Genomic DNA, 121896 nt, shown 5'->3' with positions numbered 1-121896 from the left:
ACAGAAAGTACAGATTCCTGCTCTCAAATGTGGAAAATTAAAAAATTTAAAAAAATATTGCATCCACTGAAAAATGTACTAAAGTACGAACACCTAAAATTTAACCTAAGATCAATATTGTCTTTTACTATTTTACACATCCTTATCAGAGGTAACCAAAAAATGTACTCAAAATGTACTTCAAAATAACAAAAAGTAAAAGAATAAAAATATATATCTGGGGAAACAATGGCTCGAGTAAGAGTAACATCTGGAATTAATTTCTGATTTGTTATTTTAAATTCATCTAATTGGAAGGGCAACATAATAATCCTTGCTCAAAATGTGGTACTTTTTTCTCCTTTATTGCGAGATTTACAAATACAAAACCGTAACAACAGCAGCAGCAGCAGACATTAGATCCCAGTGGAACAACAGTCTACAACAGATCATTCAACAGATAAAATGTGGCATTTTCAAAGGATAGTCCATAAAAATGAAAACTAAATCATTTTCAAAGTTCAAATCATTCAATATTGTCAACATCAGAATCAGAAAAGGTTTATTGCCATTGTCAATGAACAGAATTCACAAACATAGGAACTTGCTTAAACATAAAGCTTTTGTCACTGTGATGTACTAAAGTAAAAGTTATTACTGTTACTTTAAACTAAATATGACAAAGTATGGTGTCAGAAAACTTGTATGCAACAGAGTCAAGCATAAGGACAACCTGCTCCATGGTCATTTTGACAACGGTTTTTCCAATTCATTAATCAATTACCGATAAGTCTTTCTTTTGATTTTTTTTTTGTCCAGATTTATTGAAATACTCCTTTAATGTTTTATACATTAATTCTTGCTATTTTGTCGACCAAAAGTAATATTATTATGAAAATTACAATGATTATTTTACCTTTTACCACATGTAAAAGAAGTTTTTTATGGTCTGGTTTGGGGCTCTTGAATATTGATTGAAAATTAATTCAGTTTTTATTAAATGTCAAAAATTTCTATACACACTTTTAGTCATCACTTTTTATTTAGTTTTTACCAGCAAACAAATGAAAAAAAATAAAATTACTGATAAACACTGCAACAAAACATATGAATGGCCCTCAGAGGCAACTGTTGTTGTGATTTTGGGCCTTACAAAAATAAATTGATTTGATGATTTGATTTGAATTGAAACGTTTGAACAAAGTGAACGGTGAGTATTTTCAGCGCCGGCTAACGCTCACGACCTCACTACTGCATGTTCTACACACGTCCACTGCTATAAATACACACGCGCTTTCTTCATCGTGAACGTGACTTGCATTTCCCGTCACGGAAGAGGCGTTTTTTTCATTTCCACACAGTTTAAAAGAACAGGAATGACCCAAAATACTGAGAAAAGAGGGCGACAAAGTGTCAGTCCAATCCCCAGTTTCTTACATTTTAAAAGAAAAATAATGTCTACTTACGATGAACTGTCATTTTCGACGAGTCATGAATTATCAAGATTTATTTAACACAAAACTATGAAGGTTATTTTGCGTTTTTATCACAAATTTTTCTTTTGACATAAAATTTCTTTTCACATCAAATTTATTTATTTTTTTACATAATTTTTTTTTTTACATCCTATTTTGTTTTTACATCCATTTTTTTTTACATTGAATTTGTTTATTTTTTACATCGAATTAAATTTTTCTTGACATTAAATTTCATTTTTTTTTTTACATTGTATTTTTTTTTTACATCGATTTTTTTTTTTATCGTATTTATATACAATGAATATTTTTACTAGATACAATGTCAAAAATTGGATGTAAAAAAATAAATAAATGTTATGTCAAAAAAAGAAATTTGTAATAAAAACACAAAATAACCTTTATCCAAAACGCCTGACTAAAACGAGCCCCATTTTCAAACTGAAGTTGTGATTGTTGAGTTGAAAAGAGTCAAACGTTTGTGGATGGTGTGATTGGCCAGTACGTTGTTCTTTACAAACTTTAAAATGTGGAACAGCAAAAACAACAGAACAAGACCTGAGAGAGCAAAATAAATTAAAAGAAAAATAAATAAAGTAAGAAAAAAATCCAAAGAATATACATTAATGTCCCATTTTGTCCAAAGTCAGTAAAATTTGTCAAAATGTTGCTGTTATTTTGTTTTTTGTTTTGTTTTCAATGTCGGTCCAGTTTGTGCCATCCATTTTTTGTTTGTGATGGCCTAGGTAGGTATCCATTTATCATGTCCACGGCAGGAGTTTCGAGGCCCGAATCCAGCTGCGTAGTCCTGAAATGTAATGGCATGATGGGCATGATGGAAAACAGCCTGCTCTGCCTTGTAAATGCACAGGACGGTCCCAGAACAGAACGCGTAGTAATTGTGGGTTTCCTGGCAACCACCATTTCTTCGACATTTATCATTTTCCTGTAAATAATGAGCGCTGTGACAAACCGTGATCCATTCTTCCAACAGAAGTGTGTTTTTGTGGTCCTTCATTGTGAAGTACATTCCCATTCTCTGTCAGTCAAAACAAAATTACCTTTAATATATTTAGTAAAATCCAGATTATTCACGTGGATATTTATTTCAATCAAACAGTGAAGCTTGTGTTACATAGGCCCAAGCACTATCTAACTATGAGATAAAAAAAACACTATATATTCTCTTTATACACTATATATTCTCTTTATACACTATATATTCTCTTTATATACTATATATTATCTTTATACACTATATATTCTCTTTATACACTATATATTCTCTTTATACACTATATATTCTCTTTATACACTATATATTCTCTTTATATACTATATATTCTCTTTATACACTATATATTCTCTTTATACACTATATATTACTAAACATGGACCGGCCTCCTGCTGGTGCCAGAGTCAGGACTAAACATGGACCGGCCTCCTGCTGGTGCCAGAGTCAGGACTAAACATGGACCAGCCTCCTGCTGGTGCCAGAGTCAGGACTAAACATGGGCCGGCCTCCTGCTGGTGCCAGAGTCAGGACTAAACATGGACCGGCCTCCTGCTGGTGCCAGAGTCAGGACTAAACATGGACCGGCCTCCTGCTGGTGCCAGAGTCAGGACTAAACATGGACCAGCCTCCTGCTGGTGCCAGAGTCAGGACTAAACATGGGCCGGCCTCCTGCTGGTGCCAGAGTCAGGACTAAACATGGACCGGCCTCCTGCTGGTGCCAGAGTCAGGACTAAACATTGGACCGGCCTCCTGCTGGTGCCAGAGTCAGGACTAAACATGGACCAGCCTCCTGCTGGTGCCAGAGTCAGGACTAAACATGGACCGGCCTCCTGCTGGTGCCAGAGTCAGGACTAAACATGGACCGGCCTCCTGCTGGTGCCAGAGTCAGGACTAAACATTGGACCAGCCTCCTGCTGGTGCCAGAGTCAGGACTAAACATGGACCAGCCTCCTGCTGGTGCCAGAGTCAGGACTAAACATGGACCGGCCTCCTGCTGATGCCAGAGTCAGGACTAAACATGGACCGGCCTCCTGCTGGTGCCAGAGTCAGGACTAAACATGGACCAGCCTCCTGCTGGTGCCAGAGTCAGGACTGACAGAGCTGAAAGTTTTAGGATGCGTGGATGAAGAGCCCAGTACTCATGTGTTTCGTGCCTTTCATTGGCGCCTGCACTTCATCCTTACTCATCATAACTGTCTTGCTCCTGGAGCCCTGAGGCCTCCATAATTAGGCCTTAAATAGGCCCCCGGCCCACACCGAGACCAGAGAAGCTACAGTGCCACCCAGTGGCTGGTGGTGCAACATTTAAAATGCCTCAGTATGGCACTTGGCAGTAAGCCTCAGTAAGTAGTAAGCACACTTACCTCAGTATGGCACGTAGTAATAGTAAATTATGGTAATAAGAAGAAGAGAAGGAGATGAACAAATATCAACACAAATGAATTAAAGTGTAAAAAATAGTTCACAGTTTTAGTTTATTTAGTGGCAGTAGTTCTATTAGTAGTAGTAAGAAGTTGTAAATGTAGTAGAGGAACCAAAAACATTGTGCTATAAAACTCTTGTAGTAGAAGTATTAGTAAAACTAGTAATAGTATGGGAGAGTGGGAGGAGCTCTTTTAGTCTTTGAGTCCGTCTACACGTATAATAACAATGACACTTTCCTCTTAAGTTACAGAAATCACAGATTTGCTCCTTTCAATCATGTTCCGGCCTCAGGCTCAGGAAATAAGCCTCATTTACTCTGCTCAATGTTTGGATGCAATTTACCTTTGAACCACTTGGGGGCAGCATTGTATAGTTTTAGACTTGGGCAAACCACTTCATTTCCTCCTAGGCTCATAAATTTGACAGTTTTGAGTGGACCTTAAGCAGAAATAATAATGTAAACGCTTTTTAAGATGTTGGTGTTATGCTCAAAACTGCACCCAGACAAAAGTGCCAACGTAGACAAAAAGAAAATCAGTCCAACAATGTAAAAAATAAATAAAAAAAATAAAAAAATTAACGAGAATACCAATTATAAATCTGGTCAAAGGGGATTAAACCAGGACTAAAACTAATTTGTAGTCCGTGGTAATAAGTAATATGTGAATATTTATAGATCGAATTAACATAATAAGAATAATACTAATAATAATCATCATAATCATCATAATAATACTGATGCATAAAGGCTGTATTAATTTGCTTTATCGCACACATGAGAAGTTGGTCTATGAAAACATGATTGAACTGTATCTCTCGAACAAAAGCTGAAGTAAAAGGTTAAATAGGCGTAAGTTATGATTTTAAAGCGACTGTACGTAACTTTCTGGTGGTGGAATCTCCTGCAGGATTCCATGGAAATAGAAAAGTCAAAACGTACTTCTGAACGTTTTTCCATGGAGACAGATATGTTCTATGCCATACTGTGGACTATGACCAAAAGAACATTTCCATGGAAACCAGACCAAGTACGAGTCAGATTTGTGGAGATGCAAGCCCGCTCACTGTTGGAATGCATGTTCTCAAAGTGTTTCAGTGCAATACCACCAAAATGAATAAAATCATGCTTTTATTTTGGTCAATTTGTTTGCTAAAACGTAAGTACCGGTAGATTAGTTATTTCCATATTTCGTACCATTGGGTTACAGCACAGAAACTATATTTTAATCAAACTGATTAAAAAAAAATAACATTAAAGCAATTGGCTGGAAAACTATGCCATTTTCTGGTTCTTTCTCAGTTCAGTTCCATTTGAAGTTTAAAACACACATTGGAAAACGTGCAAAATAAAATATTAAACCTAATAATTTACATTAGAAAAATTGGGGAAATATTACATTGGGACTCAATTTGAAAATTGACTAATTTAAAAAAACAAAAGCGGACAAAGCGGGTGCCGTGATTTATTTTCATGTAATTTGATTTTATTGTCATGTCTTTTATTTATTCATATTCTTATTATGTTCTGCCATCTCTCTGTCATGTATTGTTCTGTTGCGTTATTAATTTTTTTTTATAAAAACAAACAAACAACGATAACCACCACCACATAAACAAACAATGTACCAGTGACAGTCTTTTATGTACATATTTTTTTTCTTATTTCTGCTATCTCTCTGTCATATTTTGTTCTGTTCCGTTATACATATATTTAAAAACAAAACAAGAAAAACAACAATGTCAACCCCCCCCGAAACAATAAACACAACAACATAAAGAAACAATGACCGTCTTATAAAAAAAACTACATCTAAAAAACCTAAAATCTGGAAAAACGTGTCGCTGTTGATCCTTCTTCCAGGGGGTGCATAGTTCACCATAACCCCGGAAGTGGGCGGCCTGAGCGGCGCAGAGAGCGAGAGAGAGAGAGAAGAGGCACAACACGGGCAAAGTAAAGTGACACCGCGCACACACTCACACACTCACACACACTCACGGGGACACTACCACCGACCCACCGCCGCCCTCCGACACCACATTTCACCGTCAAACCCATGAACTAGGGACGCACTTTGGACACCGTCGCTCCGCGGAGGTAAGGCGCGTTTGGCACGCAATCCGAGTGCATTTCTGAACACTAAACCCGCTTCTCCTCACTAAAGCTGCTGCTGTTGCTTGTTCTTGTTCTTGTTGATGATGGGGGTCGTGGGGGTCGACTGAGCTGTAAACAAACTCCCCCATGTCGCATTAGCGCGTGAGTGTCACGCTTTACTTTAGTTTCGTGCCATTTGTTGTCGACTTTGCGGCTGTTTTAGCGTCGGTTTGACGCACGCGCGCGTGCATGCGCACTGCTACTATTTTAAAAGCCCCGTTAGCCCGCGTCGTTTCGCCCGCGCGTCGCTCGGGTTAGATCGGGGTTAGATTAGCCGCGCGCCTGTCACTCGAGCGCAGTGAAACGGCCCGTGCGCGCGGCATATTGCGCACAAATTCGTTTACTCCGCTCTAGATTGGTACTTGACCCGCGTGTGAGGTGACACGCGCGCACGTGTGTGGGCTGCAGGAGGCACCTTTAACCTGTGGTGACACACGCGCGCGCGTTGGTCTATGTAAAGTGACGCAGTTTATGAATAAGTCAAAGGTGCGATGCAAGTTTCATGTGGAGATGATGAGAACAGGCTTCACTGCGCAAATGTGGATGTGGAGCTACTTTAGCTTTCTCATTGATTCATCTAATGTTTGATTCAGATGTATTTATTGTGTTCATGTTTTAGTTATTTTATGTTGTTGCGAGTGTATGAATATAACTGAGACTTCTAATCGGTGCCATTTATTACCAAACAATACCCAATTTATTCCTAAAACTGGCTGTACCACTGGATAAAAATGAATAAATAAAATACAGTTGACTAAAGCTGCAACTAAACTTTATTTTAGGAGGCAGTCATTTTTTTTTTCAATTATTCAACTTGTCAAGCGATTATTTCTGTAGATAGACAAACAAATACATGTCAAAATAATGATGATTAAAGCTTTTTTAAAATACATGACAGAAAAAGCCTTTTCTCGTTGGGCAGTTTGGTTCGAGTATGGGATATAATTACGAAAAAACTGCTAAAAGACTCATTTTGCATCTACTGTTTAGCTATTTCGGTTTAATAACGTCGCTGTTTTTGTGATGAAATGTCTTTTTGCATGAGTTTCCAGTTTAGTTCAGTATTTTGGACGTGGGGAGAGGGAAAATCGCTTGTCGTTGCAGATGTTGCTTTTGGACGTACTTGAAAGGGACGTGGAGTAAAAAAAAACACTCAGTGATTTGTGGATTATCTGCTGAATTTGTCTGATGTACTAAACTGAAGACGTACTAAATGAACGTCAAGGTTTCCACTCGTAACTTTTTATTTTGCTGCATTTACTCCTGGGACTCTCGACAGTCTTTATCTTGTCATCTTTATCTTTGGTCTGTGCCGTCTGAATTATGTTTTTTGTCATTATTTGATATCATGTTCCCCAATGGGCTTTGCAACATGTTATAAATGGATTTATTTTTCGGGAATTGTTTGGCATTTGGGTTTTATTTCATGGGAAACCTGCACTACGGTGTTGAAGGTGGTGACATTTGCGTTTGTAATTGCAGGTGAATCCGTGTGCACAGGTTTGAAATGTCAGAAATAGAAAAAAAGAAAAGCATCTTCTTTCTGTGGACTGTGATGTTTGGTTTTTCAAAGCGTGTTTAAATGTCATTCACGGCCTGATGTCGCTACAGTTCCAGTGATAAACCTGGTGGTTCTGTGTTTGTGTGACTGTTGTGGAGGTCAAAGTGGCATTTACGTTCAGAGAAACATTTCCTTAATTGAAATCCTCCAGGTGGTGTTCTCCTGAGCTGTGAGGCCAAAGCACGAACACACTAATCTGTAAGTTAAGATCACCTGTATTTGTGCCACAATGGGGCAATTCCAGTGTTGCAACACAGATAAGGCACAGAAGTATAATAATACAATCACTTATCTTACTCTCTTGTAACTCTTGTCTTAATGATAAAAATCTTATTTACAGCTGTTATATGAACAGAAAATAATTGCACCAGGGATGATTGACATTATGCCACAGTATTGCACATGATTATGACAGTATTGCACATGATTATGACAGTATTGCACATGATTATGACAGTATTGCACATGATTATGTCACAGTATTGCACATGATTATGTCACAGTATTGCACATGATTATGTCAGTATTGCACATGATTATGTCAGTATTGCACATGATTTTGTCAGTATTGCACTTGATTATGTCACAGTATTGCACATGATTATGTCACATCAAGAATACAATTCAACTTAGAATATGAAACGACACAGAAATATCAGACATTTGTATGGCAAGCTTGGGAGAAAACGCGGGGACTGCTCACGCAGGCTGTGGTACGCAGCCTGCGTGATCCTCCTGCGTCTCATCCCGTTTTTTCCCATGCTGGTTGGTTTTATTAGATATTCTGGAATAGGCGGGTCACATTTCTCATTGGTCAGCTTCACATCAAGGCACTTGGTGTTTTTCCGTAGAGATCAAGCCTTGGGTAAACATTACCCAAACTCCTCTGGGCTGTCACCCCCCCTCGGGTAAACGTCCTTTGGCCCATCTTTACAACCCCTTCACAAATGCAGTTTGTCACACACCCGTTCTTCTCTTAGACTAATGATGCAGATAAAATATCACTATTATGCTGATAAAATAGATCACAGAAATATAATCATATATTCACATTTTATCACATTTCCCTCCTGTTTATCAAAGCATTAGTCTACTGTCTCATATGCCAAACACATTATTCTTTTCAGTTTTCAACATGTCTTTCATATTGGTGTTAAAATGACACTTTTACACTCAAAAAGTAATGCACAGTCTTCAACATTGAACACACTTCTTTTCTCTCGGCCCACAACATGTCTACAGCATTACTGTCCTAAATTTTGAGTCAGATTGGTCAATCTCAATAATTTGACAAACAGACAATTTATACTGTCTATAATTTTGTGCGGTGTGATGGGAAATGTAGAAGTACAAGCGGAAAGCCCTTAAACCCGCTCTGCTCTCTGGTCAGTCAGTTTGACTCGTCAGGGACCTCTCTGGACACCCCAATAGAATCAAATACGTCGTATCAGGTGCTACTGGAACCAGATTGTCCACTAACCTCTCAACCTTGACCCTGCGGGATGGTTCTGGGTGATGCTGATCACAAAAGAGACATAGGCACAACGTCCTTGTCCTTCCAAGTGCCCTCTCAGCACTGTGTCCCCACATCACCATATGTCCTTGCTTGGTTTCTTAAGAGACCTTCCTCCGCTGCTCGCTTCGGTCACACCTATGACACATATGAACTGGTACATTTCCCATCTCAATTCATAATCTCATTAACATTGCATGTAGTTATGTTGTAGCAGATAAAAAAAAGGCACTCTCTTAGTTAGTGCAAACAACTGTGGCTGTATAATATGCCATTGTGTTTCTTCAGCTACTGTCATGTCAATTGTACATTGTACATTATACATTATACATTTCATAACCTTTCAAGTTGATCACTTATTTTCTTCCCTTTTATTTTCCATTTACCGGTATACACAGTTGTGTATGTTGATCGATTGTCCCGATTGTCCCGTTTGCATAATACAGGTGTTCAGCACCCATATCATCGTCATCACTTGTGATGATGATAACTGTTGATTCTTTTCAGCAGAGTATGGTACTCTGCGCACCGTAGCCTCTGGCTCTCGTTCATCGTAGCAGAGTATAGTACTTTGCGTACTGTAGAATCTGTCTCCCCATCCATTGTAGCAAAGTATCGTACTCTACCGTAGACTCTGGACAAAACTCATACAAACGAAGTCCTGCGTCTGCGATGTTATGGCTATGCCGCTGTGTTGTCCAGACATTTCTCTCACTTTCCCATGAGAGCACCCATGTTCTCGTCCCTCCAATGGTCGGTGTGAGGACGACACGGTGTGGCTCCGTCCACCTGGCTCGTCCACTTGGCTCGTCTCTGTAAACACCACATCTCCAACACGATCTTCTGCGGTGATAAACAAAGTCTTTTCGACAGTTCAGTGTATTTCAAACAGTTTTCTTGTTTACAATTTTTTTTTTGTTGTAATTATTGATTCGGAATATTTGTTTACTCGTACATATCCCTCCTTTTTGAGATATGGCTTTGCCCATTTCTCAAACTTCTACATTCAAACAAAATTCAATAATCCAGATAGTTTACAACGTTCACTAATCCAGGATGTAATCAAGGAAGAGATGGAATTGCGTCTGTCTTCAACTCCGCAATGTCACCTCTTGACCTTTCACAGTTCAGTGGTCACATCCCTGGCTGAGCCCCCCCTCCACGGCGCTGGGCCCCCACCATGTGTGGGTCAATCAGTCTATGTCTGTAATCTTACACTTCCCAAATCTGTTTTACCACCATTTGTTTCAAACTCTAAATGTTTCAAACTCTAAATGTTTGGTCTCCACGTGTGCGCGCGTATGTACGTATGTATGTATGTGTGTGTGTGTGTGTGTGTGTGTGTGTATGTGTATGCAATACAAATACATCAAACAATAATAATTATCTCAATAATTCCCCGTTGAGCTGGCCTTAAGGGTCAGTTCACAACTTAGAGTATTAACATCAAATTTCACATCTCCTCTGTGGGTGTGGCCTGAATAAAACCACCCATCTAATGTAATATGTTCTAATCTTTTATATGTGCTTCAGGTGAGTTTCAAACTCAATCTCTCACACCTGCTCATGTGGTGCTTTACAAACATTGTGTATTAGTTTGTTCTAGCAAGTCTATATGTGTATTAAAACAAATCTAAATGATTCTAAACCTTCCCCTGGTTATAAGGCACATCTCTTTTATCAACCTGTTTTTCCTTTGTTGCCTACTTTCTTTGTCTTTTCTCTGTCTTTCATCTTCCTCTCTGTCTTCCCCTCTGTCTCTCTCTCTGTCTCTTTCTGTCTTCCTCTCTGTCTTCCTCTCTGTCTCTCTCTGTCTTCCTCTTGTAACGGAGGAAACACCCATTTCCAAATTTCTAAACCTGCTTTTTCTTTCTCTCTTTTCACTTACTCTTACCCTCACTTGTAACCTGCTTTTACTTTCTCTCTTTCTTGTAGTCTAACCATCTCTTGCCTCCGTCCTGAGTCCTATAATCTTTAAGTCCTGTTATCACTGGTTTTCATAACTTTTATAGCGTCTAAATTTAGATGATATTGTCTAATTTAAATCTATTCAATTCTTGATTGAATCTCAACAATCCTTCAGGTATTTACTTTAGAATGTCAAATTCTTTCCCTGTTAATGTTAAGTTTTCCTATTACTCATCAGTCAACCCCCCCTGAGGTGTTGCCGTTGATACTCAAAGATAACAACATCTGCTCCATCCTGAGTCCTCTCCAGATTCTTTGCCAGTCAATAGCCCCTTATCTCTGACTATCTTTTATGACTTGGTGTCCTGTTGTCACCCTGTTAGTTAATAAACACATGTATGTCCCATGTTTCCCCACTTCTGTGTCAATTGCCCTAGTTAATGACCCAGTCATGTCTTTCCTGGGAGGCCATTGGACGTCACTATTTAACTTATTCCCTCTACATGCAATACGAGGTTTCCTCATGATAATACAAATAAATAAGTTACTGATATAACTTTTACTATCACTTACTGCCCGTTCTACTCTTATGTCCAAAAACATCAGTAGTCACTAATTTACCCATATCATCACTTCCCAGGCCTGTGCCTGTATTTGATCCTAAATTTAAAAACACTTCTGTCTTTTCGTCCTGTACTTTCATCTAGTCATGCATTAAGGTTACATAATAAGTCAAAAAGATAATTTTCGTCAAGTCCAAAAATAAAACAAAACAAAACGTAGCTTTGTTTGGTGCACACAAAAAAAAAACACGACTTTTGTATTCTATGTCAGGGACAGGAAGTGTCCTGTCTGTGATCACATTCCCCAAAAAATTGGCCATTTATAAAAATCTGAATTAATCTTCATCTCTTATCAAGCTTAATAAAATCTTTATAATTGATTGTTGTCAATCAAAATAAAACCCTTAAAATTAGTTCTACAGAGCTCTCATTACTAAAATTTAAAACCATCTGGGTTTAGTTCCTAATACATTCCCGTTCAGAGCGTCCTCTGAACTGCTGTCTTCTCCCTTCTCCTGCCTTGTCATCTGAGCATGGAAGTCTCCCTCCAAAATCCTCTTATGACTTTTCCTTTGTCTTTTTACAGTTTGGGGTGATAATTCTGGCATTATGTGGTCTCGGTCGTCTGAGAGAAATGCTACTTGCTTTACAGTCACGTCATATCTCAAGCTTCTAGTAGAATTTCTTATTGATTTTCCACCGGAGATAATGCTAGGTGTTTAAGATTCACCCGTGACTGCAAATTTTAGATGTCTCAGAATAACGCCTTGTGACCCTTGTATGATTAATTGTGATTCTCACACTCGTTAGTGAATCACTTATTAATCCTCATTCACACATCCACACTTCTCTCTTACTTACTTCGCTCGTGCACAGCGCTTACATTCACTCATCTTTATGTCAGTAACAACTCGGCATAAGGCATCATTACTTTCTTTCGGTGAGAAACTTAACTCATGGTGAGCAATTTAACTCCTTTATGTGAGAAACTTATCTACACAAAGCCACCCAATATTTTTCTTTTTTAATGAGTAAATATTAAACTCCTGTATTTTATTTAATGAGTAAATATTAAACTCCTGTATTTTATTTAATGAGTAAATATTAAACTCCTGTATTTTTTTAATGAGTAAATATTAAACTCCTGTATTTTATTTAATGAGTAAATATTAAACTCCTGTATTTTTTTAATGAGTAAATATTAAACTCCTGTATTTTTTGTCAGTGAGAAATATTAAACTCCTGTATTTTTTGTCAATGAGAAATATTAAACCCCTGTATTTTTTGTCACTGAGAAATATTAAACTCCTGTATTTTTTGACTGAGAAATATTAAACTCCTGTATTTTTGACTGAGAAATATTAAACTCCTGTATTTTTGACTGAGAAATATTAAACTCCTGTATTTTTTGTCAATGAGAAATATTAAACTCCTATATTTTTTGACTGAGAAATATTAAACTCCTCTTTATGCGAGTAACTAAACTCCTGCATAAAGCCTATGCATAAAACGTTTCATGGCTAACTCTTTCACACACAAAGTTTTGTCTGACCTTCTTCGTCGCCTGTGTTCTCCTGCTGCTTCGAAACGACGCGCTCTCCTCGCGGAGAATGAGGTGCGATGGGCGGCCACGGGAAAAGTGGACTTCTTTCAGCTGTGCACAGACTTCACTGATTCACCCGTCAATCTCCGAAGGGCAGCTGATCGTCCGGCTTGATAGGTCCAGAAAATGTCATGGAATCAGACAATACACCGATGCTATTCCGTAACACATCGAGAACACAATTCAACTTAGAATATGAAACGACACAGAAATATCAGACATTTGTATGGCAAGCGTGGGAGAAAACGCGGGGACTGATCACGCAAGCTGTTGTAAGCAGCCTGCGTGATCCTCCTGCGTCTCATCCCGTTTTTTCCCATGCTGGTTGGTTTTATTAGATATTCTGGAATAGGCGGGTCACATTTCTCATTGGTCAGCCTCACATCAAGGCACTTGGTATTTTTCCGTAGAGATCAAGCCTTGGGTAAACATTACCCAAACTCCTCTGGGCTGTCACCCCCCCTCGGGTAAACGTCCTTTGGCCCATCTTTACGACCCCTTCACAAATGCAGTTTGTCACACACCTGTTCTTCTCTTAGACTAATGATGCAGATAAAATATCACTATTATGCAGATAAAATACATCACAGAAATATAATCATGTATTGCACATGGTTATGACAGTATTGCACATGATTATGTCACAGTATTGCACTTGATTATGTCACAGTATTGCACATGATTATGACAGTATTGCACATGGTTATGACAGTATTGCACATGATTATGTCACAGTATTGCACATGATTATGTCACAGTATTGCACATGATTATGTTACAGTATTGCACATGGGTATGACAGTATTGCACATGATTATGTCACAGTATTGCACATGATTATGTCACAGTATTGCACATGATTATGTTACAGTATTGCACATGGGTATGACAGTATTGCACATGTTCAGGGCTAACAGTGTTCATTGTAGAGTGCAGAAGGAAAGACCTGTGAAACGTCTCCTTCACAGCGAGAGCTACAGGTCCGAGTGTCAGACACAGTATTTATGAAACTATATATATTTATGAAACTATATTTATTAAACTATATTTATGAAAGCTGATACTTGAGTTGCATTTGAACAGATTGTGTCGGTGTAATCCCTCATTCGTCCAGGCGTGTTCCATAGTAGAAAAAGCTTCAGTTGTAGTCATCTGGACCAAAAAATAGACTCTCATCCAAGAGTCATTGTCAATAAAAGAATTTAGGTCGCGAACTCCGATATTTACCCTATTCTGTGGTAAGTCCAGCCCATTGGGCGGAGCCTTCCTGAAGTAGTAGTTTGTTTCAACAGAAACTCCCCCCTTGTATCTACAGAGCTAGCCTATTCAGAATTTTAATGGGCTATTAGAATCCTCTTTGTCTTTGTGAGACACTGGCTCAACCACCCTGAGTACTTGATTAGCATCTAAATGTCCTGGTCCTGGTCCTCTACCTTTCCAGGGGTTCAGTATACCATTATAGATACCAGGAAGATTGAATCTTAGCCCTCCATTCCTGTTTAAAGAAGGTCTTTCTTTTTTAACAAAAATAGCTTCCTTAACTCCTCTTTCAAACCATCTTTTCTCCCTGCTTAAAATATTCACCTCACCGTCTTCAAACGAGTGATTAGAGGCTTCAAGATGCAGATGCACAGCGCTCTGTGGTCCTGAACTTGTATTTCTTCTGTGCTGATAGAGCCTCTTGTGTAGAGGCTGTTTAGTCTCACCTATGTAACGTTCTTTACAGCTTTCTTCACCGCATTGGATCGAATAAACTACATTGCTCTGTTTTTGAGTCAGCAACTTGTCCTTAGGGTGAACCAGTTTTTGTCTTAAAGTGTTTCCTGGTTTAAAATAAACAGGGACTTCGTGTTGTCTAAAAATTCTCTGCAGTTTTTCCGACAGGCCAGAGACATAAGGGATAGAAACACCCTTCCTTCTCTGTTCAGTTTCCCTTTTGTCCTGCTTCTTGGTTCTCTTCACTCTGTTGAGAGCCCAAGCGGGGTAACCACAGGCTGAGAGGGCATTTCGGACATGTTTTTCCTCTTTCTTCTTGCCCTCTGAGCTGGTGGGCACAACTTGAGCTCTGTGTTGTAAGGTTCTGATCACACCCAGCTTGTGCTGTAGTGGGTGGTTGGAACCAAAGAGCAGATACTGGTCCGTGTGTGTAGGTTTCCTATATACTTCTATTTGGAGTTTCCCGTCCTCTCCTCTGAACGTGGAACAATCAAGAAAGGCCAAGCGATTCTCCTTAGCGTCTTCTCTTGTAAACCTGATATGTGGGTCCACAGCATTGATGTTCTCAGAGAAGGTTTCCAACTCTTGTTTCTTGATTGTTACAAAAGTATCATCGACATAGCGAAGCCATAGTTTTGGGGCTATGCCTGAGAAAGAGGCCAGTGCCTTCTTCTCAAAGTGCTCCATGTACAGGTTGGCCACTATGGGAGAGACGGGCGAGCCCATGGCACAGCCATGAATCTGTCTGTAAAATTGTCCCCGGAATTGAAAGTAAGTGGTGTTCAGACAGATGCCCAACAATTTACATATGTGTTCAGGTGTCAGTTTGGTCCTTTCCTGAAGGGTGGTGTCTTCCTGCAGTCTGATCCTCACTGCTGCTACTGCATCAGAGGTCGGGATGCAGGTGAACAGGGACACAACATCATATGAAACCATGAGGTCATCTGGGTCCAGTTGGAGATGTTTCACTTTATCCACAAAGTTGTGCGTGTTTTCCACATGATGTTCCGAATTCCCCACAAGTGGAGCCAATATAGTTGTTAAATGCTTGGCCACATTGTAAGTGATGGAATCTGTGCTGCACACTATGGGTCTGAGTGGAACATCCTTTTTGTGTATTTTTGGAAGGCCATAAATGCAAGGCATGGCTTCCCCAGGATACAGTCTGTAATACAGAGGCCGGTCTATCACTTCCTCTTTTTCCAGCCTTTGTAAACAGTCTATCACTTTCTTCTTGTAGCCACTGGTCGGATCTCTTTTCAAGCGTTCGTATGTGGTCGTGTCCTCGAGGAGGGTGTGGACTTTGGCTTCGTAATCAGCTGCGTTGAGAATCACAGTGCAACGTCCCTTGTCTGCTGGGAGGACGTTGATGCTATGATCTTTTTCTAGTGCTGAAAGTGCTTTTCTCTCTTCAGATGTGATATTTGAAGGAGGTGGTTTGGCACTCTTCAGAGTCGCTGTGACACGTAACCTCAGGTCTGCAGATTCCAATTCAGTCATTTTGTTGTTCCTAATTGCCGTTTCAGTGGCTGTGATGTAGTCCTCTGTAGGGATGTGTTTAGAGGTGACAGAAAAGTTGAGCCCTTTAGAGAGCACCTCCTTTTCTGCCTGTGTCAGGACACGATCTGATAGGTTCTTAATCCAATTGTTTTTGCTGGTCGCTAATTTGTCTGTCTCAGTCCTAATGTCTAGCTCGACCTCACCTGCATTCTTTTTTTTCAAAAGAATGTTCAACTTCTTGATTTGGCGTTCCTTGCTCTTCTTGTGCTGTGCTTCTTGTGCTGTTCTTGTGCTGTCTGTGGAAACTCCAAATAGAAGTATATAGGAAACCTACACACACGGACCAGTATCTGCTCTTTGGTTCCAACCACCCACTACAGCACAAGCTGGGTGTGATCAGAACCTTACAACACAGAGCTCAAGGTGTGCCCACCAGCTCAGAGGGCAAGAAGAAAGAGGAAAAACATGTCCGAAATGCCCTCTCAGCCTGTGGTTACCCCGCTTGGGTTCTCAACAGAGTGAAGAGAACCAAGAAGCAGGACGGAAGGGTGTTTCTATCCCTTATGTCTCTGGCCTGTCGGAAAAACTGCAGAGAATTTTTAGACAACACGAAGTCCCTGTTTATTTTAAACCAGGAAACACTTTAAGACAAAAACTGGTTCACCCTAAGGACAAGTTGCCGACTCAAAAACAGAGCAATGTAGTTTATTCGATCCAATGCAGTGAAGAAAGCTGTAAAGAACGTTACATTGGTGAGACGAAACAGCCTCTACACAAGAGGCTCTATCAGCACAGAAGAAATACAAGTTCAGGACCACAGAGCGCCGTGCATCTGCATCTTGAAGCCTCTAATCACTCGTTTGAAGACGGTGAGGTGAAGATTTTAAGCAGGGAGAAAAGATGGTTTGAAAGAGGAGTTAAGGAAGCTATTTTTGTTAAAAAAGAAAGACCTTCTTTAAACAGGAATGGAGGGCTAAGATTCAATCTTCCTGGTATCTATAATGGTATACTGAACCCCTGGAAAGGTAGAGGACCAGGACCAGGACATTTAGATGCTAATCAAGTACTCAGGGTGGTTGAGCCAGTGTCTCACAAAGACAAAGAGGATTCTAATAGCCCATTCAAATTCTGAATAGGCTAGCTCGGTATATACAAGGGGGGAGTTTCTGTTAAAACAAACAACTCTTTCTACTTCAGGAAGGCTCCGCCCAATGGGCTGGACTTACCACAGAATAGGATAAATATCGGAGTTCGCGACCTAAATTCTTTTATTGACAATGACTCTTGGATGAGAGTCGAAACGTCTATTTTTTCTAACTGAGTCCAGATGACTACAACTGAAGCTTTTTCTACTATTTGAACAGATTGTACTTTTTTATAAGAACCTTTCTTACATAATGTCTTTTCATGCAACTGTACTCTACATTTGTGCGTCATGAAATTCATGTTTAAGCAGGTCAAAAGCAGGCCTAAAGCAGGCCTAAGCAGGACTAAAGCAGGACTAAAGCAGCTCCAACGCTCAGTCCTGCAGGTCATCAGATCTGTGCAGGACTGAGCTGAGTCTTCCTGCTGCGTGTGAACGTATTAGTCTCACTAATAAGCGGCTCCATGACTTCAATAACATTAGCGACCCGTCTCCCGGGGAAACCACTTCTCAGATGAGCTCTTTTGTCTTCACACTGTCTGCTGCTGCTTAGTTTAGTGAAACCTAAATTGCCGCTACATTCGGTAAAGAACATTACCATCTGGAATACATTCGATATCGTTGCTTGGACTATGAAGACTGAAATATGAGCTGATAAACTAATACGACGCCCGTGTTTGTAGAAGTCTGAACTGCACTGTCAGAATAGGACAGGATAATTAGTGGTCAAAAGAACTTAAAGTGCCTATGACAGTTTTTTACGATTTTCAAATTTTTCAAATTTCCATCCATCCATCCATTTTCTACCGCTTGTTCCCTTTCGGGGTCGCGGGTGACTGGAGCCTATCCCAGTGACTTCGGGCCTTAGGCGGGGTACATCCTTGAAATTTTAAAAATTGAATTTTTAAAAAAATGTTTAAATTTTTAAACATTCAGGTACACTCATTCCCGACAAAGTCTCTCTCTCTCTCTCTCTCTCTTTCTCTTTCTCTTTCTCTTTCTCTTTCTCTTTCTCTTTCTCTTTCTCTTTCTCTTTCTCTTTCTCTTTCTCTTTACCTACCTTTCCCTCCCCTCCGCTGGTGTTTGTGTTTGGTGGGGGGGTTGAGAGTGGGGGAGGGTGAGGGGGGATGATGACGCGTGCCTCTGGTTATGATGCTAGTGACGCTATGATGCATGTTATGTGACCTTTAAGTGTAGCGCGTCCAGTTTGTGCATAGGAGTTGCTTTTTGCCAATTCAAAATATATTACAGCGAAAAATTAGCGTCGGTCAGTTTGTCCGGAGCCTTGATTTTGGAGTCGGTCAAAACTGATTTTTGCGTCGGTCATTGACCGTGTCCGACCCGTTACTTCGAGGCTTGCATAGTGTGTAACATTCTAGGCAAAGCTCCACCAGACACCTTTTAACCTTAACATGTCACGCCCAAAAGTAAAAAGTTACCCGGTTGTAAACCCAACAGATAAATAGCCAGTGTGTAGAAAATATTCAATCACGTTCAGGTATCGGTTTCGAAAAGCAGGTATCGTTGAGGTGCTGTTATTTTCCTCCTCGGCCAGTGCCACATGTTAGTGGTGTTTTTGCACTGGGGTGTTTCGTGCTGGTCACATGTTTGATAATATGGCTAGTATTAAGCAAAAGGAGGTCTCACTCTGCGACCAGGATTCTACAATATCAGACACGCCGCTCGTCTTTGGTGGTTTTATCTTTGTTTCATCTTTGTCACTGTCTTACAGTGAGATTTTCCCACCTTCAGTTTTCTTGTCTTAAAACGACTCTGTTGTTGAGCACAGAAGAGTCATTGATGTTACAGAGCAGATCCGAGCCTCGGCCCTCCAGAGCAGCACATCAGGACTGTTTATTTACTCTGCAATTACCAACAGGAGAAGGTTGTGGGTTCAATTACAAAGACAAGTCTTTCTCTCAGTTATTGGAATACGTTAGAAAGTTGGTGTCTCTAAATTAGCCACACTGGGTCAATGGTTGTCTACAACGTCTTCTGGCCCATTCAGACCGCCGCATCAAAGCGTCCTGTTTATATTTTATATTCTTATATGTCTATGTGGACGGGTTAGTGACCCTAACCCTGTGGACATTATTGGCTCCAAGAGCTGCGTCTTGAGGATTTTTTTAAATTGTTGCAGGGTTTGTTTTGGGTCTTCTCCCGCGTCCGATGCAAAGAACGCAGGATTCGCGCAGCAAAAAACGCTTGACGCTAGACGCGCGTCCACATAGACTTTGAATGTAATGTGGACACTTTGAATGTAATGTGGACACTTTGAATGTAAAGTGGACACTTTGAATGTAATGTGGACACTTTGACATGGCGGTATGAACTTGTTTATTTGAAGAAGTATTTTAATTATGGCGCTACCTAAAATATGGGATGAAGTTGGATTTTAGGGATGGTTTATTTTTCCGTGTACTACTGCTACTACTACTCCTCCTGCAACCATCACCAGCCTCCTGTCTCACAGCGTGCCATGTACTACTACTGCTACTACTACTCCTCCTGCAACCACCACCAGCCTCCTGTCTCACAGCGTGCCATGTACTACTACTGCTACTACTACTACTCCTGCAACCATCACCAGCCTCCTGTCTCACAGCGTGCCATGTACTACTACTGCTACTACTACTCCTCCTGCAACCACCACCAGCCTCCTGTCTCACAGCGTGCCATGTACTACTACTGCTACTACTACTCCTCCTGCAACCACCACCAGCCTCCTGTCTCACAGCGTGCCATGTACTACTACTGCTGCTACTACTACTCCTCCTGCAACCACCACCAGCCTCCTGTCTCACAGCGTGCCATGTACTACTACTGCTACTACTACTCCTCCTGCAACCACCACCAGCCTCCTGTCTCACAGCGTGCCATGTACTACTACTGCTGCTACTACTACTCCTCCTGCAACCACCACCAGCCTCCTGTCTCACAGCGTGCCATGTACTACTACTGCTACTACTACTCCTCCTGCAACCATCACCAGCCTCCTGTCTCACTGCGTGCCATGTACTGGTGCGGTGCTCTGACTCCGCCCATTTTCCGTTGGGTTAATCCCGTGATCATGTGACCCTGAGCTTTTAGTCTGTCTAGGTCAGGCCTGCGCTGCTGCTGATCCCTCGCACCGGAGATCACTCTTACTGCACTCCACAGGTTAAAGATCCTGTAGGCCGCCTCACTTAAAGGCACACCGTGTAACATTTCTGCTTGAGGGGTCTGTCACTCGCTTGTCTCTGTGAATCTTATTATTTTTTCTTCGAAAATTACGAGAAAGACGACGTTTAATGCCACGTTGCGGAATATTCCGAGCACAGCTGGCACAAATCTCCTTGGATACGAGGCAGGTAGCAGACCCTCCACCAGAAATATGAAATCGCAGTTTGAATGTGAATTGGCCTCAGAACCAAAATAATCACATTTTTCTTTCCCTGTTTGTCTCGATCCAAAACCGTTTTAGATTCAGTCTGATTTGTTTTAAAAACTACAAAATCGTTCTTCTGCAATCTTTAAGCCGGCCAAAAATAGTTCACTTTCTTCCTCCTTTTTACTGACATTGGATTGGCCCCAAGCTATTTGTCCATTTGAAACCATCAAAACTCAATCAAAAGGCAGTAAAGTAGTGAAATCATAAAATGTCCACCAACGGTCACTATTTACTATAAAACCTGCTGAAGGTGTAATTATGAGCACAACAAGCATGTTTTGAAAAGCACGTGATTCCTATTGTATTTAGCCTTTTTGTCGCTTAATCGCTGCACAGGGCATGTTTTTAGTCGATTAATCGCAGCAGAGGGCATGTTTTTAGTTGATTAATCGCCGCAGAGGGCATGTTTTTAGTCGATTAATCGCCGTAGAGGGCATGTTTTTAGTTGATTAATCGCCAGGTTATGTTTCTAGTCGATTAATTGCCGCACAGGGCATGTTTTTAGTCGATTAATCGCCGCACAGGGCATGTTTTAGTCGATTAATCGTCACACAGGGCATGTTTCTAGTCGATTAATTGCCGCACAGGGCATGTTTCTAGTCGATTAATTGCCGCACAGGGCATGTTTTTAGTCGATTAATCGCCGCACAGGGCATGTTTTAGTCGATTAATCGTCACACAGGGCATGTTTCTAGTCAATTAATTGCCGCACAGGGCATGTTTCTAGTCGATTAATTGCCGCACAGGGCATGTTTTTAGTCGATTAATCCCCGCACAGGGCATGTTTTAGTCGATTAATCGTCGCACAGGGCATGTTTTTAGTTGATTAATCGCCACACAGGGCATGTTTTTAGTCGATTAATCGCCACACAGGGCATGTTTTTAGTCTATTAATCGCCAGGGCATGTTTTTAGTCGATTAATTGCCAGGGCATGTTTTTAGTCGATTAATCGCCAGGGCATGTTTTTAATCTATTAATCGCCAGGGCATTTTTTTAGTCGATTAATTGCCAGGGCATGTTTTTAGTCGATTAATCGCCGCACAGGGCATGTTTTTAGTCGATTAATCGCCGCACAGGGCATGCTTTTAGTCGACCGAGAATGTAGCCCTAGTGCGTTCTCGTAACTTTTCCCTGCGCGGTCGCGTCCCACGTTTTAAAGTCATATCGTCTCGTTCCGGTCAACCGATCGTTCATTGTGGGTGAAAGTTCGCGTACGTTTGGAGTCCAGACAAACGATCAAAACGATTTGCTTTTTTAATGCAGTTTTGTGTTTGCCCATCCCTCAAACACACGCAGTGTACTTTTAAAAATCTGTGTCTATTTTTGCTGTGTGATGGCTTGTTTCTAAATATTGGAACCGGTGCAAGAAGAAGAAGTCTCCCTCGCGGCCTTGCAGATAACTTCATCCATGTGACTTTTCAGAGGAGATAATATTGGACACAGAGAATGGAGTGTCCGGGTTTCACACTGTTTTGGTTGTTTTCGACTTAGTTTGCTTTTCCTCCAGAAGCCGTGGCAGATTTGGCAATAATACCAACCGCTTCCCATCATAACTTGTTGCGAACGAAATTGCGAAATGTCAAAGAGTCACAAAGTCGGCCCCAGCTGTAAGTGTTCTTCATAAAGATGACATGGAATTAATGAAACGATGGAACGAATGGCTTATATTTGACAGAAAAGTGCTTTATAATGATCGCGGCCTGGCCCTGGATTCAAATATGGCCCTTGGGGAAAGATTATTGGCGGCCCCTGGTATAAGTGGAGGTTCCTATAGGTTCAAGGTCCAAAATGGTGTCCAGTGTTCTTATTGCGACCTTGACGAACGAAGGAGTGAATACAACGAGACAAGATGTTCATGTTGTTTAAATAATAGAGAAGGAAGGCCTTCCTCTGTCCTTCCTCTGTCCTTACTGTCCTTCTGTCCTTAATTTATTAGGAGTACGGCAATATTTAATATTTTCGTCTCACTGCTCTGAACACAGCGTTAATGCAAGGGGTTTTTCAAAGTTATGTAATTGTACTTGTAAACGATGAACATGTATTCATATTTGATGCAAGCGACAGACAAATCCATCACACCAACAATGCATGTCTCCATCTCTTTATTCAAGTTTTTTCTCTTTGTTCTTTCTCCTTTATTTTGCCCTTTCTCCCTCTCTTTTCTCTTGTCGTTTGCTCTCTTTTTTCACATTTTCTCGCCTTCTCTTTTTAAAAAAGAATCCCAATCTTGTTCATTTTCTTTTGCACTTCCTCCCTCTTTTTGTCTTTGTCCAGCTCCTTTTCTCCATCTCTTTATTTGGCCCGAGCGCCACAAGCTGGCGAGAGGCCTATTAGTCTTGTAAGGCCGTGCGAAGCACGGCTGCGAAAGTGCGCACGTAGTGTGCACGAAATCGAGCGCGAAGCGCTCGCCCACTTCCAAACACTCACTAACGCACTCCTCCACTCATGCACGCCCCGTGCATACTAATTAGTTGTAGGAAAATGGAACATTACCGTTGTAAACGGGAGAAGCCCGTGCAAAAGTTCGCACTAAACGCGCACTTTACATTGGCGGTCGTCATCCCCATATAAAGCACTCATCGTAATGCAAAAATTGAACATTATTACTGTATAGAGGCCCAAAAACACAAAGTGGACGGAGCCCACTCAAAATTATCGAAAGTACCCGTCAGTGACCAGGGACGACGACGACGACGACGACGACGACGACGACGACGACGACGACGACGACGACGACGACGACGACGACGACGACGACGACGACGACGACGACGACTTCTTCTTCTTCTTCTTCTTCTTCTTCTTCTTCTTCTTCTTCTTCTTCTTCTTCTTCTTCTTCTTCTTCTTCTTCTTCTTCCTCTTCCTCTTCCTCTTCCTCTTCCTCTTCCTCTTCCTCTTCCTCTTCCTCTTCCTCTTCCTCTTCCTCCTCTTCCTCCTCCTCCTCCACCACCCCTATTTTTCACCCAGTGAACATTGACGAAAAGTCACAAAAATTTGCACACCTCTAAAAATCGTGCCTCTCTACATTCTGGCTATTTCCCTTTTCTAAAATTAAAAAAATTGGCGCGTCAGCGCCCCCAAATGTACCAAAAATGCATTGAGAGATGGGAAATGACCCCAAAAAAATCTGATCGTAGAATCATGAAATTTGGCGCCCCACCGTCCGCCCAACCAAATGTCGGCCATATTGCTTCAAAAATGGCTAAACATGACTTCAGAGTTTTTCCAAACGTCGTACTTTTACGAACTCCTCCCAGGGCGTTGGCCCTAAAAAGCTGAAATTTGGTGAAAATGCTACTGAGGAGTGGGACATCAAAAGTTATCCAAATTACATTGATACCTGTCACGGTCTCTGTGCGGCGAAGCCGCAAACTGTAGCAAGAATTTCAGAAATCTCCCAAATTTAACATTTCTGCCGTTTGCGCGGATAAAGTCTGAATTGCGTCAAATTAGAATCAGTTGTTAAACTCTTTGCCCTAAACCTACTTGAAGTGAAATAAATTAATTTGGAGCCACAGCGCCCCCTACAGATTTTATATGGAGGTTAAATGTTTAGTTTTGCGAAATTATATGAAATTTGACACACAACTCAATTTTAGCATCCCCATCAAAAAAGTCAATGAGACCCATGTCATAATTGTTATGGCGTTGCCGTAACGATGACCGAAACCTTCCATGTTATTCCAATGGGGAAATCGCCAGAACATGTTTACACTTTAGACTTTCACGAACTCCTCTTAGGGCGTTAGACATATTAACCTGAAATTTGGTGAGACTCATCTTCAGGGGTGAACCGTCAAAAGTTATCCACATTTTTATTCTAAGAGTCACGGTGTCTGTGCGGCAAAGCCGCACATTTTGCCAAGAATTCAAAATAAAATTGCTTTTTGATGGTAAAACAAAGGGGAGAAGATGTGACAGCGTCACAGATTCAGCAGTAGGCGTAATAAAAGGACAATTGGGGCGCGTTAGCGCCCCCTCCTCTTGCGGCGTGGCGGCGGCGTGGCGAGGGCCGATCATTGCCGCTTGCGGCTATTTTTTAAGTTATTTCTCTTTATTCTTTCTCCTTTCTTTTGCCCTTTCTCCCTCTCTTTTTCTCCCTCTCTTTTCTCATGTCGTTTGCTCTCTTGTGCTCTCTTATTTCACATTTTCTCGTCGTCTCTTTTTCTCCTTCCTTTTACTTTCTTATTCAGAGTTTTCTCTTTTTTTGTTCTCTCTCTCCTTTTTCTTTCTTCTGATCGCTTTCTTTTCTGTCACGCCTTCACGGGACACATGACACTGTCTTCACCATGGACACAACCACTAGGGGGAGTGAAGAGTGAGCCGCCCAACATTTCTCCGAATACCGTTTAAATCAACTGCGTAAAAATGGGAAGTATTCAGACGACAAAAGAAGCTGTATTTCATTGTTTGTTGACCGTAGCCTCTGCCATATCTCTTCTTTAACAATCCCGGGCTTTTTATTGCGTGTCTTTACAAGGTTATGACACACGATGCCCTCTCGCCGTGTGATTGGTTTAGAGAACGTGTTTGTAGTGGTCTGAAGTGCGGGATTGGACAACAGGCTCACGTGTGGTTTGCAACTCGGTAAAATCACGAGAATCGTTTTACAGCTCGTCTCTACTCACTGTCGGTTTAAACTTAAATTTTTTTCATTAAACTGCACTTTCGCCGTTGTAAAATGTCGACAAATATTTACCACAGGTTCTTTCCCACCAAACCAAGTCATAATTAGAATATCATGAGAACCCGTCATATGCACTTTGACACACAAGACGTTTAACTTTTTTATTCTAATCCTATGATATGAACTTTGAAACACTCTTTGTGTTTTGTTTTGATTTTTAACCTAAGCGGTCAGTGTCATTTAATCACATTTTTATTAATGGTAGAATAATAATGAAAAGTAATATGTTTGTTTTGGTTCTTCTGAAATGTGACTATCATGAGCAAACTGGTTTAGATGAAGATCTGAGGAGCTCATTCTGCTCTCTGATTGGATAATTGGCTTCAGAAATGCAACTCTAAATATTCACAAACATCTTTTACAGCAGGTAAATAGTATTTGTAAATTAATCCTTATTGCTGACAGTGAAATTAATATATGGTTTTGAACATATCTAAACACATCCATGGGTGAGGTTGATTAATTAAAGGTGTATTGTGTAACTTTTAGGGTGAACACATGCTTTTATTGACAGAAAAAGCATGTGTTCTATACTGCGTTTTAGGCCTTGTTGTTGTTTCCATGGACACAAGCTTAATGACACATTCTGGAACATTTCAGACAAGACGGTAACAATAAGACTACAGCTCAGCTCATGTTTATACGCGCAAGCATTTCAAAAAGCCCATAATTAATTGTTTGTATAAAAGAATGTTTGTGCATAGTGTGATATTTTTTGTATGTTGTTTTTGATTCTTTTTATTATTATTTTATTATTATTACCATTTTATTTATTTTTCAAAATTGTTATTTTCTTTTTCAATTCAAGAAAAACAAATGGGACAGGACCAGTGAGAACGAAATAAATACAATAAAAAATAAAGGAGATTCAGTCCAAAATCTGTGAAAATTTTCAAATCCAGTCCAAATCTTCTTTTTTTCCCATTTCCCGTACGTCACTTATAACGTCGGGCCAATTCCTTAATTGTCAGAGGAAATTGTGGCGTACATTTTTTTCACGGTTGCCTTTTTTCCCAGCTGCCAGAAGCATGTTCCAGAATTATCCACTCATCGTGTCCACGGCGGGGGTTTAGAGGCCCGGATATATTGTGTTCAAAAATGTGTAAAAAAATATGTTATCGTGACCCTCCACCAGAAACATACTGTGCAAAGTAAAAACAGAACTGTAGAATGTTCAACCTCAATTGAACATAAACCATTACGGTCATCCCATAATGCCGCTGCCCTGCGCCGTCGTGTCCGTGACCCCTTTTACGTGCCGGGGAGCTCTGGCTCTTTACAAACGGGATTTAGGTTGCTCACTCGCACAAAATGGTGAACATCTGCCATGGAATATAAAAAATGACTAAAAAAAGACGCACACGCCACGAGAACTCAATCACACTTTGCGCCTGTGTCGGAAAATGACATGTTCGACGGATTATGAGATTTGGGGTTTCGAAAATTGCAACGTCTTTGGATCTTATTTGCATATTTGGAGAGAAAATTGCTGTTGTTAATCTGCAGAATCTCCAGGAACAACAGAGCTACATTTGGTGGATTTGGCTTTGTTGTGCCAGTTTTTCTTATTTAAAAAGTACAATATATTTGATGCGAGAAGACGACGACGACATCGGCTCATTTGATATTCTCTTGTGCGGCTGGAAATTGCATAATTTATTAGGAGTACGGGAATATTTAATGTTTTCGTCTCACTGCTCTGAACACAGCGTTAATGCAAGGGGTTTTTCAAAGTTATGTAATTGTACTTGTAAACGATGAACATGTATTCATATTTGATGCAAGCGACTGAGACAAATCCATCACACCAACAATGCATGTCTGCTGATAGTGATTCAAGTTTATTTGTTTATGCTGAGACGTTGCCATAGTGAACTAAACGAATAGTGATTTTTTTTTTTTTTTTTCTCCACACCAGTTTTTTTTTCACACCAGCATTTCAAAAATATTTCCGATGCAAGAAAAAGGCTTGATGCTCGATACAGACTTTAAAGCTACAATTATTAAAAATATTTCTTATTTTATGTGGCGTTTTACTTACAGTTCAAAAACCTTTATTCGGGGAAGGTCAAATTTTGTGTTTTTTATTTTTTATTTTTAGCAATACTTATGCTTGGCGCAGTAATGAACTCTCAAGATTCATGTCATTATTCCTTCTTTGGTGACGAAAAACTGCTAAATAATCAATTTGTATTTATTATTATTACGAGGAGGAGGAGGAGGAGGAGGAGGAGGAGGAGGAGGAGGAGGAGGAGGAGGAGGAGGAGGAGGAGGAGGAGGAGGAGGAGGAGGAGGAGGAGGAGGAGGAGGAGGAGGAGGAGGAGGAGGAGGAGGAGGAGGAGGAGGAGGAGGAGGAGGAGGAGGAGGAGGAGGAGGAGGAGGAGGAGGAGGAGGAGGAGATCGACATTGTAGTAGTATTATTATCTCTAAATGCAGAACAAACATTGAAAAAGAAAAACAAGAAGCTGTTTTAATCCTGGGTCATGTTTTCACAATATCATTTAATGAAACAAAGTATTTTAAGTATTCAGAATAACTGTACGGAAACGGAATATTTTTCAAAATATGTATATTTTTAAAGCTGGTATCTAGTTGTAGTATTGTTAGTATTAGTATCTGGGTATTGATACTTAAAGTGCCTATGCCTAAATTAAGATAATAATTACACACACTTTATCCCGGAATAGCGAGTATTTTAGGTTTATTATTTGAGGCATAAATACACCAAATAAAGTCACAATTACAAACCCCTCATTGAACTTAAATGCAGTTAAACTAAATATATTTTGCATTTTGCAAAAAATATAAAACATTTCCCACAGAAAAGCACATTTTTAGGTTTATAATTTTCACTTCCTGTTTGTTAATTGATGACATCACACTAAGAAATTACCCAGCAAACACTGGGCCAAAACTCATTTAATGTCACAATTATTTTATTTCTGAAATAAAACTATATGAGAGCAACTTTATTTTGTTGAATTAATGTTTAGAGATAAAAAAAAAAAAAACTGTTTCTTTTGTGTAAATTACGCACAAACTTGGTGGAACGTGTCCACGCAGGCCCTTCAAAGTCGACCCTTCCACAGCCACACAGGCCCTTTAAAGTCGACCCTTCCACAGCCACGCAGGCCCTTCAAAGTCGACCCTTCCACAGCCACACAGGCCCTTTTAAAGTCGACCCTTCCACAGCCACGCAGGCCCTTCAAAGTCGACCCTTCCACAGCCACACAGGCCCTTTAAAGTCGACCCTTCCACAGCCACACAGGCCCTTTAAAGTCGACCCTTCCACAGCCACACAGGCCCTTTAAAGTCGACCCTTCCACAGCCACACAGGCCCTTCAAAGTCGAACCTTCCACAGTCACACAGGCCCTTCAAAGTCGAACCTTCCACAGTCACTCAGGCCCTTTAAAGTTGACCCTTCCACAGCCACTCAGGCCCTTAAAAGTCGACCCTTCCACAGCCACGCAGGCACTTTAAGTCGACCCTTCCACAGTCACGCAGGCCCTTTAAAGTCAACCCTTCCACAGCCACACAGGCTCTTCAACGTAGACCCTTCCACAGTCACACAGGCTCTTCAACGTAGACCCTTTCACAGTCACACAGGCCCTTTAAAGTCGACCCTTCCACAGTCACTCAGGCCCTTTAAAGTCAACCCTTCCACAGCCACACAGGCTCTTCAACGTAGACCCTTTCACAGTCACACAGGCCCTTTAAAGTCAACCCTTCCACAGTCACTCAGGCCCTTTAAGTCGACCCTTCCACAGCCACTCAGGCCCTTAAAAGTCGACCCTTCCACAGCCACTCAGGCCCTTTTAAAGTCAACCCTTCCACAGTCACTCAGGCCCTTTAAAGTCGACCCTTCCACAGTCACGCAGGCCCTTTAAAGTCGACCCTTCCACAGTCACTCAGGCCCTTTAAAGTCGACCCTTCCACAGTCACCCAGCGCCTCCTTCTGGACCTCCTCCTCCTCTCTTTGGCATTCGAGCTCGGTCATTTATGTCCTGTTGCCATAGAGAACCATTCAGACGGTCATTTTAACACGCGTTGCCGTCCGTGTCGCCGGCGTCTACGCTTCCGCTCGAGTACGTGCATTTTGCTTTTACCTAGGGACACAACAACATGTTTTTTTGACTACCAGATGAAGTCCGTAATGAAACCGCGGGGCCGTTTACGCCGCCTCCTTTATTCCACTGGACGGACAAATTACTCTTGATGGTGTTGTTTTCCCTTTCCCCCGCTCGCCCCCGTTTTGGATTTGCGGTCGGCGATCCCGCATCGATCCGCCAGCCTTTTTTTTATTTGCGAGGCCGCGGTGGGACTGGGTTGGGCCAGCGGGACGTTCGGTAGCAAATACGCCTCACTCCCCCGGACGCATAACAACATCTGCTCCTCGCGCACGCAGCTGGGGCAATAAATATTAGCATTTTTCGCCCGGTTTTGGCCGCGCTGCGCTCTCCAAGTCTTTCATCTTTTATTGCGGAATGGTACTCGATGTACTAGCCCAGAAAGGAAGCTCGTTTGGATTGATAGTACTGCTTGGGGTTGGATAGATAAATTGTAAAAAAAAGAGTAAGATGTTTAAATAATGTCGACTTCCAAGCGCTCGCATTCATTCACAGCTTTAGAGCAGTTTGTTTCCAGGTGAGAAAAGTGAAGCGAGGTGGACCATGTCTCATCCCAACATCGGGATTATCGGGTTAATTGATAATCGGGATTGTTTTAGGTCACTATATAATCGCGAGAACCAACAAATACCGTATTTTCCGGACAATAAGTCGCACCTTTTTTCATAGTTTTGGCAAGGGTGCAACTTATATGTGATATTATTTGTCATTTTCACACTTGCAAGCGCATTTCATACTCCAGTGCTTATATTTGTTTTCTTTTTTCTCTATTGTGCATTTTTTGGCTGGTGCGACTTATACACCGGTGCAACTTATAGTCCGCAAAATACGGTAATAATCGTGGCAATTTAAGAAGCAAAATTAAAGTCCTTTTCGTTCAATCTATCGTCCAAAACATGGAAATAATGGAGAGATTTTTATTTTATCTGGCTGTTTTTGTCACGTTTAACTGTATACAGTGAACCCTCGTTTATCGCGGGGGTTACGTTCCAAAAGGAACCCGCAATAGGCGAAATCTGCGAAGTAGAAACCTTTATTTTTTTACAGTTATTATACAATGAAATACTCAATAAAACATTGAAGCTCACACGCGCGCTCTCACCGGCGTGTCCCGCAGCTCTCACGCGCGCTCTCACCGGCCTCGCAAACTTAAATTTGGCAAGCGGTTTTACGTACGTGTACATATTAATCCATAACGTTATTGACCCATGGGTAGAGAAGACGCGGAGAGACTGTTTAGCCAATCAGAATGCAGAACACAATGCATGATGTAAATCCGCGAAGCGGCGAGACCGCGAAAAGTGAACCGCGATATAGCGAGGGATCACTGTATTGTCAGTTTCGTACAGTTCTGTTTCGTAAAGCCGCTCACACACTTGGGGAACAGTAACACGATGGACGGGAAGGAAAGAAAATGAAAGATTTCAACGTCATTTTGGTCACAATCTCGATCGTCTTGAATCATCGTTAAATCATAATGTTTTTGTGATATCGTGACGTCCCTGATAGTGACTCTTTCATACAAGTCTGCGTTGATAAAAAGTTACAGTGGAGACCAGTACATCAAATACACCTATTTATTGACATCGGTTTCTCTGGATTTGGGCGTCGGTCGATCTCTGGCGTGCCGCGGTCTGATTCCGATACAAAGTGCTTCTCTTACAGCACAAATTTACATTTTCTCGAGACAAAAGTTGGGCTTTGATCGTACTGTTTATCTATTACTTTTTGTGCAGAAATGGAGAAAAGAAAATGTGTCTGAATGTAACTGTCAAATGCCGAACTGGGCGAATCGTTGCCTTTCACGTTGTCTTCCGTCTGAAAGCTACGATTAAACGTACGTAGATCCTTTTAAAATAACGAGTCGGACTTGAAGGATTTGAAGCCTGTTAATAATTTGTACCCATCGACTTTTCTCCACTAAAAGCCTGAAGCGTGGATGAAACAAAGGCCTGAAAGAGCCTGGTTTGAGTAGGATGTGAGTGGGATGCGAAAAGCCTTCCGAACGCCATTACCAACGCCATTAGTCATTGGACGCAACACAATGAAAGAACCAATGTGTTGAACTTATTAAATGGAGGTTTTATGACTATTCTTTTACTGGTCGAAAAAGTCGTGACTACTTTTGAGTATTTCACCACTTGAACTTTTATATACAGCAAACTATAAAATCACTCAAACGTCATCGCAATTTGGATAGTTGCAGCTGGGGATGTGGAGATTATCGGGTTTCGTGGAGATTATCGGGTTATTAATTCATAAATTGTGATTGTTCGGGTCGCAATGTAACCGTGAGAACCCAAAAAATAATAATTGGGACAGTTTTAGAAGTGAAATCAAGTATTTTTAGTTCAATGTAGAGGCCAAAAATGTATTTATCTGGCAGTTTTTGTTACATTTAACTTTATTTTGTCTTACAGGAAGTTCAGTTTCGTAAAGCCGCTCACAAACTTGAGGAACATTAACCATTAAACAATGAAAGAAAATGTCTCAATAATTGTGAATAATCATTAAATCGTGATGTTTTTTACTTGCAATATTTGTAACTCTAAAATTGATATCTTGACTTCCCTAGTTGCAATTAGCAAATCGCAATGACTGCATTTATTTAAAGCAGCTGTACCAGATTTGTACTGACTAAAAACGTGAAAAACGCAACTAGTTCCATTTTTAAACGGCTTGCGGTGGTCCAAACGTATTACCGTATTTTCCGGACTATAAGTCACAATTTGGGGGGAAATTTGTTTGATAAAATCCAAGACCAAGAACAGACATTTCATCTTGAAATGCAGTTTAAAATAATAACAGATTAGAGAACACGGTGAATAGGTGTACGTATGCTAACGCTAACACCTTCAGCTACATGAGGCACAGACAGAACTGTGGTAAGTGTCTGGTATGTTAACGTAACATATTAACATTTATTCAGATAACTATATGTCGGTGTAATCCCTCATTCGTCCAGGCGTGTTCCATAGTAGAAAAAGCTTCAGTGGTAATCATCTGGACTCAGTTAGATAAATTAGACGTTTCGACTCTCATCCAAGAGTCATTGTCGATAAAAGAATTTAGGTCGAGAACTCCGATATTTGGGCTGGACTTACCACAGAATAGTACAAATATCGGAGTTCTCGACCTAAATTCTTTTATTGACAATGACTCTTGGATGAGAGTCGAAACGTCTAATTTTTCTAACTGAGTCCAGATGACTACAACTGAAGCTTTTTCTACATCAGATAACTATAGCATAAAGAACATGCTAACAAGTTTAGCAAAGCATCAGTATTACCCCAAATCACTAAATCCATTGAATTCTTCTTCCTCTGTGTCACTTCTAAACAACTCCACAAACTCCAAAGGTAGAAGAAGTTGTTACGGCAGTTTCCTGTAAACAATGATCAAGTAAAGAGTAACCAGGCAATAACTTGAAGCAGAAACAGAGTCTCTCGGTCTCTCTCAAAAGGTGGAAGTTTATTCACGTGCACAGTGGATAAACACCCTCTCTCTCCCTAAGACAAGTTCGTTCTGTCCCTACCTAACTTTACAATTTACAAAGTACACCTTTTATAGGTGGTAACAAACATAACATAATCACAACCCAAATCAGCTCAAAAAGAGATAGACCAGACTATCACGTCTGTGACGGTTCCAGCCATCTCTTCAGAGGTTTAATCAAAGACCATTTCCACACCGAATCCGGTCCTGACGCATTAATTGATGATTAAGAGGCGCCGGACAGTAGATATTCAGTATAATCAGGACCTTATATTCTTATCCCATCTGCACACAGGAGAACAACAAAGATATTAATTCCGTGACATGTCATGGCCTAAAACAACATTAGAATGACATGACATGACCCATTTTCTGCCATTACAAAGTACAGATTCTTCTTCTGCGTCGCTCAGAGCCTAGAGCGCCCTCTTGTGGTTGTCAGTGTGAAAATAACAAATAATATCACATAAGTTGCTTGGTGGATAAGTCGCACCTTTTTTCATAGTTTTGGCCGGAGTGCAACTTATACTCCAGAGCGATTTATATGTGATTTGATATGTATAGTCCGGAAAATACGGTAGTTAGTTTCTGAACACATCCATAGCGTCCGAATCCCTCGCCGCAATGAGTTTATTGGCGCTTTCCACGACTTTCATTAGAGTTTGGGCGAATTATGTATTTGCTCCTCAAAATTCCTGATACTACAGATACCTTTTTGAGACCGTCACAAGGAAATGGACGATGAGAACTGAACCAACCCCAAGAACCGGACCGACATTATGATTTAGATTTGAAAACTGACAAATGCGATCGACTTTGGACCAAACTCTGCCGGACTACACCTTTTGGACTATATTTAACGGGTCGTACGCTCTCTCGCTCCACGTCTTGTTTTCATGCGGTGTTCCTTCCACGTTTGTTATTTTAAATTGTTTAAAAAAGGGAAACGATCCAATATTTCTACAATAATATTTGCTGTAAAACCCTGACCGTTTCTGTAAGGCGTTCCCTGGGCAACACTTAGGATAAGACGTAAACCCAGCATTTCTAATCACGACGTCGGGGCTCTTGCGAGATCCCAGTAAACCATGTAAAGCCCGTAGGTCTCCGGGTTCACGCGTTCTCCCGGCCTCTTCCAGTCGCACAGGAATAGTACCCTTTGTCTGTTCGGAAATGAGCTCCGCACCGGGGCTGGACGCCGATCGCAAACTTTTTAAAATCACGGTTCAGTTCACGCCGCACATTTACGTTTGGGAGAAAACTGGAATATGAGCCGCTAAACCGATGCGAGAATCACGTACGCTTGTTTGTGCGTCCGCGTTGCCGACACAAATGCGTATCCCTGTCGTTTTTTATATTCACAAATGGGTCAAATGCGCCTGTGGATGGGCCGGTTGAGGTTAAAGTGGACCATCCATAAAATGAACTCAAAAAACACAGGAATATCACTTTGTTTTGGTTTTTGATTACGCTAAACCTTTTCAAAGTCAGTTTTAATCATTTTAATTCCAAACAAAGTGCTCAATGTTGTCATTTACATCTACAAAACAAGCATATTATAAATGATTCCCTGGATATCTTGTTGTTTGCAGAGGACGTTGCGTAAAAACTGAAAATAATTGCTTCACTCGCCACGATTAGAACGGCTATTTCCATCGTGTTGTGTGTCGTCTTTGCAATCTTTATTTCAGAACATGCAGATGTCTAAAGCACAGGATTAGTGCTTTTGCATGTGGTGTTGCCTGGTGGCTGAGTGGTTGTGGGTTCGAATCCCGACTGCCGACTGTTTACTGCATGTCCTCCCTTCTCTCTCATCCCCATTTCACACTTTCCTCTCCTGTCTAATAAAGACTAACAAAATATTTTGATACTCGAAATCAAAAAAATATATAAATAAATGTTTGAATAAAAAAAAATAAAAAAAGACTACAATTGCCCCGTTTCTACATTGTAAAAAGCAAAGTGTTTCTAAAATGGCTTAAAATTAGAAATGGGTTCATTGACTGCTGAACTGATAAGCTCCGCCTCTTCACAATCACATTTCACTGCAGCAAATGGTCATTTATGTGTTTTTATCTTTGAGTATTTTAGAACTCTACGTGTGTCACTCGGAGCCTTCATTTAAAGCACAGGGATGTGGGGGGGACGGGGGGTAGGTGAAAACAGGACTTTTCTGAGCACAGGACAAACAGGATTAACCCAAACAGAATACAAGTTTGTGTGTAAACTAATGATGAGGAAAGCACGGTTGTAATGAGGTTAAACGCTCATCTAAGTAGATTTTGTCTCCTTTAAACTAAAGCGCCCTCTTCAGGGGGACGTACGGGGCGGTGGAGCGCCCTCTTCAGGGGGACGTACGGGGCGGTGGAGCGCCCTCTTCAGGGGGACGTACGGGGCGGTGGAGCGCCCTCTTCAGGGGGACGTACGGGCCGGTGGAGCGCCCTCTTCAGGGGGACCTACGGGGCGGTGGAGCGCCCTCTTCAGGGGGACCTACGGGGCGTGGAGCGCCCTCTTCAGGGGGACCTACGGGGCGGTGGAGCGCCTTCTTCAGGGGGACCTATGGGGCGGTGGAGTGCCCTCTTCAGGGGGACATACTGGGCGGTGGGGCACCCTCTTTAGGGGGACGTTCAGGACGGTGGCGCGCCCTCTTCAGGGGGACGTACGGGGCGGTGGCGCGCCCTCTTCAGGGGGACGTACGGGGCGATGCTCTTCAGGGGGACGTACGGGGGGATGGAGCGCCCTCTTCAGGGGAACGTACGGGGCGGTGGCGCGCCCTCTTCAGGGGGACGTACTGGGCGGTGGAGCACCCTCTTTAGGGGGACGTACGGGGCGATGGAGCGCCCTCTTCAGGGGGACGTACGGGGTGGTGGCGCGCCCTCTTTAGGGGGACGTACGGGGTGGTGGCGCGCCCTCTTCAGGGGGACGTACGGGGTGGTGGCGCGCCCTCTTCAGGGGGACGTACGGGGCAATGCTCTTCAGGGGGACGTACGGGGCGATGCTCTTCAGGGGGACGTACGGGGCGATGGAGCGCCCTCTTCAGGGGGACGTACGGGGCGATGGAGCGCCCTCTTCAGGGGGACGTACGGGGCGATGGAGCGCCCTCTTCAGGGGGACGTACGGGGCGGTGGCGCGCCCTCTTCAGGGGGACGTACGGGGCGATGGAGCGCCCTCTTCAGGGGGACGTACGGGGCGGTGGGGCGGTGGCACGCCCTCTTCAGGGGGACGTACTGGGCGGTGGCGCGCCCTCTTCAGGGGGACGTACTGGGCGGTGGCGCGCCCTCTTCAGGGGGACGTACGGGGCGGTGGCGCGCCCTCTTCAGGGGGACGTAGGGGGCGGTAGCGCGCCCTCTTCAGGGGGACGTACGGGGCGATGGAGCGCCCTCTTCAGGGGGATGTACTGGGCGGTGGCACGCCCTCTTCAGGGGGAGGTACTGGGCGGTGGCGCGCCCTCTTCAGGGGGAGGTACTGGGCGGTGGCGCGCCCTCTTCAGGGGGACGTACTGGGCGGTGGCGCGCCCTCTTCAGGGGGACGTACTGGGCGGTGGCGCGCCCTCTTCAGGGGGACTTACTGGGCGGTGGCGCGCCCTCTTCAGGGGGATGTACTGAGCGGTGGCGCGCCCTCTTCAGGGGGAGGTACTGGGCGGTGGCGCGCCCTCTTCAGGGGGAGGTACTGGGCGGTGGCGCGCCCTCTTCAGGGGGACGTACTGGGCGGTGGAGCGCCCTCTTCAGGGGGACGTACTGGGCGGTGGCGCGCCCTCTTCAGGGGGACGTACTGGGCGGTGGAGCGCCCTCTTCAGGGGGACGTACTGGGCGGTGGAGCGCCCTCTTCAGGGGGACGTACTGGGCGGTGGCGCGCCCTCTTCAGGGGGACGTACTGAGCGGTGGCGCGCCCTCTTCAGGGGGACGTATTGGGCGGTGACGCGCCCTCTTCAGGGGGACGTACGGGGCGGTGGACAGTGGTCCTGCTGTAAGTCCGGCCCCCGTGGCCCTGTGACCGTCCTGACAGAGAGAGGAATGTGGGCCACAGCGGGGTGGGCCGTGTGCTCAAGTAATGCAGATCAGGACTGCCACACATATTGTTACAAATAAACTTCCTGAATTGTTGTTATAGTCATCGTTAAAAAAACATATATTGTGCTTTTTTTCCCTCTTGGACTTAAAATAAAATATGTTTTCCTCATAATTGTAGAAAATATATATATATATATATATATATATATATATATATATATATATATATATATATATATATATATATATATATATATATATATATATATATATATATATATATATATATATATATATATATATATATATATATATATATATATATATATATATATATATATATATATATATATATATAGACACACACACACACACACACACACACACACACACACACACAGCAACAGTCTTAAAACCTCTGAACTCGGCTCTAAGGTCCGGAGTTTTGAACATAGCAGAAACTCACCTGCACATCACTATAAAATGCTGAATTTATAAAATCTCTGCTCTAATGAAGTCAAATCCCACATTTATTAAAAATCATTCAAAATTTAGTTGCTCTTTTCTGGAAAATGTGAAGTGATGAGGCGCGTGTGTGGGTGCGGCTGGAGCTGAAGAGTCGCGCGATTGGGGGAAGGGCGCGTGAGAAACTACAGCTACCTGACCTTTGACCCCGACAGGAACGAGAGACGAGAAGGTCGGACCGCCAAGAGGCTCAACGGGGAACTGCGCGGTGCAGAGTCTTTAGACGTGTTATGAGTGAAAATGTCTGTCAAATTAATCCCAAAAATGCAGAAATGTAAGACTGTCATTTTTACAACAAAACACTTGTATTTTAATCAGCTCTTTTTGTAGATTTTTTTTTAGTATCACTATTAACTATCAACTTGATGATCAAATTTTGACAACATTCACAATATTGTCAAACGTTTAATATATTGCCAGCCTTTTGGAGCAGAGTTCAGAGTTTTGGAGTAAGAACTTTGACTCTGTTCAGTGTTTTGTGTTAAAGGATAACGTTTTTAGACAGTTAAAGTTGTGTGTAGTTAAAGACATTTTAACTGCAAACAATTTGGGGAAAAGCGACACAAATTGAATTATTCAAACTATGTAATGTCCTTAGTGCTGCATTAGACAGTTATTACCGTTTGTTTCCAGGGTTGAACCAGGACTGAACCAGGGCTGAACCAGGGCTGAACCAGGGCTGAACCAGGACTAAACCAGGACTAAACCAGGACTGAACCAGGACTGAACCAGGACTGAACCAGGACTGAACCAGGGCTGAACCAGGGCTGAACCAGGACTGAACCAGTACTGAACCAGGACTGAACCAGGACTGAACCAGGACTGAACCAGGGCTGAACCAGGGCTGAACCAGGACTGAACCAGGACTGAACCAGGGCTAAACCAGGGCTAAACCAGGGCTAAACCAGGGCTGAACCAGGTCTGAACCAGAGCTAAACCAGAGCCATACCAGGACTAAACCAGGACTAAACCAGGGCTGAACCAGAACTAGACCAGGACTAGACCAGGACCAAACCAGGACTTAACTAAGGCTAAACCAGGTCTAAACCAGGACTGAACCAGGGCTGAACCAGGACTGAACCAGGGCTAAACCAGGGCTAAACCAGGGCTGAACCAGAGCTAAACCAGGGCTAAACCAGGGCTAAACCAGGGCTGAACCAGGACTGAACCAGGACTGAACCAGGACTGAACCAGGGCTAAACCAGGGCTAAACCAGGGCTAAACCAGGGCTAAACCAGGGCTAAACCAGGGCTAAACCAGGGCTAAACCAGGGCTAAACCAGGGCTAAACCAGGACGGAACCAGGGCTAAACTATGGCTAAAACAGGACTGAACCAGGACTGAACCAGGCCTAAACCAGGCCTAAACCAGGGCTGAACCAGGGCTGAACCAGGGCTGAACCAGGGCTGAACCAGGGCTGAACCAGGGCTAAACCAGGGCTAAACCAGGACTGAACCAGGACTGAACCAGGACTGAACCAGGACTGAACCAGGGCTGAACCAGGGCTGAACCAGGACTAAACCAGGACTAAACCAGGACTAAACCAGGACTAAACCAGGACTGAACCAGGACTAAACCAGGACTAAACCAGGACTAAACCAGGACTAAACCAGGACTAAACCAGGACTAAACCAGGACTAAACCAGGGCTGAACCAGGACTGAACCAGGACTAAACCAGGACTAAACCAGGACTAAACCAGGACTAGACCTGGACTAGACCTGGACTAGACCTGGACTAAACCTGGGCTAAACCAGAACTAGACCAGGACCAAACCAGGACTTAACTAAGGCTAAACCAGGTCTAAACCAGGACTAAACCAGGTCTTAACTAAGGCTAAACCAGGACTAAACCAGGACTAAACCCGGACTTAACTAAGGCTAAACCAGGACTAAACCAGGACTTAACTAAGGCTAAACCAGGAATAAACCAGGACTAAACCAGGACTTAACTAAGGCTAAACCAGGACTAAACCAGGACTAAACCCGGACTTAACTAAGGCTAAACCATGGACTAGACCAGGACTAGATGAAGCAGGACTAAACCAGTTTATTGCAGAACAAATCGAGTGGGCCGACTCAAAACAGTGCATCGAATAGCACTATTACCCTTGAAGTGTCAACCCCCAGTGTTTACATGTTGCAACTGTACATATCCCTTATTTTTGTGTCCGCTTCTCCTCGGTAACCTCTGACCCCGCCTCCGCTTCAGGCTGGAGATGAACAGCGCATGACGGCCAGAGCAAACCAGGCCGGCGCTCTAATGCACTTAATACGAATTTAAACATTGGCTAGATAAAACGAAAGTGCAAACGGCGTTTCGATGGATGGTCTTCATGTGAATGTAGTTACTGCCTCAAGGCTCAATAATGGAATCAAAAGCTAAATGTCAAACTGTTGATTCGGTTAAGAAAGTTCTTTGGCCAAGTCTGCAGTGGCGGGATGTAAAAAGCAAAAACATATTTATGATCATTGTATAATATGATTCTGCTAAACCAGGGCTAAACCAGGGCTAAACCAGGACGGAACCAGGGCTAAACTATGGCTAAAACAGGACTGAACCAGGACTGAACCAGGCCTAAACCAGGCCTAAACCAGGGCTGAACCAGGGCTGAACCAGGGCTGAACCAGGGCTGAACCAGGGCTGAACCAGGGCTAAACCAGGGCTAAACCAGGGCTAAACCAGGACTAGACCAGGGCTGAACCAGAGCTAAACCAGGACTGAACCAGGACTGAACCAGGACTGAACCAGGACTGAACCAGGGCTGAACCAGGGCTGAACCAGGGCTGAACCAGGGCTGAACCAGGACTAAACCAGGACTAAACCAGGACTAAACCAGGACTAAACCAGGACTAAACCAGGACTGAACCAGGGCTGAACCAGGGCTGAACCAGGACTAAACCAGGACTAAACCAGGACTAAACCAGGACTAAACCAGGACTAAACCAGGACTAAACCAGGGCTGAACCAGGACTGAACCAGGACTGAACCAGGACTAAACCAGGACTAAACCAGGACTAAACCAGGACTAGACCTGGACTAGACCTGGACTAAACCTGGGCTAAACCAGAACTAGACCAGGACCAAACCAGGACTTAACTAAGGCTTAACCAGGTCTAAACCAGGACTAAACCAGGTCTTAACTAAGGCTAAACCAGGACTAAACCAGGACTAAACCCGGACTTAACTAAGGCTAAACCAGGACTAAACCAGGACTTAACTAAGGCTAAACCAGGAATAAACCAGGACTAAACCAGGACTTAACTAAGGCTAAACCAGGACTAAACCAGGACTAAACCCGGACTTAACTAAGGCTAAACCATGGACTAGACCAGGACTAGATGAAGCAGGACTAAACCAGTTTATTGCAGAACAAATCGAGTGGGCCGACTCAAAACAGTGCATCGAATAGCACTATTACCCTTGAAGTGTCAACCCCCAGTGTTTACATGTTGCAACTGTACATATCCCTTATTTTTGTGTCCGCTTCTCCTCGGTAACCTCTGACCCCGCCTCCGCTTCAGGCTGGAGATGAACAGCGCATGACGGCCAGAGCAAACCAGGCCGGCGCTCTAATGCACTTAATACGAATTTAAACATTGGCTAGATAAAACGAAAGTGCAAACGGCGTTTCGATGGATGGTCTTCATGTGAATGTAGTTACTGCCTCAAGGCTCAATAATGGAATCAAAAGCTAAATGTCAAACTGTTGATTCGGTTAAGAAAGTTCTTTGGCCAAGTCTGCAGTGGCGGGATGTAAAAAGCAAAAACATATTTATGATCATTGTATAATATGATTCTGCAGTCATTTGAGGTACAATAATTAAACAGGGACTTAATAAACCTTAACCAGGGCTAAACCAGGGCTAAACCAGGGCTAAACCAGAGCTAAACCAGGGCTAAACCAGGGCTAAACCAGGACTGAACCAGGACTGAACCAGGACTGAACCAGGACTGAACCAGGGCTAAACCAGGGCTAAACCAGGGCTAAACCAGGGCTAAACCAGGGCTAAACCAGGGCTAAACCAGGGCTAAACCAGGGCTAAACCAGGGCTAAACCAGGGCTAAACCAGGGCTAAACATGCCCCTGTCGTCAGACTTCTCAAAGAGCCGTGGACATTGACACTGCATGAATCAGAATGACTCGGCTGTAACTGACCCTGTGCGACGGTTAAAGATAGAACCGTCTGCAGACTATTTGTGCCCACCACAAGCCAAGTTTAAACTTCCAACTCCTTCAACAGAACAGTCTTCTTGAATATTTGGTGAAGTGGTTGAGCGGGGAACGAGAGGGTCACTGGTCTGATTCCCGGACCTGGGTTATAATCAACTTTACACACGTTGAGCAGCAGCTGTCACCTTGTCTCATTGGTTCAGTTTCCATGGCACAAAGTGAGCAAAAGTACACTCTAAAATTGTTTTTTTTAATTATAACGTTGCTGACAAAAGAATCTGTACTTTGGGTCAGGTTTTTTTTTGTCAACAAACAAAAAGCTAGCATTATATGAATGGCGATCAGACTGTTTATCTACATGAATCATTAATTGTTGACCAAGTTGTTTTGTCGGAGTCCGTATCAGCCGCGATTGTCATTATGATGCAATAAACCAACAGGGACGGCCGTTCGTTCACCTTGTACTCATGAAATCTAATATTCATTCCCTGGCGCCGGCGCCGGTCGCTGCTCAATCCGACCGCTTCTTTTATTGCGCCAAAATGCCATGAGAAACGTCCAACATTCTTTCTGCAACTCGACATCTTGATACTCCATGTGAAAAGTTACGCAGTGTACCTTTTTAAGAGCAGTCAAATTGCGTACTTTGTAATGTATCCTGCACAAAATATATCGTTATTTTGTTGTTTTATTTTGTGAGTGTTTTATTGCGTAAGAAAACCGCAATAAACTTACTTTTTTAACTTTTTGCCTCTGACATTTGAACTATAACGCAGGAAATATCGCAATAAACCTCTTTTCAAAGTGTACAATATTGTTAAAATAAGGTGCAACAAATACACAGCAGAATAAAACACTTCAGTACTTAAAGTGCCCCCTACAGGTCGGACCACTCATTGAACTAAAATGCAGTTAAGATAAATATATTTTGTAATTGATGACATCACAGTAGGAGAGCACCCAGTATTACCGAAAATGTTTATTTGACACATAAAACAATAAGAGAGCACCTTTATTTTGTTGAATGAATGTTTAGAGAGTTAGAAATGTTCTTTCTTTGTGTAAATTATGCATACATTTTGACTGGAATGATTGTCCCTGGTGTGATGTCACTTCCTGTCATTTTTACAGATTTTTCAACATTTTCTCCACAAATACCTGCTCGATTGGTGTAAAACTATAATTTATATGTACAACAGGTATAAATATACCAAATAAAGTCAAAATTAGAAAATATTGTTTTCATTGTTATGGAGTTTGTTTTTCTTACTCTGCCTTCTCCTCCACCGTCCCTCACTTGAACTCGCACACCAGGGCTCAGATTCAGGATTTTCTCTTGTACAGCAGCAGCTGCTAAACAATACGTTAATTTTTTCAAATTTGTATTGCAATTCGATAGTTGCAGAGCAAAAAAATATGACTAACAATCAATATTTTCTACTGATGTAAAAAGATTATTTGCATTTGTTTTTGTCCTGGACATGAGTGAGTTTGACCCCTTTGAATTCGACATCTTCAAAGCCTGTTCTAGTCTGAAAAGAGCGCGCAGAGGCGACAAGGGGCTTTGGCGAGCGCCGCGTCTCGCTAATCTCACGACAATAACTATGCATCGTTAGAGTTAACTATAACTCTGCGCGCTGGTGGCTCCTCGTGCTCTCCCATTTTCAGACTCTCGATCTGTGACGGCAGCGCATTGTGTCATGCCAACGATTGACGAGTGATCAGTGCTTTTTTAGTATCGCAAAAAGCTGCGATACAAAAACACTTTTTTCTAACGAATGCATCGCATTTGAGAGAAATTGCGTCACATTTTACGATGCGATAGCGCTTATTCTGAGCCCTGCAGACAATAAAATAAACTCTAAAAATCACACACTCAACTGTTATGCTGACTTCGTACATCGACCTGATCAACCTGTCTCTCCACCTTTTTCTTTTGTTTAGTTTGTCCAGTTTGTCTGCCTTGCATCAATAAAATAAAAAAATAGTGCAAAATATAAAAAATAGGCACCATTATTCACCGTCATGTTGTCTGAAAGTATCCTGCCGCCTCGGTCAGCAGCTGACGTTGTGCAACCTGAAGATTTCGCCACGCTTCACTCTTAATCCTCGTTTCTTATGGTTCCGGGAACATACTATTTCTACATCTCGTGACCAAACGCACAGTACAATGAGCGGCGGGCGGGCGGGAATGCGGTTGTACGGGCTAAGCCGCCGCCGCTCCCACGGAAGGATCAGCGCGCCCGGATTACCGCTTCATTTCCTTTCCAGCGTCTCGTTTCGGACAGAACTCGTAATAAAAGTGCATTTGTTTTGAGCGTCGTCGTCTGTCCGGCCGCTGAAATCCTTCCACAGCAGAAACCCCTCCGCGGTGGTCCCGTGTCATGCCCTGTTTGGCGTTGGACGACTTTTTGACTCGTGCGCACGGTTGTCATGGCAGCCGCTACCACTCAAAAAAAGTTCAGTAATGGAATGACGATGTCGTGGACTTTGCGGATTCCGAAACATGCCATGCGCTCCGAAAGTAGATTTTGTGACTCGGACAAAGCAAGAATGACATCAAAATAACACAAAACCTGCACGTTTTTAGTGTTTTTGACGGGAAAAAACGTTTTGTCTGCGACGTCTTGGTCAAATTTAGTCTAAATCTCAAAAAGTCACACGCCTTTCACAATCTAACTGACCAACTAACTGACCAATCGAAAAGAATAAGCTCTAGACAAATTATTTGAGCTTTTGTTTTTAGTCCCATTCTAAAGTCTGCAGTGGTGGAAAGCTAAAGTAGATGAATACTAGTTTTGACAATGGAAACTTTTTACTTCTGATCAAAATATGTCGATTTAATTGTTGCAGCACTATTTTAATAAAAACCTAACAGACACAAAGCCAAGACTAAATCCAAGCTAATTTAGACTGAATAAGGAAAATCGTGAATAAAACGTTACATTTCTGTCTGATGGAGAACACTTATTGTGTATATTATTGTGTATACATAATACACCCTAATTTAAACATTTTGGATTAATTACCAACCAAATTAAAGGTGGAAATATGGCGACTGAAAGCGTTTGGATGGAGAAAAAGAAATGAAAGTGTGTGAAAATCTGATTGTTCATGCTTTTTGGACATTTTGATTGATTAACGTCGCCGTCTTTGTTATAAAAAGGATAACTCCATGTGCGTCTCAGCATCTGTATTGTCCAGATAACAATAGTTAAAACAAAAACCATAGCTATTTTCTAGAAGACGTCTTGTCACAATCCGCTTTCACTTCTGACCTGCCAAACGACTTCCTGTTCCTCGTTCCGTCTGCATTTACAAGGTTTCTAAAGTTTAATTCAAGAAAGCAGGAAGCTATTGAAAGGGAAATGCAATGTACAGCACGGGAGAGTCGCTGGAATGTTACAAATGATGATCAATGCAATATAGTATCCGAGCTATAGCAAATCACAAAGACTGGGATTATTTAGGTATCCTGTTTTTTATGCACGAATCGCACGTCTAATCGCAATCGCAGGGCTTAAAATGAGGACATGTCGACAAAAGCGAACCTCTTTTTATGTTTTCTTCAGTATTACAAATCGCGACAAAAGGACGCAATCGGCAAAGGCGACCGTCCATTCCTCCGCCTGCGACGAATTATCATCTCACCGCGCGTAAAAACCTTTAAACGTGTCAAGAGCGAAAATGTTTTAGAAAAGACTGAATCACAATATTTTGTTATTTGAATTTTTTTTACTTCAATAACTCCTTGTGAATCGCAAAAACTCTTGCCGCAAAGCTAAAGAAATGATCGGTAAGTAGCAGTTGTGTGACGGTACTTGGGCGTTTTGTATTTTTGTATGTAAGTCGCACCAGCCAAAAAATTCATTTTTCTAATTTTTTGGGGAAATGTATAAATTCAAGACCAAGAACAAAAATTCATCTTGAAATGCACTTATGAACAGTTATTCAGATAACTATAGCATAAAGAACATGCTAACAAGTTTACCAAAGCATCAGTATTACCCCAAATCACTAAATCCATTGAATTCTTCTTCCTCTGTGTCACTTCTAAACAACTCCACAAACTCCAGAGGTAGAGGAAGTGCTGATTCTTCTTCTGCGTCGCTTAGAGCCTAGAGTGCCCTCTGTGGTTGCCAGTGTGAAAATAACAAACAATCTCACATATAAGTCGCACCCCGGCCAAAACTATGAAAAAAGATGCGACTTATGGCCCAGAGAATATTGTATTTCTCAAACCTCTTGCTTAGACCGGGTTCTGTCCTTCTTCTTGTCACTGTATCCACACCTCGTACACAATGAAACGTGACGCATATTTAATGGCATTTTCTTTTCTGTTTGCGATAAATACAGTCGAAACGAGTCTTCAACAATGCCCACAAATGTGTATATTTCCGTATGTATTTTCCCAACATGAGCGCTCGTCCTTTCACTATAATTATTATGTTCTCACTCAAACGGGAAGAGCTTCCATTTTCCACGTGGTTAATGTTCAAACACGACGGTAATTGGAAAGTTCTCCGCTCTCCCCCCGCCGCCGTCCGTGTGGGTTTTATTGAATATCAAAAATAACATCAATTAGTGCTTTCCTTCTTTTTTTCTTTCGAGCAAATACGTCGTAAGAGCTCGTTTTCCAGGCTATTTTTGAGCCATAAAAACGCACGTTGCTCTCTGACTCATGTCGGATTTGACGGCGCAGAAGGCTTTTCATCTGTTTCAAGTCCGATTGGAGTAGAAAGAAGCTCTCGCGGTCGACCTAAAGCGTTTTGTTTACATCTGCAGCATCATTTATTTCCTCTGTTGTGCACATGAAGGCCGGGAGTCGCAGCGTACTTAAGGACTTTACGTAATATGTAGTCCTAGACAATAATGAAATGCTTAATTGCTCATCGTCTCGAAAAAACAAGATATTATTACAGCAGAAGTTCAAGTTTCAAGTATCTGTACAATTACGCGCAGAAATAGTACTTCATGGGCTTGTCGGGAAGATTAAAACACCGGTTAGTTCAGTTTTTATCATTTTCGCAGCGTCTTTAGATGGTACAATGACGTGCAATCGGACTAAACAATCCAGTCATAGTCACGTACGGACATGACGCAAAAAAATGATGACTGTGACATTTTTTGAAGAAAAATTACGTTTTCTTTATAAAATTTATAAAAATTTTACAAATACCTAATTTTGTTCATACATTTTCACTTTTCAATTAATTTAATTAAAATAAGTCCCTCGCCGGTACGATTCTCGTCCTTCGGCTCCGGCCTGAAAAAAACAAAACAATGTTTTCTAAAAATGTTACAATTATGATTTTTTTGTCATGTTTTGGTCCCGCTTTGGTCCCTCTTTAGTCCTGTTTTGGTCCTGTTTTGGTCTAGCTTTGGTCCTGCTTTGGTGCCACTTTGGTCCCGCTTTGGTCCCGCTTTGGTCCTGCTTTGGTCCTGTCTTGGTGCCACTTTGGTGCCACTTTGGTCCCGCTTTGGGTCCCGTTTTGGTGCCACTTTGGTTCCGCTTTGGTCCCGTTTTGGTCCTGCTTTGGTCCTGCCTTGGTCCTGCCTTGGTCCTGCTTTGGTCCCGCTTTGGTCCTGCCTTGGTCCTGCTTTGGTCCTGCTTTGGTCCTGCTTTGGTCCTGCTTTGGTGCCACTTTGGGTCCCGTTTTGGTCCCGCTTTGGTCCCGCTTTGGTCCCGCTTTGGTCCCGCTTTGGTCCCGCTTTGGTCCCGCTTTGGTCCTGCCTTGGTCCTGCTTTGGTCCTGCTTTGGTCCTGCTTTGGTGCCACTTTGGGTCCCGTTTTGGTCCCGCTTTGGTCCCGCTTTGGTCCCGCTTTGGTCCCGCTTTGGTCCCGCTTTGGTCCCGCTTTGGTGCCACTTTGGTCCCGCTTTGGGTCCCGTTTTGGTCCCGCTTTGGTCCCGCTTTGGTCCCGCTTTGGTCCCGCTTTGGTCCCGCCTTGGTCCCGCTTTGGTCCCGCCTTGGTCCCGCTTTGGTCCTGCTTTGGTCCTGCTTTGGTGCCACTTTGGGTCCCGTTTTGGTCCCGCTTTGGTCCCGCTTTGGTCCCGCTTTGGTCCCGCTTTGGTCCCGCTTTGGTCCTGCTTTGGTCCCGCTTTGGTCCTGCTTTGGTCCCGCTTTGGTCCCGCTTTGGTCCAAATAACTACAGTAAAGTGGCCCTGAAATCCTTTCCCAAATGCTAAAAGATGAACATCTTTCACATTTGGTTGCTCTTAAATCCCTCTGTGCGACTGGTTTGGCCCGTCCCCCTCGCCGTGCGCTCTGGCCTCTTTGCTCTGGTTAAAAATGTGTCGCGCTCAGAGTTTGTGGCATTCCGCACGACCAGGGCCATATTTAACCCGCTGTAGGGGCCCGGATTATATAATGCACGCACTGGATCGGTGAGCAGGTGTGCGCGGTGGGCCAGGGCCAAGTTTACCAACGCTACAACTGACAGCGACCCGTTTCTACAGCGACCCGTTTCTACAGCGACCCGTTTCTACAGCGACCCGTTTCTACAGCGACCCGTTTCTACAGCGACTCCGACCCGTTTCTACAACGACCCGTTTCTACAGCGACTCCGACTCGTTTCTACAGCGACATGTTTCATTTTGAAATGGGTTGACAGGGATCGTTGTCGTGCTGTAGGATGATCGGGGTCGGTGGCTTTTAGAGGTGGGCGATATTTACACAAACAAACTTGTTTTTTGGCGTTGGCGCGATAACGATATCCAGATATTTCAGCGCTGTAGGTGTTTAAAATGTGTGAATGTCTTGGGTAGAGTTCAAGTATCACAAAACGGGAATAGAGTATGAAATTACCCACAAAAGCACAGAAATGTGAGATTACTTTGTGCCAGTATCATCCACCCCAACGGTGATGAGTGATGCAGGAGGGATCCATGGCCTTTTTAGATGATTTTTAGTCAGAATCAGAAAGTGAAAGTCCCTCTCTGATGGAAGAGATGGAAGTCAAAAGTTCTCGATTTCTAAAAGGGTTTCGGATGATGACGTTCTACCATAAAACCATGTTAACAGTGTCTTGTCCTGAATAGCAGTGTGCGTCTTTAGAGCATTTATCACCCTTTGGATTATAATTATTGCTGTCGTCTTTGAGCAAACAAGGCCATAAACTCAAACAGGCGTGAATGAATCTCGAAACATTTGCTTTGAAGTCATTCATCTAACCAGGGCTTGAAAGTTAGACACTTCACAAATGTTTTTTCCCTTGGATTCTCTGAGGTTCTCACCTCAAATACCCCTGCTCGCCGAGCTGCTCAGGTCCAGATGTTTGAGCGAGAGGAACAGGAAAACAAAGACTGTGATTGGCTCGATCGCTCGGCCTGTGGTCTGTCCAGATTTGCAGAGCTTTAAGGCCAGCGACAGTTCAGTTCAGTGGAACGAGGTCACGCAAAGTTCAGGCTTTTTTATGAGCCTCATGATCCTGAACAAGAACAGGACCCGGCTTGAACCTTGTACTGACCTAGATTTGGTTTAGTCTCGCTTTAGTCCAGTTGTTGTTCTGCTTTAGACCTGCTTTAGACCTGCTTTAGACCTGCTTTAGTCCTGCTTTAGACCTGCTTTAGACCTGCTTTAGACCTGCTTTAGACCTGCTTTAGACCTGCTTTAGTCCTGCTTTAGACCTGCTTTAGACCTGCTTTAGACCTGCTTTAGTCCTGCTTTAGTCCTGCTTTAGACCTGCTTTAGACCTGCTTTAGACCTGCTTTAGACCTGCTTTAGACCTGCTTTAGTCCTGCTTTAGAACTACTTTAGTCCTGCTTTACACCTGCTTTAGACCTGCTTTAGACCTGCTTTAGACCTGCTTTAGACCTGCTTTAGACCTGCTTTAGTCCAGTTTTTGTTCTGCTTTGGTCCTGCTTTAGACCTGCTTTAGACCTGCTTTAGACCTGCTTTAGTCCTGCTTTAGTCCTGCTTTAGTCCAGTTTTTGTTCTGCTTTGGTCCTGCTTTAGCCCTGCTTTAGTCCTGCTTTAGTCCAGTTTTTGTTCTGCTTTGGTCCTGCTTTAGTCCTGCTTTAGTCCTGCTTTAGACCTGCTTTAGTCCTGCTTTAGTCCTGCTTTAGACCTGCTTTAGACCTGCTTTAGTCCTGCTTTAGTCCTGCTTTAGTCCTGCTTTAGTCCTGCTTTAGTCCTGCTTTAGACCTGCTTTAGTCCTGCTTTAGTCCTGCTTTAGACCTGCTTTAGTCCTGCTTTAGTCCTGCTTTAGTCCTGCTTTAGTCCTGCTTTAGACCTGCTTTAGTCCTGCTTTAGTCCTGCTTTAGTCCTGCTTTAGACCTGCTTTAGTCCTGCTTTAGTCCTGCTCTAGACCTGCTTTAGACCTGCTTTAGTCCTGCTTTAGTCCTGCTTTAGTCCTGCTTTAGTCCTGCTTTAGTCCTGCTTTAGACCTGCTTTAGTCCTGCTTTAGTCCTGTTTTAGTCCTGCTTTAGACCTGCTTTAGACCTGCTTTAGCCCTGCTTTAGACCAAGTTTAGTCCTGCTTTAGTCCTGCTTTAGTCCTGCTGTAGTCCTGCTTTAGACCATGAAAAGACCAAACTCTGTCAAAATTGCATTTTGATTGGTTGAAATTGGCACAGCACAAACTATAATAACATAATTTCCTCCACAATCAGACAAACAGTCTCTTTGGTTCTAATCTTGCCGTTCAGAGCTCCACAAAGTGACTGCTTTTGGATCGATTGGAATGAAAAACAAAAATGTTGACTCGTGATCATTTGGTTAATTGTCCTCGTTAAACTCATTAACGTGCCACATAATGGAGAAACGAACAGCAGCTTTGGCCCCGTCTCGTCTGCACAAACTCCACATCTTTTACTCATTTGTTTCACTTTGAAATCGTCGCATACTTTACATTCTTTAACTGAAATGGGATTATCGATTGAACTTAAATCATGATAACGTTGTTGCTCCAAAGGAAAAAAGCGTGATATTCTGGTCATAACTGATAATAACACAGACGCTGATGATCGTGATTTTAATCATGAACCAAACAATCGTGAATATGTTCATCAGATATTTGTGCTTGTTAAAGCCCATGTGATGTGGAACGACCTGTTTCCTATAGTACACGCCGTGTGCGTGTGCGTGTGCGTGTGCGTGTGCGTGTGCGCGTGCGTGTGCGCGTGTGCGCGTCCCTGTGCGCGTCCCTGTGCGCGTCCCTGTGCGTGTCCCTGTGCGTGTCCCTGTGCGTGTCCCTGTGCGTGTCCCTGTGTGTGTGTGTGTGTGTGTGTCCCTGTGTGTGTGTGTGTCCCTGTGTGTGTGTGTGTGTGTCCCTGTGTGTCCCTGTGTGTGTGTGTGTCCCTGTGTGTGTGTGTGCGCGTGTGTCCCTGTGTGTGTGTGTGTGCGCGTGTGTCCCTGTGTGTGTGTGTGTGTCCCTGTGTGTTTGTGTGTGCGTGTGTCCCTGTGTGTGTGTGTGTGTCCCTGTGTGTGTGTGTGCGTGTGTGCGTGTCCCTGTGTGTGTGTGTGTCCGTGTGTGTGTGTGTGTGTGTTTGTGTGTGTGTGTGTGTGTTTCCTCGATAAGTGCTTTAAGTGCCCGTTAAAAGGCAGAACGTGACTTACTCTCATTATTTTACTCATTGTACATCATATTTCTGGAGCGAGTCACATAATTATTATTTTTTTTTAGTCTGTATTTTATGCTGTTCTTATTATTCCTACTAAATTACTAAACGTCTTATAGATAAAAGCGCATTTTGATATCGATGATGTAGCTCAGTTTTAGGCCCGCACGATAATGGACGCTGCACTACGCGACTGTAATTTAAAGGCGGTATGGACGATTTTTCGGCGATTTGAGAACGCAGGCGGAAGTGCGCATGTGCACTCCCCCGTGTGGACTGATACAACACACACGTGCGTTTGTTTATTAGTGCAACGGAGCGCATCGCATCTCTCGTCTCCCGTAGATTTCTGTCCACTTCTGCGTCAGCTCGAACTGTCTTTCTCCGTCTTCATTTTGCCCCGTACACTGAGGGAACTATATTATGATAGATTCATGCGCTTAGGCACGCGGAAACGTGGGCACGATCCGCACGCGGCTGCAGGTGAGCGATAGGTGCGTTTTATGATTGATACGTGGCAGGACAAATGATTTATCCACGCCACAAGGAAATATGATAAAAAAAAATTGCTGAAAAAAATCGTCCATTCCACCTTTTAAGTTGTGTTAAAAGCAAATTGTAAATGCCTTAATTTACTTGCTAATTACTTTACTAATTTACTTTCAAACTCTGTCAGAATAAAAAGAATAACAGACAAAACCAAGACTGATCAAGGCAAGTTCTGCTTTCCCCCAATGGGACATTAAAGGTTCTCATATCGCTTTACATTAAAAAAAAAATAATAATAATTGAATTAAAAATGAATAAATAAAATAAATAAAAATTATAAAATAAAATAAATACAAATAAATAAATACAAATAAAATACATTTAAATTAAATAAATTAAAAAATAAATGGAAAATTATAATAATAATAAATAACCATAATCTAAAATAAATAATGAAATAAATACATGTTTTTGTTTAACTTAAAAATATGTTTTTGCTTATTTTCAAATTCTAGTCTTCTAAATTCCTAAGCAATTCCGTTACAGCATAGAAGAGGGCAATATATCGACATCGACAAAATATTCAAGCTGTTTTTTTTTTCTCTCGTTCTCTCTCATATTAATCTAGATCCATTTTCTATTCTTTTTTTATTTGTCCTAAAATGTACTATATATATGTATACTAATAATTTAATTCAATATAATCTATACAGACTTTTAATCTGTGCCACTTAATACAAATAATAATCAATATTTTTTTCTTCAAGTCTGTCTTCTGCTTCCACATGTTTTTTTTTACTGTGAACTCTCTATTAAAAAACCCCATCCCAAATAATTGACAATATCACATGATTCGACCCTGAATTTTCAATTAGTTTCAATGTATCGTTTATAGTAAAAAAAATGCTAGAAAAAGAGCAGATTCAAAATGAAAAAGCTGATATTTCTGCACTTGTACTTCATTTTACAGACATTTAAGATAAGATAAGCCTATATTAGTCCACACAATGGGGAAATTTCACACCCGTCTAATAATCAAACCCCAACTGACATGTTCACAGACACATTTGAACACATTCCTGTCGGAGTCTGACTGGAAAACAACAATCGGTGGACACAAAGCCATCGTTTCAGTCTTCGTAATCCTCACTTGTTTTTTTTGGCGCTGCACATCTTTGCGCTCTTTTATACACTGCGTTTTTCTTTATCCCTCCGCCGCTGAACATCTGGAACGAGGTTGAAGTGTAAACACCGTTACGTGCGTCCAGCTGCCGCTCGGGCGAGAGGACGTCATGTTACCGGGGGAAACGCGCACAAGCCGGGCTTTTAAATGTGTTTACCGGGTCCGTGTGCGGCCGCGGCAGGACACCAGCACAGTAATACAGTTTAACAGAGTTTATTTACGCGCCAGGAATCGTCACGTGTCAAGAAGCGGTCACAGTATGATTCTATAGGGATTAAAATATGCTGACGGATGTGTTATAGATTACTCATAAAGTGTATCAATGATGAAAAATGTGAATAGTTTGCATTAGCATAAATAATGTTGACGTCTTTTGTTTTTTTTTAAATGTGTTTTTAATCCGTGCAGTCCAGTTGTGTGATTGTGGTTATTTTAGTAGTCAACTAGTCAAAAGAATTTTGTAATAATACAAAATAAATAAATACATAAATTACATTAAATGAATAAAATTAATCATAATACATCATAATACATCATAAAAAAAGTAAATCTCACCATAAAAAAAACTTAAATAAAACAAAAATCATACAAATTATAATAGTAAATAATACTATAGATAAATAATAATTAATAAATGATAATAAATACATTTTTAAAAATTCATTAAAAATATAATACAAAAAAGTAAGCCGTGTTATGTTTTTAACTGGCTTTTCTGAATCTTTTGAAGTTTTGAATTGGTAACTTTGAAAACGGTGGCGGAGGGGAATCCCCCCGTTCGACCCCGTCATTGTGAAAGAGCAGCAGAATCGCACGTATGACGCAAGTACAATAGAAGTGACACATTTAAAGCACATACGCTTCAAAAGTACAATTCTGTGTGACGTTCTTTATTCATTATCTTAAGGAATTACACAAATGTTTTCCCGAACAACAAAACCGTTTCTCTGTTTTAAAGAAGTGCAAGTGCAAAAGGTGCACACAAAGTCCCCTCTTCCTCCTGCTTTCCATCATCGGCGATCAATGGGAATTTGTTAGAAATGCGTTCTGGCACCAACTTATTCTTAATCTTCCACTTAATCAATACGAGATCTACACATTTTAGACTCGAATCACATACGGACTAAACTGGGAAGTGGACACAATTTTACATCAATTGGACAAAATGGGACTCGTATCATGGACCTTGTGTGCCTTAACCTGTTATTATTTGGTATTTTTCTCTTGGATGCCTTGCTGTTATTGAATTAGCTTTTTCTTTTCATTTCTTTCTTTATTTATTTTTACCATTTTTTTGTCTTTGCCTGTATATTTGAACTATATTTTTCTTGAATACGGAGAAAAGCTAGTTTTTTTCAACATTTGAAGATAATTGGGTCTTGAGTGTTTAAGGTTTATCCGAGCAAAGACTTGAACTGTTTTGTCTAGTTTGAAGTACCTTAACCTTTACGTTGTTTTGTTGACGTGAAAGCAGAACAACATGATTTATGACGAGTTATTTATTAATTACAAAGACTACAGAAAGGACACGCATTATGCTTTGTTTGTCGTGTTATTGGCCTTTAAACGTGTTCTTGAGTATCTTTACTTTGGCATCTCTCGTGTTTTAGAAGTTAAAATATCGCCTTTGTAAATGAAATAGACATTGCCCGTTGCATTGGTGTGTTCCCTTGTTTTTGGAAAGCGGGGGGGAAAACAAAAGTTAGCCTTTTTACACCGGTGTAAATGCATCGTTGTGTTGAAAGCGATTTCGAAATGTTCAAAACAAGTCCAGGGATTATTTTTGGACTTAAAAAAAACAACAGACGACTTTGAAGACGTGATTACGGAAACAAGCGTGAATCAAGTTAAATACAACTCCAGTTATGTTTTTGTTGTCCTTTAGTCTAGAACTGTAGAATTAAATCAAGAAAAAAACTGGCTTCGGATACCAAAAATAAGCTTAAACCTGGTCTAATCCAAGACATCCAAGACACAGAAGTTTGAAGTTGCATTTGACAAATTGTTAAGACCTGCGCGAACTTGAACCTGAAATCCGTACGATTCTTGTGTTTGCGAAACTGAAACGCACAAGTTTCTTCACATTCGGCAAGGAAAATCTGGAAAACAGCGTAGGAACTTCATTTCAGGTCATTTCATAAAACATGAACTTAAATGTAAAGTCATCTGGCTCTTTAGGACACATAAACTTTACTTTATCATTCAGAACGTTTGAACTATTGTGGCATGAGGAGTGTAATGTATCAGACAATATGAACGAACTGTGAATATTCGTACGATTGCAATGTTTTTTTCTGTTTCTAAAATAGTTGACTATATACTAAATACTACTACACTTGTATAACTCTTTTTTTTAACATTCTAAGATGCTTTACAATACAGGAAACAAAGTAAAAGAAGAACAACGGTGTAAATACTGATAATAATTGTAGCACTCAAAGGTGATATTGTGACGTTTCTACGCTTCATTTCAAAATATAAGTACAAATCTAGTCGCAGTACTCAGAAAAACTGTATTCTAACTTGGAAAACATGGCGTAAACCCAACCCTCGTCCCTCGCGTACCCTGCAGGACGTCTGGGCACCACAAAGCCTCGTTCAGATCGCTTGTTTCCTGTGTCTGTTATCCCCTTGTTAGCTCTGGTGGTCATTCTATTTGCCCCAGCCCGTTATCGCAGCAGGTGGCGAAAGATGATGTGAAGTTCTTTTTGTTTCCTTTTTTGTAACGGCGCCGTCGGAGTCCAGATCCCCCACGGGCAAAGTCCAGGCTTCTGTCCACAATCACATTTAGACGCTTACGCCATGAGACACCGCGAGCTGCTGAAGGGCTCACAGCGGTGTCATTAGCCATGGCTCCAACCGGGTATTTATAGAGGGTCAATTGGACTGAACCAGGACTGAACCGGGACAGAACCAGCACAGAACTAAGACTGAGCCAGGAAAGAACCAGGACTGAACCAGGAGTGAACCAGAACGGAACCAGGACAGAACCAGGACGGAACCAGGACGGAACCAGGACTGAACCAGGACTGAACCAGGACTGAACCAGGACAGAACCAGGACAGAACCAGGACAGAACCAGGACAGAACCAGGACAGAACCAGGGCCAAACCAGAACGGAACAAGGGCGGAACCAGGACAGAACTAGGACTGAACCAGGTCTGAACCAGGAGATGTAAAAGCACTTGTTGTTTGTTTGTTTGTTTGTTGAAGCATGTGACTCCCATACAGTATTATCTTATCTTATTCCTGCACTTTTGTGATTCATTTCACAGACATTTCACATTCGTCTGATGATGAAGCCTCAACTAACACGTTCCATCGCATGTTTTAGCACTTTTCTGACTGACATAATAGGCTTCAGATAACGGCGTTTATGATTACTTTCGCGTCCGTGCTGCGGCGGTCCCCGAGCTTTCGTCTCAAGTGTGAACCATCATGAGTCTCCTTCAATTAAATCTCTCTGTTCCAGTTTGAGGAGCGTAAAGTGCGACCCTCGCGGAAGGCTGCGGGCTCCAGTGCTATTTTCAACCATCCGTTCACACTCTCTCTCTCTGTTTATTCGGAGTTGACTGTTTGTTTGTGTGTTTGTGTGTGTGTGTGTATTTGTGTGTTTGTTTGTTTGTTTGTTTGTGTGTGTGTGTTTGCGATTTTCCCGAATCTCGCGGCGCATCACATGACGGTCATGACGCGTCTCCTGAATGTGGGGAAAATCGAGCGCAAAAGCAAAACGACATTATCTTTAACCGGTCCAATGTGACCTCTCGTTCTCTCCTCCTCCCTCTGTGCATGTCGCTTTCTCCTCTTTCTCCTTTATTACTACTTCTCTCTTTCTATCGAACTTTCTCCTGAGCAGTGCACGTTGGGAAACAAACACAGAAAACGGCGAATGAATGAATGAATCGACAGCAATTCGTCCATTTCTGAGGCTCAGTTATGACAGAGATGGTTTATTCTATAACTTGCTTCATTAGAGACTGTAAAGATTGTTATATAACGCTCAAACACAAAAAGGAAGGCTCTTTTTCCCTCAATTATCTTATCTTATCTGCTGCCAAATAAAAGTATTTAAAGGGCACATGACGGGTCGGACGACACTAACTTGATTGTATTTAAGACTACGAATTTGTCGCTTATTTTTCCCCCATTTGAACAATTTTGGTGAGGTTTGCAATGTTACTTCCTCTTCGGACATGAGCAGCATGTGTGGACACAAGTGGAGGTAAACGCACAACTGTTACCTAGCAACCGTACTATAAACAAGAGCCAAAATCCGTATAAATTACACTAACAGTTCTGATGTGACAAACAATGAGACCGGATGACACTTTCATTTAGTTCAATGATCATTCAAGCTGTCGGAATATTGTGTCAGTTAAGCGAAACTTGCCCCCGCGTTTTCCACGGAATGTCGCTTATTGATGACATCACTGGGGGATTCTGTTCTTCCTGTCATTTTCCACTTTTCCTTGTCGTTTTTTCTTTGCAAACTGCATTTTGACTGATGTAACGCGATGATTGATATTCACCACAGGGACCGTCCTGCCAAACGAGCAGAAACACGGGAACTTGTCCTATGCACTTTAATGCTCTTGAACCCTGACTTTTCCTTAAAATACCGCACTAAAATGAGCCCCAATTCAAACTGAAGCTATTGCTGAACACTTTGGAGAAGAAACTAATAGCTGGGACTCTTTGTGAAGCTGAGAATATGTAGTTTTGGCCTCTGATGCCTGATTCATTCTAACAAAAAGTGGTAACAAGCTCTGGAAAAGCAAGGGAAATCAGATGTAAAATCCTGTCTTTGGTAAATATAAGGAGTAAAGTTGCTGTTAGAGGAATTGACTGATGGTAGATTGCTCATTTGTTTGACCATTTCGAAGCTTAAGACAATTTCACGTATACATCAGCTCAATGGACTTGTGCTCAATGGAGTCCAGGCAGAATGCTAAAAAAGGCCTGTTTAAATTACATTCTGTCACATTTTAATACATGTGTTATTTCTTTCTTCGCGTGCCCACGTGCTAGACACTTCCCTTTATGTCAGAGGATTGACAAAAAGGAATAAATGATGAAAAAAAAAAGCCTTACAGTTTACATTAAGTGTGACAACCTTGAGTGAGCGCCACTTGGGGAGAAACGATTAAGCGTCCGTCACTTACACTGAGATTTGAAGTGCTCCTCGTCCGGTTCCACCATCTTGAACTCGACCCGCCCGGGAGGAGGTGGAGGGCCAGCTCTCTTCCTCTTCAGCAGGATGTGGCGGGAGAGAGAAAAATCGCGCCGACCTGTGGCGTTGGGGTGAGCTGCAAATGGATAGAAAGAAACCGTTAATTATTTGACCCTCTGCAGCCCCAAAACGCTAAATAAATCTGCAGTAACAAACAAAGCAAAGAAAATATTCACATAATAAATATTGACTCCCCAAAATGATCGCTCAGCAAACAACAAAGCGACTAAAAGGCCGTCTGTTCGTTCAGCAGTTCATTATTCAGGCTTCTCTCAAGCGTCAATTCTCCTGGAGCTTCTCAGAATTTGAAAGTTTTTAACCAAAATCACGCAGCCGATCCTCCAGGCGTCAGACCCAGGACGGAAACGGCAGAGGCCCGGGATAAAGGGCTCTCTGTGCTGGTCCTGGTCCCGCTTAACCCCCCTCAGCGTCATGTGCTGTTCTCTGACGAAACGCCGCCCGAAGAAACGCACTTTTGACTCTCTCCACCACTTCCTTTGGAGCGAAGAAGCTTTCCTCATGTCTACGGCGGTCATAATGCGATTGCGGACACGCCGGTGGACGGTTTTACTTTTACAGTATGTCCGATGAAACTCTACGGGGCAATCACCGTTTTGGAAAAGACACATCCAAACTTAGGATCCACAAATATTGAACCTCGTCATTATTTGTTACTGACAACATGACATTGTAAAAAAAAAAAACAGTTTGTTTATGTACGCCGACAGAAAAGTCGTTGAACTTTGTGCCAGATCAGCCCAGTAATTGCAGAGATATGAACCATAAAACAGGTCAACAAATCTGCCCTTCTGAACAGTTAAACAGCGATTATCGCCATAAAACTCTGACAGGTCTCCAGCTCCATCTTAACCGATGTTCTGATTTCATGTGTAAAGGAACCGTTCCTCTTATAGCTATCACAGACCTTTTTACAAATGTTCACAACTTGGACTTGTCGACAAATGTTTTATTGATCCTCAAGGGAAATGACAGGGCACAGCATCCCTTCTGATCCGGCTTCAAATACTGAATAATCATCGTCAGACATGGATCATGCGCAGGTTGAGCATTATTACCAAAAAGTCGCCTGTGAAGTCCTGACCTCCTACGATACGTGAGTTTACGTCAGTCACGAGACACCAAGCTCTCCGTCTCTCTTCATCTTCTCACTTGCAGATCTGCTGCTGATGCTGCAGTAAGTGTGTTATGCTTTATTCGCGCTGCTAGCCCCGGGGCTAAGGGGCTAGCATCCTGTAGCCAGCATAACCTCCTGCATAGTCTATAGCCCTCACGCTATCTTTAGGTCTGGATGACCCACGGGCGTCTCTAGTAGGCGACTCCTCTCCTCCACAACCTGAAATACTGTTTTCAATTCGCGCACTATCTTTGAGGATAGCACAAGGGTTAATTTAGACTTCATGTAGCTCAGCCTCTCAAGTTATTGTTTAACGTTTTTTCCCTCTCAACTTCTGGTGAATTATGTTTTCAGTCACTGTCTCCACGTTGCCCAGAATGTGCCCGCTTGGCCCGTTTGTTTGGGCTACAAGTGGTTGATAATATTGCCACTATTGTCCAACTGCTGTGACCTAATTGCTAAGTCAGTGGGGGGCCGACTGTTGCTTCTGTTTATGCAGTATCTTCTCCTGGTGTGGTAACCTACTCCGCAGAGGCATGACATTATAGAATAACTGCCCTGACTTGATTCTGGCCCTGCTGCTGGAGTACTTATGTTCTCTTGGCTATGTCTTTATGTAAATGTGTTTCTCTCCATTGGAAGTCCTTGCATTGGACGTTTTGGTGATGATCCGTTTGCAGACATTTCACATTCATGGGCGTTTCTTTGCATGTGTTTAGATCTCTGTGCCAACCCACCGTCTACATGATTTTAGGAAGCACTTTGGTTTACTGCATGTGTGATGAGATACTTTGTCGTGGTATCTCAACATTGCAGAGGTATTGTTTACGGAACCTCTGCTGCTTTACCGTCTCAGCTGGAACTTATAGTGTCTGCTTTACACAATGTCCTGGCGTCTTGATTTCCATGTATTAGTCAATCATTTCCCCTCTATGGGGTGTTCCATATCGAGCAAAGGCCGACGGAACATGGGATCGTTGTCCGTGCAGCCACAGTGAACCTGCTTAAATGGGATTGTTCATACATGACACTAGAGTCAGGTCTGGTCTCTACCAGTGTTTTCCTTTGGAAGTACAACTACTTCCTTGGGATGTTGGCATATTGTGTTCTGACTGTATGTTCCCCAAATGCATCCTCTTGATAGTTTGTTCAGCTGTTTGTTTATCCTGGTGGAGATGACCTTTCAGTGACTGTCGACGTTGTTGTTTGGAATGTGCTTTGTGACCTGTTGGTTCTGTGCCTCATAAGTGCTGCTGTTACTGACCCTTGTTGGTTGTTTGGACGTACACAACTCGTTCAGTTTTATTTTGATCAATGAATCCCGAATGACCGCCAGAGCGCTCAGTCCCTCGGAATCCTCCCGGCATTGTGAGATGATGAAGGGACTGAGCTCTCATGACTATATTCACTTCAAATTATTGGCATGTTATGTGTGAGAAATATTTTATTGGGATGTGGTTTTGTGAATGAACTGTCTGAGATGTGGCTTCCCTGAATGGATATTTGGCAATCATCAACAATCATTAGTCGATAAACAATATATTTTGAGAGTGGCTTTAAAGTGCCCCAGTAGCACATTACCTCATGCTCTGTGACGCAGACAGGTTCAAGTGTCAACAAACTGCAGCAGACCAAAGTCCACATTTCTGCCGACTTGGCACATTTCACTGCTCGCAACTGTAGTAAACATATTTTTGGACTTTTTAACCACACAAATTCACATTCTTGCCTTTTCTATTCTTCTATGTGACTGTGCCGTCAGTTTTCTGTTGAAGGGTCCGCCACCTGCTCGTCTTCATTGAGGTGTTATTGCGTTGCCTTTGTTCCACAGTGTGACATTAACATTTGTCCATGTCCGTGCTGCCCGGCACACGGTCACTTGTGATGTCCAAATACCCATCCAGATTATTTGAATGTTTGCAATAGCCCTCCGAATAGCAATCCGATACCACTCTTCTGATGTGCTGATGTGCTTTTAGGAATAATTAAACATGCAATGCTGAATTTAGCTTGGCAATGAAATAAATTAAATTATTAACCGTATAAATTAGGCCTATAGCCCGATATTGGCGTTACATTTTGAGCTTAAGCCAATATTTAGTTTAACTGCTTAAATATACGGGCCGCACCTGTCTATAAGCCGCAAGTGCCCACGTTGTATATGAGATATTTACATAGAAATATGGTACACGGTAATGATGCGGGTCCTGCGGGGCGGGGCAGGTTATCAAATGCCGACCGCCGTATCGCACGTCCGCGCTCCACGTGTAACTTTGGTTTTCGTCTAAATTCAGTTCATCAGACTCATTGCGTTATGACTATGAGTTGGATTGTAATAAAACAGCTGCCTGGATCATCTGACCATTAGAGGATTGAGACATAGAAGACCAGGGCGAGTTACAGGTCAGATCTGTGGAGAGGAGACCCCGCTCACAATGAAGGCTCTTTTAAGCTCGACGTTCAAGAGCCGAACGGGATTTTCTCGACTCTTTTCCAACTAACATGATCTCAAAAAATGGCAGTGGGCGCTTTCTTCACTTTTGGTCTACCGTCTTGACTGACTTTGAGCGCCTTCTGATTGTTATTTAACAGTGATTAGACTTCAAGTAAAATAGCTGAAATAAATAATCAAGTAAAAGTGTAGGTAGCACATACAAAAATCTACATAACTTTTAGTATAACAAACAAAACAATATATATATGTACTGAATTTCTGCTGAATTCTAAGTGCACTTCATTTTTGTTTGCTCAACGCTCAGGCTTGAACTCAAAACGCACAGAATAACCACAAACGTGCTAAAAAACTCAAATTATACAAAAAGTACTTCAGATGCAAACATTTAAGTACAGTACTTTTACATTTGTGCTTTCAACCACTGCAGACTTTACATTAGAAAGTATAAATGCAGGGTAATCATATTTCCTTATATTGTCTTACAAAGTTGTGTGAATACAGAGGAAGACATAATGAAAGTTGTTTTGGAGATTGAATACAGCGACAGGAGCTGCATATCGGAACGTACTGATGTTCCAAAATGGAGCAAAAATGAGTCTTAACGGAAGATGTTTTCAAGGTAAAGCAATCATATCTAATAAATCCATAGATGAGATAAATGCCATGCTGCTTTACACTTTTACAAAACAATCCCATTTTGCTGGAGACAACAGAAAAGTTGCATAAATTTGGCGTCCAAGGGGGAAGTAAACCCGTCAGCACATTTAGATCAACTTTAACGACTTGGAAAAGGTCAGTCAAAAGGCCAAAGCGATCACTAAACTGATAGTTGCTAATTTGATTTCTCGTCCTGATTCTAATGCTAATGCACAACCCAAACGCAAGGACATAGAGGGTCCAACTGTGCTAATACAAACGTGCTGTCAAACGGTTTCTCTCATCTGCACTTTGCACCTTCTTGTCAATGTTCCTCATCAAAACACTGACAGCACAGTTTATTTTTACTGTGAAAAACTGTGGAGATTTTATTCAAACATTGTCATCAAATGCAGAAAAGCAGAACTATTATGACCGTGTTTGCATTTTACCCATATATTTTTGCTTCTGTATTCATATATTTTTTTGCTCACGTATACATATATTTTTGCATATGTATCCATATATTTTTAGCTCCTGTACACATATAGTTTTTGCTCTCGTATACATACATTTTTGCTTATGTAGCCATATATTTTTTTCTCCTGTACACGTATATTTTTTTAAACTCCTGTATACATATATTTTTCACTCCTGTACACATATATTTTTGCTTTTGTATTTATATATATTTTTCTCCTGTACACGTATATATTTTTAAAAACTAATGTACACATATATATTTCTCCTGTACTCGTATATTTTTTAAAACTACTGTACACATATATATTTTTTACTCCTGCACACATATATTTTCTGCTCCTGTACACATATATTTTTACTCCTGTAGAAATGTATTTTTGCTCCTGTATCCGAACATTTTTTTTTAATCCTGTATATACATATATTTTTTTGCTCACATATACATTTTTTTTACTTGTACATTTTTGTACATATATCTTTTGCTGTTGTGTATCATTCTGTTTAACTGATTAACGTAAGAAGTATTTGTAAGAAGTTACTCAAGTGATTTTTCCAAACTCTGATCTGTAATATTTGCATTTAAGTATAACACGTATACTTCTTCTCTTTTGTTTATGTACACAGTCTTATTAAACGCGTCCGTCGCCACATTTCACAGTCGCCTACAGACTTTAAATTACCACTATCTATTTCCCACATCGCTCGGACCAGGAAGTGACAGTTTAATGGCGCTTGTAAATATTTGCGGTTTGGTCTGAGAGAAAAAGAGAAAGATTTCACATGTGAGACCAAGTATTCAAGACCGAGTATGTCCTGTGCTTTTGTCACATTTTTAGCTCTTTAGTACTTCATCTACAACTGAACCTTGAAGAAACGTCGCTGCAAAACGTTCACAAATTCCCTAATTGAAAGGTCGTCACGAGGTCGTCTTTTTCGTGTTTTCTTTTTTTGGGGGAAAATCACTGGCAAAAAAGGTGTATTTAGCCTTTTTTACAATAATGTAACATTTAAAAAATCAATTTAACTCTATTTTCAAAGTAAATTTGTTGTTTAATAAATAATTTTAATAATTGTTGGGCTCTCTCTCTCCCTTTCGCTCATTCTTTCTTCCTTCCTTCCTTCCTTCCTTTTCTTACCCCTTCGTTCCCTCCTTCCTTTTCCTACCCCTTCCTTCCTTCCTTTTCTTACCCGTTCCTTCCTTCCCCTTCCTACCCCTTCGTTCCCTCCTTCTTTTTCCTATCCCTCCCTCCCTTTCTTCACCTTGTATAGTTGCGTTATCCATTGGTAGTATCTGGTACAGTTTGTCATCTAAACCAGCACAAACCAGTCGTGCCGCCCGGCACCTTGTTTTGGTTTTGAGCGCTTGTTTTGAGCGACGCCCGCGTGCGGGCGGCAGATGTGTGAACGCCAAACACTCTCGTCCTTTGATCGCATTTCTGCTGAATGGATTCTGTTCTACAAAAGTGGAGCAGGTTTGACGGATGTTGAACTTTTATTGATTTGTTTTCTTTGACATCGGCTGCTTAAACTTGCAATATTAATCTTATTGCTTAAAGCGCCCCCTACAGGTTGGACTAGTCATTTAATTAAAGGCCGTGGCTACAGAGCCGCGGTCAAATGGCCCAGCAGTTTCAGGAGCCACAGCATGGCCATATAGCCTCATGGCTAACCCTGACCCTAACCCTAACCCTGACCCTAACCCTAACCCTAACCCTAACCCTGACCCTGACCCTAACCCTAACCCTGAACCTGACCCTAACCCTGACCCTAACCCTAACCCTAACCCTGACCCTGACCCTAACCCTGAACCTGACCCTAACCCTGACCCTAACCTTGACCCTAACCCTGACCCTAACCTTGACCCTAACTCTAACCCTGAACCTGACCCTAACCCTGACCCTGACCCTAACCTTGACCCTAACCCGCAGCGGTGAAATAGCCCAGCAGTTTCAGGAGCCGCGGCACAAAATAGCCTTGCAGTTTCGGCCGCGCGCCGCGGCTCTGTAAACACTCCCTTAATTAAAATGGCGTAAAGATAAATACATTCAGAATTTGGATTAAAAACTATAAAAATGTTATCACAGAATAGCACATTTTTTAGGTTTATAATTTCACTTCCTGTTTGTAATTGATCAAACTAGGAAATTACCCAGCAAACACTCATGTAATCTAATAACTCTAATGTATTTTAAAAAAAACGTTGTTTCTTTGTGTAAATTCTGCATAAACTTTGACTGGAGTGTCCCCAGTGTGATGTCACTTCCTGTTATTTTCTAAGAATTTTCCACGTTTCTTCCGCCAATACTTGATCGACTGGTGTAAAACTATAACTCATATGTACAACAGGCATAAACACACCAAATAAAGTCAAAATTAGAAAATCGTAAAAGCCCGTCATACGCGCTTTAAAGTATTTTCCACCGAACATGTCGTTGTGGTAGAAAAACGGTTCATGTAACGTCTAAACTGATAAACCGGTGCGGATGATCTGTGAATCGAGTTCGATCCGGGGCCTGCTCTGGCTGAAAGCGGACTCGGCTGACCTCGTCGTCCTGGCATCGCTCGCGCTGGCTAAACGTGCAAAACTCCGCCTCGAAGCAGCCCTCGGACGATAAAATATGTCAGCTACGAAGATGGCCGCACACTCGCGCGTCTGGTTCCCTGATGGTTTGGCATCGTCTCGTCTCCGTGGAATGAATCCCTCCGGTCAGAATCCCTCCTCCAGAAGTGTGCGATAGTTTGACGCTAGCGGCCGCGGTGACATTTCCCCCGCAGGCCACAAGCGGTAATGCAAACCAGTGTTTTTTTTCGTTTGTTTTTTTGAGTGTATGCTGCAACCCGATCACTACTTCACACACAGAAGCGACGCACGCAAAAGGAAACGGGTTTGCACCTTGAACTGGTGTGGTATTTATTTTTAACTAAATAAATTCTCGGTCACAGGTGAGATCGACTTTAGTAAAAGGGCTGATGACACGAAAAGCCGGATTTTAAAAAAGAAAAGGCAGTTTTCATTCAGGTTGACACGTTTGGAGTAGAGATCGACTTGAAATGACTTCTACAATTGTCATGATTTTGCATTTTAGTTGGAAAACAACCTTTAGCATTATTTATAGCGTTTTCTTTTATGTTTCAAATATTCAAACACAAACGCACAGATGAAACGGAGAGATGAAGAGCATAAAAGAATAACAGACAAACAAGTAACGCAAGACATCCAACGGAATAAAGGCCAGTTTTGTCCAACATGCGTCAAAAAAGTCCATTTTTAAATAACGTACGAATGTCTTTTTTTTAATTGTATGTGTTTTACTATGTTTTAATCATTGGTTCAGTTTGCGTCATCCAGTTTTTTGTGTCGGCCTTTTCCCTTCAGTCGAACGTGCGGTACGCTCCAAAGGTATCCATTTATTGTGTCCACGGCAGGAGTTCTGAAGTCGAGTTGAATGCCAATGGCTCCTTTTTTATCTCAGTCCGACATTTCTTGGACGCTTGGTAACCACAGCTTCTCCAGCAGCCCATAATATGTGCCTGTGGTAGAGTGCGATCTTTTGAGTTTTTCAAGCACTTTCCAAATAGTTTTGACCGAAAAACATTTATAAAGAATGAAGGCCATACTAATTACTAAATGGTTTAAACTAGTAAAATGTTTAGCTCTTTACTACTTCCTACTTCCTCTACAACTGAACCTTGAAGATACGTCGCTGAAAAGCTTTCGCAAATTCCCAAATTGAAAGGTCGTCGGGAGGTCGATCACTAAGTGGCGTTATTAGCTTATTTGCTCTTTAGTTGCAGCTTTATGCCAAAGTAAAAAGTGGAACGTCTAATTATTTTTTGTGTTTATTCAGGCATCATTTTTGGGGGGAAATTGCTTTTCACAATAATACCGTAGCTCCAGTAATGAAATACAGTCCATTCACAGATAGCGTTTTTTTTCGGGACTATGAGTTTCTCCGGGCCAAAAGAATGCATAATAGAGAAGAAAAAAAGCATAAATAAATCACACTGGAGTATCAGTTTTTGGGGAAATTAATTTGATAAAATCCATACTTTTAATCTTAATAATATATAAAATAATAACAGATTAGAGAACATGGTGAATAGGTGTACGTATGCTAACGCTAGCACCTTCAGCTACATGACGCACAGACAGAACTGTGGTAAGTGTCTGGTATGTTAACGTAACATATTAACAGTTATTCAGATAACTATAGCATAAAGAACATGCTAACAAGTTTAGCAAAGCATCAGTTTTACCCCAAATCACTAAATCCATTGAATTCTTCTTCCTCTGTGTCACTTCTAAACAACTCCACAAACTCCAGAGGAAGAGGAAGTGCAGATTCTTCTTCTGCGTCGCTCAGAGCCTAAAGCGCCCTCTTAAGGTTATCAGTGTGAAAATAACGAATAATATCGCATATAAGTCGCTCTGGAGTATAAGTCGCACCCCGGCCAAAACAATGAAAAAAGGTGCAACTTAATGTCCGGAAAATACTGTAATTAATGTTTTAAAGCCGTTATCAATTAGAACTGAGCAATATATCGAATTTAATGTTGTTTAATGTTCTTTTTTATTTGTATCATCTTAATTTTTCAGCCTGTATTTCCCCGTGATAGCATGCATTCTTTTTGGTTTTTCAAGCCCTTTCCAAATAGTTTTGACCCTAAAAACTCAAAAAAAGAATGAAGACAATGCTAATTACTACGTGTCCTTTTGGATTCTCTGTAAATCCCTGTTCCGTCCTCGCTCTGGCGGTGCTGCATACCATCGCAGACGAACGCGGCCGCAGTTCTCGCAAGCGTTCGCCAGTTACAAATCAATGCGTTGGCTCGGTGTCGGCGCGCTCTGCTTCCCAGGGTTCACTCGAGGACGGTCATAAACGATTCGACGTGACTGGACTCGCTGGGCGCCCTGGTGGGTTTACGGGGGAGCGCGGCGGGCGTCGTCGTGTCCTCCTCGCGCCGGTGTTCTGAGGTCGAGGTCGTTGGATTGTATTTGTGCAAATTTTGTCAACGTTTTTCTCGCCTCTTTTGGTCAAACCGAACAACACCGTTAATTCTTGTCTAAAGTCGGTGGGATGTCGGGGCTTTTTCGGTTGAGCCTTGGACTGATTTTTCCCTTAAACGCGTACATAAAGGTCAAAGGTCAATGCTGTTGGAAGGTCTGGACTGAGAGGAGAAATGTCAAAATAACCAGTCATATTGTACGTTTCTTTCTTTCTTTTAAATTGTATTGTTGCAGCGACAGCTTAAAAACCATGACCATGATCCTTTGCACTGTTTCAGTGCGGGCGACGTGAATAAAATATCGTATTTTCCGCACTATAAGGCGCACTTAAAAGCCTTCTCAAAAACGACAGTACGCCTTATAATCCAGTGCGCCTTATATACGGATTAATTTTGGTTGTGCTTACTGACCTAGAAGCGATTTTGTGTGGTACACGTTTTGTTTGGCTTAATGCGCCTTATAGTCCGGAAAATACGGTAATGTTAATCAACGCTTGACAGTAAGGATTCGCACTAAGGTTTTGTCTTATTAAATGAAAAAGTATCATTTCTATTGTTCTGATGGTCTCTTCACAATCAAATAAATATTGTGTGAAATTAATATTGTGAATATATCTCAGAACCGTCAATGAATAATAATAATAATAATAAGAAGAAGGCAAAAAAAGTAAAACATCAATGCTCCATAAGTGTAAACCTGAATGTTACACTTTTTCTTAAAAAAATACCGTATTTTTAGGACTATAATTCGCACCGGAGTATAAGTCGCACCAGCCAAAAAATGTATAATAGAGAAGAAAAAAAACATATTTAAGTTGCACTGGAGTATGAAATGCAATTGCAAGTTTGAAAATAACAAATAATATCACATATAAGTCGTTCCAGAGTATAAGTATAAGTATAAATATAAGTATAAGTCGCACCCCAGCCAAAACTCTGAAAAAAGGTGTGACTTATAGTCCGGAAAATACGGTATATATCTTACTGTTTCTGACTGATAAAGTTGACATAAAGTTTGATTTTATAAAGCTTGTCACATACAGAATGGTGCTGTATCATCACTGGTTGTTTGGTGCCAATCATCATAAACTTGTCACGTTTCTTCATGTTTTAAATGTTCTCATCTGAGTTAATAAATACAAAAAAGCATTACAAAATACTGGAAAAATGTATTTGAAAAAGCTTTGATTCGAGCCGTGTCGGTGAACTTAACCTTCTCCTAACAAGCCGTGACTCACTTCCTGTTCCCGCTCTGTTTTTCAGGGTCCGTGGCGCTCCTCGCTCGAGTTTCCTGCCTCTTCATGGTCCTGAGCTGAAGCCGCAGGTTGGTCAATTCTCACCTCGTACAAAACAATCGTCAAGTCACTCACTCCCTCCACAGTGTGAACTCCGCTCTGAACCCCCCGCGTTTGGCTTCTATTAAAAAGAACCGAGCCGATCAAAGGCAATTGTAAATCAAATCTAAATTCTGTACAAATTTGATTACACAGCCGACGTCTTTCTACGGCTGCTGACAAATAGGTTAATCTGCTCATTTAAACAGACGAGCTCATTCCATCTTTCATTGGCTTTATTCTATTATCATATTCTTCTTGGTATGCGCACCGCCCTTTAGAAAATCCTGGCCCCTGACCACTATCACTAAAAGGGAACAAACGATACCATTATTTCCCCATTCGAAGTATATTATATTTTGATTTGAATCTGGTCATTGTTGGAATCCCGACTCCCGACAGTTTACTGCATGTCCTCCCTTCTCTCATCCCCATTGCACACTGTCCTTTCCTGTATAATGAAGCCTACGGGCAAAAAGAAAAACAATCTTTGAACTGGGTTATTGCCATGACGACGAACTGTTGCCATGCCAAATCCTTTAAATCAGGAAGGAACTCTTATGTCTGAATATGTTGCTTTAGCCTGATCTTCTCCATGGAATGTTCCACAGTATGGCATTTATCCTTGTGTAGTCTATTACAGCGTTTTTGTAATGATAATATCTTGAAAAACGTTCTGTGAGTGACAAACTTCCTCAAACTGGCTCATTTCTTCTCTCCGAGCACAGCTTGCCTTCTTTTTCGCTTGCGTAACATTTCTGTACGTATTTATGAATGAGATCCCTGACCTTAAATGCCACACTGTGCAATCACCACCATGTGCAATACTGATGATAATGCGAGTATGACGTCCGTATGCTGTACTGTACAAAGCCAGAGTGAGAGCCTCTGATTGTACATTACACTGTTGTAGCCTTATATTATTGTTCTACTTGCAGAGTGTATAGCTAATTGTCTGTATTATTTATTGCATATTTATTGTCTCCTGCTGTTCATGAACTGTGCGTTGCAACCCAGGAATGTCCCCAAAATTATTATTATTATTTCATATTTATTTTATTTCAAAAATTATTTATTAATTTTAAATTATTATGTTACTTTGGTTCCCATATAAGAGTGAACTGTGCGTTGCAACCTAGGAATGTCCCCATTATAATTATAATGATGATTTTCTTTCCTTTTTTAAAATCATTTTTAAATTATTATTATTATTATTATTGTTATTATTAGGCCCGAGCGCCACAAGCTGGCGAGAGGCCTATTAATCTCGTAAGGCCGTGCGAAGCACGGCTGCGAAAGTGCGCACGTAGTGCGCACGAAATCGAGCGCGAAGCGCTCGCCCACTTCCAAACACTCACTAACGCACTCCTTCACTCACGCACGCCCCGTGCATACTAATTAGTAGTAGGAAAATGGAACATTACCGTTGTAAACGGGCGAAGCCCGTGCAAAAGTGCGCACTAAACGAGCACTTTACATTAGGATGACGACCGCTTCCCCCATATAAAGCACTCATTTGCCCTAAGCAGCTCACGAATACGTTCCCCATCTCCGAATTGCATCAAATTAGAGTCAAAAGTGAAATAAATTAATTTAGCACCACAGCGCCCCCTACAGATTTTATATGGAGGTTAAATGTTTAGTTTTGCGAAATTTTATGAAATTTGACACACAACTCAATTTTGGCATCCCCATCAAAAAAGTCAATGAGACCCATGTCATAATTGTTATGGTTTTGCCGTAGCGATGACCAAAACCTCCCATGTTATTCCAATGGGGAAATCGCCAGAACATGTTTACACTTTAGACTTTCACAAACTCCTCCCAGGGCGTTAGCCCTATTAACCTGAAATTTGGTGAGACTCATCTTCAGGGGTGAACCGTCAAAAGTTATTCACATTTTTATTCAAAGAGTCACGGTGTCTGTGCGGCAAAGCTGCACATTTTGCCAAGAATTCAAAATAAAATAGCTTTTTGATGGTAAAACAAAGGGGAGAAGATGTGACCGCATCACAGATTCAGCAGTAGATGTAATAAAAGGACAATTGGGGCGCGTTAGCGCCCCCTCCTCTTGCGGCGTGGCGGCGGTGTGGCGGCGGCGTGGCGAGGGCCGATCATTGCCGCTTGCGGCTATATTTAGGCCCGAGCGCCACAAGCTGGCGAGAGGCCTATTAATCTCGTAAGGCCGTGCGAAGCACGGCTGCGAAAGTGCGCACGTAGTGCGCACGAAATCGAGCGCGAAGCGCTCGCCCACTTCCAAACACTCACTAACGCACTCCTCCACTCATGCACGCCCCGTGCATACTAATTAGTTGTAGGAAAATGGAACATTACCGTTGTAAACGGGCGAAGCCCGTGCAAAAGTTCGCACTAAACGAGCACTTTACATTGGGATGACGACCCCATATAAAGCACTCATTTGCGCTAAGTAGCTCACGAATACGTTCCCCATCTCTTGCATGTTCCGTGCATATAAGCATGTAATGCAAAAATTGAACATTATTACTGTATAGAGGGCCAAAAACACAAAGTGGGCGGAGCCCACTCAAAATTATCGAAAGTACCCGTCAGTGACCAGGGACCCACACCATGAGGCAGGAAAGCGCGAGCGCTTTCCGAAAATGTATAGTTTATGATATTTGAAAAATGGGAAACATTGTTTTCGCATCGGAATATTATTCTTTCTTTCTTTCTTTCTTTCTTTCTTCTTCTTCTTCTTCTTCTCGGGACCAACCCCCCTATTTTTCACCCAGTGAACATTGACGAAAAGTCACAAAAATTTGCACACCTCTAAAAATCGTGCCTCTCTACATTCTGGCTATTTCCCTTTTCTAAAATAAAAAAAATTGGCGCGTCAGCGCCACCAAATGTACCAAAAATGCATTGAGAGATGGGAAATGACCCAAAAAAAATCTGATCGTAGAATCATGAAATTTGGCGCAGAGGTAGATGGTGACAAGAGAAGTAAAAAATATTATTACGGCAACGCCGTCCCCCGAACCAAATGTCGGCCATATTGCTTCAAAAATGGCTAAACATGACTTCGGAGTCTTTCCAAACGTCGTACTTTTACGAACTCCTCCCAGGGCGTTGGCCCTAAAAAGCTGAAATTTGGTGAAAATGCTACTGAGGAGTGGGACATCTAAAGTTATCCAAATTACATTGATACCTCTCACGGTCTCTGTGCGGCGAAGCCGCAAACTGTAACTAAAATTTCAGAAATCTCCCATATTTAAAATTTCTGCCGTTTGCGCAGATAAAGTCCGAATTGCGTCAAATTAGAATCAGTTGTTAAACTCTTTGCCCTAAACCTACTTGAAGTGAAATAAATTCATTTGGCGCCACAGCGCCCCCTACAGATTTTATATGGAGGTTAAATGTTTAGTTTTGCGAAATTATATGAAATTTGACACACAACTCAATTTTAGCATCCCCATCAAAAAAGTCAATGAGACCCATGTCATAATTGTTATGGCGTTGCCGTAACGATGACCGAAACCTCCCATGTTATTCCAATGGGGCCAGAACATGTTTACACTTTAGACTTTCACAAACTCCTCCCAGGGCGTCAGCCCTATTAACCTGAAATTTGGTGAGACTCATCTTCAGGACCATCAAAAGTTATCCACATTTTCATTCAAAGAGTCACGGTGTCTGTGCGGCAAAGCCGCACATTTTGCCAAGAATTCAAAATAAAATTGCTTTTTGATGGTAAAACAAAGGGGAGAACATGTGACAGCGTCACAGATTCAGCAGTAGGCGTGATAAAAGGACAATTGGGGCGCGTTAGCGCCCCCTCCTCTTGCGGCGTGGCGGCGGTGTGGCGGCGGCGTGGCGAGGGCCGATCATTGCCGCTTGCGGCTATATTTATTGTTATTATTGTTATTGTTATTATTATTATGTGTAACTTTGTTTCCCATACAAGAGTGACAGATACTGACCACAGCAGCTGAACAATTTCAGAAAATATCTAATTGATCCAGTCGTAGTGGTGGGCGATTTTGCCAAAATACCGGGGTTCAAGAGGTTCAAGTTGAGCACAAAACGCAAAGATATAAATAAAAGGTCAAGAATATAGTTATCTGCTCTTCTTTGGGAGATTACGCTGGACGTTTCTGTTTATTTTTGACGATAAACTCTACTCTAATGTTGCAAATCTCCAAAACGACAATCGCATCATCCATTATTCCATACATCTCCTGCCGCCCACCGCCATTCCTTCCTTGTTGATTTAGCGCGAAGACGACGTGCGAATATCTCAGACTCCAGTCAGACTCGCGGTGCTGCACGTCGTCACACACATTTGGACAGAAACCGAGACGACCTGAATTGTAGCGCTGCAACTGTATACGGCGCTTCCTGTCGCTCGTCCTCCTATCAGCTGTCGCCCCCGAGCCACAGCTGCTCGCTACAGATGCCCCGCCTGATAAAGCCCTGCGCCGCTCGCAGACAAACCTGAGAGAATGTGGAAGCTTCTGCCTCCACGCGGCGCAGAAAGATCAGACGCATTCAAAATCGGAATCGCAATTTTGAACGATAAATGAAGCAAAATGGCCGTGGCGACGTTGACCTCGCCCGCGGGGTATTGTTGCGTCACTTTTAAAGACTGAAATGTTTCAAATGGCCTGGATCTTGTTGCTGTCGCCATAATCACTATATCGACTTCAGTAAATGACAGATGGAACAATGGATTTTGGGGCTCAATAATTATCACATTTTCAATTTAAAGTGCCTCTGACAGTTCGGATGACTCATTTAGAATCTTGCTAAAAAATATAAACATGTTACCAACGAATAGGACAAATAAATAAAGTCATGGCCTCGAGAACCCTTAAAAAACTGAGTTCTGAGGCCCAAATACAGAGCTCTGAGGTCCAAATACAGAGTTCTGAGGTTCTGACGTCCAAATAAAGAGCTCTGAGGCCCAAATACAGAGTTCTGAGGTTCTGACGTTCAAATACAGAGCTCTAATGCCCAAATACAGAGTTCTGAGGTTCTGTGAGGTTCTGAGGGCCAAACACAGAGCTCTAATGCCCAAATACAGAGCTCGGAGGTTCTGAGGTCCAAATACAGAGCTCTGAAGTCCAAATACAGAGCTCGGAGGTTCTGAGGTCCAAATACAGAGCTCTGAAGTCCAAATACAGAGTTCTGGTGATGTCATAAATTGTCCATTGTTGATCTCAGGCCGATAATTGTGAACAAAGGGGACGGTGCATCAGTTTCATAAAGTTGTTTCAATGCTATTGTTTATCGCCACATTGTCTACAAAAATGTATTGCACAAAAAAAAACTCTGGCCCAGCTCTCGGTTAGAGAGCAAGTATTTTTGAGCATTAAAAACATCCATAATGAAAAAGTAAAGTAATGAGGTGAACAGCCTAAAACACGTAATTGTTTGCTTTACGCAAACCCGCAGAGTCAGGCCTAAGTCTAATCGTTTGACTCCCTGACCTGACGCCACCTGGGCAAACGATGCGGGTTAGCTTTAGCAGCATTAGCGTTAGCCGCATTAGCACCTGAGTGGATTAGCTTCCCACAAGTGCAGTCCTCTCTCTTGTACATATGAGGACACATGGGTCATTGGAAGGCTGTGTTTCAAAATAGATTGTAACGGTTTATTGATTATATTGTGTTTCATCATTAGATTAGCAATGAAAGTACGGTATGTCCCGGGCTATAAGTCGCACCGGAGTATAAGTCGCACCAGCCAAAAAATGCATAAGAGAAGAAAAAACAAACAAGCATATTAGTTGCATTTTTGGGGGAAATTGATTTGATCAAATCCAAGACCAAGAACCGACATTTCATCTTGAAATTAAAGTAATAACAGATTATAGAACATGGTGAATAGTGTCACGAGCAGCCGAACGGAGCTGGAAACAGGCGATGAATAAACAGTCTTTGATGATAACGGAACAAAAAAATACAAAATCTCTTAGTTAAGAGTTACAACAAACAAAAGATTCTTCCAGCGAGAGGCCTAGTCAGGTCTGTTCACGGTTCGGTATGCAAGCAAGACAGCGTTACCAGGGGATAGGTGAAAGGGTAATCTCAGGACAGTCCAGCTACCATGACGCACAGACAGAACTGTGGTAAGTGTCTGGTATGTTAACGTAACATATGAACAGTTATTCAGATAACTATAGCACAAAGAACATGCTAGCAAGTTTACCAAAGCATCAGTTTTACCCCAAATCACTCAATCCATTGAATTCTTCTTCCTCTGTGTCACTTCTAAACAACTCCACAAACTCCAGAGGAAGAGGAAGTGCAGATTCTTCTTCTGCGTCGCTTAGAGCCTAGAGCGCCCTCTTGTGGTTGTCAGTGTGAAAATAACAAACGAAATGCTATAATAATTAAATAAGTGTTAATAATATCACGTATAAGTCGCTCCACGGCCTATGAAAAAAGGTGCAACTTATAGTCCGGAAAATATGGTAATCTCTTTTTTTGTAAAGTTTTTGCATTTCACACACTCAACAAATGGTAGTGCTTTTCACCACTTTTAAATTCTGCAGTTTGTCCTATTTGTTTTAGCGCACAATTAGTAAAAAGAATCTGCAACTTTGTTATCTAAATGCGTACATGAATATACGAGTTTAAGCTAAAACGTGTACCAAAGGAAGCCCCTCTGTGCTCCCGAGTGGTGCTCAAAAATTAACCATAAAATGCAGCTATGGAAACAAATAATAAATAAACTCTTTAATCTTGCAAACAAGCAGATACAATGATATTTCTGCACTTTTGTGGTGATTCCATTCATTTTTTTCATTCAATACTTGACGACATTTCACATTGTAGCACAAAGACTGTGACGAGCCATAGTAATTGTATTATTCAGAAGAATGACAATTGGTGGTTTTATAATTTATTGACCATGCACCGCATCTGACCCCACGCCACTGATATTGTTCTTAAGAAATATTTTGAAAAGCTGCAAAAACATCCAATTAAAGCTTCAAAAGACAAACAAGTGACGGCCCCTCCACCGAAAAACCTCCAATACTGTTTGTCCTCGTGATGCTCAATAAAAATCGTTGTTTTGTTTGTTTGTTTGTTTGTTTGTTTACCCCAGTGACGGTAAGATCGGTTGCTGCGTGAACTCTGCAGTCGTTGGCGTTTTCTTGTCGTCTGACCACACGTTTCCCACAAACTGAGCTCTGTGTCACTTTACGGACACACATGCCGCCGTTCTTCTGAAGAGCTGCTCTGTGGGCGCGCTGACTGGAAGAGCTCGGCGGTACCAAACAAAAACCACAACGCCAAATAAACTGACACACACACACTTACACGCAGACACACACACACACTTACACGCAGACACACACACACACTTACACACACTTACACACACTTACACGCAGACACACACACACTTACACACACTTACACACACTTACACGCAGACACACACACACTTACACGCAGACACACACTTACACACACACGCAGACACACACACACACACTTACACGCAGACACACACACACACACACACACTTACACGCAGACACACTTACACGCAGACACGCAGACACACTTACACGCAGACACACACACACACTTACACGCAGACACACACACACACACACTTACACGCAGACACACACACACACTTACACGCAGACACACACACGCAGACACACTTACACGCAGACACACACACGCAGACACACTTACACGCAGACACACACACACACTTACACGCAGACACACACACACACTTACACACACTTACACACACTTACACGCAGACACACACACACTTACACACACTTACACGCAGACACACACACACTTACACGCAGACACACACACACACTTACACACACACACACACACACACACTTACACGCAGACACACACACACACTTACACGCAGACACACACACACACACTTACACGCAGACACACTTACACGCAGACACGCAGACACACACACACACACACTTACACGCAGACACACACACACACTTACATGCAGACACACACACGCAGACACACTTGCACGCAGACACACACACACACACACTTACACGCAGACACACACACACACTTACACGCAGACACACACACGCAGACACACTTACACGCAGACACACACACACACTTACACGCAGACACACACACACTTACACGCAGACACACACACACTTACACGCAGACACACACACACGCAGACACACTTACACGCAGACACACACACTTACACGCAGACACACACACACACACACACACACACACTTACACGCAGACACACACACACACACACACTTACACGCAGACACACACACACTTACAGGCAGACACACACACATACACGCAGACACACACACACACACACACGCAGACACACACGCAGACACACACACACACACTTACACACACGCAGACACACACACACACACTTACACGCAGACGCACACACACACTTACACGCAGACACACACGCAGACACACACACACACACACACACACACACACAGAGAGCTAAAGGAAGGAGAGAGAGGCGCAAATGAAAGCGAAACAGCAATTGGTGACGTTCGGTTTTGCGTTGGGAAATTCTCGAAACGCGCTCTTCGCTGCCGGTGAAACGTAACTATCTACTTCCTCCGCTCTCCCTCTGGTCTCGATTTGACTGGTTTTATTTGTTTTTTATTGCGGTTTGGATTTGCGTTCTTTCGATTTGAACGATGTTTATTCGAGAAGAGCAGAACAGGAAGCGTTGTTGGAAAAAAGATAATGAAGGGGAAAACGGAGGAGTAGATCAAATACTAACCCATAAATTAACAAGAGGATGTGTAACGTTTGTAGCTGTGGTACTTGGACGACAAAATACAAAACATTTTAGAATAATTGTAATATTTAAACTTCACTTTTGTTTTTGCCAATTTTCCATATAATTTTCTCGAAAGAAAAAAAACGGTTTGATTTGTTTTCCGATTGTGAGGTTTTTGTGTCATTTAAGTAATCTGAAAAGTCCAGAAATCAGATTATAATCAGATCTTTGTTGTGCACGTTAACACAGGCGGCTGATATTGTTAGAAATGAAGTGAAATCTCAATATTGTATGATGTCAGTTTAGCAGAAATGTGTTAAAACTTGATTTAATGAGCAAAAAGATGTGAAAAGTCTGTAAAATGAATCACAAAAGTGCAGAAACATCACATTATATCTTTTATTTGACAGTTTACAACATGATTTTAATTTCATTTAATTATGTTTTAATTATATATTTATTATATTCATTTTTCACTAAAAACATAAATTCAATTCAAATGTTGCATATCTTCAAAACCACATTCACAGATATTGTTTGAATGTCGATCTAGCGCCCTCTACATGTAAACATAGCCACAACAACCAGGTACAAAGCGTCTTTTTCTGTTTCGCTTAATGCAGACATGTCCAAACTACGGCCCGGGGGCCAAATGCGGCCCTCAGACCATTTTTTGTTGGCCCTCCGGCTTCCTGCTAAGACAAACAACGAAAAGTTGTACTTCTTGCTGTAAAATTGGGAAGATTCAAGCATTTTGATGTTATACCAACCTAATATTAATGTTCCTAATCTTATTAAAGGTATGGAGGCTCATCAAGACAATGTCAAATGCAAAATTTCTAATGATTCACTTTGTCATTCAACAAATTCAACAATGTCATGTTTTTGTGGCCCTATGCTCCGTATATGTTTCAAAATGTTTCCCTCAATGAAAAAAGTGTGGACACCCCTGGTTTAATGTATGTTGTGCACTGTCCCCGTCTCAATGAATAAATAAACTTAAACTAAACCGTCTAATACGATGCAGATGAGTGTTTAAAAGCTGAACTTCCTGGTGGTTTTTGCAGGGAGCAGACGATGGCCGTGTGGATCCATAATTGTAATACTTCCTGGTGGTTTTGCGTGTGGTTTTGCAGGGAGCAGACGATGGCCGTGTGGATCCATAATTGTAATACTTCCTGGTGGTTTTGCGTGTGGTTTTGCAGGGAGCAGACGATGGCCGTGTGGATCCAGGCCCAGCAGCTTCAGGGTGACGCTCTGCACCAGATGCAGTCTCTGTACGGGCAGCACTTCCCCATCGAGGTGCGCCACTACCTGTCCCAGTGGCTCGAGGGACAGCTGTGGTCAGTACAGACACACGCTACTGACTTATCTAGACACTCCGGCCCCGTCCACACCAAACTCAACGCAAATACCGTATTTTATAAGTCGCACTGGAGTATAAGTCGCACCAGCCAAATAAATGCATAATAGAGAAGAAAAAAAAATATATAAGTCGCACTGGAGTATGAAATGTGGTGAAAAAAGTGTGAAAATAACAATTTAAGTATAAGTATAAAGATATGTATAAGTCGCACCCCGGCCAAAACTATGAAAAAAGGTGCGACTTATAGTCCAGAAAATACGGTAGCTGAAAGTGTTACGTTAGCATACGTCCACCTATTCACCTATGCACAGACAGAACTGTGGTAAGTGTCTGGTATGTTAACGTAACATATGAACAGTTATTCAGATAACTATAGCATAAAGAACATGCTAACAAATTTACCAAAGCATCAGTTTTACCCCAAATCACTAAATCCATTGAATTCTTCTTCCTCTGTGTCACTTCTAAACAACTCCACAAACTCTTAGAGGAAGTTGTGCAATTGCCCCGCCTCTACTTAACGACGCATGCGCCAATCTCCGATCTCCGCCTTTGGGAGGGACAATCAGCAAATGTTGCTGAGGTTTAAGTGCTGCACCACGGTTTTCTTTCTCTATAAACCCAGCGTTCTGTGAAGATTTTGCGCTGTACGTGTTACATCGACCGCACTCGCACATTACTTTGTGCGAGTCAGTCCTCCACCGCTCAACTGGAGCTCGTCCTAAAGGCATCTGCTCGTCTTCTAAAAGTTTGCGGCTCCTGCACTTATGGATCCATTTAATACTTCTTTTGTTTGGTTTTTTAAGTGTTTGGCCGGCCGTAACTCTCTGCGCTCCTCCATTTGGCAACACTGTCTGTTCTCTTCAATGCTTGTTTTTAAATGCACTTTTTTTTACTCTGGTCGTTGGCACAGTTGACGTGCGAGGAGCCGAATATATTGAAATTTAGCATGAATGTTATTTTGAAATGCAAAAGTTTGATATATTTTTCCTCTTCTTTTGTGTTTTCTGGTGGTCGGTATCTAAGTGGTACATTACCGCCACCTACTGTAGTTCTTCAAAGTATGCTTTATACCATATTACAAAAACAAAACAAAAAAAACAGAATCAATTTTATCATTTGTACTGTAAAAATGCAACAAAAAGAGCTGATTGAAAAATAAAAATGATAAAAAATTATAATGTGAAATGTCTGTAAAATGAATACAAACATATCACATAATGTTCTTTTTTCTTCTTTTTATTTATTTTTATTATGAGCTCCGTATGTGAAATGTTTTACTATAACACTATACTTCATATTCAAATGTTGCATATTCATTCACGATATGATCTAAATTTCCATATTGCCCTCTTCATGTCACAATATGTCACAAAACCATTTAATGAACTTCAAACATGCGTTATCTCGACGGGCCTATGAATGCAAAACTGTTGACGAAACGCAACGTGGTCGTGTTGTCGTTGTTGTTATTGATGTTTTGGTGAACGCCGGTGTTGTGTTCTGCAGGGATGCCGTGGACCTGGAGAACCCTCACGAGGAGTTAAAGGCCAAGCGGCTCCTAGACGGTCTGATCCAGGAGCTGCAGAACAAGGCGGAGCACCAGGTGGGCGAGGACGGCTTCCTGCTCAAAATCAAACTCGGACACTACGCCAACCAGCTCAAGGTAAAGCCTGGCGCAGACTCGCTGGACGTTCCGCACACGTGACCGGTAAATGCACGGTTTGGACAAGAAGGTGTCTGATATTGTCTCTTTCCCAGATTTATTCAGTGCAGCTAAAAATAAATCCGATTTTTTTTACGCTATAGAGTCTTCAATATTGTTGTTTATCGCAATTATTAATGTGCAATATTGACTAAAATGTATTCATTTTTCAACCCTAGTCAAATTATATTATGGGAATCCAAAACAAATGTCTTGTTGAGTTTTAATTATCAGATCAATGTAAAATGTCTCTTATTTGAACGCATGTGTTTAGTAGCGCGACGGATCACATCGCATCTCTCGTCTCCCGTAGATTTCCGTCTCTTCTGAGCTCGAACTGTCTTTCTCCGTCTTCATTTTTGTCCCGTACACTGAGGGAACTATATTATGATAGATCCATGCGCTTAGACACGCGGAAATGTGCTGCTCTAAGGGGACGAGCCGCACGCGTGGCAGGACTAATCGGCAGTCCACGTCACGAGGAAATGAGACTTGGGTCAAAAAAATCGTCCATTACGCCTTTAAGTACATTTTACTGTGGATACTTTTTACTTTTACTTAGCTACATTTAAGATATTGGAACTTTATACTCCACTACATTTGACAACTGAACTGAAACGTAAAAAGTACTTTCCATACTTATTTTTAATTTACATACATTTACTGTTATGTGACTTTTACTTGAATAGATTTTATGTGATACTTTTACTGTGTGATAGAATAAACAATTTCAGATTCACATTACACTTTTGATTTAATTTAATTTAATTTAATTCAGAAGCTACTTTTGCCCATTCTTTTACTATTGAACCTATACCTGAACGACTGAGGGTCCATACATACAATAATTACATTTAATCGTTAATATTTTCTATCTAGAAGCCTTTAGTGACCATAAATTACCATATCTTCCAGATTATAAGTCGCACCAGCCAAAAAATGCATAATAGAGAAGAAAAAAACATATAAGTCGCACTGGAGTATGAAATGCGGTTGCAAGTGTGAAAATAACAAATAATATTGTATATAAGTCGCTCTGGAGTATAAGTATATAAGTATAAATCTAAGTATAAGTCGCACCCCGGCCAGGACTATGAAAAATAGTTGTGAAAATGTGCCCGTAACGCCTCGGGAACATGTTCTGCGTGTGCATGACATTAGACCCCACAATCCTCCGTCTCCCGCAGTGCCACTATTTACGATCCCGTCTCCACGCCCTGCACGGCGGACCCAACACAAAGCCAGATGGCATTTACCCGTCGTCTTGTACTTGAGCTGTTAACGGCCAAGAGTTTATTATTTGGCCTTATTTGGCTTAAAAGCTAAAGTCCATAAACTACAAATTAGGATGAATATCAAAGAATAAAAGCTGTAACCTGTATTTTCTGTGCCAAAAAGACTTAATACAACTGTACTTAACATAATTGGACACTTTTCAGATTTGCTTCATTTTCAAAGGATAGTTTTATGTACTTATCCCTCTCCTGTGTCGCTTAAAGCTGAATGGATGCTAATGAAATGTGCGTGTTTTTCATAGCATATTTAACATCAACAATGGCTTTAACCTGGGAACAGCTGGTATCCCGGTCATTACTGGGTCCATTATCTTGAAACAGACCTGAGACAGACCTGAGACAGACCTGAGACAGACCTGAGACAGACCTGAGACAGACCTGAGACAGACCTGAGACAAACCTGAGACAGACTTGAAAGAGACTTGAAAGAGACCTGAGACAGACTTGAAACAGACCTGAGACAGACCTGAGACAGACCTGAGACAGACTTGAAAGAGACCTGAAAGAGACCTGAGACAGACTTGAAACAGACCTGAAACAGACCTGAGACAGACCTGAGACAAACCTGAGACAGACTTGAAAGAGACCTGAAAGAGACCTGAAAGAGACCGACTTGAAACAGACCTGAGACAGACCTGAGACAGACCTGAGACAGACCTGAGACAGACCTGAGACAGACCTGAGACAGACTTGAAAGAGACCTGAGACAGACCTGAGACAGACCTGAGACAGACCTGAGACAGACCTGAGACAGACTTGAAAGAGACCTGAAAGAGACCTGAGACAGACCTGAGACAGACCTGAGACAGACCTGAGACAGACCTGAAACAGATCTGAGACAGACCTGAGACAGACCTGAGACAGACCTGAGACAGACCTGAGACAGACTTGAAAGAGACCTGAGACAGACCTGAGACAGACCTGAGACAGACCTGAGACAGACCTGAGACAGACTTGAAAGAGACCTGAAAGAGACCTGAGACAGACCTGAGACAGACCCGAGACAGACCCGAGACAGACCCGAGACAGACCCGAGACAGACCCGAGACAGACCCGAGACAGACCCGAGACAGACCTGAGACAGACCTGAGACAGACTTGAAACAGACCCGAGACAGACCTGAGACAGACCTGAAAGAGACCTGAAAGAGACCTGAAAGAGACCTGAGACAGACCTGAGACAGACCTGAGACAGACCTGAGACAGACTTGAAACAGACCCGAGACAGACCCGAGACAGACCCGAGACAGACCCGAGACAGACCCGAGACAGACCCGAGACAGACCCGAGACAGACCTTAAAAAAACATGAAAATATGACCTTTTTTATGCAGTTCAGGAGCGGCACAAACACAAAAAAACACAACCCGGAACTCAAAATTTGCAAGCGATTTTCGAAAAAAAAGTCCTGTCCTAAATGGAGGAGTTTGAACCTGAACCTTTTCGTTGTTAGCGCTGCAATTAACTCTCATTTTAATTTAGGATTTTTTCCCCCCACAAATTTGGAGCCAGAGGAAAGGGAAGCGAAGGCGTTTGAGGACCCTGGTGCAGTACCTTTAATAACAAAAGAGCGTTTTCATCCCATACGCTACATTTATTTGAAAAATCCTGTCATTTTCATGCAATTGCGGCTCCATCTGACTCACAAAACCTCTTTTCCCGGCACGTGTCACGCCGCCAGAGCCATCTACAACCGACAATCATTCAAACGCTTAGTCGCAGCTCCGACCTGAAGAGAGACCCCGCCATCGCTTCCCCCCGCCGCGCCCATCCCGTTGGTCATTAACCCTTTGAACGAAGCGCTTCCTGATCTCGACATGTGCTCCATTAGCGCCGTGCGCGTTTCCCGGACTCGGAAATTGGAGAGCGGCGCGGCGGCGGACGCGGCTGCTCAGGCCTAACCGCCGCTAACAGGGCACATCGGCGGCTTCTCTCTCTGGGCACGTTCGACCCGCCGCCCGGCCAACGGCCCGTGCTGTGTCGGGCATGAAATGATGATGATGATGATGATGATGATGATGATGATGATGATGATGATGATGATGATGATGATGATGATGATGATGATGATGATGATGATGATGATGATGATGATGATGATGATGATGATGATGATGATGATGATGATGATGATGATGACGACGACGACGACGATGATGACGACGATGATGGTGGCGCTGTGCCGAGTGTTCCATCTTCAATCATTTGCTCAAATATCTGCTTTTCCCGTTGAACTCCTGCGACCGGATTTGTGACTAGATTAGAACCCTTCAGCCGCCCGACGGTCTCGTTGGCGGTAACGTTCCGCCGTACGGTGTTAAACCTGCCAATCTCCAAGGAGACGAGCGGGCGATGCCTTCAGGCGGTCGTACGGTATCGTGGGAAGGCGAATCTGCTCACGATAAGCGAGCAAGTTTTTTCCCCAGCTCTTTTGTGCTGAAATTGACAAAAATGCTCATGTTTTTTGCACACTTAAAGTCTTAAAATGCAGGAATATTTTTAAATCCTCTAGTGCGCCGCTGGTGAAACTGAAGGTTACTAAAGTATGAATATATTAACCACTAATACAAGAGCATGTTGGCGGAGGTCAAGTCTTCACCCTCCATGTTTGCACGACCCAGCGGGAGGAACGAAATGTTGTTTATTATTCATCACACACATAATTACAGATTTTATTTATTTTATATGATTGCATAAGAAATCTACCAAAGTAAAGTCCGTCAATGTTGGGCTTATGTCACAAGATCACTTCTGTGCTCATCCATCCACCCTCGTGTACCGGGTGAAAGTATAAAAGTATAAAAGTATAGAAGTATAAAAGTACTGCATTTGTCTCTCTTCCAGAGCACGTACGACCGATGTCCTCTGGAGCTGGTCCGATGCATCAAGCACATCCTGTACACGGAGCAGAGGCTGGTGCGGGAAGCCACCAACGTGAGTCCCAGACTAAATAAAGACTAAAGAAAGTTCCATTATTATTTATATTTATGTCTATTTTTTGCTGTATATTCCACAAAAAATACGTAATTTTGCTTCTGAAATTGTCACGATTATTATTTTTTGGTACTTACTGTCATATTGTGAGCTGAACAATGACGATTATCAATCAACCTGATAATCTTGACATCCCTACAATGAAGAAACATTACCTGCAGTTTACTCTAAATGTTGTACTGTACATAACCACAATCAGATCTGTACTGTACATAACCACAATCAGATCTGTACTGTACATAACCACAATCAGATCTGTACTGTACATAACCACAATCAGAGCTGTACTGTACATAACCACAATCAGATCTGTACTGTACATAACCACAATCAGATCTGTACTGTACATAACCATAATCAGATCTGTACTGTACATAACCACAATCAGATCTGTACTGTACATAACCACAATCAGATCTGTACTGTACATAACCACAATCAGATCTGTACTGTACATAACCACAATCAGATCTGTACTGTACATAACCACAATCAGATCTGTACTGTACATAACCATAATCAGATCTGTACTGTACATAACCACAATCAGATCTGTACTGTACATAACCACAATCAGATCTGTACTGTACATAACCACAATCAGATCTGTACTGTACATAACCATAATCAGATCTGTACTGTACATAACCACAATCAGATCTGTACTGTACATAACCACAATCAGATCTGTACTGTACATAACCATAATCAGATCTGTACTGTACATAACCATAATCAGATCTGTACTGTACATAACCATTGTCAAATCTACTCCGGAAAATCAAAAATGTTGCTTACTGTAATAAAACGTATTATTTTTTTAAACTTTGATATGATTGCATAAAACATGTACTGTACCGTATTTTCCGGACTATAAATTGCAGAATTCAATGGATTTAGTGATTTGGGGTAAAACTGATGCTTTGGTAAACTTGTTAGCATGTTCTTTATGCTACAGTTATCTGAATAACTGTTCATATGCTACGTTAACATATCAGACACTTACCACAGTTCTGTCTGTGCGTCATGTAGCTGAAGGTGTTAGCGTTAGCATACGTACACCTATTCACCATGTTCTCTAATCTGTTATTATTTTAAACTGCATTTCAAGATGAAATGTCTGTTCTTGGTCTTGGATTTTATCAAATTTCCCCCAAAAATGTGACTTATACTCTAGTGCGACTTTTACATTTTGAACCTGATCATTTATTTTAGTCACAAGAACCATTCCGTCTCCCGTGTTCATAAAACCGTTTGCATTTCGATCTGATGTCGGTTCATCTTTGAAAATTGGCTTCATTTTGCCTCCAGAATTTCGAACATTCTGGTGGGAAAGTATTTTAAAACACCGCGCAACAAAGCTCTTGAAATTACGTGAAATGTGTGGCTAGAAACGTCCAGCAGGTCAGATTCTGGGCCTGGCCGCGAATTTGTCAAGCTGTCGCCTTCAACCGCTGACGTGAGCCGAGCGCCATCGCGAACCACGTCCGATTCCTTCTCACATTTTTCGTGTACGCGCCGTGTCTTTCCCATGGATTATTCACCCGCGAACTCGCACAACACGCCACAGCTACATAATGACAGTAAATTGTATAACAGCAAAATGACGGCTCAATTTGATTCCGCGGACGCGCTGCGTACTCGTGACACCTGAGCGAGCTTCGGAGACGGCAAAGCTGGATTATTATTGTTATTCTTTTATTTTTTTCTTCCCGTCGCGTGGGAAAATGCGGCGGGTAAATCCATGAATCCGAAGAAGCGCGAGATATTCGTCCGTTTCTCCCGCCGCGCGTCGATGTGCGCTCACGCCGCGGGCTCGCTGTTGCCCAGATACGCGACCGCGTGCAACGACCGGTGAGAATTTTAACGATTCTGTTATGGAAAAGAAAATCGGTTTTAATTAATGCGTTTTAATATTCTTGCCTGTGTAATATTCACTTTATTCATACAACTTGCGCAGATTTAAAACAAGTAAGAAGTAATGTTGATAAACCAATTTACCAAAGGGCTAGATTTGGTTTTATCTTCATAACAATAGAATCGTTTCAAAAGTAGTCATCTGGACAAATCTTTCAATATTTATTTTTGTATTTATTTTTTGTTAAAGAACTACTTCCTGAGGGCGGGGCTTAGTCAGCTCAGAGCAGTACAAGCTTGAGACCAGCTCCTCGGACGCACCTTTTCTGCAATGCTCTCACAATGAGGATGATTTAATAGATTTATCTTAAAACAGAGTCTCCTCTCATTTAATTCCACTCTCTTTGAACGTCACGATGCACTGCGTAACTCTTCTGATGGAACATAGAGAGTCTGATAGAACCCGTCTCACATTCAAGGTTATTTTAGAGCAGTAAAATCGCCCGTAATGGAACTTAACGCTAAGAAATGCTAGAGGTATACACCTAATGCCATACCGTGGGACATTCAAGGCAAAGCAATGACATCTCCATGGAGACCCCCAGCAGAAAAGTCACAAAGTTATTCAACCGAGCCCAGTGCGTGTCCCAGAGTCTCCTGCAGTGAACTGATTTCCCGATGACACCAGATTGTTATTGTTTCTATGATCGCGTTCGGAGCGATTTAAATTCCCCGCGTTCGCCGGGACCCCTGAACGCGCCGCCCCCCCCACCGTGCTCGGCTTTAACCGACCGCGCCGTCTGCAGTCGCCTGATAACAAGTTAATTTCCTCTTGTCTCGCGAGTCGGTGGAGATTCGAGACATGTTTATGAAGTCTTCCTTGGTTTGATGACTTCAGCAGCTACAGAACTATGACCACGGGCGCGGTTTTGCTCTGCGTTTATTCGACCGCTCAAACGCGCTCCCGTTCAGACACTGTCGCGCTTCGACAAAAGAGGAATGGCGAGAGGAGAGTCTTGCCCAGGGACACAACGATAGAATGCCCTGGTGTAAACGTCTGACCATTGTGTCGTCGGACGAATGTGAAAATGGTCTCGAAACTCCGACGTTCACTGCTTCGCGTCCGTCAGGTTTTTTTTTCCCGAATTGCTGCCGTCGCAGGCCGTTTTCCCGCCGCGCGTTGACCGAGTCTGCCGTTGTCGCCTCGCAGTCGGCGTCTCCGCTGGGCGCCATGATGGACAGCATGTCGCAGAAGTACCAGCAGATCAACCAGGCCTTCGAGGAGCTAAGGATGTTCACGCAGGACACGGAAAACGACCTGCGGAAACTGCAACACAACCAGGAGTACTTCATCATCCAGTACCAAGAGAGCCTCCGCATCCAGGGTGAGGAAAGATCACTGTTTACACGTTCAAAGGGCTTGTACTTGTACTTGTACTTGTACTTGTACATATACATAACTGTTGCCTCTGATGTTTTGCCACCGCAGCCCAACTGTCCAGTCTTGCCACGCTGCCCCCTGCTGACCGGCAGCTACGCGAGCCCGGCCTGCTCAGCAAACGTGCCACAGTGGAGGCGTGGCTCACGAGGGAGGCCAACACACTACAGAAATACAGACTGGTGCGTGCCAGAGTATTTGTACCAAACTTTTTACGACAGGAGGCTTGGATCACGCTTTATTTATTTTATTTATTTTATTTATTTTATTTATTTTATTTATTTTATTTATTTTATTTATTTTATTTACTGAATGCTGTTTACTTTCACGTTACTACATTTGAGAGCAGGTATTTGTACGTTTGTTTTTTTAGCCTAAATGTACAGAGTTCAAGTTAAAAAATTATAAAAATTGCAAGAAAAATTAAGAAATCAATTCAGTAAAAAATACCTTTAGAGTAAAAAAGTACATTTTTAATTAAAAAATACTTTTCATGTCTGTACTTTTCCTTAAAGTGCCCCCTACAGATCGGACGACTCATTGAACTAAAATGCAGTTAAGATGAATATATTTAGAATTTAGCTAAAAATTATAAAAATGTTATCACAGAATAGCACATTCTTTATGTTTATGATTTAACTTCCTGAATTTGTCACTGAATAGTGACATCACACTACGAAATTACACAGCAAACACTGGGCCAAAACTCTAATAACTCTAATCTAACGTCACTTTTATTTATTTTTTGACAAATAAAATAATGAGAACGACTTTATTTTGTTGAATTAGTGTTAAGTTGTTTTTGATTGTTTAAACTTTGACTGGAATGAGTGTCCCTGGTGTGATGTCACTTCCTGTCATTTTCTACAGTTTTCTCCACAAACACCTGGTCCATTGGTGTAAAACTATAATTCATCTGTACAACTGGTATAAATGCACCAAATGCAGTCAAAATTATAAAATCATACGCAATCAAGTAACAAATACTTCTTCCACCACCGTGCCTTTTACCTAACTTTACTTTTACTATGCTGTGACTTCTGTTTTGAAACCCTGCAATTTGATTAAATGGAACGTAGATATGGTAAAGAATGCAAAATGGAGTTTGAAGTTTCAACATAAAAGCAAAATGAAATGGGCAAAGTGTTGGTGCTGATGGTTGCCGTGGTTGCAGGACCTGGCGGAGAAGCACCAGAAAACCCTGCATCTGTTGAGGAAGCAGCAGACGGTGATCCTGGACGACGAGCTGATCCAGTGGAAGAGACGGCAGCAGCTGGCAGGCAACGGGGGTCCGCCCGAGGGGGGTCTGGACATCCTACAGTCCTGGTACGTCCTCCGCAGCATCACACCCCTCCCCCTCCCCAAACGCCAGCCAGAGGTCAGGCCCTGGTACCGGCTCGCCACTGGAGACGGGAAGTGTGAGGGCGTTATTGGCTTTCTCCTCCAGCTCTCACTGTTCGTCTCGTTTCATATTCACACTACTGGACTTTTGACTGTCAAAGAAGTCAAACTAAAAAGATCAGTTCAGTTCAATTCGGGTTTGGCAAAATATAGAAAAATCTGCTTTTATCTGTAGTTTAAATTCCTCCAAACAGCTTCTGAAATGGATGGGATTCTTGTATTAGTTTATCAGTTCATAATTCAGTCTTCGCTCTAATGTTAAAGCTCCTTGATGTGTTTAAAACGTGCTCTCTGTGTAGAATTGTACTCTTTTAAATACCCTATTTTCCAGACTATAAGTCGCACCGGAGTATAAGTCGCACCAGCCAAAAGATGCATAATAGAGAAGAAAAAAACATATTTAAGTCGCACTGGAATATGAAATGTGGTTGCAAGTGTGAAAATAACAAATAATATCCCATATAAGTCGCTCCGGAGTATAAGTATATAAGTATAAGTCGCACCCCGGCCAAAACTATGAAAAAGGTGCAACTTATAGTCCGGAAAATACGGTACATTACAAATACAATCAGACTGTACTTTTTCCCTAACCGGCTGCGCAATAGACTATTTTCCGCGACACGAGGTGCGCGGATCACATACTCGCACTCGCGAGACGGACGACGCCCCTCACTCGCCGTTTCCACGAGTTGACACAAGCTGATGCAATGCTGCTCTGATTGGCTGTTCTCAAGCAACAATGGTGAGGTTCTGACATCTCGGAAGCTGCGAGTCGACAGCCACGGCAACACGTTGAATAAGATTGCGTTTGCGCTGACGAGAAGCACCGCTCGGGACACGCCTCCACAAATTTGCGGAGAGGCGAATCGGGCTGAAATTACGCCAGTTTGCAGAGTCGCACAATTACTGCTATTTGTCAGATGTTCAGAGTATAATGTTACTTCCTGGTAAAGACTGCACAGCTCTGGAGAGTCACAATCAATCGTACTGTACAATACAACAGAATGTAGAAAGTTCAGTTCCAACAGCTCTACATATGAATATTGTTTGGGTGGAGATGAGTGCAGTTCAGTTTTATGGATGAGATGAGTTTTTTCTCATATATTGGGGGGAAATCATCATTTTTGGCCGTACACGTCGGCCTTAAGATATCACACTGCTCATCTGCTTCTCTGAATACTAAAATCACTATTGTATCAGCCGTAAAAAAAATGTTTAATAAAAGCACATTGGTGGATCTCCAATACTTTGTTGAGGAAACCCACCGGCATGATTCAGAAACGAAAGAACAAGAGCTTCTCTTAAACCATGTCGATGTAAACTAACTTTACAGGGCACCATTTAGCTAGTTTATAATTTGTATATTTAATTTTTTATGTTAATTTTATTTAATTAAATTTTGTATTTGTTTTAATTTATAAAAATCTAAATTTTAAAAAAAAAAGAATGAATTTATTTATGTATTATTTTGGTGACGATTAGAGTGTATTTTTTATTATTATTACTTTTTATTATTATAATTTTTTTAACTTGAACCCTTTTTATTTTCTCCTTTATTAAAGAAGACACAGGGAGAGTGGATTCAAACATCGGACATCGTCCTTTGATCCAAAGTCTATTCAATTTGTCCAATTTTCATATTAAGTCTGAATATAATTTCCTCAATTTTCCAAATGTCAGTTCAAATTTCAGTCCAGTCCTTGATCGTCGGCCCAGTTCGTGTCACGCATTCTTTGCCGTAATCGCTTTCTCTCCTGCTGCCAAAAGTATGCTCCGACGGTATCCATTTATCGTGTCCACGGCGTTTTGAGGCCCAAATACATAGTTCTGAAATCAGTTTGCAGTGCGGGGTTAACCTCAGACCAATATGAACAATAGGACAAGCATGACATGTTGTGGTTCTCCATTGACACGTTTACATATCTTCCCATTCTTCATCCGTTACAACACAGCTCACCTCTTCTGTCGCCCTCGATGTCGCGCCGTCTTCCTCACTTTCGTCCCACGTTCATTATTTCCAGGTGCGAGAAGCTGGCGGAGACGATCTGGCAGAACAGGCAGCAGATACGGAGGGCGGAGCACTTCAGACAGCAGCTGCCCATCCCCGGCCCCATCGAGGACCTGCTGAACGAGCTCAACGGCACCATCACAGACATCATCTCGGCGCTCGTCACCAGGTCAGGCCGGAGTATAAGTCCAGCCAAAAAAATGCATAATACAGAAGAAAAAAAACATATATAAGTTGTACAGAAGAAAAAAAAAACGTATATAAGTCGCACTGGAGTATAAGTCACATTTTTTGGAGGGAAATTTATTTGATAAAATCCAAGACCAAGAAGAGACATTTCATCTTGAAATGCAGTTTAAAGTAATAACAGATGAGAGAACATGGTGAATAGGTGTACGTATGCTAACGCTAACACCTTCAGCTACATGACGCACAGACAGAACTGTTAAGTGTCTGGTATGTTAACGTAACATATGAACAGTTATTCAGATAACTATAGCATAAAGAACATGCTAACAAGTTTACCAAAGCATCAGTTTTACCCCAAATCACTAAATCCATTGAATTCTTCTTCCTCTGTGTCACTTCTAAACAACTCCACAAACTCCAGAGGAAGAGGAAGTGCAGATTCTTCTTCTGCGTCGCTTAGAGCCTAGAGCGCCCTCTTGTGGTTGTCAGTGGGAAAATAAATAATATCACATATAAGTCGCTCTGGAGTATAAGTCGTACCCCGGCAAAAACTATGAAAAAAGGTGCAATTTATAATCTTGACAACACGGTACATTTTTATCACCAGGATAGAATTAATATAATCTTCAGTTTCTTTCTTTCTTTCTTTCTAAGCGTTTCAGTCTTGATAACATCCGGTGACACTTTGTTTGCAGCCGGCAGTCGAAACGTTTGAGTCTACTTAACAAATTGCCTGCCTTAAAGAAAACAAGATGTATCCGAGACAAAGTTGTGCCACTCAAGGCCCGACAAGTACATTACCAAACGAGTTCATCGTCCAAACATTTTCCGTGTCATTTTGCGAGCGGATTTGTCTGAGTCATGAATGGGTTCACTCGTTTCAGCCCTAGTCAGATCGTTCGCCCTCAAACCCAAAGGTCAGCGGTTCATGAGTTAAACCAGTCTGCTTCAGAACATCTTTTACTCCAGAAAAGGCTTGACCGGGAAGTGAGTTTACAATGTATAGAAAAGCACTTTGTATTACTTATTGTTGCTTATTGTTTGTCTAGAGTTACTATTGAGATTGAAGGAAATATGTAAATTAAGAACATAAAAATAACCAGTATGTGGGGCTAGTTCGCTCAAATGGGCCCATGACCTCATACTGACTGCAGTATGTAGTATACCTGCATTCACGAACTGGACACATGATATAATGATGTCACAGCGTGTGGTGAAGCTGCTCGGGTTTGTTTGCTCAATTATACACGTACTTTATTTATTTATGTATTCATTTGATAAGGACAATGCATAATAAAGAATAGAACCAGGACTACGGCCTTGTCAAAGGTTTCTGTCCCAGAGTTTCAAAATGCCATTTCGGCGTCTCCACAGTTACAGTGAAACCATAACTCTTTTAGTTAAAGACATCACAGCACCGGTGTTGCCAGCAGAATCCTCACTAATCAAATATACACCACAGAGCCCTTTATATTAGCCCTTTATATCTGCCACTTTGTCCACTGTCAATAGCCTCATGTTATCTCTTCTGGTGCTATCACGGTCTGTGGCAGCGTCACAGCGCCACACTCAGGCCTGGAACATGTATTACAGTGGCTTTGGGTGCACATTTATTTCATTTATTATTACTATTTTAATTTATGTAGTTTTTGGTGGTGGATGTTGTGGTGGTGCGTCAGAAAAGACTGCTTGCCCTTTTCTGTTATTCTAGGTTCTATTTCCTTAATTAATGTATTTATTTTTATTAAAACAATGTGTTTAATTATTATTATTTTTATCACAACCTTTCAATTATTGGCATTATTATCATATCATTATATCAAGGTGACTCATCAGTGAGTGAGGCGAACGGCGGGCGAGGTATTCGGGCGTGTGCGTTTACGTTACGTTCCGAGAAGCGCGTTCCGAGTATATCGTGCAACTTTCCAACGAGACATGTTCCGATATGTCGTTTTTCCCCACGGTATTCGTCCCCTCGATCTCCAGTTGAGCTGCACGTCAGTCCGATCCCACTCAATTTGCACAGTGCATTTGATAAACGGGAGTTTGCAGAGCGCTACACACGTTAGCAATGCAAAACGAGTTAAACGACAAAGGACAAAAGAGAATAATTAAATCAGTCGGGGCCATAAAAACAAATACACAGACTCTCCCAAACCAGCTCCAGAACAGGACCGTCCCAGCTACAAACTAAACCTATCAGATCAATTGTAAACCAGCAGTCACTGAACCGCTGTAGCCTGTGTTGTTTGTCCCTTCACAGAGCCTGGAGGGCAGCTTAATCATTGTGTGTCCATCGATGCTCTCCTATGAAGCATGCGGGAAATGCAGCCTAATGGAAAAATCATACAGCGATTGGGGTCTTTATCGGTTGAATGGGCACAAATTGTTTTTATGCCCTCTTTATTATGGTGCGGTTAATGGTTAAGGTCATACCCGGAGCCTAATGCACCACTCCTCCTGATATATAATGGCTGTTATTCTTCATGTGGTATTTGAAGCAGTGAAGCAGCCGATTTCAAAAAGCGTGCAAATTCTGTTTTGTGTCTTTGTAAAATATTAGTCCAAGGAATTTTAAAACATTTTTAAATACATTTTTTTATTCCTCTACAATCAAAGGAGATCAAGCTTTTTTGCTATTTTGTATATAGCAAAACAAAAACGATTAAAACATAGTTCATCTCAATAAACAAGAAAGGCAAATGAACAAAAGGGCTCAAACTATATTTAAAACTAAACAGAAAGCAAATTGTATTAAAGAGCTGAAAAATGTGCTTGTATATATTTTTTCATTTTTTAAAATCTTTGTTGCTATTATTTTTTATATGTGTAGTATATCGTATAATAAATTGTGATTTTAATTATTTTTTATTTTTTATATCTTTTAATCTTAAAAAAAAAAACTCAAACATTCAATATTGTTTCAGCTTTAAAAAAATAAACCCCTTTTTCCCAGCAAAATAATTATATTGAAAAAGACTCGATGCGTTTGCTCTTTTATCGATTGCGTTCTGTTTCGTTCCGTTTCGCAGCACGTTCATCATCGAGAAGCAGCCGCCGCAGGTGCTGAAGACTCAGACCAAGTTCGCGGCCACAGTGCGCCTCCTGGTGGGCGGGAAGCTGAACGTGCACATGAACCCGCCGCAGGTCAAAGCCACCATCATCAGCGAACAGCAAGCCAAGGCCCTGCTCAAGAACGAGAACACCAGAAAGTAAGAACAATGTCACATTTTACGCTTTACGTGTTCTTTTTTCTCCCGCACAGTTTGGTTTGTAAAATTCCCCTCCATCGCTTAAATACTGTCTTTTTATAAATACTTTTAGGTTATCGCTCTTAATTCTTTACCAGAACGAATTTTAAAGTTAACTGGCTCTGATGCAGCCCGTCATATATTACATGTTTAAAAGTTTGCTCTGTGGTAAGACCTATCATTTTGTTTAAAATCTGTTTTCTTGCTTTTTAATTTAGTTTGGTTTCAGTTTTTTGTCGTTGTTTTTTACTGAAAACAGCCGCGTCATGGCGTTAGTCGGCACAATAGCAGCTGCTCGGCCTCCGTTGTGCCTTTTAACTCTCAATATTTATTTTTTCGTAGCAAAAATGAATGATAAATTTATGTATTTAAACAATACAGTAAAAAAAAACACGTTGCGGTATTTCATTACGTGATTTAAGGCTTCAAACTGCACTGCGTTTGGGTGAAAAGAAGAGGAAAATACAGCTCTTGTGAAGATTAACAAATGCATAACAAATGGTGAACTAAAACACAAAAGCCATTAAATGTGACATTATTCCGAGTATTCCAAGTACAGTACAAAACATGAATACATAACTTTAATGAGAGGCTTAATCGCCGGGGGGGAGCAAATTGAATTATTCCAGTCAGAAAATGGTCGCGTTGTTTGTATAATCACGGGTTTCAGCTTCCGGTTCCTTCTAGTCAAAAGATGCAATAGTATGTTTTTAACTGTGAATAACACTCTCCAGCGCATGGATTGTTCAGGTTTTCAAGAGAAACTTTAGCCACAGTATTGCTTATTTCTAGCAATATTATAAAAACAAAACACTGGTCGTATTGTCGTATTGTTTTGGCTGTTTATTTCCTTGTAACTTCAGCCATTTCAACTCGATTTTTCACCTTATTTTGCCCCGCTCACTTCTGACCGCGCTTTTCCGTTATGATTGCGTTTCCATTCGTTTTGATGTCTCACTGGGGAAATATGATATAAAGTGGGTGGATTTGTACAACACTGCTTCGTTCTCTGGCTTGAAAACAGTAGTTTGTTTTGTCGATATTTAATTTATTTGCGGCTGTGAGTTGTTTTGTGATTTGTACTCCAAAAACACTACTGTTATTGTCATTAAAAAAAAGAGGACATAAAGCACAAAAGATAACCTTGGTGAGTTTTAAATATTGTTTACATTGACTAATTGGAGTAGGATTTTTCGATTGCGACGAAAATTGTTACTGAAATTGCGATTATTTCATACCAAATAGCAATTTGCATTTTGGTAATTTTTTTTTGTTATACATTGTTTACATTTTAGGTTTTCTGCTCATATTGTAATTGTTCATTTTAGTTCAAGCAGAGGCTGAAAGAAAATGCGATAACCAACGTCAAATTGTTCACTGTCGAGGAGTTTCAGTGCAATTTTAGAACAAAACTCATCAGTATCGGTTTTGTATTGATTTGCCGTAGGATTACTTGGTATCGGATGGAATCAAACTGTCACTACTTCAAACGATCACAATTACTCTGTGGAAAAAGCATAGCACTGTTTGTATTGTTTTAATATTTGTTTTTGTTGACACTTTTGTTTAAAATGTCTTGTATAATATCATTCTGAACAGACGGCTATCAATTGTATGTTCGATGTAAATTTTTGCAATAATTTAAATTATTTTAAATGTTTCTAATTCCACAGTTTTCAAAGTTTACATTTTTACATATATTTTTGTCATACATTTTTGCAATAATCAAAATCATTTTAATTTTTTTTATTTCCACAGTTTTCAAAGTTTACATTTTTAAATATATTTTTCGTCATTCATTTTTGCAATCATCAAAATTATTTTAAATGTTTCTAATTCCACAGTTTTCAAAGTTTACATCCGTCAAACAAGAGACGTTTCTTTTGCTTTTCCAACATTTGTTTTTGTGTTTTAGTACCGTGTACCTAATATCATTTTGTTTTGGAGAAGGAAAAGAAGGAGGCAATCAGTCGGCATTTATACAACCTGAAACTACTTTTCTCGTAGCATTCAAGTTCTCTTTGTTCCCAGTAAAAAAAATCTGCTTCTTGTCTTCCTCGCGTGTCTTGAATGATCTTTTTTGTTTTCGTCTCCCGCAGTGAAAGCAGTGGAGAGATTCTCAACAATAACTGTGTGATGGAGTATCACCAGACGACGGGCACGCTCAGCGCCCACTTCAGGAACATGGTGAGTTCAAATGGGAACCACTTCTATCCGAATATTCTCCCACAGGATTCAACAGAACATCTTTGCCTGATCAAATGTATTTACAGGTGAGGTCACTTTTAAATACAAAGTGCCTTTTCCCGGATTATAGAGGCTAAATCTGCTTTCGTACGTGAGAACATAGGTCCCCGTCGAGGTAGAACACATCTTTTCAAAGTTGTCATCTTCTGCGTCTATTTTCAGAACGCAATCTTGCAAACATATGTCCACTGCGTCCACTTATTCTGCTGGAGACTTCAGAATCAGCTTTTGTTTCTGTGAAAGACGGCCACAAATAAAAGACTTGTTCAGAAAATAATAATAATGTCACAGGGTGTATTTGTGTTTTTAAGTAAGAATATCACACAAATATCTCACTTTTTTATATATACCGGGCCCACACCGAGTTTACCTTCAGTTGTCTTCAGTGACTGACATTAAACTCGTCTATTTTGATTTTATTTAGTGATGTCATGTGCTTGTTTTAAACATTTCTGACGAGAATTGCGATTGCGATTGGATCAGATTCTGTTCAAAGCTCACATTTTAAAGGCAAATCGCCAAAAAGACAGAAATGGCGCCGTGAAGTGACAAACTACAAAAAGAGAATGTTTTTACAGATCTAAACCATAGTTAGGGTCCCGTCTATGTAATTCCCAAGTCAATTCTTGGCGTGGGAAAAGCCAGAGTGACATGAGATGCCACAGTAAAGGTACTCAAGAGCATGTGTAAAGGCCAATAACAAGACAAATAATGCAACGACTTTTCTCTTTATACGTTTTGTTTTCCCTCCATGAAGTGTGTTGCAAAAACAGAACTTAAAACGGCGACATAAAACAGACCATTGCACGACATCTTAATCTAATTATTGAACCTTTTAGAGATTGCCAACTTGTCAGAAAGAGCCACGGAGCTTTGGGATCTGAGCTGTTGGAAAAAGCTGTGCGAAAACATGGCCAAAACACTCAATGCAAATGACACTCGCGACGTGTCAAAGGGTTTCTGAGCCCTAGGAACAAGTTGAATATGTCTAAAGCCAAACTTCCTCCTTTCATGGTCTGAGAATCAGGTTCTCCAGCTTTAAATGTCCAGGAAGGATGCGGCGTTTACCACAAAACATAGGTATTTGGCGGTATAAATGCGTTTGTCTTGGTTTAATTTACTCTAAACTTCTTTACCATGCCACATTATGTAATTCCTCGAAGTAATAGCCTCGTCTCCGTGGTGTTAGCCACTCTTCCCCTCGGGCTCGCGCGGATTATTCACAGGCATCCGACCTCGGCGTGAATTATAGATGCGCGCTGCTCCTAACGCCGCGCTCGTGTCTCCGCCCACAGTCGCTGAAGAGGATTAAGCGCTCGGATCGGCGAGGAGCGGAGTCGGTGACGGAAGAGAAGTTCACCATTTTGTTCGAGTCGCAGTTCAGCATCGGCGGCAACGAGCTGGTGTTTCAAGTGAAGGTAAAAGTTCACAGACTTTAAGCGCGATTCCCAGCAAGAAATACAATAATCTTGTGTCAGTTGTTTTGATATTGTTTAACTTGACATCCTTCTTTACATCTTCCTTTACATCCTCCTTACATCTTCCTCTACATCCTCTTTTACATTCTCTTCACATCAACCTTTACATCCTCCTTTACATACTCTTTTACATACTCTTTTCATCCTTTATGCCTTCCTTTACAACTACTTTTACATCCTCTTTTCATCCCCTTAACATCCTTTACATCCTCTTTACATCATCTTGACATCCTCCTATACATCTTCCTATACATCCTCTTTACATCTTCGTTTAATCCTCTTGACATCTTCCTTGACATCGTCCTATACATCTTCCTATACATCCTCCTCTCTGGTGCTTTCTTGCAGACGCTGTCTCTCCCTGTGGTGGTGATAGTTCACGGTAGCCAGGACAACAACGCCACGGCAACAGTGCTCTGGGACAATGCCTTTGCTGAGCCGGTAAGATGCTGTTTGTGTCTCTGTAACGTGCTTCAGAATGCTGCCGTGTAGTGCGAAGAGGGCGGGGCCGTGTTAGTAATGCAGAAGGTGACGCCATTACATACTTAGTTACTTACTTACCTAGTAACTAAGTAAGTAAGTAAATAAAGAAGTAAAGAAAAAAGTAAAGAAATAAATAGAAAGGGTGATTTTGTGAGAGACTTGAACATAGCAAAAAAATTATCTGATTTTTGTTGTTAATAATAATTCACTGCGACGAGTTGGCCACTGTCCAGGATGTACCCCGCCTAAGGCCCGAAGTCACTGGGATAGGCTCCAGTCACCCGCCGTCTCGTTTTCACATCCCGTTTCTCGTCCCCGCTCTTCTCGACGTCCGCAGGGTCGCGTGCCGTTCCTGGTCCCCGACAAAGTCCTGTGGCCGCAGCTCTGCGAGGCCGTCAACATCAAGTACAAGTCCGAGGTCCAGTCCAACCGCGGCCTGTCCGAGGAGAACCTGGTCTTCCTGGCGCAGAAGGCGTTCAGCAGCTCCAGCAACAACCCCGAGGACTACCGCAGCATGACCATGACCTGGTCCCAGTTCAACAGGGTCAGAGCGCCAACACACCGGGGAAACACCTCACAGTACAACCCAGAGCGCCAACACACCTCACAGTACAACCCAGAGCGCCAACACACCTCACAGTACAACCCAGAGCGCCAACACACCTCACAGTACAACCCAGAGCGCCAACACACCTCACAGTACAACCCAGAGCGCCAACACACCTCACAGTACAACCCAGAGCGCCAACACACCTCACAGTACAACCCAGAGCGCCAACACACCTCACAGTACAACCCAGAGCGCCAACACACCTCACAGTACAACCCAGAGCGCCAACACACCTCACAGTACAACCCAGAGCGCCAACACACCTCACAGTACAACCCAGAGCGCCAACACACCTCACAGTACAACCCAGAGCGCCAACACACCTCACAGTACAACCCAGAGCGCCAACACACCTCACAGTACAACCCAGAGCGCCAACACACCTCACAGTACAACCCAGAGCGCCAACACACCTCACAGTACAACCCAGAGCGCCAACACACCTCACAGTACAACCCAGAGCGCCAACACACCTCACAGTACAACCCAGAGCGCCAACACACCTCACAGTACAACCCAGTGATCCATGTGTGTTTTCTATGGCATTTTGTGCATTGATCAAAATCAGATCATCAGAAACATCTGGTGTCGGTTATTACATGGATTTTTAGAAGTACTATTGTATTCAGAAGACAAAGTGCAATCAATTTTAAAGTCACTCTTTCCATCTTTCACCTTTTCCCCTTAATTTTTGCCTTTGCCACATTAATTTGTCCGCTTTTGTTTGTTTTTTGGCATAATTTTCCTCGTGATGCAGCGTGAACAATCTGACAGAAATCCCATTACTCGCATCACGTGTAACTTTACATTTCAATAATCGGATTACTCAGACAACGGTCTGATTGTTGCTGTGCATGTAAACGTGGGCACTGATACTTCCTTCTAACCTTTTCCGTTTCATCCTTCTGTTCACAAACCGACTCTTAAAACGTAACGAACATTGAGCGCAGATGCTATTCCACAAAACGAGGCGATTATTAGACATAAACGTATATTATACTTTTGTCTGTCTGCGTTTGTTACAGGAAAGTCTACCGGGCAGAAACTTCACGTTCTGGCAGTGGTTCGATGGAGTCATGGAGCTGACTAAAAAGCACCTGAAGCCACATTGGAACGACGGGTGAGCACATTTACCGCCTCAGATATGCAAATATGTACTATCACAATATTCTATAACGCCAGTAGTTTAAATTTGAGTTGGAGGACGGGGCAGCGCAGAGGTTATGTGTGGACAATAAAGGATTATCTTATTGTTCCGGTTCTATTCACATGAAACGAAAACTGTCAATGTCTTATGTCAGGACTAATGTAATAAAGTGAGTGAGACCTGGTGCACATTTATCTGATTTATTTTACTTTGCTGTTTACCCATTTGTGGGGCTGTGGGACAAGTTATGGGAACGATATCTACAAAAAGTATTGGTAACAAAACTAATGCTCAATATGGTACTAACTTTCGACACAAATTATTTAAAATCCATACGCTAGGTTAAACTACACATTTCACTAAAACGCAGTGAACACAATTATATTTCAGATTTATTTTCCCATTTGTCCCCAGTTTGACTGTTTTTGTACCGTTTATAATTTTACTTCCTGGTTGGACATTAGCTGCATATGTGACACAGGCAGAGGTAATTCCACAACTGTTACCTAGCAACCAGACTGTAAACAAGAGACCAAAGCCATATAAATGACACAACTGTTAAGATTTGACAATCAATAATACTATTATATTATTATTTATATAATGATAATATACTTTTTTATTTTTTTTAATTTATTATTAGTTTATTTGAACTGGGGCAGTGCACATTTATCGTTATTTCTGTAAATGTGCCAGTATTAGCTGTTGTTTAGCTAGTTTCCAACTGTAGTCCCAGGCAAGGTGTAGAATGCCAAAACATAAATTTACATTATATACAATACAAATAGGATTAGAAGAAAAATAAAGATTACGAGCTCATGTAAAAACAGATTACTGGGTGAAAACATATACAGAAATATGCACAACAACAATACACAACAACACCTTTATCTTTTTGAATGATGGTTTAAACTCATTTACGTGTTGTCATTTAAGTGTAAACTGTCTCTGTGTTTTCAGTGGCACGTCGCACACTGATGACATCACAGGAGGGATTCAGTTTTAGAACTACTCTACTTTACTCTCTACTCTACTTCCTGTCATCTTTTAACTCTTTTTCAAAATGTCTTTGCAAACTGTCACATCACAGATGTAAAACTGTGATTAATATTCACCACTGGTTCTATCCCACCAAACCAAGTCATAATTAGAAGGAGTGTCATGGTGGTGCCTGTAACATTCACCGTGACTGTATCAAAAAGGCTCTGAACACAAATAAATCGCGCGTGTTTTTCCGCAGTGCCATTTTGGGCTTCGTGAACAAGCAGCAGGCCCAGGACATGCTCATGTCCAAACCCAACGGCACGTTCCTGCTGCGCTTTAGCGACTCTGAAATTGGAGGAATCACCATCGCGTGGGTCGCCGAGAACCCCAACAAAGCAGGTACGGCCCGGCGTATCCCACAAACAGCTGAACAAGTGACCGATTACTGCACTACAGTACGCACACATGTACTGTTCATTCATAATGCAAAATGTAAAGAAGCTGTGGATTAGAATGTCAATTGCGTTACGATTATTGCGAGAAAAAACAGCTCGATTTAAGAATTATTTGCGAATCCTGAGATCACGAAAAGCAGTGTCCAAATTACTTGCTGAATTAACAAAACAAATAAAAAGATATATACAAATGCATCTTTTTTAACTAAAGATTTAAATGAAAAGACTCAATTTTCATGATTATTTACTTCTTACAATTATATATTCACAAATTACGATTAGCAATCAACAAAATCCTGACATTGCTTCCTAATTTCTTCAGACAGAAGAACTTAAAAACAAAATTGCCCTTTATTTTTAGCTCTCACAAACCCTCATCAACAAGCAGGAGTTCTATTTGTTTTATCTGTTTTATTCACCTTTATTTATCCAGGTTAAAAATCGTCATTCAAATCTGTTTCGCGAGTGTCCTGCGACCTGACATTGGCACTAAAATAGATATTAGACAGTTTTAAAAGGACTTTATTTAAAAGCAGGGTTATAATGTTCACTGGATTCTTGTTCTTTTTTTTTTGTGAATAGAAGAACAATGTCACTTCAGTTCAGTTTGAAGAGTTGCCAGATGTAAGAGCAAAAAGGTTTCTTTCAGTGCAAGAGAAAAACAAATGTGAGCTTTAGTACATTTATATTTTACAAGGGGCCAGATTACTACAAAATTACCCCACAATTTGATGTTTTATCTCTATAAGAGCAACACACGACTTACAGCAGCACAACAACAACAACAGAAATAGAAATAGACTTATTTTCCTTTCAGAGGAGTAAAAATATCATAATATTACATGACTAAAAACAGGACTAAAACTCTCAAACCCAGTGTTTACAAAAAAATCATATATTATACATTATACATTATGGTTACATTCGAATACCCACACTGTTCCCTAAAAATGGTGTGGTGTGTCCAGCAGGTGAAAAAGTAGTGCTTTGCAATTGCACTTATTGCCGTTACGGTGTAACGTCCTTAGTTTGAGCTCTAAAAGATCACCATCACAGGCAAAATGTTGTATACTCCATAAATAAGTGCGTGTCAGGCAGATTTGACAGATATTGATTACAGAAATCTATTTCCCCCCCACCCAGACGCTAGAGTCACATGAGAAAGTACTGAGTGTCTGATTGGCTCCGTTGTGTGGTCTGCGTGTTGTGTTGTGCGGTCTGCTAAGCGCTGCGTGTTGTCTTGTGTGGACAGGAGAGAGGATGGTGTGGAACCTAATGCCCTACACAACCAAAGACTTCACCATTCGCTCTCTGGCCGACCGCATCAGCGACCTCAACCACCTGCTGTTTCTGTACCCGGACCGGTCCAAGGACGAGGTGTTCTCCAAGTACTACACCCCGCCCCTCTGTACGCCACGCCCTTTTTGTTTTTAAATGAACTACTTCCTGGTAAACCTTCACTGGCTCACCCTTCTCTCTGTCTTGTTTTCCTGTCAAAGCGAAAGCAGTGGATGGCTACGTGAAACCGCAAATCAAGCAAGTCGTGCCAGAGTAAGTAACGATCATTTTATTAATCTACTTTACAATTATGTTCTTTTTTCCATTTTAAAGGTTAAAGGCAAGAATCGGACTATACCAAAAGCAGATTTAAACCAGGACCACATTAAATGTGAAAGAATTACACTCGACAACTCTAAACCTGAGCTAAACCTGAGCTAAGCCTGAGCTAAGCCTGAGCTAAACCTGAACTAAGTCTGAGCTAAGTCTGAGCTAAGCCTGAGCTAAACCTCCGCTAAACCTGACCTAAGCCTGACCTAAACCTGACCTAAGCCTGACCTAAGCCTGAGCTAAGCCTGACCTAAGCCTGAGCTGAGCCTGAGCTAAGCCTGAGCTAAGCCTGACCTGAGCCTGAGCTAAGCCTGAGCTAAGCCTGACCTAAGCCTGAGCTAAGCCTGACCTAAGCCTGAGCTGAGCCTGAGCTGAGCCTGAGCTAAGCCTGACCTAAGCCTGAGCTGAGCCTGAGCTGAGCCTGAGCTGAGCCTGAGCTAAGCCTGAGCTAAACCTGACCTAAGCCTGACCTAAGCCTGAGCTGAGCCTGACCTAAGCCTGAGCTAAGCCTGACCTAAGCCTGAGCTGAGCCTGAGCTGAGCCTGAGCTGAGCCTGAGCTAAGCCTGACCTAAGCCTGACCTAAGCCTGACCTAAGCCTGACCTAAGCCTGACCTAAGCCTGAGCTGAGCCTGATCTAAGCCTGAGCTAAGCCTGACCTAAGCCTGAGCTGAGCCTGAGCTGAGCCTGAGCTAAACCTGACCTAAGCCTGACCTAAGCCTGACCTAAGCCTGACCTAAGCCTGACCTAAGCCTGAGCTGAGCCTGATCTAAGCCTGAGCTAAGCCTGAGCTAAACCTGAACTCAACCTGACCTAAACCTGAGCTAAACCTGGACCCAACCAGGACTCAAGCTGAAACCAACCAGGACTAAACTAGACCAGGCCTAAACCAGGACTAATCCATATAATCCATATTGTGGCACTGACTGCTGAAAGCGTCTCAGTTCAAGTCTTTCTGGCTCTTTCTGGCTCTTTCTGGCTCCCGCTGTGTGGTCAGCTTGAACTCATTACCTCTTCATACGAGTTCACAGTAGCAGATCCTGAATTCGGATTAGCTATTATATTTGGCCTCGGCCAATTAGCGTTGCCCTGGTCCAGTTCTGGCTCTGCACTCATCACTGGAGTTAGCCTGGTTAGTGTCAGCCTTGGCCTCCTGCCTGGCCCAGCAGTGGGTCTAACGCAGCTACAGGGAAGACTCGGCCTGCGAAATGTGTCTGAAGTGAAGCAACATTAGCATAACACTGAAAGTATAATGTCCAATGTTCTCCTCTGGGTCTGATCATGAATAAAACCTGCTCAATCATGACAGAAAGTGCATGTGATTCCTGTGTCTTCCCTTGAACATTAAAGAAGAAATCCTCACCTCCAACTCCGAAAAGAAAGGTGGTTTGCCCTCTTCAGGTGGGTGGGGAGTCCTTGTCCCAAGTGGAGGAGTTCAAGTAAGATAAGATAAGATAAGATATTCCTTTATTGTCCCACATGGGGAAATTTCATTGGTGCAACGCAGGTAGATCCAGAGGTAGATACAGAAGAACAGATCACTTATAGGAAGTCTGAAAAACACTTTCAGTAGAAGATCTCCTATAAATAAATAAAAACTCCCATAGACAAATAAATAAATAAATACCATTTCATGTGATCCCGACAGTAATTGCACATGAATATGTGTCACGACAGCACATAGATTGCACATGAATTTCACAGTAATTGCACATGAATTGCACATGAATTCCAACAGCAATTGCACATATGACAGAATTGCACATCAGTATTAGGTTAGGTCAGTATTGCGCCGGGATAATGTGGCGATCTCCGGGTAAGACGACTGTTCTCCGCAGTTTCATGAGTTCCTCCTTTGTGTAAACGCGGTACGGCACCGGCCGGGGGGCGGGGCCGGAGCCGGGGGGTGGGGCCGGAGCCGGGGGACTCAGAGCCAAGACACATCGCAACGACACGACGAAAACACTCAATCCAAGTATCTTGGGGTCTTGTTGTGGCTGGGCACTCCTTTAGAAATAGGGAGAGGAGCTCAGTCATACGGGAAGAGCTCGGAGTAGGGCCGCTGCTCCTCCATGTCGAGAGCTGAGGTGGATGTCTCCTGGACGTCTCCCTGGGGAGGTATTCCTCCCCAGGGCATGTCCCACCAGGAAGAGGCCCTGGCTCACCAAGCGGAAGAAGATAGAAGGGTTAACAAAATTAACACTTTTTACAATAACGTCCTACAAAATAAAACAATTCAAAAACTACGTTATTACCACACAAAAAAGCAAAATAATAATACAAATGAGTAAAATGAGCTCCATTTCAAACTGAAGCTGTTTCTAAACCTTTGGAGAACAAACAAATGCCTGGACTCTTTGTGACGCTGGGACTGCTGAGAATGTCTCTGTTAAATATGAGGAGGAATAAAACACATAGAAGGCCTATTGATTTTTTTGTTTATTTTATTTAACATTTTCCATTTGTAGGTTTGGAGAACAAACCTCGATTCATCCCAGAATGTTTGATTCAACTGTAAATCAGTGGGTTACAGCTTCATTTTTATATTTAACATGCCCAGACTGTTTTATCAGATGTGGACAAAAATGTATAAATGACGACCGTTTTTTAACAATTTTTCTGCTGTTCATAAACTGCGTGTTGCAACAGTGGAATTGCCCCGCTGCTTCTCTATTATCTTATAGTATCCCATCTTGTATTTCAAACCTTCATGTGATTGGAAGTTATTTGCCTTTTCACAGCTTTGCCACCACGAACCCGGACTCGACCGGACTGAACCAGACTTACATGGACCACGGCGCATCCCCGGCTCCTGCGGGTCACCCACAGGCCTATGGAATCTACCCACCTATGTGAGTCTTTTAATACGCACACGCAACATCCAAACGCATCGCACGCTTTTGCACCAGCTACACACAAGTAGAGAAGGAATAGAACGCAAAATGTAAATGTCCGGTCCATTTTCTGTTATAAAAAATGATCAAAAACTTTATGATAAAAACTGTAAAAATGGTAAAAACGGATAAAAAATGTATTATTTTTGTGTACGTTTATGAATCAGTTAATATTTTCGTCCCCTTTTCTGTCCCTTTTCTGTCCCTTTTCTGTTCCTTTTCTGTTCCTTTTGGTCCCTTTTGGTTCCTTTTTTGTCCTTTTTTGGTCCCTTTTGGTTCCTTTTTTGTCCTTTTTCTCTGTCCCTTTTTTGTCCCTTTTTTATTTTTTTGTCCCTCTGTCCTTTTTTGGTCATTTATTGTCACTTTTTGTCCTTTTTTGTTTCCTTCTTGTCCTTTTCTGTCCCTTTTTGTCCTTCTCTGTCCCATTTTTGTCATTTTTTGTCCCTTTTTGTCCTTCTCTGTCAAATTTGTGTCCCTTTTTTGTCCCTCTTTTGTCCCTTTTTGTCCCTTTTTTATTTATTTTTTGTTGCTTTTTTTGTCCCTTTTGTGCAACACTTAAACTTCAAAACATTTAAATTATGGCTTGGCAAATTTAGGATTGATTGCGAATGTTTAATGTCATCGTTGTTTTTCGTCAAAATATTTGTCCCTTTTGTCAAGATCAATTTTACATTTTTAATCTGAGGACATTTTTGGGAGTCAAAACAATAACATTACCAACATTTCTGGTATATATATTTTTAAACTGCCATTATTAAAATCTCCCGTCATAGTTTTCCTCTGAGACATTTCAAAACATGTCGCACTTTGGACCGTGTGAGATAACGACTCCTCCAAGCACCAATTATTTTGTGAAATGTGTTGGACGTCGGGTTGAAAAGTGAACAAAACATTTCTGACTTATATTCATAGTCCGAAACACTAAACTTTTGCCAATTAATTAAGTTTTCTTCTGCATACTTTGCTGTTAAAATGTGAAAATAGCATGAGACACAGCTTTGATTATTCTTTGAAAAATAATGTTTCTTTCTTACTTATTAAACTCAAACATTATACAATCTCCACTGGGGTTGTCCAAAAAAATCAATAAAAATACAACTTTTAATAAAACTAATATCGAAACTAGGTATTCATTTGAATAAGTATGAATCAAAATTGTTGTAGAATGATCTTGATCTATTTCAGTTTGAGAATGTGACGTTTTCTCGATCCGTGACGTTTTCTCGACCCGTGACATGCTTCTGAGGCTCTTCTCTGCAGTTTTTTAAGTTCATAAATCATCTCCAGACGTGTTCCTTGTTCTGTTCACGATCAGTACAACTGCGTGCTGAGACACAGAAGTGAGAGGCCAGCTTGAAATGTTTGAAACTCTTTGTAATTCCCTCTGCAGCCAGTAGATGGTGCGACAATTCTGTTAGTCCTGGGGGAAACGGCAGAGAGCCAAACGTCATTTTGTTTGTTATAACTCTTTTTTTTTTTTTTTCATTCACTAAAGGTACTCAAGAGCATGTTTAAAGGCTATTAACAATAAAAATAATGCATCATATTTGTCCTTTAAGTACATGGCCAGCTCAAACTTCCAGAATGATAAAGTCATTGTCACATAAACATTTTGGATTCAGGTTTACTCGCCGGAGCAAAGGTTGCGTTTGGTTGTTTTTATTTCGTTCTTTGCTCACGATTCTGCTGCGTTTCTCAGCAGTGACACGGTGCTGGACGCGGACGGCGACTTCGATTTGGACGACACCATGGACGTCGCTCGGCACGTGGAGGAGCTGCTGCGGCGGCCGGTCGACAGCCAATGGGGCGGCCAGCAATCGTGACCTCCTGACACCGCCGTAACCCCCGCCGCAAACCGCACCAAGCCCCGCCCTCAAACCCACCAAGCCCCGCCCTCCCCTCCAAAAAAAACCACCCCTTTTCCTCTCGTCCCCGCGCTGTTCGATTGCAATGTCCATTTTTTATTTGAGATGGCTATAATGTGAAATGTCAATAATGGTTGTATTTTTATTTTGTTTTCCTCGTTTTCATTTTTGACATTCATGTTTATCACGTGACGCTCGAAAAGACGTGGGTAAAAAACGCAACATATATATCGCAATGTTACTGACTATAAACTAATGCATTTTGACTGGAAACAATATGCAACTGTACAAATACTTTAAAACCGTTTCATTTCCTCGTTTGTTCGTTGTTTTTCACGAGCTTAAAGGTGCGTCGTGCCACTTTTCTGGCGTCGCTCTTTCCGCCGCTTGCTCGTCTCCATGGAGATGTCGCCGCTTGCCCTGGGATGTCACACCCTACGGCTTTAAACCTGTCTATCTTTGACCGATTAGAGTTTGTTTTCTTGCTCAAAAACACCTTGGAAAACCGTGCGTTCGGCTAACGTGCTGGAGATGAGCAAGTTTAATGGGACGTTCCAGGCAAAGCAGTGACGTCTCCGTGGCGACAAGCAGGCGGCACACCAGAGAAGTTGCATAGTGCGCCTTTAAAACGTCCACACTGACATCAATACGCTTTTGCTCTAACATAGTCGTTATGAAGTACTGTTATTACTCCGTGTACACTAACAAAGAAGTAAAAATACACATCTGTGTGTTGTGTATTTGGGTCAAAGGAAGTATTGTTATACCTGCGTCGAGCCCCTGTCCAGGCTGTACCCTGCCTAAGGCCCAAAGTCACTGGGATAGGCTCCAGTCACGGAATGAATGAATGGAATTACAATTACTGTTGTATTTTGAGAAGAAACTATATCATTTTTGCTGTTGTTGTTGATCTTTAAAGGAGACATATCATGCTAAATCGACGTTTTGGAGCTTTCAATCGTGTTATCGTTGTTTTTTGCTTTTCTTTTAACCACTCGCCGTTGTATTTAAAGTGATTCACGCACGTTTGAGTCATCTTCACTCTCTTCCAGATGCCACTGCTCCAACAGTTTCACCCCTGATGCGCGCCCGCTGCTCTGGACTCAAAGTGTTTGGTTCTAAGGTGTCTAAATGTTGGCACAAACGATTCAAAAATCCCCTGCTTGCCAACAATAAATCCGTGCGGATTTTCAGTATCTTATTACGCTCGTTTTAGATCAACGCTGGGATTTCAAATGTCCAAAATATACGGATTATAACAATATCAGGCGACAGCATAATGTGTCTTCTTTAACGTTTTGTATCGATATTTTGGCTTTTCCTTTTACAGCAGTTTCCATATTTTAAAGAGCGTCGGCCTTTTGAACCACAAACACTCTAGTTAAGGGGTAACCGTTTAAACCCACTGCACCGACGTCGCTCTACATTTTCTTGCACCCGACTACCGTTAGTAACGATGTTTCTTCTCAAAATATAAAACTCCCTTTGTCCCCCGTACACAACCGCTGCGTTTTGTTCTCTCCTGCAGTAATGGCTCACCAGCACCACTAGAGGGGGCCGAAGCACCGGGTCTCTCTCTCGCATCTGGCGGATCTATCGGAATATTATGGTCTTTCACAGCTCTGAAAAAACCAAGAAGACCGCTGCTGCTTTAGTGTCCATGGCAACATATCGATGAAGAGGGAACGCTGCAATTTGAGATTTTGAAGTTTGATTTAAACATTCACTCGGCGACAATAAGAACGATTCAGGCTTAGTAACAACTACTTATTACGGTAAAACGCTATCTCAACGCCTTCATTAAGTAGTTACTAAGTCTGAATCGTTCTAATTCAAGTGTTTTATCATTTGGAATAAAGTCTTTGCGAGCGCTTTAGGCTAATTAAGTTGTAGTTATTATGCAGCGATGCCTTCTATTGTATAAATGACGATTAATATGCGAAAATGCCGATGTTTTGACCCAGTTTAAGGTTCATATATCTGTTTGCGCCGGGCCTGTCCACCTCGTATTGTACTTAAGCTGTGCAAGTGTGTTCAGACGCAGTAGAATTTACACAATGACGTTTAAGTTTATAGATAATACATCATAAAAAACGATACATGTGTAAATATGCACACCTCTAGACTTAAAATCACACATAAAAAGGGAGAACGATAATAAATAATAATCATATCACCGTATTTTCTGGACTATAAGTTGCACCGGACTATAAGTCACACCAGCCAAAAATTGCATAATAGAGAAGAAAAAACATATATAAGTCGCACTGGAGTATGAAATGCAGTTGCAAGTGTGAAAATAACAAATAATATCACATAAGTCGCTCCGGAGTATGAGTATATGTATAAATACAAGTCTCACCCCGGCCTAAACTATATACGACTTATAGTCCGGAAAATACGGTACAAGATACAATTTTTCTTTATTTGTTTAATCAACACCCCAAAAAGCTAGAACGACCCAAAAGCGGAGGTGGGTCAGTTGTATTTATGTGAGGAACTTTTGAAATACTTTTCAGTACTTTTCAGTACTTTTCAGTGTAGTTTGTGGACAACATACTTTTATTTCTAGTTGGGTAATAATTAGTTTGAAGTAGCATAACTCTTAAATAAAAGGCTGTTATTCCCACTGAGTAAGTGTCAAAAGCGATATTATTTGCGTCACATGTGATTTATTTTTGTTTTTCATTTTGTGTATTATTTATGGTTGTCCAGTTACATTATCTCTAAATTATAAATCAGATGTTGCGCGTTTAGACTTACAATTACTCTAACATAAGTACTAGTTTTCCAAGTTCTTGGTCTAAAATTTGTACTTTTACTTGAAGAATAGGATTTTGAAGCAACGTTACTAAGTTTACTCTTCTTGAGTAACTTGCTACTTGACCCACCTCTGCCCAAAACTGGTGATTTTCTATTGCAGGGAATATTTATTGTATCATGTTTTGTGTGTAAATATCACTTTTTTCCCATTAATTTCATGCGGCGTCAATGAAAAAGTGGAGCATTTGCTTAATAAATGGGTCCCAGGTCGAACTGGCTGTGCAGGAGGGTCAAAAGCGCTCGCTCTATTACACATGGAACAAAAGCTGGCACAAAGTTCAACATGTTTTATCGGGACAAATGTGTGTTTGACAGTGTTTTTCCTCCTATAGTTTCCAAAAAATGTAGATACGTTTTGACACATCAGGATTTTACATAGATTTTAAAGCAGAACTCAGTCGATCGTGAGAATACACTGTCAGAGAACGAACCCAAAATGTAAATAAGACCATATAATCGCATACAAAAACATTTGTCGTTACCAAATAGACGTGTATATTTTTTAAAAAGAGCTAGGGTTTCTCAGGAGAGTTATCTTCATTGGCAATTCAAGGCTGGTTTTCCATCCAAAGACAGCAGGGGGCGACGACGGGCACTTCAAACGCCCCGAAAATACAGATTTAACCAACACAGAGACTTACAAAGACATTTAATAAGGTCAAAACGAAATTCTCCTTTAAAGCACAAGGTTAATACTGTGAATTTAGGACCTATCACAAAACGGCGACATTTGAGGATGTTCAGTCGAGGTATGATAAGATTTGAATAATGGCTTCCTTTCATAGTCATATCTCATGTTTTAGTCTAAGTCAAATGTTTAGTGCTAAATAACTGCACCACTTTACGTAGTATTTCTTTCCCTTTGTGTTTATTTACGCTCACATAGAAGACGTGGAACTTTGTGCCAGTTTTCGTTTCATGCGGACGGAAATATAAACGTAAATGAACCGGGTCAACGCATCTGTGAACTGTAAATCTGCAAAATGTCAGTCATACAACGTGAACGCCAACGATTACACGCGAGCGCAGTGGTCTTCTGTTTTTTTCAACGCGGCTGGGAAAGGCGGCGTTTTTTCCGTTTCCCGCGGACACGCCCCGATGCCGCCGCAGAACCGCCCGAGTGTCCTCGGGTTCACTTCGGGTCCCGATCATCAACGCTACCTCGCATCAGTCACAGAAAGTTTAACCGTTCCCGTCGCCCGGTTTTGGTCGCCGTCGTCCACTGGCGGCGCGTTTGAGCCCCTTGTGTTTTTGTGTAAGATATCGGAATATGAAGATTTTCCGCTCGCTGCCTGATGTATAATAAACTCTATGGGCTTCTATTTTGATGCTTGAAATGAAGATTGAGCTCGACTCGCCGACCGTCCACTTTACGTGAAAGAGAAAGTTCACTTTAAATAAACCGGTGCTGGATTTTTATTTGTATTTTGTGTTTTGCGAACGCTGAGAAGACGATGACGACGACGACAGCGACGACGACTCTACAAACTGTGTAAAGTGAAGATGGAAAGAAATACGATCATGCAAAGAGCTGAAAATGTAACGGAACGTGACGGATCGGAATTAGGCGGACGCAACAAACGAGTACCGAGTTTTAGTTTTCGTCGATACATTTTGTAAACGGTAATTCGTCAAACATCTATTTCTATTGTACATTGAGACTTTTTAAATACAATGAAACAAAATGGAATATGGTGCGTGAAGGCTTGTAGATAGAAAACATTTACAAATAGAGTGTATTACTGAAGAAACAGTATCATTTTTCATTTTCGTTTGTGTCTGATAATGCCGCCGTCTTTGTTATAAAAGGGCTTTTTGTATATTTTTTTAGAGTCCGCACAGTCCAGTTGACGATTCCGATGATCAAAGTACAACGACAATTAGTTATTTTGTAGTCGACTTGTCACTATTTGTCGATTAATCATTGCAGCCCTGTCATTTTGTGCGATGTCTGTCTTTGTGCTTTGTGAGCTTTAATCCTGCACAATAGACCTAAAGTTACACTGTTCAACTTTTATGCTGTTATTGCTCTTTCTGTAACGTTCCACAGTAATTCATTAAGTTTTCCTAACATTTGACGTACAGGGACTCTCATCGCCACAGATCTGACCCGTAACTATTGGCGCCACCTGCTTGTCTTCGTGGAGATGCGTGGGTGGATGTAATGCCGTACTTTGAGACATTCCAGGCAAAGCAATAACAGCTCCGTCAGGGCTGCACGAGACCGTAAACTACTGCAATATGGATGTTAAGTACCGCAATACTATTAATACTATTGTGATATTTTAATGTGCTTTTTGACACGATAATTCCGGAAATAAAAGCTCATTTAGATTAAATAAGGACAATTTCGCTATTTAATTTCAACGTTTTCCTTTTAAAAGTCAGCTGGAGGATCTCTGTGTCTTGGGCCATTTTCACGATAGCGCCCGGCTAGTTCACGTTAGCATCCGTGGAGAATTAGCAGAGTCTCGCGCAAGTGAATCAAAATGTTGTCTCAAAGCTAAAGACTTGATATAAAGTACATTAAATACCAAGCGGATTGTTTTTGCCAAAAGGTAAGTTCAGTTTGTGGTGACATTTTAACAGTGTTTATTCAGTTTAACTTAGGTTAGCATTAGCTTCGAGACAGAAACACCGACTTTGTTATCCGACTCTCCCCCGATGAAGTGTGTACGATGTGATTATATCTGACTGTAACGCGCCGTCTGCTTTTTGGTCCTTAAACATGGATTTATTTTAGCGAGACTCTGCTAATGAACGGAACCTGAAGTGGAGCTCCGCGCTGCCGGGGAAGCGTTAGCGTTAGCCAGAATTGCGATTTGATATTGATACTTTTGTGATTAGGCCCCGATCGCTATATATTTATTGTGATCGTCTGGAAAAGTTACATAGTGCAACTCTTGACCGGACGGACTAAATATTCGTGCAATATTGGGGAAAGTAAGTAGGTTAGCATTAGCTTCGAGACAAAAACAATTACCTTTATTCACCAACTTTCCCCGATGAAGTATTCACATTGTACGCAGAAGTCTGTAACTCACGGTCTGCTTTTTTGTCATTAAATATTGTATTATTTTAGCGAGACTCCGCGCAGAGAATGAACAGAACCTGAAGTGGAGCTCCGCGCTGCCGGGGAAGCGTTAGCGTTAGCCAGAATTGCGATTGATATTGATACTTTAGTAATTTGGCCCGATCGCCATGGATTTATTGTGATTGTCTGGAAAAAGTTTCTTAGTTACATAGACTTTTATGAAGTCGTTGATGAATATAGGCGCAATATTGGGGAAAAGTAAGTTGAAAACACAATTTGAACGTGCAAACAACAACATATCGTCTCCGTTTGGGTTCATTACATGTAAAGAAAAACCTTTAAACCTGCACAAACATTACCCGGCGTTCACTGTATTTGTTTCGCTCTAATTCGACCCGTCTCAACAACCCGTTCAAGTTCTATTGTAATTATCGATGTGCGTCTCTGGAACTGTTCCGCTCTCGTTTCCGTTGTAAATCACGCTGCGTCTGCACTTTTCCCCGCGAGGGCCGCCGCGGACGACACTTGTAGTAGCGCGCGGCGGTCCCCGTCCCTCACCGGCTTCGCAAAAACCATTTCTCGCCATGGACAAGCACAAAAAGATGTAGCGCTCGACGTCTACTGCTGCCTTGCACCTCAGGAACCAACAACTTTGCTTTCGCTGCTGTACAAGAAGCCAAATAGAAAAAAATATATATAGAGATCTATGTAAAATATGTGGAATTATTTTGGTTATCATAATAATTGTATTTTAATATTGCGTCACTGGACACTGACTAACAATGCAAGTTACCTTTTTCGCATGCTTTTGCCGAGGTTTGAAGAAGGCACTTGCGATTTCAGATGTTGTACTTCAATATACGTCTTTTTGTTTTATTTTTTTGGTCCACATCAGATTCGACCAGCTAGCGTTTTTCTTTTCTTTTTCTTATTTCCTGTGTCTTTCGGAGTCTGTCGCCCGAGGTCGTGTGATGTTACCTTCACAGAATACTTTTTGTGTATTTCTTTTCGACGGTGTAGACGGTGCCGTGTGCTGTTCCGTGTATGTAATGTTTGTGCTTCGGGAACCGTCGCCTGGATGAGTTTTTTTGGCCCCGCCCCCTAAGCGGAAAAAAAAAGGTTGTTGAGATGAAGGGCGAGAAATAAAGTTTTATAAATAACGGAGAATGGATTTGTTTTGTTCCGATTTTAATGGGGAATGTTGGAATCTTGGGATATCAGGAAATATGAAAAATCAAGGTGTTTTTTGTGAAAGAAAACCACTTGAATACATGTAACTGGTGTTGGAGCCTGGTTTATAGACATTTAGTATTGAATTTTAGATTATTTATTCATTTAATGGGAGATTATGACACATAGCATTTTTGATGAAGAAAATTGAAGAAAAATCATGTTTTTTTTACGTTTTATTGACAAATGTTTACTAATAGCTTTTAATTTTATCTACAAATATACATTACATATACTTTAGCACAAATTATACTTTTTGTGAAGCTCAAATACAATTAAAGCCGCAAGCGGCATCCAACGGCCCTCGCGGGCTGCCGGCCTTCCGACTCTGCGCTTTCGACTTGATAAAGATGGCGCCCTTATCGTGTGTTGAATTAAAAAAGAACTTGACAGACGGCGACACATTGGACATGGCCAATCCAGTGCAAATCAACACAAGTGTCAGTCAAATTTGCTGCTCCGCTGCACAGAGACCGTAGCACTTAGAATATAAATATGGATAACTTTTGATGCCCCTCTTGTGTAGATGCCCCGCTTGTGTAGATTTCCCAAAGTAAAGCTTGATCGAGCTATTGCCCACGGAGGAGTTTGTTAAAGTGTGAAGCGTAAATTTGAACATTTCAAGGATTTGGCGGTTTTCCCATTTGTGACAGTATATTTGCAGCTCCACGGCACAGAGACCGTAGCACTTAAAATCAAAATATGAATAACTTTTAATGCCCCGTTTGTGTAGATGATTTTCCCCAAATATGAGCTTGATCGGGCAATCGCCCTAGGAGGAGTTTGTTAAAGTGTGAAGCATAAAAATGTGGTCATTTTAGAGCTTTTGCGGTTTCCCCATAGGAATAACATGGGATGTTTCTGTCATCGCTACGGCTACGCTGTACAAAATATGACTTTGGCTCTCATACTTTTATTTTGGGGATGGCAAATGAGAATTGTGTGCAAAATGTTATGTCATTTGGAAAAACTCTATTGTTTATAGGCCACTCTGAAGGCCAAATAGTCCAAATTCTGGGTAAAGTTTGTGGCTCTGCCGCACAGAGACCGTAAATGTTATCCTTAAAATTGGAATAACTTTAGATGCCCCATTTGTCTAGAGGACGTACACCGATTTTGAGGTCAGTGGGCAAAACGCCCTAGGAGGAGTTCGTTAAAGTGTGAAAAATAAAAATGTGGATATTCGAGAGATTAAGCGGTTTTCCCATAGGGATTACATCGGAGGTTTATGTCATCGCTACGACTACGCGGTATAAATTAAGGCATTTGTCTGATTGGCTTTTTTGATCGGGACGCCAAAATAGAATTTTGGGTAAAGTTTAGAAAATTTTGGTAAAACTAATTTTTGAACTTCAATGTCAATTTAAAGGTCACTCGGTAGGGGGCGCTATCGCGCCCATTTCAATTTTGTCATCATAAACTGGTCCAAACTTGAAAGTTTAACAACAGATTCAAATTTGGTCCTAATCGGACTGGTTTTGATCAAATGGGAGCAATTTTTAGATCTGCAATATTCCAAAATAAGTTGTCCAACTTTGCGGCTGCGCCGCACACAGACCGTAAAAGGTATCTCAAAAAATTGAATAACTTTAAATGCCCCACTTGTCCAGAGGACGTACGCCAATTTTGAAGTCGGTGGGCAAAACGCCCTAGGAGGAGTTCGTCAAAGTTTGACGTGAACAAAATGGCACAGCGTGTTTTCATTTTCAAAGGAAGATGGCGGCCATAGGGTAAGTCTGGGGGCGTGGCCACAATCATATTTTTTTTTGTCCTCACGAGAGGAATGCGTGTTCCGAATTTTGTAGCTCTACGACAAAGTTGACCTCGGGGCGTCTCCCACAGGCGCAATGTATTTTGACTTTTGTCGGTGGCGCTGTCGCGCCATTTTTTAACGAAAAAAAAAATGGCCCAGAAAAAACAAAATTTTTCGCCGATTCTGAATTTTGGGCAAAGTTTGGTGAGTTTTTGAGCATGTTCAGGGGGTCAAATTAGAGATCAAAAAGCAGAAGAACAATAAAAATAATAATAAATATAGCCGCAAGCAGCAATGATCGGCTCTCGCCACGCCGCCGCCACACCGCCGCCACGCCGCAAGAGGAGGGGGCGCTTACGCGCCCCAATTGTCCTTTTGTTACGCTAAACATAACTAAACATTTAACCTCCATATAAAATCTGTAGGGGGCGCTGTGGCGCCAAATGAATTTATTTCACTTCAAGTAGGTTTAGGGCAAAGAGTTTAACAACTGATTCTAATTTGACGCAATTCGGACTTTATCTGCGCAAACGGCAGAAATTTTAAATATGGGAGATTTCTGAAATTCTAGCTACAGTTTGCGGCGAAGAGACCGTGAGAGGTATCAATGTAATTTGGATAACTTTTGATGTCCCACTCCTCAGTAGCATTTTCACCAAATTTCAGCTTTTTAGGGCCAACGCCCTGGGAGGAGTTCGTAAAAGTACGACGTTTGGAAAAACTCCGAAGTCATGTTTAGCCATTTTTGAAGCAATATGGCCGACATTTGGTTGGGCGGACGGCGTTGCCGTAATAATATTTTTTACTTCTCTTGTCACCATCTACCTCTGCGCCAAATTTCATGATTCTACGATCCGATTTTTTTTGGGTCATTTCCCATCTCTCAATGCATTTTTGGTACATTTGGGGGCGCTGACGCGCCAATTTTTTTATTTTAGAAAAGGGAAATAGCCAGAATGTAGAGAGGCACGATTTTTAGAGATGTGAACATTTTTGTGACTTTTCGTCAATGTTCACTGGGTGAAAAATAGGGGGGTTGGTCCCGAGAAGAAGAAGAAGAAAGAATAATATTCCGATGCGAAAACAATGTTTCCCATTTTTCAAATATCATAAACTATACATTTTCTACCTCATGGTGTGGGTCCCTGGTCACTGACGGGTACTTTCGTTAATTTTGAGTGGGCTCCGCCCACTTTGTGTTTTTGGCCCTCTAAACAGTAATAATGTTCAATTTTTGCATTACATGTTTATATGCACGGAACATGCAAGAGATGGGGAACGTATTCGTGAGCTACTTAGCGCAAATGAGTGCTTTATATGGGGATGACGACCGCTTCGCGGTCGTCATCTCAATGTAAAGTGCTCGTTTAGTGCGCACTTTTGCACGGGCTTCGCCCGTTTACAACGGTAATGTTCCATTTTCCTACTACTAATTAGTATGCACGGGGCGTGCATGAGTGAAGGAGTGCGTTAGTGAGTGTTTGGAAGTGGGCGAGCGCTTCGCGCTCGATTTCGTGCGCACTACGTGCGCACTTTCGCAGCCGTGCTTCGCACGGCCTTACGAGATTAATAGGCCTCTCGCCAGCTTGTGGCGCTCGGGCCTAATTAAAGCCGCAAGCGGCAATGATCGGGCCACGCCGCCGCCGCCACGCCGCAAGAGGATGGTCCTTTTATTACGCCTACTGCTGAATCTGTGACACTGTCACATCTTCTCCCCTTTGTTTTACCATCAAAAAGCAATTTTATTTTGAATTCTTGGCAAAATGTGCGGCTTTGCCGCACAGACACCGTGACTCATAGAATAAAAATGTGGATAACTTTTGATGGTACACCCCTGAAGATGAGTCTCACCAAATTTCAGGTTAATATGTCTTAACGCCCTAAGAGGAGTTCGTGAAAGTCTAAAGTGTAAACATGTTCTGGCAATTTCCCCATTGGAATAACATGGAAGGTTTCGGTCATCGTTACAGCAAAGCCATAACAATTATGACATGGGTCTCATTGACTTTTTTGATGGGGATGCCAAAATTGAGTTGTGTGTCAAATTTCATATAATTTCGCAAAACTAAACATTTAACCTCCATATAAAATCTGTAGGGGGCGCTGTGGCGCCAAATTAATTTATTTCACCTCAAGTAGGTTTAGGGCAAAGAGTTTAACAACTGAATTGCTACGCCCATTCACTCATTGTTGACTATTTCTGTCATAGCAGGAGTAAGTATGCATGATCCATGCCTTCGGCATGGGCTAGTTCACTGTACTTGCCAGGGGCGACGGGGTACCAAACATGCGGGCTGCGCCCGCATGTTTGGTCAGACAGTTGCAACGCTGCCGGAGGAGCAATAGGCCCTCCGCCCTGCTGGGGCTCGGGCCTAATTAGAGGCTAGAAAATAGCAGTCTCCCCCTCCTTTGTAGTAGAAACACAAACAAACGGACAAACCTGCTGAAAACTTCAAAATGTTACGAAAACCATGCACTACTTAAAACCACAAGTGTTTTAAGTCTATAAACTGATCATTATACCGTATTATCCGGACTATAAGTCGCACTGGAGTATAAGTTGCACCAGCCAAAAAAATGCATAATAGAGAAGAAAAAAACATATAAGTCGCACTGGAGTATAAGTATAAATATAAGTATAAGCCGCACCCCGGCTAAAACTATGAAAAAGACTTATAGTCCAGAAAATACGGTATATGAAGGTGGAGGATGTCTTGGCATGTGGAGACCAGTGGCCTAAAGAGGAAAAGTGGCCAGATGACAAAAAACAACAACAAAATGAATATTGTTGAAGTTTGGTCCACTTCTTCCTTCTTATAAAACTTATCCTCCGCATTAGACTTTTCCTCCGATTGAGGCAGTTCCCCGGCCCGTTCTCCGGACACAATCCTTGATCGCGGTCGGAAGCGGACCACGATCGAGGCGTTGACGTTGTGTCGATTCTGAAGAAGCCTGTGTGTGATTTCTAAAAGCTCCAAAAAGAACATAAACGGCGCAAGAAATATGTGACCGGTGTGTTCTGCGTTGTGTAATCTTTATGGTTGTGATGCGTAGAGTGGCCACGGGACACAGTTCAACTTTTAGAGGCGCTCTCTCTTTTAGAGGTCCAGCCCAAACTACAGAGAAGATGACAACGCTCACATCATTATAAAACACATCAGCGCAACATCAGAGCTCAATATTGACTTAAATAAACCTATAATGTAATAACAGGGACAAATAAAGACTAAATAATAACAAAAGGACACTTAAAATAAAGGATGAGGGATGAGGAAGTCACGACCCTCAAATGTATACAAGTGTCGCCAAGGGGAACGCACGAAGAAGAAGAGACTGAAGAGCCAAGACAGAGCAGTTAATCAAATACCAGGTATGTTCAACACAATAATACACACAAATAATAATGATTTTTTTTCTTTGAGTAATTATAATGCTTTTCAATATTTCTTTTGTTGGCGTGCTCGTTTATGAAAGAAAGGGCAAGAATCAGAATAG

The 121896-nt window shown here is 41.8% G+C and overlaps 1 protein-coding gene across 3 annotated transcripts; it reads left to right on the top strand.

Annotated features, from left to right (window-relative positions):
* The first annotated feature begins 5872 nt into the window (after positions 1-5872).
* LOC140358121 (signal transducer and activator of transcription 5B-like) lies at positions 5873-116585 on the top strand. 3 transcript variants are annotated; one of them, XM_072442784.1, is made up of 20 exons: positions 5873-5989; positions 69442-69502; positions 79496-79633; positions 81166-81322; positions 85499-85588; positions 88716-88890; positions 88995-89125; positions 90118-90269; positions 92366-92521; positions 95574-95753; positions 97892-97979; positions 99335-99457; positions 99866-99958; positions 100338-100544; positions 101636-101730; positions 102998-103140; positions 104449-104604; positions 104696-104747; positions 107544-107654; positions 109396-116585. In XM_072442784.1, the coding sequence occupies exons 3-20, from the start codon at positions 79506-79508 to the stop codon at positions 109517-109519; spliced, it is 2361 nt and encodes a 786-aa protein (XP_072298885.1). In that variant the 5' UTR covers positions 5873-5989; positions 69442-69502; positions 79496-79505; the 3' UTR covers positions 109520-116585. The 3 variants fall into 3 exon arrangements, with proteins under 3 accessions (XP_072298885.1, XP_072298886.1, XP_072298887.1); XM_072442785.1 differs by having other exon boundaries at positions 69442-69506; XM_072442786.1 differs by lacking the exon at positions 69442-69502.
* Positions 116586-121896: the final 5311 nt, after the last annotated feature.

Source organism: Eucyclogobius newberryi, unplaced genomic scaffold, assembly GCF_026437365.1.
Source record: "Eucyclogobius newberryi isolate DKJ021-1_F unplaced genomic scaffold, fEucNew1.0.hap1 SCAF_13, whole genome shotgun sequence".
Lineage (NCBI taxonomy): Eukaryota > Metazoa > Chordata > Actinopteri > Gobiiformes > Gobiidae > Eucyclogobius > Eucyclogobius newberryi.
Note: the sequence above shows the minus strand (reverse complement) of the source record. Positions and strands in the feature narration are given on the sequence as shown.

Coding starts and splice junctions, on each gene's coding strand:
- LOC140358121 (XM_072442786.1), top strand. CDS start 79,506: ATGGCCGTGTGGATCCAGGCCCAGCAGCTTCAGGGTGACGCTCTGCAC. Junction 90,270..92,365: donor CTGGACATCCTACAGTCCTG/GTACGTCCTCCG, acceptor CATTATTTCCAG/GTGCGAGAAGCTGGCGGAGA. Junction 97,980..99,334: donor GCGCCCACTTCAGGAACATG/GTGAGTTCAAAT, acceptor CTCCGCCCACAG/TCGCTGAAGAGGATTAAGCG.